Raw genomic sequence first — 121,896 nt, forward strand, 5'->3', positions numbered from 1 at the left:
GATTTCATAGCCTTGAGACAGTTACAGGCTTAGATTTGGGCTTATGCAGACCCCCGCGGCATTAGTCACCTCAGTCGAATGGTCTCCTTGCTCAATTAATTTAACACCACCTTGGCAGGATGGGTGCTGGGCTCTTCCCACACCAGGCGGTTTCATTTGAGGCAGTTATTTCGTTAACGACTAGGACTCTATTCTACCCGTCTAAGGATCAGAGGAGGAGGAGGATAATACAGTTTTACAGGGCCTTTCAGGGTCAATGCTTCTAAATTGGTCCAGAGCTGTGGGGCTTTGGAGGAGAGCCGGGAACATTCTGCCAGGAAGGGCCCACTGAAGGGACTGATTATCTATACAAACAGCCGCGTGGAGGGTGGGTGGGAGGACCCTAGAGGACATCTGGGTATTGATGTAAATGAATCCTCAGGTCACTCTGGTCCAGTGTCTAGCTTGACTGTGAGCAACTTGAGGGCAGCATCTTAGGGCTCCAGGGTTTAGCAGAGTTGTGATTAGCAGGGGCCCAGTATCTTGTTCTTGAAGATAGGTTTTGACATGTGTAGGGAAACCAAAACCCAAAGGGGTTGACTGACCAAGATCATTAATTCATGAAATAGTATTTCTTCCTCATCTAAGGGCCAGGGACTCTGGGTATAATAAAGTCCCTCCCTGCCTTTGGAATCATTTGCAGTCTAGGAAGAAGACAGGATACATGTGCAAAACTAGATACAGCATGTGCTGGTATTTACTAAGGGGTTTAGATGGACCTGGCTTCCAGGAGTCACTAACATGGACACCCATCTTCTATAGCCTCTCGTCTCAGCAAATGCGTCCTCCTTTCTTCCAGTTGCTGAGGCCGCTGGATCTTCCTAGACTCTGTTCCTTCTCCCACATTCCACCTGTCAACAAGTCCTGTTGGTTCTACCATCACATCTAACCAGTCTAACCAGCCTCATCCCTGGGACCCAGCCACTGCTGTCGCGTGGTTAGGATGCCAGCCACCCCGTCTCACACTTCCTCCTGTGCCCTCTGAGACTTTTCTCACATAGCCATCAGAGCAACCAGAAGGCCAGCTGACCATGTCACCCCCTGCTCACACCCTGCCCCGTCTCCTATCTCGCCCCTTCACTCACTCGTCTGGCTCTGGCCACATCAATCTGTTTTGAGCACGTCATGCATTTTATTTCTTCTGCCTGAAAGGATTTTCGCCTACATGTCCTATGACTCCCTCTCCTCACTTCTTCAGATCTTTGTTCAAATATCTCCTTCCTTGTGAGACCTTCCCTAACCACCAGTTTCCGTTCCATCCCCACCTCTCCAGGCCCGTATGGAGCGCTCCTGGTCTCCTTTCCCTGCTTGGCTCGGCTCTGCCGTAGGTACTGCCACCTGACCTCATTTCCTTGTTCAGAGTTGTCCTTCTCCTCCCCCAGAATGGAAGCTCCAAGGAGGCAGTCATTTTACTGTATTCTTACTACTGACACATAATTTTGTGTCGAGTTTAGGACTGAGACTTGAGGTCAGGATTTGGAATTTACTTTGGACCATATTCCAGTATTTCCCACTTTAAAATGTCCCACAACACAAATGTCTCGGGCTCCTTATTGGAAAAGGCCTCTAGGTAAGACTCAGGGTCTCACTCACGCATTTGTATCGGTCAAGATTGTGTTGAGCTCTGTTGTTTGAATTACCAAACTAGGTGTCAGTCTGAGTTTGTAAGTGTAAAATTGCAGTATTAACTATAACTTTTTAGACTGTTATACCTTCCCACCCCTGAGCCCGTGTCCTCAGGGAGATTCGGCTGTGCCCCTCCAGGGGCCACTTACCCATCCTGCACTGAGAATCTGTCTAAAATAATGGGTGTTGCTTTCTTTCTTTTATTTTTGTAACAATGCAGGCAGTGTGGCCTTCTCAGTTCTGGAAGGAGTTGAGAAATATGTTAAATTTTTAAAAAGAACGTTGTTCACTCCAGACAAAAGAATTCTTCCTTGATGAGCAAAAACTTTTGTCTAAGACTAACCTCCATGTCAAAAGTAGATCAAGCCCTGGCCAGTTTGGCTCAGCAGTTACAGCGTTGGCCTGCAGACCAGTGAGTCCTGGTTCCATTCCCGCTAAGGGCACGTACCTCGGTTGCAGTTTGGCCCTGGCCCTGGTTGGAGTTGTGTGGGTGGCGGCCAGTCAGTGTCTCTCTCACATCAATGTTTCTCTCTGTCTCCCCCTCCTTCCCACTCTATCTGAACATAAATGAAAAAATATCCTCGGCTGAGGATTAAAAAAAATTAGATTAATACAAAGAAAAAGAAAGCACAAAGGTTTTGATGGCCAGTGGCTCAGTGGATTGAGCCTCGTCCCATGGACTGAGAGGTCCTGGTTCGACTCCTGGTCAGGGCTCATGCCTGGGTTGCGTGCGGGCTCCCCGTGGGGCGTGCAGGAGGCAGCTGATTGGTGTTTCTCTCTCTCTCTAAAAAATCAATAAAAACTTTTAAAACAAAACAAAGAAAAACAAAGGTTTTGAGAGTATAAACAAAGAGGATCTGAAATGCAAGGCAGAAAACTAAACCACTCTTAACAGGACTTTAGTATAATTAAACAGGTTATACCTCTCCACTGTTAATATAAAATACAGACATAAGCTTAAAATATCTGTCACCAAAATAAGAAGTCAAATGGCAAAATGACAAGCCAAAGAATGAACCTTTGGCCAAAAGAGACTGAACCTCAGGTGAGGAGGTGTATGAGAAATCAAGACTCTCTGAACAATGATCAGTTTATTGTTTTTATTTATTTAAAATATATTTTTATTGATTTTTAGAGAGAGGGGGGAGAGGGGGAAAGACGGAAACATCGATGTTCAAGAGAACCATGGATGGGCTGCCTCCTGCATGCCCCCTACTGGGGATCTAGCCTGCAACCCGGGCATGTGCCCTGATTAGGAATGGAACCGGTAACCACTTGGTGCATGGGTCGATGCTCAATCCACTGAGCCACACCAGCTGAGCTGGTCAATTTATTTTTAAGTGTGTCATGTCTATCCAAGACAAGTTATTCTCCGAAGGGTCAGCACTGGCCATGGATCTACAGCAGAAGAGAAACAGCAGAGACCAGAAGACAGTGGTGCTGAGCCCTGCCTTTTCATTCCTGTGTACACATAAAGGGGCTCCGCTTAGCCTCAGGTGTCTCTCATTTTGGAATCGTGCACTTTGGGAAGGGAAATCCAACTAAAGTGTGGAGCCTTTCTCTTCAAAGAACTAGCTTGTTTGCATCGTGGAATAGAACCCTAATTCATTAATGTTTCTGACAAGTTTGATTCTAATACACGGGCCAGTGTGAGATGGGATTGGTATTTCAATAAAAATGAGATCCTTAGAGATTCAGAATCTTATTCCTTCCTCATTATTATTTTTAAATCCTCACCCGAGGACATTTTTGCATTCATCTTCAGATAGAGCAGGAGAGAAAGAGACACACTGAGTGGTTGCCAACCACAGGACCCCAACTGGGGCTGGGGACAAACTGTAACCGAGGTACGTGCCCTTAGCGGGAATCAAACCCGGGTCTCTCTGGACCATGGGCTGATGCTCTAACTGCTGAGCCAAATCAGCCACGGCTCCTTCCTCTTTATTAACCTTAACCCTCTTCTGGAGCCGTAGGGGCTGTTCTATATTTATTTAGAGACGCTAAGAGGGTTGTTGAGGTACTATTAGGAAAGATTCTTCTCTCACTGGGGACACAAGTTACTGACCAAACAACCAGCTCTTGGTGCTGTCACTTTATATTCTCCAGACACTAAGCAAGGGTGCAGCACGATCGAATTCCAACATCCAGAAGGACGCACTGAGAGTCAAGCTATGGGGTAGACCTTTTTGAGAAAATTAGAATGTGGGACTCTTCAAAAAGTCTAGCATAGGCTGTAAATTCAGCTCTAAACTGTTCACCACATAGGAGTAAATCATATCCCTGAACAGGGGATGGGAGGTGCCTGGCTCCAGGGCGCGATGGGACCCGCAGGGCACACTGCAGGTCTTCTAAACCAATCTGTGGAATGAATAAACAAAACGACCCCAGTCCGTCGGAAATCAGCCTCGTTAAATGCAAGAATACTGAGCCCTTTCCAGACAGCTTCATTCTTTGTAACAGGATTTCCCACTCCTGCCATTCCCTGACTAACAGGCGAGGTACAATAATTCTAAGTAAGAATTCTTACATCACTGAGAAAGTAAGGTCTCACAAAGAATAGACAGCCTTCTTGTAATTTATTTGAGTTATTTCCAAGCAACAGTTACAAAAGTTTTTAATTTTTATAATTCTCTTGATAAGAAAATAAAATTTAAATAAAAATACATTCTCAATAATACAACATGGTTCCACAAATTCACTACATTAAGTTTGATAACTTACATTTTAAAACTGGACACTGTAAAAACCAAAATTTACTAGCAACATATTAATTTCCAAGTTATAAAAATGGAAGCAAATAATGTCAATCAAGGCTGGTAACTTAACTCTAGAATAAGTCCTGTATTTTTCACATATTATAAGGACACCTAAAAGGCTTTGTTGCAGTCTGTCTTTACCCAATGTACCGTTAGAACAAATTAAAGGTGCTTTTACAAAAAAAAAACAACAAACCGTTTTCTACAAACCTGGCAGGAATGAGCCTTTCTGATGAGTGTGAAATTAGGCTTTAGAATCAGAAACAAAAGCCACAGCATTCATCACCTGTTTTGTATAATAAGGAATGCCTAGTCTGCCACTTGGACCATTAACTGTGATATTATAAACATATTTCTTTGGCAAATAAAATAATTTGATAAATTCTATTCCTGGGAGTAAAAAAAGTTTCTATTGCCCAACATCTCATTAAATGAATATTGCAACACAAATCTGAACAAAAAAACCATCACCACCAACAAAACAAGTAACAGATCACCACAATCTCAACGGATGGAAAAGGCGAAGTGAAGAGCCAGAACATGGGGTCATAGGGCCTGTTTTACGAAGGCTCCAGGGAGGGATGGGGCCCTGCATGGCACACTGTGGGTCTTCAAAACAAGCGTTTATGGCAAGAGTTTCTCTATATTGTCCTTTCCTTCTTGGGACTTAGAGGTTTTTAGGGTGAAGTGAGCGGTCATGTATTTTTTTCAAGTGTGGAAAAGGCAGAGAAAGCAGATCAGGTAGTAAAAATCAAAGTACTCATAAGTCATGGCAGAGGAATGAGGCCCTTGGAAGCAAGTACCTTGGTTATCTAGGGTCATTCTGACATGGTGTCTTATTTCAGAAGATTTTAAAAAAAAATTAATTTAATTTCACATTACTTTTTTTTAGGCTTTGCCAAGCTGGTTAATTCTAGTCAACTGGCTGTTTTAAAGTGTCATGTGAAGAAAATAACTAGATGACTAAACGCCTTCCCTTGAATTCAGAGTTATGCACTCACACAGCCTTGGTCCCTTTGGTACTGCCATGACCTTTAAAAATACTCGTAATTGGGGATTTGACATTATAAATATTAGAATTTTTCTTTTGCCTTAAAAATAAAAAATAGCAGAGGACTAAAAAACACGAAGAAGTGCTGACTGGTACCTGGCGATGCTCATGTCCTTTCCAGGTAGAGACTCTAAAAAGGAAATTTCAATCTGAATAAAATTCAATAATAAGAAATTTATTAAATGGTTAAATTCCTTCGTATTTATAAATCAGTGTACTTTCTGGAATCTACAAGCTCATCAATTTAAAGTAATCTTTCAAACTTGTCTTTAAAATGGGCCAAGAAAGCCAGGCCAGTGTGGCTCAGTGGACTGAGCGTTGTCCCATGGACTGAAAGGTCCTGGTTCTGTTCCCCATCAGGAAACATGGTTTCGGGCTCGATCCCCAGTAGGGTGCATGCAGGAGGCAGCCAACTGATGTCTCTCTCTCACATCGATGTTTCTATCTCTCCCTTTCTCCCTCTCAACAACAACAACAACAAAACATATATATATCTTTTGCATTAATCTTCAGATAGAGCGGGAGGGAGAAAGGAAGGGAGAGAGAGAGAAGCATCGACATGAGAGAGACACATCGGCTGCCACCCATAGGATCCAACTGGGGCCAGGGACAAACTGCAGCCAAGGTACGTGCCCTTAGCGGAAACCAAACCCGGGTCTCTCTGGTCCACAGGCTGATGCTCTAACCACTGAGCAAAAACCGGCCAGGGCTGAAAACATATTTTTAAAAAAATAAAATAAAGTGGGCCAGGAACAACTTACCATAATGCAGTCTGTAACTGTTTCTTAATAAAACCAATTGATTTTTACAAGTCATTTAGAGAAATACATTGCTCAGTTATAATCATTTATGGACCAACTTCGATTGTGTGCCAATGGTCTTTAAAAATACCTACCTAGTAACAATATAATTTAAAAACAATTCCTCACCAATAACATAACCAGCAGAGTGTATCTTACAATATAGCTTATGCTCAGGGAAACAAACAAACAATAAAAGCACTACTAGCTAGACTCACATTAATAAGTCACAGTTTTAAACAAAAACATGTAAATACCCCAAGTTTTAAAGTACCACATTTAGAAAATGACTGCATTTAAAAAGACAAAATAAGAGTACCATGGTTTTTAATACTGATGAAGCAAAGTGTGTCCCTCTTAACTTCAAGATGGCAACTTGCTTTGACTGCTTATTTACAGTTATGGTTTTTAGGGTAAAAGTAGATTATTAAGGTAAAACAGGATTCAAACAGTTGCTTGCTCAAATTCCATTTGGCTAGCAGGCAAAGCTATGAAATATAAACATTTTCAGGAAAGCACTATTTCTAGACTTAAACACTGATCATTGAACTGATCATAAAGATTAGATACCACAGAGTATCTGAAGTATAACCTGGGGCTGGGAGCCCAGATTATTAAAGTGCGCTGAGTGACTGTTCTGGAGTTAGCCCTCCACTCGATCCCAGTCACACTAGGAGGAGGGCATCCTGACGGTGCCTGCATCACAACATGGAATGATAGGTGAAGTCAGGTGATTCTCCACCACCGTCTTTCACTTTTAGTTTCTCTTCTTTTTCAGAAGAATTGTCCTTAGAAGTATGTTAATCTGAACTCTCAAATCAAGAAAATGAGTACCTGATATTTAAAACAATGAAAAAAAATTTAGTGGTCTCATTGTATTTCGTTTGCCATCACTCATCCCAAATGTAAACAAGATGCACACAATAGTGTGTGTTCCCTGGTTCCTCCTGAGTTCTGTTTACACCTTTAAATAGGCAAAGGGATCTACCAACTTTCAGGGATGCTCTGGCAGTTTTCTAGTTTCTGTTGCTGCCCTGAATGTAATCTGTAATGACTGACAGAATAAAGAAAAATCTTGTGGGTTTTTTTTTTTTTTCATTTTTGGAGGCAGAGGGTCTAGGTGAACTAAATGGAAAGCTCCGAGTCATGGGCTGGGATTTTCTAGAAAAACAACACAATGTCGGCAGTAACAGAGCAGGCACTAATGGTGGTGGTAAGTCCACAGAACACGGAGTGTTACAAGAAGAGGTGGTTTCCTGCTATGGAGGAGTTCTTTTGTTAACAAAGCTTCTCTAGGAAGATTCTTTCTATTTAAAAAAAAGTTGCAGAAACATGGCTTTCAACACATAGATCTGAAAGAAATCGTGGGTATCAAATTCTCTAGTAACACATCAACACAAGGATCCTCAAACAGTTAATTCCAATGATTAAATATTAAATACAAACTGAACACAGGTGACACTGAAGCCAATGTTCATGCTTAAATACTATGAACAAAAGACATGAACTGAAAACCTCCAACAAAAATAATTTCCAGTTCTTCTGAATCAATTGGTCAAACTCTACGATGTTTTCCCAACAATTGGATTTTCCCTAGAAAAAAAGTAAGAGAAAATAATTTTTCAAAAGTTAAAAAATATAACATTTAAAAAAGTGATAAATATCTCAGAGTATCCATTAAGTATTTATAATTTTCCCTTGGTAATCTCTCACACCAAGTCTTATTTCATTAACAAGTATTTATTGACCACCTATTACATGGCAGGCACTATTTCAGAAGCTACACACACCACAGTGAACAGAATCAACAAAACCCTTTGCCCTCATGGAGCTTACATTCTGGTATAGGAAAAATAAAATGAACAAGTAAAATATTTAGTACAAGAGAGACTGGTATTTCTTAATAGAGAAAAAGAAAAAGCTGGTCAAGCTTTTGAAAGGATGCTCAAGCACTAGCTAGGGCCTCACATGGAAACTTCCTAGGGCTCCACCACTGCATGACTACTGCTGGAAGAGAACTGATTACACTAATGTAGAAAAGACAGGATTAAGGTATTTACAATAATCCTTCCAATGTACTGAGCCTTCTATCCAGGGAGAACATAAACATTTACACCTGTCAAACAGATTTTTATTGTTCATAAACACAAATATAATTAATCCATACAATTAAAAAAAAAAATCCTAAAATGATGATGCCAGGATTCAGTCCCCTCACTAATCAGCTGTGTGACCTTGGGCCAGGCACTTACACCTTGCCTGAGCCTCAGTCCCACTAGCTGTAAATGGGAATAGAACAATGATGGGCTGATGTGAGGATTCATGAGGAGTGTACATTGTGGCAAACACTTATTTGCTGTCTAAGAACTGTCTCCTCCCTATTCACTTCTGTGTCAACGGAAATCAGATTCTAGTGCTAGTTCTGGGCAGCCTGCAGTCTAGGGGGAGCTGGGGTTAAATTTAGACAAGGTTCTTTTCTCTTAGGAGAAAACAGCTCTTTTTGTCTTTGAACACTATTATATAGAAATGTGAGGCTTTGAACTATTGTAGCCTATCTGTGACCACAAGGGGACAGCCTGAAGAAGATATAAATCATCCTGTTGAGTATGGCTGAGTGGCTAGATGAACTCTGATGACAGTGTTGAGGTGGTGAACTAACCAACTGTATAAGTTAGGCCTCAATTTGTGAGATTAAAAGATTTCTTACTGGTTAGGCCTTCAACTGGGATTTCTGTTACTTATTGCTAAAAACAATCTAAGTGATATGATGTAAAGGACTAGGCACAGTAACTGGTGCTAGAATAAGCTCCTTATAAATATTAGCTGTGTTGTCATCCACTGTAGTATCCATCAACATCTGAGGTGGATCCGAAAATCCACCATAAATACCCTGACACTTCGACATTAGATTTTTTAATTTTTTATTTTTTTGGTACTTAGTATGGATAAGGCACTGTGGGAGATACTAAGAAGGAAGAGGATCAGTGAAAACAAAACAAATAACAGGATACTGAGTATTCAATTTAATGAATGACACTGGGATCATAACATTTAAAGTAGAGATGAAGAACAGCATCAACATAAGAGAAAGATACCAGAACTGAAAAGACCGAGGTCACTGGGTGAGTAGCCAGGGAAACTCTCACACAAGAGGAAGGTTCTGAGCTGGATCTTGAAAGATGAAGGTACGCAGGAGACCTGCATTTCAGGTGTGAGCACAAAGCAGTAGAGGCAATTTCAAACTATGTTTAATAGTATGTTTAAAGTGTCTTAAAAATACTTACTTGCTCCCATATTTTGCACTACTTGATCGTTTCTTCCTATACTTTTCATGGGGTTCATCTAGCTTCTCTATGATGCTTTTTATTTGCTGAATTGTTTTAAAGGTTGTTACAGAATCCTCGATTACAAAATTAGAATAATCATCAGGCTCTTTCTGTGGTCCTTGATACACTGCTATAGTTCCACAAGCCTCTATAAGCAGAAAATCTCTGATCAGACAACTATATGCCATAAATGTAATTAGTAGTAGAAATGAGAACTTTTCAAGTGTCTCAAGCGGGGGAGATTTACCCTGGAAATGCACAGATAACCAAAATACATTCATTTTATTAATTATGATCATATTTATGCAAAAGTAGTATTTTTACTTCATGAATATTCATGAAAATGCCCCCCTTTGGGAGTTTGTTAACTTTCATATAAGTTAACTTTCTGGTAAATCTATAAGTATTTTCAATGCTAAGATAATGGCAAAGGAATTCTTCAGGAACTGGTTGGTAATTAAGAAACATGGTTAAATAAAAATATTTCAATTGTATATTACCTTCCATTTTCTGTAGTTTAAGTAAACTGAGAGTAAAAAGGGAATAAATTCTTTCTGTTTCTCTGTCTTCATCAATATCTATTTGGATGTCTGCAGGAACACCTCTATGATAAAAATAAAATTAAAGACATTGGAAAAGTTTTTTTATTAACATGCCAAAGACTTTTGATAGTTTGAGACTAAAAAACAAAACCACAGAATTTTGCAGAAGGAACTTCAGAAAACCAGTCTCATTTAATAATTAAATTGGGCCAACAGAGGTTTGGTTATGATGCAACTCTAATCAAAAGGAGGGAAATTTAAAAGTGAAACAATTTTCATAACCTATGCTTCATCATAATAGTAAAATGTTACTTCCTAAGTCTATAGGGTGACCATAGCAGTTCCATACAATTAAAAACGAGACTGTAAAGCCCTTCTTCCTCAATATATTGGTTCAAGTTTGCACATCTATTTAAACATTGCCCCCCCTCCCTTTTTATCTCTTGTGCCAGCCACTATTTATTTGAGAACATTTTCATCACCCTAGAAAGAAACTCTGTATCCATTAGCACTCTCCATCCCTTGTGCCCTTCTGCTCCTCACAACTGATAATCTACTTTCTGTCTCTGTGAGTTTACCTATTTTGGACACTATACAGATATTATTATACAGTATATGGTCTTTGTGTCTGGTTCTTTCATTTAGCATGTTTTCAAGGTTCATGTGTGTTGTAGCATATATCAACACTTCATTTCATTTCATGTCTGAATAATATTCCATTGTTTAGATAGACCACATTTGAAAGAGAACTTTTTTAATCAGAAAGAAACTTACGCAGTACATGGCTTGCAGCCGAGAGCGTTTTCACTGGTCTCCTGACAGCAGAGCCAGATGCCATTTAGATAAGCAGAGGGATGATAAGAGCTGAGTCTGTTTTGATTGCATCGGCTCACCCTGCAAAGTATGTCTATCCATTCATTAGCTTCCACACAATTATTTGCCTGGACATAGAGTGGTTTCTCCGTATGTATTACTTGGAACATCTTTATAGACAATTAAGATAAAAAGTTAGTGACAGTCTAAAAACCAACACATAGCACAAAACAAAAGAAGGTATGTAGCAAATATATAGTTTGCTTGGATAGATAACTTGCTCAAGCAGCTTGTGAACTGTTACTTTTCAAGCAAGTTAGTCCTAAGGACAATCTGAGTCACATGATACTAAACAGTACATCACTGTATAATTTTTAGAAGGCACATATGCTCAAAGGAATGGACTATCATATAAATAGGAATAAAGGGAGGGGATTTCAGATGAAGGATAAAGCATAAGTAAAGGCAAAGCAGTAGGAAAATATAGGAAAACAAGGAAATCGTCTTGGCTGGCTGGAGTGTAATGGTAGTACTGAGTGGCAGCAGAACGTAAGATTGCACAGATCGGATGAGACTATATTACTAAAGACTTGAATGTCAACCTGGGAAATTTAATGGGGTAATATTGAGAAAAGTGCCTTAAACTTAATAGGCTAGACAGACTATACAAGGCATCAACAATAAAGGACAATTTAAAGATAGTTCTAAACAGCAATTATAAAATATTGATGATTAATGGCAAATAATAAAATGACCAAGCTTTAATTATTTCCATAACTTACATTTTTCTTGTTGAAAGAGCTATCTTCTAGTTTTTCCACAGCAAGAATGTTTTTCACTGGAATTGTGTAAATTGCATCTTTGCCTAAAAATAAAAAGTACAACAAAAATAAAATATTCCCTCAGAATTGTATATAAATATTCTTTGTTTTATAGAACAGACAAATTTTTATTGTTTTCTATAAAGTGACTTCCTCTTTACTTTTTTCAATATAAAATTAAAACATTTTCAAGGAAAAATGTGGAAATAAAATTGATCTTTATATAGAAAATAAAAAGGTAATTTTATATATCTACCATTAATTTTGCTGAGACCATATTCAAAAGGCATTCTTCAGTTGATTAGAACAAATTCTCATAAATCTTTTCTTAACATTCAATATAATTTAGTAAAATGTTATATTTTGTAACATTATATGGGAACTGAAAACAATATATACTTAGAAACAGGCCTACTCAAAACTTGCTGAGACATTTTCATTCATGGAGTTGTTACATGAGCAGTGAATCTGATTATACCTAAGTGGATTTTTCTGCTTTTCCAATCTAATATTTAATTAAGGGGTAACCCTCAAAATAATGATTAATTGAAAAATTGTTCATTACTATCACATGCTGGCTGGTCAGCTGACTCGAGCTATAAATTTACTCTAAGAGATACAGGGAAAAAAAGTAAAAATTTTATTTGGTAGAGTGAATCCTGAACCTAATTTAAGATTTTGGAAAATTAAGTTTGCTAAAGAAGCTCTATAATAATAAGTCATAAAGGATATGCTGCACTTCAATTTACAATTTACCTGAGAACAGACTTGATCACATATAGCCATAGGAATTATGACTTTTTCTGGTCATTTTGTAATGTTGTTCTTAGAAAATCAAAGCTTCTATTTCTTTCCCCAAACTTTGTTTTAATGACACGTGGATTAAAATGCTGGAGGTTAAAACCTTTACATTTTATATTAGTCCATGGATTAATGTATAGGTTTTTGGTCAAAGACAATTATTTGGTTAATAAAGGGTTTCTATCTTGAAAAGAGAGGTTAACATAGAATATTTGCTAAGCACGGTTCCTATTATAAAATCTAAAATGTATGTAATTCAAGCAGATATAATATACATTAAAAAAAACACACACACACACATAAAATCACTCAATTCAACTATCGTATTGAATGTGTATTATATACCAGACACTGTATCCCACTTGGGATATAGCAGTAAACAGAAGGCCCCTAATAAAGTTTACATTTAGGTCTGGAAAGACTGCTAAAAGACAAATAAATATTAGGTAGAGACGAATGCTACACTGAAAATAATCTGAGGTGACATTATAGAAAGTAATTGGGGAAGCTATTCTATCTAAAAATATTTTTTTCCTTTTATTGATTTTAGAGGGAGAGAGGAAGTGAGAGGGAGAGAGAGAGAAACATCGATGAGAGAGAACGTCGATTGGCTGCCTCCTGCATGTCCCCCACTGGGGACTGGGCCCACACCCTGGGCCTGTGCCTTGACTGGGAATCAAACAGGTGACCTCTTGGTGCATGGGTCCACCCTCAACCACTGAGCCACACCCGCTGGGCGAGCTTTTTTATTTAATTTTTTGTTTGTTTGTATTTTTGTGGTACGTGCCCCTAGCGGGAACCCCTGGGACTCTCTGGTCCGCAGGACGACACTCAACCGCTGAGCCAAACTGGCCAGGGCTGGGGAAGCTGTTTTAAATTAGGTGGTTAGGGAAAACTTTTCTGAGGAAATGACATTTAACTTTAACAAATATAAATTGTAACTGCAAGAGATAATAGGAAAAGACAGTAATTTTCTGAGAGCAGACCAGGTCAAATTTGTGGTGGTGGGGGAATGGGGAGGGAGTAAACTGAAGAAAGCCACAGGCGGAGCGACATGTAGGGTAGAAGTTGTCTGCAAAAGTATGGTTAGAAGACAGCTTTGAGTCACAGTCAATGGACACACTCAGACATACATCAGGATAATTAGTCAGTGAGCTGCATCTGGAATAGCTGGGCCAATCAGGTCCTAATCCCCACCCCCTGCACCCCCACCCCAGCTGTGCTAAACCTCAGGCAACAGAGGCATGTCCCAGGCGAAAGCAGCAAGGATGCATACTGGCTGGAGAGCAGCGCCATGTCCCAGGGAGTGCTGGTGCTTGGGGAAGGAGGGCACCCACACCAGAAGACAAGCCCGCACCCCTCCCTCATAATCAATGGCGGTAAGCTACTGAACACTCAAGCAGGTGATCAAACTGCGCAACATAAATATGAGCAAATCACACACACACACATCACCAAACAGATGAGGAAATCATCAAACTCTAAAGGAGAGACACACATAATACAACAAAGAGAGGGTGATCTGAGAAAATCAGTTATAATAAATTGGGGGGCAGAAAAGACATGCTTTTGGGTGTTGATCTACACTATAGGGAGCACCACGGAGATGACAGGAAATTTAAAAATTTTGCAGGAAATTTCTATTTTTAGATTTGTTGAATATAGAAAGCATGCACATACCCTAGAATTGCTATTTTTTGTTCATTTCTGGACCAATTATAATATGGCATACATAGAGAAAGCACATTGCGCCCAGGCACATGTACTGTCATGTCATTCGAGTTAATGTCACAGTAAACAGTGTTAACTGGAATGAATTGCTAAGTAAATTAGTAAAGTGGAAGATCTTACTGAGGACTCTCCAGAAATACATTCAAAAAGACAAAGAAACTGCAAATAAAAAAGTTAAGAGCCGTGGCGGATGAATTTAGAAGTTTCAGTATCTGTCTAATAAGAATTCTAGAAACAGAACAGAAATAGTGTTCAGGAGAAATGAAAATGTTCCAGAGAATAAGGTAGAAATCTTCAGATTGAAATGATCCATTAAGTGCAGAGCAAAAGGAAGAAAAAAGACAATACCTACACAGTTGGCAGTAAAATATGAGAACTTGAAAACTAAAGGAAGGCTTAACAGTTTCTAAGAAGAAGAAAGAAGACTGAGAATCAGAAGAGTGACATCAAAATTCTCACCAGCAACAATGGAAACTAGCCAACCATGGAGTAGTATCTTCTAAGTTCTGAGGAAATACAGTTTTAAATTCAGGCTATCATGTGGGGCTGGGGGAGGATGGGTGGAAGTGGAAGAAGGCATAGAGGGAATAAATGGTGATGGAAATAAATAAAAACAAAATACTCCGCTGCTGTGATAGGAACTGGGGGGGGGGGGGGGGGGAAGAGATGATGGAGGAGAAGAGATTAAGGGTAAAATGAAGACTTTTAAAAAAATATGCAAGGACTCAGACAATTTATCAGCCATAAAGCCTATCTGAAATCATTCCTTGAGAAAGTATTCCTACAAAATAAATAATGAATCCAGGGAAGACAAGTATGTTATATAAGATACAGTGCTGGGCAGGATGGGGTGGGGAGGGGTCCTGGCCTTTTTCTCTCACTCTCGGCATCTGATCCTCTAGAAAATCCTGTGAGTACTATCTTCAAAACAGATCCAGAAATGGGACCCATTTTTACCACCCCCATTGTTACCAGCTGGTCCCAGCCATTATCCTCTCACCCTTGGTTAATGCAATAGCCCCTTAACTGGTCTCCTTGCCCCCTGCATTGTTTTCCTCACAGCACTCCACATGGTCTGAGTGATTAATCCTATTAAAACGATGTCATTCCTCTGCTTCAAACTCTCCAATGCCTTTCCATCACAGAGTAACAGACTTCCAATGGTCCACAAAGCCCTATAATGTCTAACTTCTTCACGATCTTTTGGCCTCAGTTTCTAGCATTACTCCCTTACTCCCCCCCCGCCACCCAGCCACAAGAGCTTTCTTTTCTTTCTTGAAGACTCCACGCATGCTTCTGTTTCAGGGCCTTTGTACTGGCTGCTGTTAGCTGTCTACATTATTACCACCCCGGATAACCACGTGGCACATTCCCTCATCATCTTCAGGTCTTTGCTCAAATGTCACTTTCTTAGTGAAGCAATCCCTGACTAGAATTTTTACTATTGAAACTCTTCTCAGTGAACCCATCCTTCTTTATTACCCTTCCATGCTTTATTTTTGTCCATCTCATTTATAATCATATAATATCCTACATACTTTTTTTAATCCTCACTTGAAGACATGGGATGTGCGTGTGTGCGTGTAAGAGAGAGGAGGGAGGAGGAAAGGGAGAGAGAGAGAGAGAAACATCGATGCGAGAAACATTGATCGTGTGCCCCAGCTGGGGATCTAACCCAGAACCCAGGTATGTGCCCAGTCCGGGAACTGAGATGGCAACCTTTCAGTGCACAGAATGACTCTCAACCAACTGAGCCACTCTGGCCAGGCTACTACATACTTTTTTTTGGTGTATTGTTTATTACTACTAAACTGTAAGAGCCACAAGGGCAAGGGTTTTGGTATGTTTTGTTCGCTACTGTTTTCTCCAGAGTCTAGAATAGTGTCTGATACATAGTAAGCACTCAATAAAATATCTGGTGAATGAATGCATGACTGAATCAATGATGCTCTTTAGTTATCAAAGAAAAAAAATACTACAGAGCCCTGTGTGTGAAAACACAAGCAGGTGAACCCTGGCTAGGTGGCTCAGTTGGTTGGAACATCCTCCCATATGCCAAAAAGTTGCGGGTTCGATTCCTTATCAGGGCACACCTAGGTTGTGGGTTTGATCCCTGGTTGGGGCACGTACAGGAGGCAACCTACCAATGTTTGTCTCTCACACTGATGTTTCTTTCTCTCTCTCTCAAATCAATAAACATCCTTGGGTGAGGATTAAAAAATACAAATGAGCTGGTGAAAATCAAGTCAACCCAAATGTACTGAGATTTCTGTTTAAGACATCATGGAAGTTTCTTTTATATTGTTCACAAGCTATATGAACTAGAACATTTGCTATCACATGGAAGTTGTGTAGGCTGTATGTATGTATCTGTATGTGTCAGGTCTCCCAAATGTAGACAATATCTAAAGAGAACACAGGATGAAATTTCAGAGATGAATTTCAGAGATGAATTATTAGTATGCTTAGTGAACAGTTTGGAAGCCTAGAGCTGTGGTTTTTAAAATAATTCAGATGACAGCACAGCATATCTGGAAGACATGGCCTTCTTTGAAGAACATCACTTATTAAAAACACTTACTGAATGTGCCCTGGCTGGTTTGCTCAGTGGTTAGAGCGTCGGCCCACGGACCAGAGTCCTGGGTTTGGTTCCCGCTAAGGGCACGTACCTCAGTTGCAGTTTGTCCCCGGCCCTGGTTGTGGTTGTGTGGGTGGCAATCATTTGATGTCTCTCTCTCACATCGATGTTTCTCTCTCTTCCTTCCGCTCTCCCTCCTGCTCTATCTTAAGATAAATGCAAAAAAAAAAAAAAAAAAAATGTCCTTGGGTGAGGATAAAAAAAAAAAAAACTACTGAATGCCTTACCGGAGGTAGTAAAAACATGGTCCCTACCACTGAGAATTTTAAAGATTGGAGAAAGAAAGAAAGAAAAGTAAGAATCACACTGTGACAGAAGTTATCACTAAGGCATGGTAAGGGAATAGCTCAACTGAGGTTGCTAGAGGGTTATAAATCACTTCTGTAAAGAGCTAACACTGAATTTGAGGCTGAAAGGACAACAAATTACAAAGGTAAAGAAGGAAAGAAGGGATTTCTAGGTAGAGCATATGCAAAAGCACAAATGTAAAAAAGTACAAGTTAAAGAACTGCAAGAGTCGTCTGGTGAAACGACATGTAGAGAATGCAAAAGAAGAGGATGGATGAGACAAAGAGGCTGGAACATCAATAACCCGCTTGGTTCCAGCACACAGCTAGGAGAACTCCACTTGTAGAAGATGACTGCATTATAATAGAGCAATATAAAACCATAATCATAAGCACACAGGCCCATAAGAAACTGTCAGTGTAATCATGACTGATAACTGTCCTATAATATTCATTTGACACACATTAATTTTATTGTATTGAAGATTTGTTGCTTACTATTGCTTATTACTAACTACCTCAGCAGGCACCAAAATTTTAATAACCTATTTGAGAAACACCCTTAAAATTGAGAAAATTATATTAATTCCTTTTCCAGTAATCTGGAAAAAGACCATATTGTTTGATTCTAAGTGGTAGAAAAATTCAGAATACTAGTATCCAGTAAAAGGATAGAGTGAGACTCAATGATTCAGCTATGCTACAGAAAACTTGGGAGGCACTCTTTCAGACACCAAAGTCACATAGTAAGTGTAACAAGAGACTTAACTAGCAGCCTTGGCTATCCAGAAAGCAGCAAGGAAACAGGAAGTAAACAAAACATTTGCTTAACAACCAAAGAATCCAAAGCCCATGTATTTTATTCATAGAGGAAATTCCTAAAGTCTTTCATCAAAGACTTTTAATCTTATGCAAAATTTTAATAAACACAGAGCCTGTGTCCTCATTCCTAATATATTAGCAGTAAAAAATGGAGGCAGGTGATGGAGGTGGAAGTGAGATGTTACATATGGTTCACTGACAGCACAAATAATTAAGGTGACAGCCTAAATACAAAGAGGATAGAGAAAAACTGTATGAAGCATTCACAGAAACACAAAAAGCACAGCAGTCCAAGGCATTTAGCTGGGGAATAAACAGTTGCACAGACCCATAAGCAGCCCTGAAAACATCACTAAATAAGAGTACTATATAATAATTAATATTATCAATGACAGACCCAAGTTATCTAGAAAATGTTGACTTACGTTCAATGAACTCTTTTTTTTTAGAAGACAGGAAAGCATGTAATACATTTTTGAAAAAAATCCATCAAAATAGTTAAAGCAACAAGCATGGATGCTTAAAACTGTAGGCTTTGGTAAACAATCTGACAACTTCATCTAATAGAGCTTACTCCTTCAATGTCATTCTTAAGGCCTGAAAACAACGTAACTTCTAAAGTGTCTATTTTATATCTAGAGCAGCCTAATTAGTCTACAAAATTTTATCCTCATAAAATCATTGGATGGAACAGAGGCTCTTGAGAATTGTGAATAGACTTTGGGTCTATGAACTCCCTGAAATTACATGCACATTTTTGTGTCTAGTTTGTATGTGCATTTTTCTGGAGGAAAGGGTCCAGAGCTATCACTTGATTCTTAAAGTCTAAAACCAAAAAAGACTTTAGAATATTGGCTTAGATTAGAAAATGCTTTAAATGAAAAAACAGCTCATTTATTCATGGAGAATGACTAACTCACCTTAAATTTTATTTCAATGTACTGTTAATATAAACATAATTAGCACATTGTGACAACTATTTTAAAATGCTGCTATAAATGTGAGAACACATACAGTATGCAACATAAGCTATAACTTCTAAATCCCTCGAAATATGCTTAGCATAAAAAAATGCAGTCTGGCCCTGGCTGGTTTGGCTCAGCGGTTAGAGTGTCAGCCTGCGGTCAGGAGAGATCTGAGTTTGGTTCCTGCTAAGGGCACATGCCTTGGTTGCAGTTTGTCCCTGGCCCTGGTTGGTCGTGTGGGTGGCAGCCACTCAATGTGTCCCTATCACGTCAATGTTTTATTCTCTCTTTCTTCCTCTCTCTGCCCCCCACTCTATCTGGACAAAAAATGGAAAAATGTCCTCAGGTGAGGATAAAAAAAAAAAGTGCAGTCTGGAAGGGCAAATAGGTAGCCTACTGATCTTTAGTCATATTTATATGCCATAACAAATTTCCTAGATGCCTAAAGAATAAAATGCATTTAGGTTTTATGTCTTACTAATATATTTGGACATATATAGTCATTCTGGCTAGGTCATGCAAATGAAGTATGAAACAAAACATTTTTCTTATCACTCTACTCTACAGGAAGTACTCTACATTCTCTTAAAAGTAGCCTATGTCTGGTGTTTCTTTTATCATTTCAGAATTTATAGCAGGAGTTCTCTTATTTTACCTAACAGATTTGATGGATTGACTAAGACTCCTCATTTCTTCAGTAAAACATACTGAATGATGTACATGGGATGTTAAATGCTTGTGGTTGCTAGGCAACTGTCTATTAAGCTGTATCTTTCTGTTCCACTAGTTCGGCTTTTTTGCTTACCAAGTCCACCAGGTTTGTTCCCAAATCTATTTACGCCATTTTTCATGTTGTAATTATAATTTATTGAAATATATATAAAGTGACAACTGTCTCCTACTAACAGGTTTACTATTTATTTGAAAATTAGGCAAATGCTTTGAGAAGCTTCAAAAAAGAAGACCCACACCCACACAAATAAGGTTGATCTATATGAGGATGAGAAAGCTGTAAAACATTAGAGTGACTATCCTGAAAATCTAAAAGGATTCTGTACTTGGATTACTTTTCAAGTATTTAAGTTCTAGCTTCACTTTGGAGAAATCAACCTGAAAACTGATGCATTAGGGGTATATTTGCACAAGAAAGACAAATGGGAAATCCAACCTACAGATCCATCTTTAAAGAAAAGATCTTGGTTCTCTATCAAAAGATTGGTAAACTATAAATATTTAAGATGTATATGAATCTTTTTGTTTTTAAATGATTCTTGCTTTAATTGACTTGTTTGGTTAAAGTAAACATCTTTGGATCATGATCACTTTGAAAAAAAGGGATTCTACTATATGTGATCTATGATCTAGATATAAAGTTCTTCTTGGTAAGATATCAGAAGAAGCTAATGACTTTCTGTGGCTAACACTTTACCCCAAAGGAATAAACTTAAAAGGTGATTTTAAGCATTGTGTCAATTCACTGAGGGACAGACTTTGCTTCTCTGAAGCCCTTAAAATCACACTGTAGAAAGATGGCTTTCTTTACCCAAATAGATAGCCTAGCTGTACTTCCTTAGAAGGCAAATAATTAAAATTTCCATTTTGGAGTTGGCAGGGCCAACATTCTACAATGAACCTGATAACTTTATAGGAATCACTACCTATGGTATGACTGTGAGAATTTTTTGTTGATATTATCCAGCAAACCATCAACATTCTCTTATTTATTAAATATTGATTCTTACCAATTTGGCTCCCAGAGTTAAAGAAACTTTCAAGTTCTAAAAAGTCTTACTGTTGCTTCTTATTGATTATAACAGACAGATTTTTAAAAAACAGAGCATGTGCGAGAAAAAATGTAATTTACAAGATGTCACTTAAATATTTATTTCATTCTTAGTCTGTGCTCATCACTGTGAAAAACTATAAACTATAGTTATGTTAGTGACAAGGTTCACTAGAGTCCCATTAAGCAGCAAAAACAAAAAACCTTCGCTGAGAACCAGGAAAAGACACCACAATAAAGCATAAACACAACTACCTGGCTGTTTGTGGTAGGTGAGCTCTCTGCTTGTTAAGCAGAACCACCGTTTCTTGAAATTCTTTTTTCCAATCCGAGTTCTTCCCTGAGCTCTTTTATACATCTCACTGCCAAAACAACAGTTGTAAACATTTAGTTACAAATATTAAAATAGTTAATATCCAAAACAAAAAACTGTCCTTTCATTTTAAATTATATAAAAGGTGGTATAAGATTATTACACTAAGTATGTAAAAATGTCTTTGCCATCTATAACTTTTGCATTTATTTTGGCCATACTAAGGGAATAGAGCCTTTAATTAATCTACTATTTATAACTGTGCCACCCAGAACTAAAAAGGCCAAATGAGTGATTTTCCTCCTTAACTTCTGATGATAATACTACTTTAAGACTGAGCAGGACTTGCCCAGCCAGCGTGGCTCAGTGGTTGAGCGTCAACCCACGCACCAAGAGGTCGCCAGTTCGATTCCCAGTCATGGCACATGCCCAGGGTGTGGGCCAAATACCCAATAGGGGGCATGCAGGAGGCAGCCAACGATGTTCTCTCTCATTGATGTTTCTATATCTCTCCCTCTCCCTTCCTCTTTCTCTAAAATCAGTAAAGGAAAAAAAAACAAAAAACAGACTGAATAGTACTGTTACTTTTCCAAAACAGTAACTCCAATTAGCCTAATACCCCCAATCTCATTATATTTGCAAAACAACTCTAGAATTACATGGACAAAGAATCATGCCCATCTGACAAAGTTTATAGGACAGTGAGAGTAACTTAACTGATTGATGCTACTTAGGCAGTTGTAGCAATGAACTAAAACCCAGATTTCCTCACTCCCAGACCCATGATCTTTGTACTTCCTTAACGTCTATACTAAAATGTGACTTTAATGTCTAATTTCATTGAATTACCCTTCTTTCAGGGACACAGGCTCACTCGTACCACTGGACTCTTTAGTTTCAGTAGATGAAATTTCATCCAAGAACTAAATGGGGAAATAGACAAATATTATACTTTGTGATAAGATACATCATAAATTCAGCTTATTTTAAATGTCACTGATAATATTATGAAGTTCTTCATTTTTAAGAAATACACATAATTATAATTTATAAAGCAAAACACATATTTAATTGTAGAGGAAGTTCCTAATTTACAAATGACAAGTATTCTAAAAAGTTTATTCTTAAATTACTAAAAAACGCAGAATATATTTCCCTGTAGAAAGAATTCAATCTATAATCCCTTAACTGCAATTCTGAAATCTCTAAAGCTCTGAATACAAATAGTTTTTTTGTTTTATTTCTGATTTACAGTAAACTCATTTGGGGACTGGTGTAAGGCTATTTATAGTCTACGCTTATCTACTTAGTGTGAATATTCACATTCTGTGCTACATAAACATGAATGTGTTTGATTATGGAGTGCAACTTTAGGCTCTACTGTGGGTACTATATAAAATATAGCATATATGTTTCAAAATTCTGAAAACTGAATTCTGAAATACCTCTGGTCTCAATGATTTTAGATATAGGATTGTAAACCTATACTATAGGTAAGGTTCTGCAGGCTAGATTTAACATGCAGCCTGTTTTTGTAAGGCTCATGAGTTAAGAAAATGTTTTCCATTTTTAAAGAGTTGTACAAATAAAAACAAAAATGAAGAACATGTGGCAGAGCCCTTATGTGACTAGCAAAGCCTAAAATACTTACTCTCTAGCCCTTTACAGAGAGAAGAGTCTGCTGACTTCTACTATTTAACTTTTGCTCTGACAGAGTGTATTTCACGGGAATGCCTGAAGTATAACTGAGTTCTCTGGGATAACCTGGAATCTAATCACAATTTACAAACTTCCTATGAAAAACATGAGAATGTGGTGGCTTAAGGAAATTTAAAGTACCTATCTCTAGCTATCGCAAGCTACCCTAGTGAAGAGCATTTAGCTTCGAAAGTATGCTGCCGAGACCTGTCGGGAGCTTCTTGCCACGTGGCTTTCACGGGGAAGGGAAACTAGCAGCTCAAGGAACAATTCTTGTTCTTAGAGAGGAATCCTATTTTGTCCCATAAATGAACTATATGCTTAGTCCTTGCTTTTTCCTTTGTACTTTTTTATGTTGTCTTATTTAGGACTTAAAAAAACAAAAAACAAAACCAAAGTACATTCCAGTAAGAACAACACTGAGGCACCAGTGCCTAATGTAAAGTAGAATTTGTGGGCACAGCCATTTTCTCCTACGACTGACTGTGAATTACCCACCAGAACCCACACTTGGGTTTTTTTAATAGAACATTTACTTCTAGTTTGCTGGAAGGAAATCTTGGCAAGTGAAAGAACAAGGGCAGAGTTGCTCTTGCATTACACGCGTGTGGGTGATATAGAACAGGTATCCAAGGGAACTAGAGAGGTGTCCTATCACATCTTTAGTTCTCACTGTGGACCTCTGCTGATGGAGTGTAAAACTTATTTGAATGTTTCATTTCTTAGTTTTGCCTTATTTATTTGACAAACATTTATTATTTATGATAATTATTACATTTATTATCTATTTGTTATATTTATTAGGAACTATGGGGTAAATACAGTTAGACAAAGTGAAAGAAAACACAATAATTAAGATGATTATAGGCAGGATGAATATAGGTCCCAGTGTGCTCAGGGCTATCCTTGTCTACAACTGTGGTCCCAATATAATCAATAGAACTCCCTTTCACTCTTAAAAGTATCTAGGCTTGGACACTAAATTATATGGTCATTTTGTTTATAGACCTATCCAGGCTCACTTCCTAAACTCTGTGGGACTAGTATAGGATTCAGAGTTATACCTAGTTTCTTCTGGAGCAGAGAACAATACGAAGTGAAAAGTTGGCCTGATAAACTTTTGCACGTTATAGCACTGCACACATCTAGACTTAGCTAGTGAACAATAAAGAAAACTCTTATATTAGGGAAAAATATCCCATGCTATTTTAGGAGTCTAGAACCAAATCTGCGACAAAAGACATGCTACAGTGATAGTCCATGAGACTGTGAGTGGGTGACTCAGGCAGATCAGGAACAAACTAGACTCCTGGTACTCCTATATACTTTCTCCACTGACCTTATCAACTGGACACATTCTGATTATATCAGGAAAAAAAAAATTAAGATACTGCTATGGCCTATGTCATAAAAAATGAAAAAACAACCTTAAAACAAAAGACAGTACATCATAATCTTGCCAACAAATGTCTGCCTACACTGTCCTACAAGTGTTTCAACAATGTCCTATAAACAAAGGAGCAGCTTTTTCTATGCCTATTTTTTGAAAGACTTTCTCCTCAAAAGCCTTCAATGGTTGCTTAAAATTTTTTTTGAGCTTTCACTATTCTGAATGAAAAGATTCCAATGGGCTTTAATTTTTTAAATCATCATTTTCATTTACTGAGTCCCTGTAAGAATCTTAAAAGTACAAAGAAAGTACAAACATACTTCCACAAAATATACTCTTGGCAATCAACTATGAATCATGTTGCAGAAATTGAACAAAATCTTTAAAATTTGGCTTTGTTGCCCTGGCCAGTTTGGCTCAGCGGTTAGAGCGTCAGCCCACAGACCAGAGAGGCCCGGGTTCAGTTCCTGCTTAAGGGCACATACCTTGGTTGCAGTTTGTCCCTAGCCCTGGTTGGGGTCGTGTGGGTGACAGCCTCTCGATGTGTCTCTCTCACATTGATGTTTCTCTCTCTCTCTCTTCCTCCCTCTCTCCCTCCCGCTCTATCTGAAAATAAATGCAAAAATGTCCTTGGTTGAGGATAAAATTTGGCTTTGTTAATTTAAGTTAGAACTATGATAAATAAGATACAGTACTTTCTTCAAGTGCAGTTTAGATATACTTCAAAACAACTTTTCTTAACAAATATTTGGGGTATTACAATAATGCTACATTTTGTTTAGAATAATTCAGAACTAAAGACTTAAGAAATTATAGATCCGCCCTGGCCGGTTTGGTTCAGCGGTTAGAGCGTCGGCCTGCGGTCCTGAGAGACCCAGGATGGGTTCCCGCTAAGGGCGTGTACCTCGGTTGCAGTTTGTCCCCGGCCCTGGTCGGTTGTGCGGGTGGCAGCCACTTGATGTGTCCTTTCACATCGATGTTTCTCTCTCTCTCTCTGTTCCTCTCTCTCCCTCTCACTCTACCTGAACAAAAAATGGAAAAATGTCCTCGGGTGAGGATAAAAAAAAAAAAGAAATTATAGATACTTTCAAAACATTTTTAATTGCTAAGTATAACAATTTTTGTCTATTGTAAGCCTTATGTTAGGATATTATATATTATAGGCTTTTGTACTTTTTTTTTTTTTATCCTCACCCGAGGACATTTTTCCATTTTTTTGTTCAGGTAGAGTGGGAGAGAGAGAGAGGAACAGAGAGAGAGAGAGAAACATCGATGTGAAAGGAACACATCAAGTGGCTGCCACCCGCACAACCGACAAGGGCCGGGGACAAACTGCAACCGAGGTACGCGCCCTTAGCGGGAACCGATCCCGGGTCTCTCAGGACCGCAGGCCGACGCTCTAACCGCTGAACCAAACCGGCCAGGGCAGGCTTTTGTACATTTTAATTTTAGTAACTTCTGAGTTACTACCATAAGCCTATATTGCTTATAAAATGTCCAATAATTCATATATTTTTACTATGGCTATTAAGTGCTTACTATACATCAGGCACATACTAAGTCTTTACCCCTAGACCAGAGGTTCTCAACCAGAGACACTTTTTGTCCTTTCGGGGTCATTTGGCTGTTTAGAGACATTTTTGGTTGTCAAACTAGGATCATGCTACTGGTATCTAATTGGTGGAGGCAAGGGATGTTGGTAAACATCTTGCAATGTAAAAGACAGCCGCTCACAATCTAGAATTACCTGACTAAACTGATAATAGTGCCACTGTTGAGAAGCCCTAACTAGATACTTATAACTTGTGTTATTACAACACTGGCAATAGCTGTTGCTAAAATTCATTTAGATATTTTCACAGCTAAAAAACCCATAGTTTTGAATGGGAGCAGAAAGGGGAAAAAAAGAGACAGCGTTGTTATAGTTCATGAATAGTTTTGCACTATTTTTTAATTTTTTATTTATTTTATTTTTTTATTCTCACCTGAGGACATTTTTCCATTTTTTGTTCAGATAGAGTGGGAGGGAGAGAGAGGAAGAGAGAGAGAGAGAAACATCAACATGAAAGGGACACATCGAGTGGTTACCACCTGCACGACCCAACCAGGTCCGGGGACAAACTGCAACTGAGGTACGTGCCCTTAGTGGGAACCAAACCCGGGTTTCTCTGGACCAACGCTCTAACCGCTGAGCCAAACCGGCAGGGCCATTATTTTTTTAAACTGATAATTAACTCCTAGGAATATTATGAAATGTTATTTCCCAATGCTATATGATAAGACATGTTAATTTTTCCAGAGTAAAACAACCATACCTTTTTAACTGCTAGAATATATCTTTCTTCTTGAAACATTTTGAAAAATTCACACATGAAGGTCTCCTTGAAACTTGACTAAGGAAAAAAAAAAAAAAACCCACAGAATTTATACATATTAAGTAGAGAAGTAAGAATACAGTGGACTATATTTTTAATAAAGCTGAGGATTAAGACCTAAAAGGATTCAATCATATATTTCAAGAGAGTTATAGGGCTTGGAACTGAAGATTTTCTCAATAGCTGTTAGATGATTATGATGCAGACAAATAACAGAGGCACTAGCATCTGTTTACCAGACCCTCTCCCCCTCGTGGATATATTAGTTGAAATGAGTCTGTCTTTAATAGGTGACTAAGATACAACATCTATCTAAAAGAAAGCTACTGCATCTGTACATACTATGTATTTTTGGTTTTGCTTTGTTTTTAATTTGGAAGGGAGTGAGTGAGGGAGAAGGGATCACAGGGCAGAACAGCATTTAGAAGTGTGAATACAAAGCAAGAAATGTAAAGACTCACCTTGCTTTTGGACAAACTCCCCCAGCTTCCCAAAGTCTGAATGGTTTTTGAGATGAGAGTTAATGTTCTAATTGTCGGTGCATCCTAGAGAATGTAAAAAAAGACACAAAACTCCTGTTAAGTTTTCAAAAAACAGAACTTATATAAAAAGTAGAACAGAGTGAATGGCTATATTGCTCTTAAAACAATGACTCAAAAATGTTCATTCAAAGCAATGTAGTTAAAATCTAGCTAAGGATGGGCACAACTCATTGGACTAAGGAATAAAGAGACTAAAGAAGCCACATATAACTGACAATTCCTCCCAAAGTAATTATATTAATGATGTTTTACTTTTTTATAAATATTTTTTTCAGAGAGAGTGAGCAACATTGATGTGAGAGAGATACATTGATTGGTTGCCTCCTGCACACCACCAACTGGGGCTAGGGATCGAACCTACAACCCAGGAACGTGCCCTTGATCAGGACTCAACCCAAGACCCTTTGGTCTGTGGGCCGACATTCTAACTGCTGAGCCAAACCAGCCAGGGCAATGATGTGTCACTTTTGAAAGCCATAATTTAATCGATACTATACATGCTGTTTTGTATAGTATGGCAACTTGAATTACCTAACTAATTATATTCACTTTTGAACCGTCAATGACATCTACTTTTTTCTTATAACTTAAAATGGTAGTTTCCAAATTTTCTGTATTCAACCCATCTCTAAACATATTCAATAATTTAATTTAATTTTTTTTTGTTTGTTTTTGGTATGTGCCCCTAGCGGGAACCGAACCCGGGACTCTCTGGTCCGCAGGCCGACGCTCCAACTGCTGAGCCAAACCGGCCAGGGCATATTCAATAATTTATATGGTTTCTGCAATCAAGTCTTTCCACCATGGAAGCAAAGACCTAAGTTCAACTTAGGAAATGAGAAGTCACCCACTTTATATAAGATCTTAGCAGAGGGTAACTTTTTAGGTCTATTATTCTAAGTGTTTTTCAGGACCTTCTACCAGAAAGATGCAAAAATAAATAATATTTACTAAACAGTGTTCCTTAATGAGTCCTAGCTCTTTCCCTTTTTAAAAAAATTGAGGTATAATTTACCTACAGTGAAATGAACATATTGTAAATATCTATAGGCTGATGAGTTTTCACCAATTCATATATCTGTATAACCAATTTCCCTATCACTATATAGAACATTTTTGTTTTGGGGATTCAAGTAAACAATATCTTCCATTAAAAGACATATACAAGAAAATTTAGATACAGAAATGCTTAGTTTAGTTTTTGGTTTATATTCCTTAATATTTCAATAACCGCACAATGAAAACAAGCAGTGAAATGTAAAGGGGAAGAGATGACCAGGAAATAAGGCAATTTGGAAAAGAAGGACTACGTGAGATATGATCATTAATACTTATGACATAGCTACACACTTTAATTAAGGTTATTCAGAAATATTTTAGCTAGAACATTCAGGATTCCATTATATGTATAATGGTCCCTATAATTCTTTCCCTTGGAAGAACATACAATTCTTAACAATGTGCTAACAAACTAAATTTGAACCGAATTTCACCTGTTTAAATTTGGTTTTAAAATCAGTGTTTTAGGTCATAATTTTCCTGAACGAGCAGAAGAAAACGAAACATATTTATACGGTTTCTACATAGCAGAGGCTTGTTTGCATCAACGTGGCCCTCACTGCTATTTGACAATCAATGTCATTTTGCTGCTGTTAATCCCTGATGGACATATAAGCCTTTCCACATTTTTCCCTTGCTACCATTTGCTGTCATAATTTTTCAGAGATAACCGGTACCTTAGACATCTGGCGCCTAGTACACAGCCCGGCACTGGCATGTAGTAGATGCTATATAACATTTATTAAATTCAACTAAAATGTTGACTCTCTCACCTCAAAACAACATATCCTATCTTTTTTTTATTTATCTTAGGTTGAACCATATGAAATTACCATTATTTGACTATTTTTGATCTACAAAAAAACACACACACAACAATTTCATATGGTTTACCATAATATTTCAAAGGAGGAATTATTCTTTTCCCAAGGTTTACCCCCATTGCCTTTTCTTTTAAAAACACATTTTCTGAATCCTTTAGGATATTGATCTGGTATTAGTAAGCTCCTTCTCTCTCTTAATTTCTCCTCTGTTGACCTTCTCTCCTCTATTTAAACCGTATGTAGGTTTTCCCATTTTGGAAAAGACTCATCATTTGATGGGCTCCCTCTCTGAGCTATCATCTTTCACTCCCAAACATTTACTGAACATCTACTTATCCTAGAAACCATGGCATGTACTCAGGATACAGGAACTTGAAAAAGATCTAGCCCTTGCTCTTCTGGGACTGACAGTCCACACGCAGAGACTAGAAACAAATGATTATAAAACAGTATGAGAAATGCCATGACCCAGAGTCCCAGGCTGTTACAAGAGAAGCACCTAACCCAGACTGAAGGGTCAGAGAAGTATGCCTTAGCTGAATCTTAAAAGGAGATATCAATGAGAGAATGGAGACATGGTGAGCAGGATGGTTCAATTCTTTTTTTTTTTTTCCTACCTCGAAATTTCTGGAAAAAGTGGCCTATTGTGTCAATATTAACATATCTGATGCTTTAAAATCAGTGTGTGTGTTTTTTTTTTGTGGTATGTGCCCCTAGCGGGAACTGAACCTGGGACTCTCTGGTCCGCAGGCCGATGCTCAACTGCTGAGCCAAACTGGCTAGGGCAAAATCAGTGTTTTTAAAACAATATTCATTCATGCGTGTACGTACACACATGTACATGCCCAAGTGCCCGAGTTCTAGAAGCAGTGCAAGCTCACTTTTGATATGTTTCCTAGTAAAACTATACTCACCTATTTATTCTTTAATCTTCTGCTATCTGACTTTCTTCTTCTCTTTTACTCTACTAAAACAGGCTTCTCAAAATTCAAGGAACTTCAAAATGTAAAATCCAACAAACTTTCACTGATTTTCCTCCCCAACCACTCTGTAAATTTCAATACTGGTCTTGACAATGTCATCACCCCCAGGTTCCTGGGATCATCACTTGTTCTCAATTTGTACAGTATGAATTGTCTATACTTCTTACTTGGTACTAATCAGGTGCTAGTTTTAGATTTATATATGTAGTTTAGATTATGTATCATATGTGTTTGCCCTATTTCCCCAATTAGAATGGAAGATTCTTAAAAAGAAGGGATAAGATTACACTTAAAAGTAAATAACAGTTATATGATAGTATGAAACAAACCTTCTGACATATGAAAAGTGACCTAAAATAACAAGCTTAGAAGGACTTGACTGCAACATCTGTTACAGAAATATGCAAATCCAAGTCTGAATACAAGGCAGGATCACAAGCTCAGAGGTAGGAGTTCTATTTATGTCCAGAACGCTGCTACCAAGCTTTTGCTTCCCCCGAGTTCAGTACAGCTTCAGTGCCATAGCCACAGAAAGAACAGTGTGTGAACAAAAGGACACTGGCCCACTCCCTGCTGCAGCTACTCACATACCATTTGTTCTTTGACAAGAAAGGGTATGTTGCTGCCACAGCAGCATGGTCCTATTCAGTTCTCAAAGTTAAATGAGTGGCCAATGTCAAGAGGAAGAGTGGCCTTCTGAGCCCAGTTTAACTCTCAAACCGATGGGTCCTCTATATACTGCATTAGTCAGTGAGTTTCCTAAGGGCAGGGAGGTCTTTCTACATCACTGTCTCCCCTGTGCTGAGCATAGTGTTTGATAAATTACAGGTGCTCCAACATCTGCCTAAGAGGGGTAAACTCACAGACTACGAAGGCTGACTAAGTCAGAATTCGGTTTAATTCAGTTCAAACTGAGTGAGATCAAATTATAATTTACTAGTTGTTTGATCATGGAAAGGTTACTGAATTGTGATTTTCTTATCTGCAAATGGAGATGATAATAGAATTTACCTCAGGGTTACTGGGAGGACTAAGTAAGTTAAAACATATAAAGTACTTAGAATAGCTTGGCCAGTGTGGCTCAGTGGATTGAGCATTGTCCCGTAGACTGAGAGGTCCTGTTAGATTTCTGGGTAAGGGCACATGCTGGGTTTCAGGTTTGATCCCCAGGAGGGGGTGTGCAGGAGGCAGCCAATCGATGTTTCTCTCACACTGATGTTTCTATCTCTCTCTCTCTCTCTCTCTCTCTCTCCCTTCCTCTCTCTGTAAAAAATCAATAAAAAGATAATTTTAAAAAATTTTTTAAAAAGTACTTAGAACAAAGCCTAGTATAAAGTAAGCACTAAATAAATGTTGGCTATTATTATTATTTGTTATACAAATCAGCAACAAAAGCAATTAGGTAAGATAAAATATTTGGGACATTAAAGGTTAAAGAATCAGCAGAAACATACTATATGATAATGAAACACAAACAGGAAAAATAAGTTTTAAAGTGTTAAGAAATGTAAATCTATGTGGTGCAGACTCTTGTTTAAGTAATTAAATAGAACTTCACAACAAAAAGATTATATGCTTTAGAAAAGTTTTTAAAAATTTCAGTTATAATAACATCTCAGGTAATAAAAAGCAAAAATATGGAGATACCAAACAAATTATGTTCCAATAAAAGTTTCTATACCCTTCAGAAATGAGCCTATTCAAATTTTTGTAAGATTTAAAAATATCTACAAGGTTAAACTAAACCTATAACTAATTTAAAAAGAACTCCTGTGTTATGGAAATTTACAAACATATACAACAGATGAAAAATATAATGAATCCTCTTTGTACCCACCACCAAGCTTAACAATTATCAATATTTTATTACTCTATGTAATATCTTTGAACAGCAACAAAAAATAAAAATTTCAGCCTTCTCTAAAAGAGTAAAATGGCCAAGAAAAATTCCAGCGAATTTAAGTGTAAGAAAACATAGCCAAGTGAAGTTGGCTTTTTACCTTTTCTCCATTTAAATAAAAATAAATAAAAATGAAATAAAGCTTTGAGAACAACACTTACTGGATGATGAGGTCGCAAATGAAAAGTATGAGGTGATACTACGGCTACAGCAAAGAAACGAAGAAATACAAAGCTGCTCACTGCAGAATACTGAACATGGGGGTCATCTGCAGGAAAAAAATGGTGAAATGTCATGCACAAAAAACACTGAATTAAAAAACAAAGATGACGAAGTAAAAAAATATTGGAAAAACAATCAATATAATTTGTCTAGTAAGGACTGAGTTGATGAAATGATAGTGATGATTACGACTAAATTAAAGGAAAAAACTCTATGACTAAAAAAATCTGAAAGAACAAATAGAGGAAATGAAAGGCAAAGCTGCTAGGTTTTTAGAAATATTTTAATTTGGAAAAATACTTTTTTCCTCAATCTGCAAAAAGAGACTCCTGAAATTACAAAAATAAAAGTAGCATCTAGCACTACCTAGTGGTAATACTGAATCCCTGAAGACTTGGATAGAAGATTATTTTCAGTTTTAGGATACTGTTTTAATTTTCCCATCCAAAATCTTGATAATATCAAAGACTATGCCATAAAAACAATTAGGATGAAATCTTTATTTTAAAAAAACTATCCATATTCCATATAAAAATGCAAATGAAATGGAGACAACTTGTGGCTTTGATCATTCACCTATAGCTTTCATTTCAGACTGGAGTGAACACTTAACCCATCAGATGGCAGAGAAGCAGGTGGTGAGGACAAGAATGTCTAGATTTGGTTTGAGTTTTAACTCTTTTTTTCATCCTCACCCGAGGACATTTTTCCATTTTTTGTTCAGATAGAGTGGGAGGGAGGGAGAGAGAGAGAAACATCGACGTGAAAGGGACACATCGAGTGGCTGCCACCCGCACGACCCAACCAGGGCCGGGGACAAACCACAACCAACGTACGTGCCCTTAGCGGAAACCGAACCCAGGTCTCTCTGGACCGCAGGCTGATGCTCTAACTGCTGAGCCAAACTGGTCAGGGATTGAGTTTTCACTCTTATAAGTCACTCAACAGGCAGTCACTGACAAGTCATTTAATTTGTAGTTCTCCAGTAATACTTGTTTCCCACTCATTGCCTCCTCCCCCCTTCCCAGCCCATCTTCTTCTCAGAGTGATTAAGCACAAATGAGAAACTATAAAAATATTTTATGATAACAAAACTATCACTACTATAGTCTACTGAGGATATGAAGACATATTAATATTTAAGTCAATTAAAACTCAGTCAAGGAGATACTTTTACATTTATAAAAAAATAAAAAATGTGTTTTAGATTACTTATATAAACAATAATTAAATAGACAAAGCATATTTTAGGCCAAGATCACTGGGCAGTACTGTGATTAGTGCATGCTTTGGAATGGGCTAGGCCCAGGTTTGAGACCCTGCTTGCCCACTGGCCATGTCACAGCTCTTGTGCAAGCTTCTTAAACTTCTCTAAACCTGTTTCGTTATCTACCTAAGGGGAGCAGTATGTAGGAGATAATGCAGGTGACTATGTCTGTTCTGTCACTAAGGATTCAATGTAATTACCATGATCTAACTCACTAAAATATAATTTCAGTCAGCATTTCATCTTTTCATATGTTAATGTTTCTGCTCCCCTTTGTTACAAAGACTAGATTTAGTATACTTATTTGAGGTTAATTGTTTATGTCTTTACTACACCTAAAAAGACATCTAGGTGTGAATTTATCTACATGCTAGTTGGAAAACTTGGCCCCACCACTTCAGCATTGGGTAAATTTAGTGGAAGGTCAGATAACTGCACACCATGTGTACACATTCACACACTTAAAAGAATATGATGTGCCCTGGCAGGTGTGGCTCAGTTGGTTGGAGTGTCATCCCATACACTGAAAGGTCGCAGTTTTGATTCCCGGTCAGGGCACATACCTATGTTGTGGGTTCGATCCCCAGTTGGGGTATGTGCCGGAGGCAACCAATTGATGTTTCATTCTCACATTGAAGTTTATCTCTCTGTCTCCCTCTCCCTTCCTCTCTTTCTCAAATCAATAATAATAAAGAACATAGTAAAATAAAATCTCATCAGATAGTTACAGAAATAAACTTAAGGTTTCACACAGTTGGGTAAGACTGATAATTTAAGTAGCTGCCTTATCTCCTCCCCCTTTTCCCTACTACAGACAAATCTGGAAAGACAGCTATAGCAAGTTTATTTACTTATCAGAGATGCATATAATTAGAATAATTCCAAGTATTGACAATCAGAGATAGCAACTCTTAATTTTATAAAATGTTTCTAAGCAAAGCCTTGATACTGCTGCTGTGAAAAATTAAAATATGCCCACTATAGACATATGTACCACAAAATTCTATGTATCTTACAACAAAGACATTTTTAATGTCTAAAACCATTTCTGTAAAAACCTATCATAACCAAAACCTGTCATTCTTCAACTGTAAATCCAGTCAGTTGTATGGAACTAAAACCTTTCACTATCTGAATGTTTTCAAGTAGAAAAGGAAGTTGGTACAAATAATAAAGGTGTTTTTGTTTATTATATTTAACAGTCTCATAAACACCTGGTATAATAAATGTTTATTTATATAATGTTATAGTTCTAAATTCTGCCTTTCTTAAATACTGATTTTGATTTGCTCTTTGTATAAAGTGGTTCCTATATTAAAATAAAATGTTTTGAGATTATAATTAAATCATGTTTCATTAAAAAAACTAAATAAGACTATACCTATAAACCATAAACATTTCACATAAACCAAATACATAGTAAATCTACAAAGAAAATCAAATATTGAAAAAGAAATGGCATGTTTTAATAATAACACAAGGCACTTACTAGGAAATCTTTGAGTAGCCATTTGCCTTAGAGAGTAAAAGATATCACACATTACAGTGGGGCAGCTCATACTTGATTTTACAATTGTACTGAATAACTTGTCTACATAGTAGCGCAGATTTTCCTGCAGGATTTAAAAAAGTAAACATTAAGATTTTGACTTTTACACATCTTCAATAGACTTCATGGGAAAAAATGCAATGAAAATGAACTCCATTAGGCAGTCACTATCTAGTATTCTAGAACTCTGCTTCCCTTCTCTAAACTCCTTTAGTTAAAGAACAGTTTACATCCTGACCTCATTTAATATATTCTATTTGGACTAGCTAGACATAAAAGGTGAATGTATGGAATAAACTGCACAAGAAGCAACAGAGAGTAAAACAATCCCAAGGGAAATTAAGAAAATAACTCAGATATGCAGGCACATAGACATTGTGGCACTGTTATCTACTGCAATAAAAACTTGTGACTCTACTTAGTCTGATCAGTTTGAACATAAAGGCCCAACCAGATTGGGGTTGCAACTAGATGTAGCCTTATTCCACTACTGATACTAGAGCCAAAAAGAGACAGTCAAGAACAAAAATAAAGTGAAACCTGATGAGGAGATAACAACAATCTAAAATCTAGACACAGGAAATGCTGCTAATGGTATGAGCATTATGTAAAGAATGAAAGGCACTGCTTCCCTCCATCTAGCATTACAATAACATAAATGGGAGATAGGTATACCTTTAAGGCCAATTTTAAAGAAGTTATAAAGATAACAAGAATTTACCTTATTATTTTCTACATTATCTCCCTCTTTCAATTTAATAGGATCAATTTCACAGGATTTTGAGGATTCGCATATCTGGAAAATAGATTCATTTTTCATTTAATGCTCTATTTAAAATATTTGGCAAAATGTAAATATTACTTTTCTAATGATACAAATTAATTATAAAGAGTAAAACTGGAACAAAGTTTAAAACCCCATCCAGAGATAATATATACACTATCCCCAAAGAACTATACATAAAAAAATTTCTTATATATTTGAAACTCTAGCTAAAACAGAAATCCAATAACAAAACAATTATATAGACTCTACCACAATATGTCATTTGAGTAAAAATCCATTGCTGAAACAGTAAATAATTTATTTTACTTCTAAAGTATTCAGCCTTATTCTTTCAGTAGTACATGAATGGATATATCATTCCCATCAATAGATCACTAAATGAAACAGATGAGATAATAAAGCCACACAAACTATTATAATCGGAGTATGTATATTCATTCCATACCTCATCTAGAATAGGTTTTAATGTTACTTTCAGGTAGTGCCCTCCCACTATTTTCATCATCTCGTCTAGACATCGGGTAGCCAAGGAATTTCCTCTAAAAATTGTGTTTGCATCTCTGTAATATAAGTAGAAATAAGGTGAAAACAAGTGTAGTAAACAACGACTTGGTCTTATGTACAATTTTAGTAATTTTTACCATCCATTTAAAAGCTTGCTGCCACCAGTATTTTCAAACTTATAAAAACTACTTACTGAAAATATAAGAAAATAAGTTTTTAAAAAAAGTAAACCATATTTATGAACTACAAATGTGGTGTGTGTGTGTATATAAAACAACTGTGTAAGACTATGAGGAAAAAGGGGAGCCACCAGATTGTTTTTTATAATGTCACACCTGTGCACATAACGGTGATACATAACAAACAAGGAAAAAGGAACTTCTGACCTGGAATTTTATTTGTAATATGTGAATCATTATAATAAGCAGCAAAGACTAATAAAAGAAAATGTTGACACCAAGTAACAAACAAACCTGTCATTAGTTGTTAATTTTACTGTTGATGGATACTGTTTGCTAACTTAAAGAACTGCCTTTTATTACATGCTAAGCAGTTCTTTTTTTTAATTTTTTTTTTTCTTTATTGATTTTAGAGAGAGAGGAAAGGAGAAGGAGCAAGAGACAGAAACATCGATGAGAGAGAACATCGACTGGCCGCCACCTGCATGCCCCCTACTGGGGATTGGGCCCATAACCTGGGCATGTGCCCTGACCAGGAATCGAATTGGCTACCTCTTGGTGCATGACTCAACCAGTGAGTCACACCGGCTGGGCCTAAGCAGTTCTTTTTTAGACTATGATACAGTAAAGCTGGTCAATACAAAAGAACTAAGATTACAGAAACAGTTTGACAAACTAAGGTTTCAATTCAACAATACATAATTAACACTTAATATAACTCTTACTGTGTATCCTTCAAGTCTAATTCAGCCACTGCAGTGGCAAAAGGAACAAGTTTATCGTGGTGCAGCAGCAGTCGTACAAGGGGCAAAACAGCATCATTTTTATCTCGACATATTTCACCCAAAATGTAAGCAGCTGAGGCAGATATTGGCTGGAATATAGAAAGGTAGAAAACAAGCACCAAATCAAGGAAATGTAACTAAATGTTCGATCAGTAGCCTGTGAAAGTAATTCAAATATTTTTATTAACTATAAGAGATGAAATTTAGAGCACATATTAGAATCACAGTACTGTAGATCAGATGAATTAAATATACATATGTGTATTCAGGGGTGGGTAAAAGTGTAGGTTTTAGAGTAATTAATACAGTAGGTTTACAATAAATTAGTAAAACAGAATACACTGTTTTGTGTACTAACTGTAAACCTATTTTTGCCCACCTCATACATATTTTTTTTATTGTTTTAATAAAACTTGACACTCTGAAATCTTTTCTTCATCATTTAAATAACTATTTTAGCTTTCTCATATTAAGTCATACGCAAGATTTTTAAAATACCTGAACATCTGGTGATTTTAGCAGCAAAGTTTTCAAAGGGCCATAGTACTCTGAAGGAAGCACATAGTCTTCTGTATAACATATATTTAATCGAAGAGACCCCAGGTCATCAGTTTTAGATGACTTGTTTCCATTATCTCTTGGTTGTAGCAAGTACCTAAAGTAAAAATACAGTCAATTCCATATAAGGGTAATGACATCCAAACTGGTAAGGTTAGCTAAGCTATAAAAAACTAAACCAGAGTCAGCTCAATATTTAAGGTTAGGACAATTCAAAGAAGCAGGCTATTTAATTTTCAGAGGCTTAACATTGGTTGTATCTTGAACTAGAAAGCTATAAATAGATTTTTTATCTGGAAAATAAAAAGTATGAAGAGTACAAAAATTAAGATCTCCAAGGGGTTGAATAAAAGTTTGATAAGCTTGGAGGGGGATAGGAAAAAAATAAAAAGTAACACATTCCAATATTATAAAAAATATATTTTTTACCAACTAAATTTAAGAAAGATACATTTAGTTGAAATAGATAAGACATACTATACAATAAGGCATAAATGATCTTGTAAATTCTATGTGCAAAAATATAAACTTGGTTTTTTTTAAATAGCTAGTGATTGAAGGTTTATAATATTTTGATATTATTAGAGTAACTGTGTAACTACTGGAAATGTATTTGTAAAAATCAGATTTACATGATTTTTTCAGTTAAAAGGCAAAAAATAAATAAATAAAAACAAATAAAAATAAAAATAGAGACAGCTTTATGTATCATGGGAAGAGAAATGTTTAGAAATCAAGAGACATTTGTAGGACCAAAACCGGAAGTCTAATAGATACTTTTTAAGGCTTATCATGGAAATTTAAAAATACATCAATAGTAGAGAGTATACTGAACCCCCATGTTCCCATCACCTAGCTTTACTAATTATCTGAAAGGTATTGTTTCAGCTATACCTCCACTCACTCCTCTCATCCCACTAATGCATTATTTTAAAGCAATTTCCAGGTGTTTATCTGTAAATATTTCATTATGCATAACTATATAATTATAACTACATATAGGGTTGGGCAAAAGTAGGTTTATTGTTATGAGTGATCAATACATTTTATTACAGAAATGTTCATTCACAAAAATAGGGAGAAGAGTAATATTAAAAATAAACACTCTCACCATCATCCCCATGTACTTATTACTCAGCTTCAACAATTATCACCATTCCCATAGCATTTCAACTATTCCTCATTTCAACTAATACATTTTTTAAACATGTTAATACCATTTTAAAATTTTGTTTGATTTATACATTTTTACCTGTTGGTAAGCTATGTGGAAAGCCAAATTATTAGAAGGTGCTGTGGTGAGTAGAGATAGGACACAGAGTAAGGGAGTCTTAAGAATCTCTCAGCTAAATCACTGTTTTGTAAAGGAAACAGTAATGCCTCTAAAGTAGAATCAATCCCCTTTCTCCTTTGACTGTGCTCAAATGGGCAGTACGCACCCATGTTTGCCTCTTTGGGATCTTCTTTATTCTAATATTCTTCCATTTTAACTAGTATTTTCCTTATATGGTAAAATAAAATTTCTTGTATTACTATTACAACCTGGTTCTGCTCCCTGAGACAGAACTTACCCATCTTAAACAGCATCCTCAATACTCTGGTCAGATTTCAGACTGGTTTGGTTTGTGCTATAGAAATTTTACTCAGAGGGCAACTTTAATTCCTTTATTTCCAAGTTATTGGAGGAAAAATGGTCTTATTCCTCTGTTATTCTTTTTTTTTTTTTTTTTTTAATGTTTTTAATGATACTTTTTAGAGAAAGAGAAAGAAACATCCATGTGAGAGAGAAACATTGATTGGCTGCCTCCTGTACACCCCCTTCTGGGGACCGAGCCCACAACCTGGGCATGTGCCCTGACCAGGAATTGAACCGGGACCTCTCGGTCCCTGGGACAACGCTCAATCCACTGAACTACACTGGCCGGGTATTCTTTTTTTGTTGTTGTTAATCCTCATCCAAGAATATTTTTCCATTGATTTTCAGGGAGAGTGGAAGGGAAGGAGGGAGAGAGACAGAGAGAAACATCGATGTGAGAGAGACACATTGATTGGTTGCTCCTGCATGACCCGACCAGGGTCAGAGATCGAACCTGCAACCCAGGTACATGCCCTGGACCGGGAATCAAACCCAAGACCCTTTGGTCCTTAGGCCAATGCTCTAACCATTGAGCCAAACTGGCCAGGGCTCCTCTGTTATTCTTCTAAAACTACAAAATACCAGCAAACAGGTCTACAGTCCCAACATGGCATGTTCTGTGCAGAAGGATTAGGGTAGTGCTTTGTAGCTTATTAATCTTTATGCATACACTGTTTTAGGATGCTCAGGAACTGCAGAAGGGCTCACTCCTGCCACACTTTTAGAGCCTGTCTCTTTGGGTTTCTTTGGCAGAGTAAAAAGTCCCTATGGACAAAATATCTCATCTGTGATGACTTGAAAAAAATACAAAATTTCAAAATATGTCACTGTCCTATCTATTCCTTGAAAAAAATAATTTTTTCAATGAGTAGAAACCACTTCAATTTTTTGAAAATAATGTTTTATGCCCTAGCTGGTTTGGCTTAGCGGTTAGAGAGTCGGCCCACAGACCAATGAGTCTTGGGTTTGATTCCAGTCAAGGGCACGTACCTCAGTTGCAGTTCATCCCGGCCCTGGTCGGGTCATGTGGGAGACAACCAATCGAGTGTCTCTCTCATATTGATGTTTCTCTCTTTCCCTCTTTCGTTTTTCTCCCTTCCTCCCTCCCTCCCTCCCACTCTATCTGATGATAAATAGAAAAATATCCTCGGGTGAGGATTAAAATAATAATAATAATAATAATAATAATAATAATAATGTTTTATAAGCAAAAGGCACTCTAATCTTTGCTGACAGCTTAAAACAGAATATTTTTGAATTTTAAACATATCCAAAAATATGCATGCCTAAGTACAAATTTATTATAGTACATTGGTTAAGAGCACAAAGTTTGGAGTCAGAGTTTGGTTCAAATCCAAGCTGTGTGACCTTGAGCAAACTGCTCAATCTTTCAGTACTTATTTCCTTATCTGTTTTTAAATAATACATTAATAATAGTGTTTAACTGATTTAATCCTTACAATAACTCTAAAGAGGTTACATAAATAAAGCACTTAGAACAGTGGTTCTCAACCTTCCTAATGCCACGACCCTTTAACACAGTTCCTCATGACCTCCAACTATAAAATTATTTTTGTTGCTACTTCATAACTGTAATTTTGCTACTGTTATGTCTTAGGCAACCCCTGTGAAAGGGTCGTTTGACCCCTAACAGGGTCACGACCCACAGGTTGAGAACCTATGACTTAGAATAATGCCTGGTACACAGCAAACATTATGTAAATGTTATTTATATACATATATCTGTTACCACTTAAATATATAAATAACTATAAGTAAATGTAGCTATTTATATTATCTATATAAATGTGATTTATTATTTTAAAACATTGTTACAAAAGACTCAATTTAAATCACCTAAAAAGGATACCTTGTAAATTATGGAATCTTGTATAAATTAGAGCTAAAGGAAAAAACCTCAAAATTTACTAAATAGAGGGTATCTAGCATGCCTAAGTTCTAGGGGGTACAAAAAAATCTTACATTTTTTCCCCCAGTTTTTGAATAAGAAACAGAAAATAAAGATAAATTATTAACTAAAAGTGTTAGTTGCTCTACACATATTTTTTTCATTCACAATTAGATAGGCATAAAAGTAATCCTATGCTCTCAGGAATCAGCAGTTTTGAGAGTCCCTTAACAGAATTAAGTATTAGCATTTGAAAATTTTAACCATAAGGTCTGTATAATTGAAATTGAAGTAGGCAGACAAAAATCTGGGTTCGTAATGCTATGTAAGCTGGGAAATAACTGTTCAAAGGCAGTTCTATGAATATTATTTTTGGTTCCATAAAGATAACCATTATCGATGGATTTATCCAAAAGAGGAGATTAAAGGTAAGGTGCTAAAACTGGCAAAGTAGGAAACTAACTAATCTCAAATAAAATATTAATCTACTTTTAAATATGTATAGGTATATTATGTTGGAAGAAAACCCATTTGTTTCATCTACTATTTGAATCTTACTTTCAAAATTAAAAATTATAACATGAAAAGATATTTGTATCTATTGTCTCTTCTTATTGTACATTTTTACAGTTTTAACCATTTGGGTGCAAACTGTTGTACCAATCTGTATAATTACACAATGGTTTTATATACATTAAGTTCTCTGACACTAAGGTAACTGGTGAAATGTGATTGGACTAGATTATTTATAACATTCCAAACCATGGAATACTGATACAAGAAAAAAGATGCAGAAATTCTACATGTATTGATGTAGAATAATGATGATGACTACAGCAATAACTATAATGATGAGAACATGAATTATACCCATGGTCACAGCATTTACGGCTCAGTTTATTCTAACTCATTTCATCCTCTAATAACTAATTGTATTACCCCCATTTCATAGCCAAAGAAAGCAAGGCAAACAGGTGGAGTAATTTGTCCAATGTCACACAGGTAGTTAATGGTAGAGATGCATTTGGACCAAGACATTTGGTTCCTGAGTCTATATTCTTTTTTTTGTTGTTATTAATCATCATCTGAGGATATTTTTTCCATTGATTTTTCTTAGAGAGAGGGGGAAGGAAGGAGGGAGAGGGAGAAAGAGACAGAGACAGAGAGAAACATTGATGTGAGAGAGACACATTGATTGGTTGCCTCTCACATGCACCCCAACTGGGGTCGGGGAACAAACTCACAACCCAGATATATGCCCTTGACCAAGAATCGAACCTGCAACCCTCTGATGTGTGGGCTGATGCTCTAACCACTGAGCAATGCCAGTCAGGGCCAGAATTTATATTCTTAATTTTGCTCAAAGAGATAACAAATATTTATTGAGGTTCTATTAAATTGATAAGTGAAAAAAGCAAGGTACAGAGTAGGATACAGGATGTGTCCCTTTGTGTAAAGAAGGGGAAAGAAGAATATGTATTTGCCTGTATATACATAAAATATTTTCAAAACTCAAAACAGTGGCTGCCTCAGGAAAACAAAACTGATTAGCTGGGGGACATAGGCAGGTGACATATTTTACCTTTTGAACTGTGAATCATATAAGTATATTCAAAAAGTCAAATAAAATTCTAGTATCTACATAGGTTCAAGTTAACATTAGCTAATATTAACACTAACAAGCAAATCCTAACATTTCATAAAAGTTTCAGAATAAAGAATACACATCATTATTATGAAACTGAAGAGCCAAGAAAGGAATGGGAAAATGACTGAATTATGTTTGAGAATAAAATAAAATTAGAACCATCAAAAATTAGTTTTCAGAAAAGGACTACAACAGACAAATGCTAAGTAGAAATTATGTGAAAAAGAAAACTGAGGCTTTTAAACATTATTTGTCATTATTCAGTATCTTTCTTAATATCAAGATTATAAAGAAGATGCCTGAAATCTTATACGGTAAAGAAAGCTTTTCTTGCGTTCATGCAGTTGCCATTAATCCCACAAGGGGATGCTATAGCTCTGCAATTGACAATGGAAGCTAAGAGTTTAATAATTTTGACTTAAAAGGAAATGGAATTTTTTATTTTTGATATTTCCTTACATCTATGGGAATATAAATAAATGAACAGATGTTCCTATTTCATGCTAGATAAATTTCAGCATATACTTTTGGCAAGTTATTTCAAAATATTTAAAAATACTATTAGCAAAAAAATCTATAGGAATAAAATGAATTTGTTAGTGTTCTTCCATCTTGCCAAGGTAGTTGGAAAAAGTTTTGCCAAATCTGGAGGGCCAGTTTGGAGATAGTCTTACTTAAAATACAGGCTAAGTGGCACATTTCAAGTTCACTTTGAGGGGCCGCAGGAGGCACAACGTACTTTTTATTTTGTAATGAGTAGTCTGGCATATAATTGTAAAGACCCAACATACTGAACTCAAAAATTTTCATTTAAAAATGTACAGTACTTTATGGAAGGTGAAAGAAGATATGTGTGTGGGGTGGGGGGAGGTGACAATGTTCATCAGTTTTTCAGTGACTAAGTTTCATTCCCCCGCCTCTGTGGATGAATTTTAGAAATTATAACACATCATAAAGACCAATAAATCTTAGACCTACATTAGCAAGAGGTAAAAATAAAATAAAAATTTAGAGTCTAAAAACCAGTTTTCAAGGGATAAGTGCTTGAGGACAACAGAGTCCAAAGTGAAGAATGTCTGATGGCTAGTCAGGAGAGGCAGACTCTCTCTCTTTTTCTTTTATTGATTTTTTTTGGAGAGAGAGAAGGGAGAGGGAGAGATAGAAACATCAATGAGAGAGAACATCTACTGGCCGCCCCCTCATGCTCCCCACTGGGGATCAGGCATGTGTCCTGACTGGGAATTGAACCAGCGACCTCTTGGTGCATGGGTCGACGCTTAACCACTGAGCCACACTGGCCGAACTCTCTTCTTTTTTTTTTTTTTTTTTTTAAAAAAAAATGTTTTTACTGCTTTTTTGAGAGAGAGAGGAAGGGAGAGAGAGAGATAGAAACATCAACGTGAAAGAGATACATCGATCGGCTGCCTCCTTGCACACTTCCTGCTGGGAATGGAGCCCGAAACTGGGGCATGTGCCCTGACTGGGAATTGAACTGGGATCTCTCAGTCCAAGGGACGACACTCAATCCGCTGAGCTACACTGGAAGACTAGGCAGGTGTTCTAAAGACAAATGAAACTGGTGCCCAGGGTAAGAAACATCTAAAGGCTTAATTTCAAACTCCTCTTCCAGGCAACTGAAACAGTTCTAAAAAGTTGGCCTTAAAAGTTTAGTAAATGAGAAAAGCATGTTCTTTTACACTTATTTGTAACCCAAGTCTAGCATGAGGGCTGCAGGGCAACCTACTGGAAGGGACAGAATATACAGCTTGTAAGTGCTGTAGACAGAACAAACAATAGCTGCACATCAATTCTGCTAAGGAAACTAACGTCAATTTAATGTCTGAACATTCAGTTTAATTTAACAGCCATTTAATGTCACTATTAGAGTCATAAAAGGTAAAATAATGTTCTGACCATTCTCAGGCCATCAGAGCTCCTGACTGGTTCGATCCCGTAAACAGCTGATTCGCTACAATAAACTCTTTGCCTTTAAGCATCCAGTTTTCATGACCATTAATGAAGTTTCTCAACTACAGATGTTGATTTGTTACCAAGCATCTTCTTACATATGCAACTCTTACATAATGTTTTAAATATTTTCCATTTTCCCCTTAGAGATAGGATTTAGTTTTTGAACAGAAAAATATCCCCCGAGAATTCAGTACTTTTGTCTCAGTATCAGAGGTCAAGTCAAAAAACTATCGATATGCTTATATTTCTGCAACAATAAATTAACGACAAGAGCAATTAATATTAATGACTTTTGGCTTATTTCATTAGAAATTTAAAATATGACTATAGTAAGCATTTATTTGCATGTACAGTATATTAAAGAGAGTTCACTAGAATGGTTGTCTTCTTACCAGGCTTGATGAGAGATATCATTTCTTAACACATTCACAGGAACCTTAATCTCACCTAGGAAAATATCTTGGACCAGGTTTCCATTGTTCCACAAATCAATCCTGAAAATTTACAACTGGCTTTATTTTTTTTGAAACAATGTTTAAGAGAACACACACCACCAAATAGCTTCAAATTACTTTGATTTGTATTATAGCATTAATTTTACATGCTTAAAAGAGATGTTAGCATTGTCACATACCTCACTATCTAAACTAGAAAGCAAAATATTGCAGTAGCTTTAATTTATAAGCACAGAAAGTAACCATTTTAAATAGTAAAAGAAAGCACTTAAGTTTCTTAGATTCAAATCTAGGCTTTATTTTCACTTGTAACAATAAAAACTACAGAGTTACTTTGTTGAATTGGAAAAAATAAACTAACACAAGACTCTAGTTTCTTTCTCAATTAGAATCAGTTAATGTGTAAAGATAGATAATCTGGAAAAATACATTACCTGATCATTCCAAACATGTGATTAACATACCCTTCAAATGAACACACTGTTAACACCACACCTATACATGCATTTACAAAAACTTTCCTCTCCAAAACAGCATAGATATTTAAGATCTAGAAAATAGCAAAAACTTCAAACACATGCACCTGTTAAATTATCTTATAAGACTTCTTACCTCACTGAAATTTCTGTTAGACAGCAGATATGTTAAGAGGAATAAAAAAATTATTTCTAAATAGGCTAATATATACTTTTTTATATATTTTTTGCATCCATTATGCTATGATTCAGAAATTTAAGGAGCAATTAAATTTTGGAAAAATTAAAAAATATAATAAAATAGGTGAAAATTACTTCATCCTTGTTTATAAAATAAACACACCTTTACTATTTCTGTCAAGAATCAGATTTTGAAGAGATAATTTGTATTAGATGCATGTTCCTTTAAGATTCATCAACCAACTTGCTAAAGAGAACTCTATTAAGCTTGGTTTACCTTTTCCTGTTAAATTTAGGATTTTCCTTTGGCACAGAAGAAAGCAATTCAGTAAAACCCCGATACACATACCTAATCTCTAGCTTTTCAATGTCCTCTTCTTCTACCTGGAACTGGGACTTTCTGGTGTAACTACTGGATCTGGTTACCTGTAAACAAAATATTCTAGTAAAAATTTTTTTAAGTATCTTTTTCCTACGTGAACTTAAAAAAACTATCATCCCTAAAATGCTCAGTTTTGTTTATTATAAACAGAGGAAAATGCCTAGGTAATATTTTTACCCCAAGCTAAATATAAAAATAACCATGGAAGAAGCAGGGAGGTTAAGAATAAGGTGGTGTAAAAATATCAAAAGCAAGGCAGTGTGGCTCAGTTGGCTGGAGCATCATCCCATACAGCAAAAGGTTGTGGGCTCAGTTCCCAGTCAGGGTACATACCTAGGTTGCGGGCCTGATCCTTCCCCTCTTCTCTCTTTCTCTCTCTCTCTCTCTCTCTCTCCTGATCCTCTCTCTCTCTCTCTCCTGATCCTCTCTCTCTCTCTATCTCTCCCTCCCTCCCTCCCTCCCCATCCCTCTCTCCCTCCCCATCCCTCTCTCCCATCAATAAACGCATAAGGATTAAAAAAAGAAAAAATATATATATATCAAAGGAACCTTGCTCCCATATCCTTCCTTATCAACTCAGTATAAAGCAACATCAAGTTCTCTGGCTCATGTGTAATTTGTTGGTGATTCAATGAGTAAAAGTGTTCTATTTCAGTGAAGCTGCACTGTCCCATATTTCTCAATACCAATGCCACCCTTACACTTCCTTCTTCCATTTTTACTGAAAATATCAAGGCCACTGGCAGGAACTTCCTCAACTACAGTCCACCTGAACATGTCCATTCCCATAAAGTCCTTTCTACTTGATGAGTTTTCCCATCCGCTTCTGAACAAGATGATATGATCCTCCTCTTTCCTTGAAACTGCTCCACCCACATGTAGTTGCAGTAAGTATTCGATCTTTTTTAATTACAGCTTTCTTTACCAGCTTGTTCACCTCACTCAAGTCTAAGAAAAATTCTCCCCTTAAATTATGGTCCTTCTGTCTCCTTCCTTTCACAGACAAACATCTGAAAGCTGTAAGCCATCCTCCCAGCCTCCACTTCCTCACTGCCCACACACTACAGTCACTCTTCATAATCTGGCTTCCTCACAGGTCACCCGCCTAACATCCTGCTCTTAATCACCAAGTCTAATGATGAATTCTTAGTTCTCACCTTCATTGACCCCATTATCTGAACGGGTAATCATACAATTATACTCCTTTCCTAGAAACATTCTTTTCTTTGAGTTTGCCCAGGCACTATCCTGGCAACATTCTGCTCTCTTTGCTTCTTCCTCTGGTACCTCTTCTTCCACAGAACCTGTAAGTATGGGTTTTCTCTAAGGGTTTATTTTGTTCTCAGAGCTGCAAGTGCTGCATAGTTTACAAAGTGCTTTCACATCCATTATCTCCTTTGTTCATCAGATCACTGCTCTGAAGCAGGCAGCTAGATTTATTATCCTCATCTCAAAAATGAGGAAGCTAAAGTACAGAAATGAAGAGACATGCTCAGAGTTGAACACCTAATGAGTGCAGAACTGACGGTCTTCACATTTCTCCTTTACTGTGTACCTCTACCCTCTTGGCTTTCTTGACTCTGTAGGCAAATCTTGAGTCTTTATTTGCAGCCATCACCCATCTTAAGTTCCAGTCACAAACTGCTTATTGGAGGATTTTACATGTCAGACCTCGAGCTCATTATGCCCCCAAATGTGTTTTCCTTCTTTTGTCTTTTCTTCTATAACCAATTCACTATCTTGCCCTTTGCTATTTCTGTCTTATTTGTTCCTTCTCTTCTATTTCCATATTACTCTCTTGGATCAGATCCCCCCTCCCTTTTTTTGAACAGCTAAACTATACCAGTCTCTTGATCTCTGTTCTCTCTCTCTCTCTCTCAGCCATTTGGCTCACAGATCATGGTTAATTCTTCCCAAAACACTAGATTACCCATAGCTTCCAGACTAAAAAACATTCAATGGCTAATATTTAAGCACCTCTGGCAGGCACTCAAGCCTTTCATTGGGTGGTCTTACTCTATCTTTTTAAATTTTTTTAAATTTTTTTATCCTCACCCGAGGACATTTTTTTTTTTTATATTTTGTTCAGATAGAGTGGGAGGGAGAGAGAGAGAGAGAAACATCGATGTGAAAGGGACACATCGAGTGGTTGCCACCCACACAACCCAACCAGGGCCAGGGACAAACTGCAACCGAGGTACATGCCCTTAGCGGGAACCAAACCCGGGTCTCTCGGGACCGCAGGCCGATGCTCTAACCGCTGAGCCAAACCGGCCAGGGCTATCTTTTTAAGCTTAGTTGCCATTTTTCCCTTACACAAACCTTTCAGTCAAATTATTACTTGCTATTCTTTGGACACAACTTTCTGCTCTCCTATCTCAAAATGCTCCTTCTCTGTAATACTCTCTTCTGACTTCACTAAATCAGCTGGTGCAGAGCTCATCTGGCCTCCCTAATATTTACTGCATTTTACTGTTGCATATACACGTGTGTGTGTGTTGTGTCTCATTCCACTGGAGGATAGACATTGAACCTTATCTTTATAATCAGCTCAACAAAGGGCCCTTTGAATGAATGTGTCAAGGCCTAATAGGTATGCTTGGATATAGCAAGCAGGTCAGGTCTTGACTTTCAAAGGGCCATCTGCTTGCTCCAAGTTGCCCCTTCTTTGTTTTCTCTAGGCTAGACATAACAACCATTAATACATGCAGAACAACTAAACTAAGTCCTTAGCCAGGGAATGGAAAAGCCTCACAGTGGTACATTTTCTTTTTCTTTTTTCCTTCTCCCTTGTCTCCACCCCCATAATTCTTCCTACTTCAATTTTGTCCTTTTCTTCAACCTGTGTTCCTTTATTAGAGGGCAGTAATCAGGCATGGCTAGAAGTGATCTCACTCTCTCCATTTGGAACTACCAGGAAAACACACACACAAAAGGAAAAGCACAAAAATACAACTTTTTCAAATCTACCCTACATGTTAATCTCAACTGCAACATGTTCTACAGCTAGAATACAATCTTTTGGAATAGAGAGTTTGACTTATTTTTATTTTCTGTAGCTGTCCAGTAATACGAAAAAGGATTTCTCTAACAAATTTTAAAAATGCCCCACACTAAAGAACTCCAAAGCAATGTGTTTGGGCAACTTCAAGGCCGGTGAAGATCTCTATGAAAATAAGCATGTGTCCATAGAGTGTACTTTATAGTCCCAGAGCTTTATCACATTTGGGTCTTATAAAAACTCCATCAGTTAGGTAGGGCTGCTCCTATTTTCTTTTACAAAACTATCCTTTCACAAGGCAAGAAACTTGAGTCTCACAATTAGTAATCTGTTCACAGTCAACTGGGACTAGAACTCATATCTACCAATGCTGTCATACTGACTTCATTATTCAAACAGTACTCTGCAGGACAGTCCTGTGGCCACTGTCTGTCAGGCGTGGGGGCTGGATGAGGTGGGGACTGTGTAAGGAGAAGGGTGTGATATTGAGGATGATTTGGAAGCGGGTGTGCTCCTAGACCTCCCCAACCCAAAATCAATCAGAGCTCTGCTTCATTTGTTTTATGTACTGAGCCTCCACTGCACTGTACCATCTGAGCCTCCACTGCACTGTACCATCTGAGCCTCCACTGCACTGTACCATCTGAGCCTCCACTGCACTGTACCATCTGAGCCTCCACTGCACTGTACCATGGCTCTACTGCTTTCAGGAGAGAAATGCCTAGTTGCATTAGTTGATGAAATGATTACTATGGCCGTAATTTGAAAAAAGAAGTAAATCAGCATTCAGTATTAAATACTCAATGTTAATATTTATATAAAACAAAAAGTTACCTCAAAATAAAAGATTTCATTAAACTGCGGATTGCTTGTTTTCTTCTTTACTTTAGTCTTCTTTTGGTCATTCCTGTTCCAATGTGGTAGAGTTTTACCTTGTAGAACTTAACAGTACACAATTATAAAACATGCTATTTCCAAGCAGGGAGCTTGACCTCTGTTTCACTGTTAAGATGACTCAGGGAAGACTGTAGTTTTAAATATTACTTGGGGGGCAAGGGGAATAAAGTATCTAAAACTCAAATCAAAGAATATACAAGTTTTGTGTACTTGATATATAGCAAGACTGCATTATTCTCTCTATAGCTATATTAGATTGAATGCCAAGCTTATGTTGGGGGTTTTAATGAAACATTCTAATATATAAGCAACCCAGAGTACATGGCAGAAGGAAGACAATGACATTCAGAGTACCTTTATCTATGCTGAAAAATACCTGAGAAACATGAAAAGCATTCTTAACTCAGTTTACTTTGTGGGCTTCAGCTGCAATGTGATTTTATTAAAAAACCTTTTAATTCTGAAATAATGATAGATTCAGAAGAGGTTACAAAATGTGCACAGGGAAGTCCCATGCAGCCTTTCCCTAGCCTCCTCCAAAGTTAACATCATATGCAATTATATTAGAGTACCAAAACCCAAAGTGACTTTTTTAAAAATATTTATATGCCAAGTGGTTTCTATCTGTATGTTAATAAACAATTATACTTAAGAATTTGCCTGTCAGGTATAGATTATAAATAAAGACAAAAAAACAAAAACAGCTCCACTAGATTAAATATTTTTAACATGCAAAATTAAATTCCTCTGATAGCATGAATGTTATAGGATTAGATTACCTATCTCCTTTTAAATGTAAAACAATCTATAATAATAATAGCATGCTATTGTTTGAGCACCCAATAAGTACCAGGCATGGTGCTACTTTATACACACACACACACACACACACACACACACACACAAATACATTTATTTTTCAAAGTGACTCACTGGTGAATTTCTAAAAAATAAGAATACCTAAAGAGCTTGAGGCTGGGGAGGAGGGCTGTGTGTGTGTGTGTGTGTGTGTGAATGCTGCTTGTGTACAGAGATTATTGTGCTCTTTGTTTCCTTACTCTAAACCTTCCAGTTTTAGAAAAAATTCAGACTAGTCAGGCTCTGAAAAAAACCATAACGAAGTTATAAAATACAAAATAGTACAAAGTGTTATAGGTGTTTGCCTAAATTATGCCGAGTAATTTAAATCCATGACATGGTAAACTTGACCATGTTCTGGTACATCAGCAGAGTGTGTACAGCTTGGAATTCTCTCTGTAGAGCACAGATGCCATGGGTAGAAAAGGTATTTTTAGTCCTGAGCTGCTTTCCAGATAACAATATGGAAACTACCTTATTCTGAGCTAGCATTTATCAAAATAGGATATTACATGCATAAAATCTAAGACATTTGCCAGTAGGAAGGTTGATGATGAATAAAGAAGGTCAAGTTTATGTTTTAAACTACATTTTAACTACTATAAAACTGATGCTGTTCCACAACCTAAGAGTCTGGCAGATTTAAAATGATACCCATTTTCTTTCTATAAAAACTGGATTTGTTTGTTTACAAGTGTATAATAAAACTCACTGAAGATTTTTCTTCCAAAGCATTACTTTGTGTCATAAATAGCTGTTTAACATTTGCTCTTAGAACCTTAATGTTGTAATTCTTACATCAAATTTTAAAACTTAAAAATCTCATAATTCAAGAAACATTACCTAGAAGGGCCCACTAGAGAAACTGTTGCATAAGGGTCACAGCTTTGTCCATTTATGAGAGGCAATCCATGGCATGCCTTGATGCTAAGGAAGAATAAAAGAAAATGAATATATAATATTCAGGTTAAACAATATAAAACATTATCTTTAAATACAAATTAACATATGCAAAGGGTTAAAATTGTTTCCACATGCCTGCAGATGTATGCCTATATACCACCTACCTCAAATATATGTATGTATGTGTTTATGCTCTATTTCCAAAACAGGATTATATTAGAAGGCCACAATCAGTACTGAGACTACCAAATAATATTTAGCACACATAACCCCACTAAATATTTAACAAGGTACATTTTGTGGTTTTGACAATACATTAAAAACTGCTGTGGCTTCTAAAAAGGAAAAGAACGCCGTGTGAACCTTAAAGGAGAAACTACGAAACTAAGCCAGATCTACGGTAGCACATCCTCTGCTAAAGCATGAATGAGAAACAAGGAAACAACTGTGGTTTCCACTTAAAATCTGATTCATATATAGAGGGCACGCCCCACACAATTCTGTAGGCTTTTATTCTGATTCTTAGTAACAGCTCCTGCATCATTCTGCTGAAAATGTTTTAGACCATAAAAACCTAGGCATCTAATCCACTCCACGGGTAACAGTAGGTATTTAGAGATCACAGAATCTGACACATTGACCTGCTTTTCAAATTCTCACTAAATATTATTATTGAGTTCATGAATTTCGCTTAACATCTAAAGGTCTGCATTTCCTAATGCCTATGAGAAACTCATCAGTACTGCTGAAAAGTATTCTTCATTGGAAGTTGTGGGCTATTGAGCAACATCCTTATTTCTCTCCGTAACCCACAGATCATGTATGTGGTGAAGTACGAATGGTGTGCTGCCGAGTAAAGACAGAAATGATAGTATGACTCATTTCTATTAAACTGGGTATCAAAAACCAAATTATAAAAATTTCTGAAACTAACAAAAGAAAATGCAGGCCAAGATCATTATTCTGGTGACTAATGTTAGGCTTAGGTACAGTAAAATTTTCCCACTGTACATACTGTGTGAAACTTCTCAGGCTAAACTAAACTAAATCTCGGAACAATACTTAATTTTTATATAGCATTTGCAGTTTACTATATATTTTCACAGAATGCACCCAATTCTCACAATTGCCTTTGAGAAGAATATCAAAGAGTACTATCATGCCATTTGAAAGAAGAAGGCTCAAAAAGGTTATGTGACAGAGCAACAAAATAAGGCTAACAAAGTAATACAAAATTTGTAAGAAGTGGGCCAAAACTCAACTTCTACTTTCTTAACTGGTTCTAAGGTCTAGCGTCCTTCTAAATTCCCACAGCACCTGAATATATTGTATTACTCTCCTTGTAATACAACATTTCTGTCATGTAAACACTAATTATGAAAAATCTTAATTACAGAAATTTACTATCATTTTATGAAGTATTAAAAAATTGAGAAAAATCAGTTCAGTATACAAAGACTTCTGTAATAATACACAAAAACCAAAACAATGATATTTATAAGCCAAAAATATGAGTCTATAAAAACCATCAGAAATACTCAATTTTTAAATGTTTAAAATATGAGTTTTGTGGAAAACAAATAATATTATAAATACATATTATTTTATTTGTTACAGACATTATGAAATATTATGTTTCTTTTTTTTTTTTTTTTTTATCCTCTCCCGAGGATATTTTTTCCATTTTTTGTACAGATAGAGTGGGAGGGAGAGAGAGGAAGGGAGAGAGAGAGAGAAACATCGACGTGAAGGGACACATCGAGTGGCTGCTACCCGCACGACCAACCAGGGCCGGGGACAAACTGCAACCGAAGTACGTGCCCTTAGCGGGAACCGAACCCGGGTCTCTCCGACTGCAGGCCGACGCTCTAACCGCTGAGCCAAACTGGCCAGGGCGAAATATTATGTTTCTAATACATGGGATACAACCATTCTTCTAATTGGTAATCAAGTAATTTCATATCATAAACCATAGATGAGCATTAAATGTTGAAAATAACCACAGTATACTACATTATCTTACATCTTGTTTATATATCACATATAGAGCATTTGATATTAATACATTTATTTTTAGAAATTACAAAGAAAAATAAATTTAGTCCAAACTAGTTTATAAGACAGAGTGATCTGAATCTTTTCCTTGGATTTTTTTTAACTAAAAGACAAATGTTGTCCTGGCCAGTTTTGCTCAGTGGTTAGAGTGTTGCCCACAAACCCAAGGGTCTCAGGTTTGATTTCAGTCAAGGTCACATACCTGGGTTACGGATTTGATCCCTGGCCCCGGTTGGGGTCGTTTGGGAGGCAACTAATTGATGTGTCTCTCTCTCATCAATGTTTCTCTCTCTCTCTCCCTCCCTCCCTTCCAGTCTAAGAAAAATTAATGGACAAACATCCTTGGGTGAAGATTAACAAAGAAAAAAAGACAAATGTTAACTTCTACAATATAGCCAAGATGGAATAATAGGAAATGGATTCACCCTCCTACCAGAAAAAAAATTTGTAAAAGAAAGGACACAATCAGCAGCATAGGCTAGTCATCTCTGAGCGGGGAATCAACAAGGTAAGCCTTCCAAGTGTCTCAGCTTATAGCTATATAGTTTCCCTGGGAAGAAAAAGGAGAATTGTCATTTGGGGAAGGCCAAGATGACTGGAGTTCTCAGGGGAGAGTACTGGAGGAAAGAAAGCCACACACAGAGAAAGAAACCTCCAGAGAGTTACAAGAACCCACCCCGAATCTCCAGCTGAGTGCTGATAGGCACGCACATATAAGAAAACTGCCTGGGGCTTGGGAAAGAACCACTGGAAAAGAGCAAAGGGAACAATTCCTGACGCTCTCAAATGGCTAGCAAGAGGTCTAACCAGCCACGGAAAACCTGGTAATTCATGGGTGCTGCCTCAATAGTGGGAAAATACAAACCCTAGACTAAAGCAGCTCCTGTTTTAGCTATCAAAGCTTAAAAGAAAACCACAAAAGAATCACAATGTTTCCAGGTAACTTAACTGAGTTCTTAAGTATATTCATGGGAATACATACAAAAATATCCAGCAACTTCACAATGTCTAGCTCTAGTAGAAAAGAAGCAGAAACACAAAAAATCAAGAAAATATGACCCACAATGAAAAAGAAAAACAAATTAATAGTAACAGGACCAGAAATGAAACGGATGACAGAATTAGTAGCTAAGGACATTAAAAACCAGTTATTATAACTACATTTCATATGTCTGGTAAAGACATAGAAGACATTAAAATTTAAAGTCTAGAGATGAAAAACACAAATCTGACAAGAAAAACACACTGAGTAGGAGTAACAGAAGATTTGATACAGCAGAAGATTAGTAGACACACAGATAGAGCAATAAACACATATTAAATAGATGTGCAAATGGTCTAAACATGCCAATTATAAAGCAGATATTTACAGATTGAACAAAAAAAGAAAATTATATGCTACCTATAAGAAACTCACTTTAAATATAAAGATAAAATTAGGTTAAAAGTAAAAGAATGGAAAAATATATACTATGCTAACACTTAATCAAAAGAAAGCTCATTATGTATATGGGTAATAGCAACCCAAATGTCCATCAGTAGGTCTCTGATTGAATAAACTATGGTAAATCTGTATATTGCAATTCTATGTCGCTGTAAAAAAGTATAAGGTAACTCTCTATTCTCTAATTACTCTGATACGGAGTGATTTTTCAGGATACATTATTAAGTAAAAAAAAGGATGTTACAGCCCTGGCCGGTTTGGCTCAGCGGTTAGAGCGTCGACCTGCGGTCCTGAGAGCCCCGGTTCAGTTCCCGCTAAGGGCGCGTGCCTCGGTTGCAGTTTGTTCCCGGCCCTGGTCGGTTGTGCAGGTGGCAGCCACTCGATGTGTTCCTTTCACATCGATGTTTCTCTCTCTCTCTCTCTGTTCCTCTCTCTCCCTCCCACTCTATCTGAACAAAAAAATGGGAAAATGTCCTCGGATGAGGATAAAAAAAAAAGGATGTTACAGAACACTACACTTTGTGTAAGAATCAAGTGGGAAACACAAATTTATTTTTATTTTTATATGTATGTATGTATATTTGCTTATATTTTCAAAAAAATGAAAAGAAAAACCAAAACTTTTAAATATAGGAGTAAGAAGGCTACAGGGTTGGAAATGGATGTGATAATTCTCCAAATATACCTTATGTAAGTTCTGACTTTGGAAACATAAAAACTTTTACACTTCAAAAGTAAAATTAAACTTAAGAAGCAATCCTTAAAAGTAAAAACCTGAGAAACCACTAAAAAAGAAAGAGGCCTGGCTGGTGTGGCTCAGAGGTTGAGCATTGACCTATACACCAAGAGGTGGCTCGTTCTAGTCCCAGTCAGGGCACAGGCCTCGGCTGCAGGCTCAATCCCTGGGAGGGGGTGTGCAGGAGGCAGCCAATCAATGCTAATGCCTCTCTCTCTCACTAATGTTTCTATCTCTCTTTCCTCCCCTCACTTCCTCTCTATATAAAAAAAATCAATAAAAAACATTTTTTTAAAACAGAAAGAGAATTAATTTCAAGGTACCAGAACACAGTATTTGACTCTACATCTTTAATGATATATATTCTTAGAACAGAAAGATCTCTTACACTTCATTCAGTAACCTGTCAGTGGTAATACTGGTAGTATTACTTTAAATCTATTTTCTGTATCTTACAAGATAAGATGTAGACGATAAGATAAATAATTATGTTAATGTTGTTAGGGATTAAGATTTTCAATTAAGAGGAAAGAAATACAAAAATAAAATTAAAGTTATATTTATAATTATATAATATTACATTTGAATTAGATGCATAAAAAAGGAAGAACAGCCAAAGTGGCTATATTCTAGACAAAGTAGATTTCACAACAAAGAATATTACCAGAGTTAGAGAGGGTCATTTTATAATAATAAAGAGTTCAAATTATCAAGAGGACATAACAATCCTAAAAGTTAAGCTCCTAACATCAGAGATGCAAAACAAATGAAGTAAAAACTGATAGAACTGCTGGGAAAAACAGATCTGACATAATTAACATTTATAAAAACTAGTGTTGCCCTGGCCGGTTTAAGTCAGAGGTTAGAGTGACAGCCAGCAGACCAGAGAGTCTCAGGCTTGATTCTGGCCAATGGCATGTATCTTGGTTGTGATTCAGTCCCCAGCCTCTCTCACATGGTTGTCTCTCCCCCCGCCCCCCTTCTACTCTATAGGAAGATAAATGGAAAAATATCCTTGGGTGAGGATTTAAAAACAACAACAATAAAAACCTAGTGTTTTGGGGCAAAAAACAAATCTTGCTAACTTTAGAAGTATTCACATCATACAAAATATGTTAATTTAATATGGAATTAAATTAGAATTCAAAAACAAAAAGATATCTGAAAAATCCTCAAATATTTGGAAATGACTTAACTCACCTCTAAATAATCCACAGGTTGAAAATTAAATCGAAAAAAAAATATTCAGTATTTTAAATTGCATGCAAATGAAAATTCATATTAAAATTTGTGAGATGCAGTGCTCGCTTCGGCAGCACTAAAATTGGATACAGAGATTAGCACGGCCCCTGCGCAAGGAGGACACGCAAATTCGTGAAGCGTTCCATATTTTAAAAAAAAAAAAATTTGTGAGATGTAGCTAAAATAGTACTTAGAAGAAAATGAATAGCCCTAAATACCTACATTAGGAAAGTAGAAAGATTTCCAATGACTGACCACAGTCTCCATCATAAGAAAATTAAAAAAGAGCAAATTAAACCCAAAGTAAACAAAAATAATAAAGAGTAGAAATCAATAAAATAGAAAGCAAACAAAAAATATACAAAAATCAGTGAAATAAAAAGCCATTTCTTCAAAAGAAGGTCATTAAAATGAATAAACCTCTACCTAGACTGACTAGGAAAAAAAGTGAAGACACAAATTATCAACATTAGAAATGAGCAACATGATATCACTATGAAGTCTACAGATATTACAAGGAAAAAAAAAATAACTATATGATAAAGAACTGGACGACTTAGATCAAATTCCTTGAAAGATAAAAACTACCAAAGATTACTTAAAAAAAAATCTGACAGCTATGTATCTATTAAAGAAATTGAATTACTGGTTAAAAACTTTTCCACCAACACACGAACAAAACAAAAACACTTCAGGTTCAGATGGCTTCACTAGTGGATTCTTACACTAATCATGTAAAAAAATAAATTATATAAATATATATTTATTAGGAATAGAGGGGAACCTTCTCTATCTCATAAAGGACCGCTAACATCATATTTAATGATAGAAGATGAGTGCTTTCCTGCTAAGGTAAGGTGTAAGACAAGGATACTGCTCTCACACTTGTATTCAACATTATACTGGAGGTCCTAGCCAGTGCAATAAGGCAAGAAACAGAAACAAAAGGTATCCAGACTGAAAAGGAAGTAGTAAAACTGTTCACGGATGACATGATTGTCTATGTACAAAATCCTATGGAATCTATAAAAAAGCTAGTAGAACAAACGAGTGAAGGTAAAAAGGTTGCAGGATACAAAAAAAATTTATTTCGATATACTAGCAACAAACAACCATATATTTATCCTCTCCCTGGCCCCCTTCCCCCTCACACCACTCTCCCCCTATCTCTTTGCCTGTGTCTCTAATATAAAAATCACTGCCTGGCCCTGGCAAGTTTGGCTCAGTGGTTAGAGTGTCAGCCTGCAGACCAAAGAGTCGCAGGTTTGATTCTAGTCAAGGGTACTTACGTCAGTTGTGGGTTTAGTCCCCAGCCCTGGTTGGTGTCATGTGGGAGGCAACCAATCAATGTGTCTCTCACATCGATATTCCTTCTCTTTCTCCCCACCCCCCATCTGAAGATAAATGGAGAAATATCCTCCAGTGAGGATTTAAAAAAAAAAATCAGTGTCGACCTCATGTCACCCTGTACCTATCTAATTTTCCTGTTTTTCTCTCCAAATTTCTTGACCTACCATTCACTCTGCACCCTACTGAAACCTAGTTTTTTCGACATTTGTCATCCTATGGAAACTCTCCTCATTAAGGTCCTCTGAGTGTCAAATATTACCCATATTTTTCAGGGCTCTTCTTATTGGACTTCTTGGCTGCAAGGAACACTTGTGATTATTCTCTCCTTGAAACCTTCTTCTCTCGTGGCTTCCTTGGCCCCCACTCTCCTCATTTTTCACATATCATCTGTCTGTCATCTTCATGTTTCCTCACATACTACTCAACCTCTTCTGCTGGATCTGTTCTCAGTCAACTGCTCTCTTTACACTATATAATCTCCCTCTCCACCTATTTCTTCTTCCCTTCCCTCCCCTCCCCTGACCTCCCCTCCCCTCCCCTCCCCTCCCATCCCATCCATCCTTTTGCCACATCTACCATTAACTTTACATTTATATTTGAGATCTCTCCAGAGTTTTACATTTTTATATCCAAATGTCTGATGAAAATCCAGCTAAAACTCAACTCACTGCATTCTTACTAAAGCAACCCCTCTTCCAGCATTTTCCCTTTGTTGTAAACACCACCATCTACCTAGTAACACAATCCAGAAATCTAGAAACCATACATAAATTCCCTTTCTTCCTCACTTTCTATATCTAATCAATTAGTAAGTTTTGGTAATCCTACTCTTTAAACATTTCTTCCTCTGTCCTCTTTTCTCATATCTGTAACTATTGTTCTGGATTACCCTAACACCTTTCAAATTCACCTCTTAGTTTTGATACTTAACTGTAGTCACAAATCTGATCTTTCCAAAATGCAAGTTTGTCCATATTGCTCTATTGTCTAAAGTCTTCCAATAGTTCCATAAGCTCATATAAGTTTCATAAGGTACATAAGAGCCTCAAGATCTAGCTCTAGCCCATTTCACCAATCTCTGACCTATCTTTGACTCAAGCTTCATGTACTAAATAACATTAAACTGCTTTTAATTATACACATACATAAACACAAATGCTCACCATGCTGTATCTTGCCTCCATACTTTTACCTATATTGTTCTTCCCTTCTGGGGGGAAAAAAAAATCGCACTTTTTCTAGGCTAGCTACTTTCTATTTATCCTTTAAGACAAATGTCACCTTCTTTCTTCATTTAGTTGTTTCAAAGATTTATTTAGTGCCTATTGTCAGGCAGTGAGATGATGAGGTAAGACAAACATGGTCCCTGACTTCATGGAGCTTAAAGTATACTTGAAGAAACAGATGATAAGCAATAAAGAAAGAACTAGTAATGACAAATAGCAGTAAATGTTATGAAGGAAAAAGAACAGAATGCCCTATTTTAGAATAAGTGGTATTTAAGCTGAAATTTGAAGGATCAGAAGGAATCAGCTAGAAAAAGAATAGTCACAAGGACATTCCAGGCAAAAAGAACAGCAGATGTAGAGCTCTAAGCTGGAAGGGTATGCCACACATCTGAGCAACTGAGAGCAGGCCATCAAGCCTACGCATAAGACAAAGCACACCACAAGATGAAGTCAAAGAGGCAAGCAGGGTCAGAGCATGCTGGATCTTGCTGGCTAAGATAAGGGACTTGCACTTTATTCTAAATTCAGTGGGAAATCACTAAGTGTTTGAGCAGGGGAATGACATGATCTAATTTATGTTTTAAAAGACTACTCTGGGTTGCTATAAAGAGAATGGATTGCAGAGTGGAAGACCAGCTAAGAGATTATTGAAATAGTCAAGGTAAGAAATGGTTGGTAGTTTGAAATAAGGGCATGTCAGTAGATATTATTAAAAATCAGAAAATTCACAAAATATTTTATAGAATCAATAAGAAATGGATCCAATGTGTGGGGAGAGTGAAGAGAAAAGATTTTAAATGTCTCCCAGAATTCTGGCTTGAGCAATTAAGTGGATGGTGGTTCCATCTGCTAAAGCTGTGGGAAGAAGCTGGATAGATATGAGAATCAATACTTCAGTTTTAAATGTGTTAAACTGCAATGTTGTGAGACAGCAAAGTGAACTTGCCAAAAAGGCAGGTTGATATATGAGTTTGGAGTTTAGAAAAGAGACCTGGGCTGAATGCACAAGGTATAAACAAAATTTTAAAACTTTTCATTTGAAATAATTTCTGACTTTCAAAAAGTTGTAAAAATACTATATAGAGTTCTTATATACCAGAGTTCTTATATACCCATCGCCCAATGTTAACACTTTGTGTAACCAAAGTAGTTTACAGAAACAGAAAACTAACACTGATAAAATATTAATAACAATATTAACTACTTTATAGACAAATTTTAAAAATATATTTCTTCCTCTGTCCCCTTTTCTCATATCTATAACTACTGTTCTGGTGCAGAATCCATTATCTCTCACTTGGATTGCCCTAACACATTTCAAATTCACCTCTTAGTTTCTATACTTAACTGTTGTCACAAATCTGATCTTTCCAAAATTCAAGTTTGCCCATATTACTCTATTGTCTAAAGCCTTCCAATAGTTTCATAAGCTCATGTAAGTTTCCTAAGTTCATAGAGCCTCAAGATCTAGCTCTAGCCCATTTCACCCAAAGATATTTTCCCACTGAGTTTTAGATAGAGTGGAAGGGAGGGAGGGAAAGAGGGAGAGAGAGAAACATCAGTGTGAGAGACACATCAATTGACTGCCTCCCAAATGACATTCTAATTGCTGAGTCTAACCAGCCAGGGCTCTATAGACACATTTCACCAGTGTCTTTTCTCTGGTCCAGAATGCAATACAGGATCTCACAATGCATTTAGTTGTCACATCTTCTCAGTCTTCTCCATCCTAAAACAGTTCCTCAGTTTTCCTTCTTTGCCCCGTGATCTTGCCAGTTCTTCTGTAGAACATTCCTTAATTTGAATTTATGGGTCTGATGCTTGCTCATGATTAGACTGAGATTATGCATTTTCGTGTCTTTCATATTTCATCGTACAAGGAGGTGCTGGGTATCTCATTATAGGTGATATTAACTTTGGTCAGTCAGTTAAGGTGGTTTCTATCAGACATCTTGTATGGCTATTCTTTAGACTGCAAATATGCTGCTTGTTATCATACTTATGCTCCTTTTTTTAGTAACTATCAGTGATTTGTCCCTGCACTGATTATCATGGTAATGTTTGCCAATGGTGAGTTCTATCTCTATCATTTGCCCTACATTCATTAATTAAAATTCAATTTAAAGGAAAAGCAGTCCTTTCTCCCCCATGTATTTATTTGTTTATAGTAGCATCAACTCATATTTATTTATTTCTACAGTTTTTACTCCAGCATTATAGTTTTTCATTTTGATGTTCAAATCATCTCAAATTTGGTTATCTGGAGCTCCTTCAAGTTGGCTTCAATGTCTTTTCCACATGCCCTCATTATTTCTTAAGCATGTCCTTACTTTCTGAGTCTACAGATGCTCTGGGCTCATATTATTTTCTCTGCCCGAGCCTTGAAATCAGCCACTGCTAAAAAGAAGTCCAAGTTTGTTTGTTTTTTATTGCTGCAGCTCTGTCTGATAATGTAGCCATTAGCCACTTGTGGTTATTTAAATTAAAATTAATTAAAATGAGACAAAATTAAAAATTCAGTTTTATTTTAGCACTAGCCATATTACAAGTTTTCAATAACCACACACATAGCTAGTGGCTACTGTATTGGATAGTTAAGATACAAAACATTTTCATCACCATAGAAAGATCTACCAGACAGTACTGATTACAGAATGATATTTAGAAACCAAAATATGGGTGCTAAGCATGCTTATTGCTTCTGGGGTGGCACTGTTTCTAGGCTAGTGAACAGAGCTAGTGTGTATACTCACTCATATTTATTAGACAATTTTACTTTGAGAAGTCTGTCTTCAAAGGAGAACAGAGAAATAGGGATGAGGGGGGTAAAGGATGAGGTCTTTTTTTTTGTATTTCACTTTTATTTATTTATTATTATTTTTTAACTCATCTTTATTGTTGAATGTACTACAGATGTTTCTCCCTTTTTTCCCCATTGACCCCCCCTCCTTTTTTTTTTTTTTTTTTTTATCCTCACCCGAGGACATTTTTCCATTTTTTGTTCAGGTAGAGTGGGGGAGAGAGAGAGAGAGAGAGAGAGAGAAACATCGATGTGAAAGGGACACATCGAGTGGCTGCCACCCGCACAACCGACCAGGGCCGGGGACAAACTGCAACTGAGGTACATGCCCTTAGCGGGAACCGAACCCGGGTCTCTCAGGACCGCAGGCTGACGCTCTAACCGCTGAGCCAAACCGGCCAGGGCGACCCACCCTCCTCCTGCCTTCCCCACATTATTGTCAGTGTCCAAGGATGAGGCCTTGAGAGGCATGTCTTCTAGGATGGGAGATCCTAGAACACGTTTACATGTTGATAAGAACAATCTAAAAGAGAGGGTCAAGTGCATGAAACAAGAAAGGGCTATCTGAGGGTCAAAGTGTTTCAGTAAGGGAAATGGAATCTAGAGCTCAGATGGAAAAATTCACCACCAGTAAAAGAAGAGGCACCTCCCCTACTATCACATAAGGACAAAAAAATGGATGCCAAACCAGGTTTGTAGATTTATATTCAGCAAGATGTGTCCAATTTACAGTCTGTAGTGATGGAAAATCTCAGTAGTGCATTAGAGAAACACAGTATAACTCCAGGGCAGTTATAAGTACCCATGTAAGGTTTGTGGTCATGAATTTAAAGCAAAATTAATCTCACTGTGTGATTTTTCTCCAGCAATATTCAGGTGCAGACTGAACACAGAGGAAGAGTCTAATTTATATTAAGATTTTTCCAGATAAATAACAGTGATGACCCTGGCCGGTTTGGCTCTGTGGTTAGAGTGTCAGCCCATGGACCAATGAGTCACAGGTTCGATTCCAGTCAAAGGCATGTACCGAGGTTGCGATGTGTCCCCGGCCCTGGTTGGGGTCATGCAGGAGGCAGCCACTCCATGTGTCCCTTTAATGTCAATGTTTCTCTCTGTCTCTCTTCCTCTCTCTCCCTCCCACTCTATCTGAACAACAACAAAAAAAAGGTAAAATGTCCTCAGGTGAGGATTAAAAAAAAAGAGTGATGAAGAGCAGAGCAGAGGATTTAGAGAAGCTGCAAGAAAATGATTATAGTGACAGATCATCTCTCTCTCACACACACACACACACACGCACAGATGCAAAGGGAAGTGAAAATAGAAGCGGATAAGATGTGGTAAAGATCAGTGGACAATGGTCTTACTGACGTATAAGAAATGCTCCAATGGGGAGCTTCTAAGTCTGGAGGATAATAGCTACTTCTATGATATGAAAAAGAAAAAGAATCCAGAAAGAACAAAAATATAGGTAAATACAATTTTCTAACTTTTCTAAATTTTGTAAAATGGCTGAAGCAAAAATTACAACACTGTTTGATGTGGTTCTCAAGGTAGAAGAAACATCTATGGCAATTATATTACAAATGGTGATGTTAAAGGGATTTAAAAGAAGGTAAAATGTAATAACACCTAAAACAACCACTAAAAAAACTATACACAGAAATAATACTATAAATTGAAAAATACTATAGATAAATCAAAATGAAATTCTAAAAAATATTCCAGTAACCCACAGGAAAAAGAAAACACAGAGGGAACAGAAAACAAAAAAAATAAGATGACAGATTTAAGCCTAATATATCAATAATTACACTAAAAGTAAATGGTATAAACTTACTAAATAAAAAAACAGAATTTAAAAGAGTAGATTTAAAAAGTAAGCCAGCTACATTTTATCCACTAGAAACTCACACAACAATTGGATGGATCTGATTGAAAAAAGCCAATCTCAAAAGGTCACATACTAGAAGATTCCATTTACGTAACATACTTGACAAAATTATAGCTATGAAGACAAATTACAGGTTTCCAAAGGTTAGGGATGGTGGTGGAGAAAGAAGTGGGTGGGTGTGACTATAAAGAAATCACATGAAGGAGATCTTTATGGTAACAGAATAGTTCTGTATCTTGATTGTGGTGATGGTTACACAAATCTAGACATGTGGTTAAATGACATATAATACACTGCACATTGTACAATGCCCATTTCCTGGTTTCTAAACTGTATTATAATTACATAAGATGTAACCATTGAGGGAAACTGAGTGCAGAGTACACAGGACCTCTTTGTATTTTTTTGTTTTGTTAATCCTCACCTGAGGATATATTTTTCCACTGATTTTTACAGAGAGTGAAAGGGAAGAAAAGAGAGAGGGGGAGAAAGAGACAGAAACATCTATTTGAGAGACACATCGATTGATTGCTCCCCACATGCACCTGACTAGGGCCAGGGATCAAACCTGCAACCCAGGTACATGCTCTTGACCTGGAATTGAACCCGTAACCCTTCAGAAAAAATTAAATGAGTAAATTATATACAGTATTTAATGTACATATAAAAATACATAAATATAAAAATATATATTTATATAGATTTTCCTAAATTCTCTCAAACAAGCAGCATCTGGCCACACTGAGCCCCATACCTCTTGCTAAGTGGCCCTCGGCCTGGCACTAGAAGCAGCCAGCCTTGGTTCACATCTGGGTTTTGCCTAGGCATCTCCAAGCCCAGCACAAGAAGCAGCCATCAGCAGATCGCTTTGTAGCATATGCTTGGTGGCCCCAGGTAGAACACAGGTAGTGGCTAACCTTGCCCCAGAGCCAGCACACCCAATGGACAGCTTTAGACCACATCGAAGCACTACCACCCAACCACCTCCACAAGTGATACACTCAATGAGTGGACTCAGTGGGTACTAGAGCCCTGCTGAAGTAAGTCTTGCTCTGTGTGGTGGGCCCCTGCACAGCTGATCCTCCAAGGTAGTCAGAGGTTGGTGATTAGTGGGCACAGCCAGTCCTTGCAGCTGATCAGCCTGAGTGAAACCCTACATTGACATGCCAACAGCAATCAAAACTCAATTACAACAGAAGAGTATAAAGTCCACATGAGGGGTGCACCTTAAAGGCCCAGCTGGGTGACCAGGGAGGCTGTGCCACTGGACCCTACAGAACACCTACTACAACAGGCCACCCTCAGAAGCCAAGGAGACATAGCAACTCTACCTAATACATAGAAACAAACACAGGGAGGCAGCCAAAATGAGCAGACAAAGAAACATGTCTCAAATGAAAGAACAGAACAAAACTCCAGGGATAGAACCAAACAAAACAGAGATAAGCAATCTAGCAGATGCAGAGTTCAAAACAATGCTTATAAGAACATGCAATGAACTTAGTAAGAATTTCAAGGAACTTTGTGAGGACCTCAAGAACATAATAAAGAACCAGTCAGAAATGAAGGCTGCACTAAATGAAATAAAGTATAATTTACAGGGAATCAATAGTAGAGTAGGTAAAGCCAAGAAGCAAACCATCAGTTTGGAATATAAGGAAGCAAAAAACACCCAATCAGAACAGCAAAAAGAAAGAAGAATCCAAAAGAACAAGGACAGTATAAGAAGCCTGTGGGACAACTTCAAGCACATCAACATTCGCATCATGGGAGTGCCAGAAGGAGAAGTGAGAGAGCAAGAAATTGAAAACCTATTTAAAAAAATAATGACAAAAAACTTCCCTCACTTGGTGAAGGAAACAGACATACAAGTCCAGGAAGCACAGAGAGTCCCAAACAAGATGAACCCAAAGAGAGCCATACCAAGACACAGCATCATCAAAATGCAAAAGGTTAAAGACAAAGAGAGAATCCTAAAAGCAGCAAGAGAAAAGCAGTTCATTACCTACAAAGGAGCTCCCATAAGGCTGTCGGCTAATTTCTTAAAAGAAACTTTGCAGGTCAGAAGGAAGTGGCAAGAAATATTTAAAGTGATGAAAAGCAAGGACCTACAACCAAGATTACTCTAACGTGCAAAGCTATCATTTAGAATCGATGAACATAAAAAGAGTTTCCCAGACAAGAAAAAGCTAAAGGAGTTCATCGCCACCAAACTAGTATTATAGGAAATGCTGATGGGTCTTCTTGAAGAAGAAGATAAAAAAATATGAACAATAAAATGGCAATAAATACCTATCTATCAACAATCGAATCTACAAACAAAATGAGCAAGCAGAACAGGAACAGACTCATAGGTACAGAGAATGTTTTGTTGACTGCCAGATGGGAGAAAAGGTAGGTGAAAAAGATGAAGGGATTAAGAAGTACAAATTGGTTGTTAGACTGAGGAACCTCAAAGGGAAGTGGGGAGGTGGGGTGGGAAGAGAGAAACCAAAAAACTTATATGCATATATGCATAACTAACAGATACTGACAATAGTGTGGGGAATGCAGGAGGGGGATGGGAATGGGGAGGAGGGGATCAAGGGGGGAAAAAAGGAGGGACATCTGTAATATATTCAATAATTAAGATAAGTTTAAAAAAGGAGAAAAAAATATACAGAGAGAGAGAGGATGCTTCAAAGGGGCTGAAGTGTTCATAATTAACAGGATAAATTACAGTCTGGAGTAGCAATAGGAGAGTAACATTTATTCTACTCCCTGGCTCTAAGGTACGTGGCTTATGGCTTAAAAAAAAACAAAAAAAAACAGCCTCTGATTGAGAAAGCAGTAGAGGAAACAGTATCTCAGGGGATAGCTGATATCAGTTAAGACAAAGAGAGAGAAAACATGCAGAAGTCAGGGATGTTGGGTAGTTTGTTAATAACACAGGAAGGATTTGGGTGGGAGGGAAAAGGTAGGGGACTGGGCTAGAACAGATTTTCAGAACAGGTTAGATAGAGTCTGTGTGATTAAAAAAAAATGACTTGAAGGCAAAAGAGGAAAAAAGGAATTCAAAGTAGGTGAGAATCAATACTGGTAATCTCAAGGTAGGCATTTCGTTTTAGCACCAAGGTCTCTAATGCTCTACTCTGTGGTATCAGAGTTCCTAGAGGCCCTCCACTAGGTAGCCTTTCCACCTCCCTCCTGCCAGGTAGTTAGTTAGACACACTTATCTGTGACCCTGTAAAACCCTATTACCTATATTTATCATTTGCCCATATTCAATTATATTGATTAAATTAATTAATGACTTATAACCTGAGTAGACTAGATATAAGAAAATAAATTTGAAAATCAACTTAATAAAAAAAAAAATGGCATAGCATTTTCATTTCTGAAAAAGTTTCTGAAGCATTTAAAATAGGAAGTTGGTTTAAGAATCAAATATTACAAAATGGAGAATTTCTAGTTGATTTTGGTAAAAGAAATAGACTTACTGTACAACGAGCTGCTGGCACACAGTTCCATTCTCAGTTATCAGTTCATTCAGTTTTAGTTCAAGGTGAACTTTACCCTATAATGACAAAAAATATTATAAACAGTTGTCTATTTTGTTGACAAAATATTAAAGGTATATATTTTGTCAAATGATACTCATAATTAATTATGCAATAACTAAATATTAGTGGTCCATAGCACATGGCTTTGCCCACATTAAGTACCCATGAAATGACTACAACAGTGTAAATCAAAATCTGAAAGAAGCAGTCAAATGTTTATATCAAACATGGTATTCAAATCTAAGAACTTTATGCCTAGTTCAATAAATATTTATGTATCTCAAATATCATGGATTACAAAGAAAGATGAAACTTAAGTTTTAGGAATTTTAAAATAAAAGTTAATAAAATGCAGAATGCTTTTCCTAGAAAAGACAAACCATCAATAAGGGCAGAGGCAGTATCATTTAAAGACAGAGAGGAGAAATCGATTTTAAAACAATGAAACTAATAATGCAATTTGTCAACACTTATTTTTCTTAAAAAATGGATTTATGAAATATCTACTATATTTTAGGAGGCACTGTGGGAGTTGGTAGGAATCCATAGATGTATAATATATAGTTACTACTTATAAGAAACTCACAATCTATTTGGGGAGACAATAAACAAAGATAGCAATATATGGCTAAGAGCACTGATGAAAAATGGGATACTGAAAGCAAAGAAGTACTTTCTTAAATAGCCATCAATAAAGGATGAAAAATTCAGTAGTATACATTTAAAACAAACTATCAACTTCTTATGAAACGAAGGCTTAGAACAATATTATCTAGAGCTTGATATTTCTACTCTGCCACTGGTGATGAGCAATTCTAAACTGACTAAGAGCAATTCTGCATTGGATTAAGAATCCAGTGCTGGCCCTGGCTGGTTTGGCTCAGCGGTTAGAGCGTCAGCCTGCAGTCTGGAGAGACCCGGGTTCCGTTCCCGCTAAGGGCACGTACCTCGGTTGCAGTTTGTCCCTGGCCCTGGTTGGGTCCTGTGGGTGGGACCACTCGATGTGTCCCTTTCACGTCGATGTTTCTCTCTCTCTCTCTCTCTCTCTCTCTCTCTCTCTCTCTCTCTCCCTCCCTCCCTCCCTCCCTCCTACTCTATCTGAACAAAATATCGAAAAATGTCCTTGGGTGAATATAAAAGAAAAAAAAGAATCCAGTACTGGATTACTTCCATTCAACTGACAAGATAAATTCCCATGGTGCCAAGTGGAGATTTCAGGGGTGTAATGTCTAGTGGCTGATGATATAAGTAATTTCATTAGAGGTAAGAAAATTCATTATCCCCTTACTGTTCCTTTTTGAAACAACCCCCTTCAGATTGTCTTTCACAGAAATCTAAACTGAATCAGCTTCACTATTTTATGGGAATTTGTTATACAAGAGTGAATCTGAGGTCCACTAACTGCAAAGCTTGGGGTTAGATAGATAGTAAGTGATGAGCAATATTGATGGATCTCAACACAAAAATCTGTATGAGAAAGCTAAGCTCTAAAGAAAGGAACCAGTGGTAGTAAAATAAGCAATTAGATGAATTTAGAATTAAATCAAGCAAATCTTCCACTAAAAACTGAAGCACAAATATTTATAAAATCATATGTAATTTATAAAATATGTCTTTCGTTAGTCCCGCATTTAATATTCACAACCCCTGCTATTCAAGAGCGACCTTAAAGGGGTCCATGATCTGTAGTAATCTGTAATATTACTCAAATAGAATTCTGAATCATGTTTGCTGTCACACCAGCATGTGTGTGTCACTTAGAGAGCCTAGCCAACTGTACCAACATTTGCATCTCAAAGCAGTTTTACCATTTTTAACATGTATGCATTTTATGGTAGAAATCGTATGCTAACAAGGCATTCCCAGCTGTCTCTCAGGAATGTCTAGAATCTCTATTTCTAAGACAATAAAAACTGTTAAAATGGAGTGGAGAAAAAGTATAATAATTTCATTCACAACTAAAAATCATAGCACTGTGCCCTGGCTGGTTTTGCTTAGTGGTTAGAGCATCAGTCTGCAGCCCAAAGAATCCCGGGTTTGATTCTGGCCAAGGGCACGTACCTCAGTTGAGGTTCACCCCTGGCCCTGGTTGAGGTGATGTGGGTGGCAACCAATCGATGTGTCTCTCTCACATCGATGTTTCTCTCTCTCGCTCTCTCTCTTCCTCCCTCCCTCCCTCCTTCCTGTTCTGTCTGAAGAAAAATGGAAAAATATCCTCGGGTGAAGTTTAAAAAAAAAAAATCATAGCACTGTATCAAGTCAAGCCTAGAAATACAAAGATATTTAATGGGATTCTACCAGGAATCATTATCATTGAGTCAGAGCCTACCTAACATGTTTATTACTCCCACTGGCTGTTAAATACAATATTCCTTTGGTGTTAGCCAACAATAACAAAATTGTGTATTAATTTGGTCAAGAAAAGAGTGGGTACAGAACAAGAGACACAAGACACATACTATTAGTATGGAACACTAAAATTAAAAAGCATTATGAGTTAAATTAAGGAAATGACAATTTCTAAATTGCAAAACACTACCTCATTGTATACTTTATGGAAATGTGTACATGATACTTAGTAAAAGAAACAAGTTACAAAATAGGGTGTACAATATATCAATTTATAAAAATAAAATATACCGTACATATGTCACTATATAAAATTACTACAACTCCATCTATTAAAACATTGATAGATGTTTCCTTTCATTGGTAGGATTTCAGATTTTTTCTTTTTGCTCACCTAGATTTTTTAAGTTTCTACTATCAATGTGTATTGCATTTTAGTAAAGAACAATGAAAGAGTTTTAAGAATTGCTTGAAGCTACCTTTCAGTATCAAACCTAAATCTGTGAACATTTTAGAATATTTGGTATTCCGTAACACATTCACAGAAAAGCTCAGGTTTTACTTATATCTATCGTCATTCTGTATATTTGGATTGTAGCAAGACAAGTTTGTTTGTTTTTTGAGAGGGCAGTTATGAGTTCAGGAAAACATTTCCTAGTCTCCCTTGAAGTCAGGGATGCAGTAGTGGCTAAAGGTAGCCATATGATACAGTCTGGCCAATAGATGTAAAACAGAAGCTGCTGCTGGGGCATCTGAAGAAGCTTGTTGAATGGGATTTCCTAATTTCATTAGTGGCCGAAGATGCTAAGCTTAATCAAAGCTTTCCACAGTCTCATGGTACTGGGCAGATAAAAATTGGAGTGGAGCTCTGGCTGGTTTGGCTCAGAGGTTGGAGCGTCGGCCTGTGGTCCAGGGAGACCCGGGTTCGGTTCCCGCTGGGGGCGCGTACCTCGGTTGAGGTTTGTCCCCGGCCTTGGGTCGTGCGGGTGGCAGCCACTTGGTGTGTCCCTTTCACATCGATGTTTCTCTCTCTCTCTCTTCCTCCCACTCTGTCTGAACAAAAAAATGGGAAAGTGTCCTCGGGTGAGGATAAAAAAAAATTGGAGTGGAAGTTGCACCAAGGTAGTAAACACCCAGGCTTTCTGTTGAACCTCTGAAGGGCTATGTCTGAGGAGTAAGAATGAACAACATAGACCAGCCCTTACAAAGACTGAAACCTAGCCTAGAATCAGATGAATCCCTATCTGGATTAATGTAAACTGCCTCTAACCTACCCACATGCCAAAAGCAAAAGTAAATCTCTGGAGAAAGAAGAAAAATATCCAGAACTTCAAATTATCCCTAAAATATTTCATATTTCAATGTTTAGCAGTCCATAAAAAATATTAAGTATTCTAGAAGACAAGACAAACACCAAAACACAAATAAAAAACTGACAAAAAGCAGATTTATAGGAGATGCAGATGTCAGAGTTAACTGACAAGTTAAAATAGCTGCTCAAAAAATTTTTTTAATGAACCAATATCACCCCAATAAATTCAATTTAAAAAAAAGACAGAAAAAATTTTAAGATAGAAAACAAAATGAAAAATCTAGCAATAAGTGGAAACTATAAAATGTACCAAATAAAAAATTTAGAATTAAACAACAAAATAACCAAAATGAGGATGTATTTAACAGCAATTTATCCCCAGCTCAGAAAAGAATTGGTAAAATGGGAGATAGATTAGTCAGTAGAAAATATGCACAAATGAAGCAGGGTTGGGGGTGGTTGGGGGAGGGAGGGGGGTGGAGGGTAAGAGACACAGCAAATGGTCTATTATTCATGTAATTGTAGTCCCAGAAGAGAGGAAAAAGAATAGGGAAAGAAAAAACGGATGAAGGGATAATTGCCTGAAATTTTCCAAAACCGAAGAATGTCTTCAAGGCAAAGATTCAAGAGGCTCCAGAAACACACAAGTAGAATAAATATAAAGAAAACCACACATAGGCAGAGCATAGTAAAAACTGATGAAAGCATAAGAAAAAGAGAAAATCCTAAAAGCAGTTAAAAAAGAGCCACTGCCTACAAATAAGAACCTATAAGACTGACAAGGAATTATGTTTGATCAGAAACATGCAATGTGATTTGGTCCACAACTACTTTCTTATTCAATATCCAAGGAACATTCAGTGACAAAATAGTTAAATAGTATATCTTTTATATATGTCGGAAAACACTGAAATGATCAGATATCTGGCACTATATTCTCTACTTTTAATTAAAAATAAACCAAATTTTTGGAAGGTATTATTGGTTATATATTCCACAGCACTGATTATGTTAGGCTGATATATACAACTGTATCACATTAATTTGTATTAGCTTATTTAGAAACTTGCATACAGTTTGGGAAATTCAGATGAATATAGGTATTTGAGCAAAGGTATAATGCATGCTCTTAAAACTTCTTAAGTCTAAACACTTTTTTAGTTTTTATCACAAAACACTAAATTTTAACAATATTCTACATAAAAGAACTCAGTATATTTCAACTGGTGAATTTTTTTTTATATATATATGAGGGGAAAACATTTCAACTTCTAGGTTTCTGATAGATGTTTTCATGTATGGTAATTAAACCAGTAAGCCATTTTAGACACAAAAAAAATAAAGGCTTGACTATTACCTCTTATTTATGTATGGATAGATTTGTTTTTCTCCTTAAAGAAGTATTTACAATGATCTAGAAGGCTCATTCCTTTGTTATTTCATATTTACAAGTTAAAATTTTATTTTATTTATTTTTTAATCCTCACCCAAGGATATACTTTTTTTTTTTTTTTTATCCTCACGCGAGGACATTTTTCCATTTTTTGTACAGATAGAGTGGGAGGGAGAGAGAGAAAGGGAGAGAGAGAGAGAAACATCGATGTGAAGGGACACATCGAGTGGCTGCCACCCGCACGACCAACCAGGGCCGGGGACAAACTGCAACCGAAGTACGTGCCCTTAGCGGGAACCGAACCCGGGTCTCTGCGGACCGCAGGCCGATGCTCTAACCGCTGAGCCAAACTGGCCAGGGCCCCAAGGATATACTTTTATTGATTTTAGAGAGAAGAAGGGAGGGAGGCAGGTAATGATAGAGGGAGAGAGGGAAGGAGGGAGAGAGAGAGAGGAAGAGAAATATCGATGTGAGAGAGAAACATTGATTGACTGTCTCCTCTCCGGCATGTGCCCTGACCAGGGATCGAACCTACAACCTAATAATGCCCTGACAGGGAATTGAACCTGCAAGCTTTTGGTGCATAGGATGACACTCAAACCCAATGACCCATTTGGCCAAGGCTAAATTTTTTTTAAATCAACCTGCAACATTCAATATGTTTTAACAGGCATGTAAAAAATATTTGATATTATTAGCTATAACCAATGCATTTCTTTTTAAATGCTTGTTTAAAGAGGGATGGCAGAAATCATATTGCAAAAGAGAAACTACAAAAATAATCAATAACTCATGGCATGATCCAGAAATTCAAGATGAGCTTGTTGGTAAAGACTTATGAACTAAGTAATTACATCAAAAGGATATGATTGACAGTATATCTGGATTTACTGCTTGTGCCAGTTGTGTGAGACAAGCATCCTTAATTAATGAGAGCACCAACTTCTCGATATGAGAGATCTGGTTTAATCAGTCTATGTAAAGGCATGCTCTTTATAATAGCACCAAAGAAGTAAATAAAGAAAAAAAAAGTTTGTTATTAGTTCCAGGAACAAATAGTTAACAGCATGGCTGCAGATCACCAACGCCAACAGAGGATTTATAAGAGGAGGCACCAACTCAATCCATATTAACTTCACTTATTCGGCAAGCATATGGAGAAACAATACCAAGTAGAATGATGATCAGAAACTAGAGAAGAGAATGCTTCATAAAGGACAGTCTGGCCCTGGCCAGTTTGGCTCAGCGGTTGGAGCGTCATCCTGTGGTCCAGAGAGATCCGGGTTCGATTCCCACTAAAGGCACGTGACTCGGTTGCAGTTTGTCCCCAGCCCTGGCTGCGTCGTGCAGGAGGCAGCCACTCAATGTGTCCCTTTCACATCGATGTTTCTCTCTCTCCATCCCACTCTATCTAAACAAAAAATAGAAAAATATCCTCGGGTGAGGATAAAAAAAAAAGGACAGACTGGTCAGCAATATAAAAAAGCTGCTGAAAAGTCATGTAAGAGAAGGACTAAGTAACATTAATGAGAGCTGTTTGCGCTCTCTCTCTGACCCACAGTGGGGTCTGAAGGCAGATTAGAGGGGGTTCAGAACAGTTCAATATAGAAAAACTGCAAAAGTTTACCAAAATGCACTCATGAAATAATATCTCAAATGTTTGAAAACTAAAAATAATTAACATTATCAAAAGCAATAATAAAGCATCTGGGAAACAAGTCCAGATAAGAGGTTAGAGTTCTTAGCAAATTTTCAATTATTTTGATATAAAACCAATCTTACTACTTTTGGGATCTTTTCATTTCAGGGCTAAATTATGTTTTCTCGTGTTACTGAAACTGAAGGGAATCCTATATACTGAAGTTCTCATTTCACAGATGAAGATCCTCAGACAACTATAGGTTAGCAACTATTTTGGGTACAAATGCCTATTAGTGGTAGAGCTAGGAAATCAAACATATTAATCTCTGAAGCAGAGATACCAATCACTTCCCCTACCCAAATCCCCTTCTTAGAGAACATGCCTACCCAAAGCCCCAAAATAGACTTCTCTGCAGTGCCTTTACCTCCAATCAAATCAAGTCAGACTGCAGTGGACATCTGACCCAAGTTTGGCCAGATTCTCTCTCTCAATTGTGGCAAAGAAATGAGTCAGATCTTACAGAATGAGGGGATTACATGGTCATGTAGACTCAAAGGATGATGTGGCCTTCTACTTTTAGCTATTAACAAGAAATAAGAGTGTATTTACAAAGAGAAGCAGAGGGAGAGACATGTAGTCTCATCAGACATACAAAAAGAATACAGCCCTAGACACGTGGCTCACTTAGTTAGAGCATTGTCCCGATATGCCAAGGTTGCAGGTTCAATCCCCGCTCAGGGCACACACAAGAATCAACCAATGAATGCATAAATAAGGGAAACAACAAATTCACGTTTCTTTCTCTCTCCCCCTTCCTCTCTCTCTAAAATCAATCAATAAATAAAAATTTAAAAAGAATACAATGGAATCTCATCATATAGTGTTTTTCCTTTCCTTTTCATTTTGCAAAGTGAGTAGTTAATAAAAAACAAACCAGCCCTGGCCGGTTTGGCTCAGCGGTTAGAGCATCGGCCTGCGGTCCCGAGAGACCCGGGTTCGGTTCCCGCTAAGGGCATGTACCTCGGTTGCAGTTTGTCCCCGGTCCTGGTCGGTCATGCGGGTGGCAGCCACTCGATGTGTCCCTTTCACATCGATGTTTCTCTCTCGCTCTCTCTCTCTCCCTCCCGCTCTACCTGAACAACAACAACAACAAAAAATGTCCTCGGGTGAGGATAAAAAAAAACAAACCAACTATCCAATATTTTAGTGTACTTTATGAGAAATTAAAGTCTTTCAAAAATGACTCTGACTGAACTCTAGTCTATTGTTGTAAGAACCTGACCTCCATTTAAGATGCAGCTCCACTGTAAATGCCTGACAACTTTCTAGCTCTTACAGTCCAACCTGAAGTTCCTGTAGTTATACTCCAAGAAGTTCCCTAGGAACTTTCTAATGCCCCTTCCTTTTTCTTTGAGCTTTTCTGAGTAGGCTTCTGTTCCTTATACTCAGATATTCTCTAAAAGATCCTCCTAATAATCTCTGTTGAAGCTTTTTTATGGCCAGTAGTACAGAACAGTAAAAGCCAGTAAAGCACTATGATTAGGAGTTTTAGTATCACATAAGATCTCTATTGTAATCATGGCTCCATCACTTACTAGTTCTATGACTTTGGAGACATCATTTAACCTTTATGAATCTATTTCCTTATCTGTAAAATGGAGGTCAAACTAGTCATATCTCATAATGTTACTCTGAAGATTAAATGAGATAATGTATAGTAAGTACTTAGTACTATGTGTGGTATAGACGGATATAATTACTAGTAGTAATTATTAAATGGAATTCCTGCTGAACTCAATCTGTCTTAAAGCTTTTCCTATGGCTCTATCAATAGTTCTCATTTCTATGAAATTTTTATAAAATTTTGTAAGAGTTACGCAAGGAACAAATTTATTAAAAAGTAGGATTTGGCCCTGGCCAGTTTGGCTCAGCGGTTAGAGCGTCGGCCTGCGGTCCAGAGAGACCCGGGTTCGGTTCCCGCTAAGGGCACGTACTTCGGTTGCAGTTTGTCCCCGGCCCTGGTTGGTCGTGCGGGTGGCAGCCACTCGATGTGTCCCTTCACGTCGATGTTTCTCTCTCTCTCTCTCTCTCTCCCTTCCTCTCTCTCCCTTCCTCTCTCTCCCTCCCACTCTATCTGTACAAAAAATGGAAAAATATCCTCGGGTGAGGATAAAAAAAAAAAAAAAAAAGTAGGATTTGTATGAATCATAGACTGCTTTTCTGTGTTTTCTAGACTCACATAGTTAATTTAGTATTTCTAGATCAGTTTTGGGGCCAAACAACAATATTCACAATGGTACCACATTAGCCTGAAAAGTGTTATATACTCTTCCCACCCCTTAAAGCAGTGGTTCTCAACCTTCCTAATGCCGCGACCCTTTAATACAGTTCCTCATGTTGTGGTGATCCCCAACCATAAAATTATTTTCGTTTCTACTTCGTAACTGTAATTTTGCTACTTAGGCAACCCCTGTGAAAGGGTCGTTCGACCCCCAAAGGAGTCATGACCCACAGGTTGAGAACTGCTGCCCTAAAGTATTCTTCCTTCCAAATTTTATTTTAAATAGTGAGTAAATCTTAAGTTTCACTTAAGAAAAAAGAGCTGTAAGATTATTAATCATGTTCATGAAAATAACTCATAGCAAATAAAAAATGTTGATGTGCCTGGCCGGTTTCTCAGTGGTTAGAGCATCAGCCTGGGGACTGAAGGATCTCGGGTTTGATTCTAGTCAAGGGTACATACCTAGGTTTCGGGTTTGATCCCTGGTCCTGGTCGGGGTCATGCAAGAGGCAACCAATCGATGTCTCTCTCTCACATCTATGTTTCTCTCGCTCTCTTTCTCCCTCCCTCCCTTCCACTCTCTCTAAAAAGCAATGGAAAAATATCTTCTAGTGAGGACTAATAAAAACAACAACAAAAGTTGATATTATATCTAATAGTTAAATGATGTTTCCAGAATTTCATGCTTCAGACATGAGTTTCATAAATACTATCAAATACAAGCATGTAACCTAGTACTAATTTCTCATACCATCTTCAAGAATTATATAAAGAGTACTGCATAGACATTTCTACTTTCTGAGTACCAGGGTCCTTAAATCCTTTAGCAAATTTACATTGGTCATAAGAATAGATTTAATAAACTGCATCTTAAAATAACTCTCAAATTTCATTTTAGGCCTAATTCTTAAAGCCTAGTCTTACCTTGCTTTTTGTTAAAACTATTTAAAAATAAACCTGGTACTTTAATTTAAAACTTTCATATCTGCCTTTTCATATAGGTGTATTAGGGAAATGGCCACCTGATCAACTGGTGGTAAACAGACATTTTGCATTTGGAGAGAATTTAACAACTTTCAAAATACTCTTAAAGGTATTTCACTTCTCACATCAAAGGTATTTCACTTACTTCTTACATCTTACTTTAATTTCTATGTCATAAAAATAAAATTCAAGATCAATGAAGTAACTACATATGAAAATAGGACCTAAATTTCCTGACTTCTGGTTTAAAACCCTTCCACTTCACATTGCCTCTCACCTGGATCATTTACCATACTGTATAATAGAGATCTGATAACAGTTATTGTCAAATGAAAAGAAATGAACATTAAAATGGGGTACAGTGGATAAATCAGGAAAAGTTTTCATTAAATTGTGTACTTAAGAAGGGGTTTTGGTATACCACTATTTAATTTTTGGAAAATTTAATCAAAGAGAATGCTTGAGAGGTTGTGAGGCAATAGAGACACAGACGCTTCATTTGCTAATGTCTGTGGGTATGTGCACAGCATTTTTTCTTGTCTTAAACTTCTGATTGAGTAGAAAATTATAGCTTCTTTTAGAGAGGAAGAATTCTGTTTGCAAGTATGCCTTTGGGAAATTAGTTCACAATCTTTACCATATTTTATAAATAAATAGTTATTGTAAAAAGGATTCTTGCCCTGGCCGGTGTGGCTCAGTGGTTAAAGAGGTGGCCTACGTACCAAAGGGTCTTGGGTTAGATTCCCGGTCAAGGGCATGTACCTGGGCTGCAGGTTCAATCCCTGGCTCTGGTCAGGGCACATGTGGGAGGCAACCAATCGATATGTCTCTCTCAAATCAATGTTTCTCTCTCTCTCTCTCCCCTCCTTCCCTTCCACTCTCTTGGAAAATCAATGAAAAAAATATCATTGGGTGATGATTTAAAACAAAAAAGGATTCCTTTTAGCTAGACATAACAATTTCTAAGAGAAACTCAGATTTTTTTCAGAAACAAACAGAAAGTTAAGATACATGGCTAGCCCTGGCCAGTGGGGCTCAATTGATTGCAGCACTGCCCATTCACCAAAAGGTCAAAATTTCGATTCCCAGACAAGGCACATACCCAGGTTGTGGGTTTGATCCCCAGTCAGGGTGCATACAGGAGGCAACTGATCCATGTTTATCTCTCACATTGATATTTCTCTCACTCCCTTTCCCTTCCTCTCTCTCTAAAATCAAAAGAAACATCCTTGGATGAGAATTAAAAAAAAGAAGACACATGGCTAAACATCCATCTTTACTCACACATGGACTCTGTAAGACCTTTTATTTTGGAAAGAGGAAAGAAGAGCTTTAAAAAGAATAATGATCCCCTTTCAAAAACAGGTGAACAACAGGAAGGGTGGGTGTGAGAATAAAGGTACTGTATGGTGAATTCAAGCATAGTTTGAATGAACAGCATTTTCCTAAGTCTAGTTTACTAAAGAGTAAAGTAAAGCATCCTGGTCAGAATGGATGAAATCACAGACATCTAGGGGTTCTCCTCAAAGTCAGAATTAATAAAATATATTTTTCCTTTAAAATATTTTCCCCAGCTGAAAAAACTTTAATATTTGTTACTGTGACTAAAACAAAAGAACTAAAGAAGGGGAAAAATGTCCCCCTAATATAACCTTCACAAACTCATATAGGCACACGCACGTGTATTATTCTTGAATTTATGTGGCAAGTCATTTCCTTCTACCTATATATTACCCAAAGGTCTATAATATTTGGTGCCAGGATTTAAAATAAGGTATAATATAAGCTCTATGTATATGATCTAGTACAATTTGTTTTTCATTCATTTTCTGTGTGTGACAATCTCTTACATCACTTAAGTCTTAATATTTACCTGAACCTCTGAATTGGAGTCAACAGGCTGTAGTGAAAACCAAGTTTCTTTACCACTGTGGTTACACAAGTCTTCCTTTTTGATGGCTACTTTTCCTATAGAAAATAAGTAAAACAATATGAGAAAACATTTTGCATAATTGTTATATATAATACGTTGCAGAAAACATTTAAAAATAATACCTATTGATATTAAAAATACATTTTTATAAAGTATTTTTCTATATTCTAAAGAATGAAAAGTACTCATTTTTCCTTGTCACTTGGCAGGCTCTTCTCTGGGTCATTTTGGATTAGGGGATTAGACAAAAACTCAGTTGTATTTATATTCAACTGCATTTTGGGGTACTTATTCAGATTCATGCTTTCACTAGGAGTATAATCAGTATAAAAAGCAATGTAAAATGATAGTGTAAACTCATCCTTCCAATTCTTTAATGCAATGAATAATCATATGTTTTATATCTGCATTTAATAAGAGTTTATAAGTCCCAATTAAGAGAAAAACAAAAACATCAGACATCACTAACAATATTAAAAATTCACTTGAAAATTATGGGAGCTTAAAGCAATAATTTTGTTGTTTTTGTTAATCCTCAACAGAGGATTTTTTTTCATTTTTTTTTTAGATAGAGTGGAAGGGAGAAAGCGAGAGAGAGAGGGAGAGAGAGAGAAACATTGATGTGTGAGAGAGACATTGATTGGTTGCCTCCCACACAACCCTATTGAACCTGTAACCCAGGAACGTGTCCTTGACTGGGAATCAAACCTGAGATCCTTTGGTCTGAGGACCGATGCTCTAACTGCTGAGCCAAAATGGCCAGGGCCAAAGCAAAAATTTTATTAAAAATTTGCTTTTATCAAAATATTATAAACAATGTTTATGCTGCTTCAGTGCATATTTAAAAAATTAAGGCAACTCCTGAAAGAATTTCTACCTCTCAGAAAAAGATACAGTACAATGAATAAGGTAGCAAGGAGAGGAAGAAACAGAAATGTTTTTATTATAGTGAAGTATTTGACATGTTGGTACAAAACATTTCCTTCCTCGCCCTGGCCGGTTTGGCTCAGCGGTTGGAGCGTCGGCCTGCGGTACAGAGAGACCCAGGTTCGGTTCCCGCTAAGGGCACGTACCTCGGTTGCAGTTTGTCCCTGGCCCTGGTTGGTCGTGCGGGTGGCAGCCACTTGATGTGCCCCTTCACATCGATGTTTCTCTCTCTCTCTCTTCCTCTCTCTCCCTCCTGTTCTATCTGAACAAAAAATGGAAAAATGTCCTCGGGTGAGGATAAAAAAAAAAGCATTTCCTTCCTCAATTCAAGTTTTAAGTAGACATAGTTTTGTATATGACCAATAATTTATTCGAATATTCTACACAAAACTTCCACAAAGTACACACACTAAAAGTAAGAAACAGTTCTTTCTTTTATTTTAGTAAATAAAAATGTTCGTTTTAAGTGCCCTAATTATACTTCAAGGGTATCTTTCACTTATGACCTATCTTGGTCTTTTAGTTCAACACTACCAGTAAGTATGTCAGTTTTTGTGCACCAAGTGAAAAGGAAAAGCATGACAGGAAAATAAAAAGAAAGCTATTTTTAAAATTTATTCTGGAATTAGATTGTGATAATGGTTGCACAACTCTGTGAATATACTAAAAAAAATCACTGTATTGTACACTTTAAAAGGGTGAGTTTTATGGTATGTGCATTATACCATAATGAAGCTATTATTAAAAATTTCTAACCATATTAAAATTTTTGACTAGCTTATCTTCCTAGTCATGACTGGAACTCAAACTACAAAGACTATATCTATATCTATATACATGTATAATTTTAAGAAAAATATTGAAATATATCACTATATATATTTTCATTAGTATGCCAACTGTATTAATATACAACCCCAAAAAGAACTATTGCAAATTCATTAGCTATACTTACTAATACTTGTAAAATTTTAAAATTAATGAATTAGCCCTCACAACAAGCATACATTTTTCCAACTGTCTTTTAAGTATATTAGATAAAATCTAGTGTGAAAGACAAAATCTTTGTGTAAATATATAGCATTTATAATTCACTCAAAATCTTGTAGGAAATGACACTAGCAAAATAACATATTTCAGCCATAAGTGGGGTTAAATTTAAGATACAAGATAATAGAAAAAAATAAATTCTCCTAGTACTGAATATACAGATTATAAGGCAAGTACATAATTCAAGCACTAACTGGAACACCCAAATAGTCTTTTTTTTTTTAATCCTCACCCAAGGATATTTTTCCATTGATTTTCAGATAGAGTGGAAACGAGGGAGGGAGAGAGAGAGAAGAGAAAAATATGATGCAAGAGAGATACATCAATTGGTTGCCACCTGCACAACCCCAACCAGGGCGGGGGTTGAATCTGCAACCCTGGTACATGCCCTTGACTGGGAATCAAACCCGGGACTCTTTGGGCCGCGGGCTGACGCTCTAACTGCTGAACCAAACAGGCCAGGGCCCAAATATTCTTTATGCTAAAGAGTTTAGGTTAACAGCCAAATCCTACAAATCTCTTGATATGTTTTACCTATAGATTGTATCAAATTCCTGGTAAATCAATATAATACCAAGAATGGCTCAGGATATATTATTATGACAAAGTATTCAATATTGTTTCATCACAAATGACTAAGATTATCACAATTCTATCAAGTGGTTCCACTTACCACTGATTTCACACCAGAAATAAACATTAAGACAATGTATAACAGCTAACACATATGTATGTAAATATATACACTCACAGACATAGATCTATACCTCCTGTAGGTAAAGTTCTTATATTTTGAGAACCAGTCAAAATCTTAGTATCTATGAATCTTTTGTGTCCTCTGCCCAGAAAAAATGCACAGATATTATCTGGCATATAATTTTAAGAGAGTTTACCCACTATCCAGAAACTTGCTGTTACATTTCTGGTTAAGATCCCTATTCTTGCCCTGGCCGGTGTGGCTCAGTTGGCTGAGTGTCATCCCATGCTCTGAAACGTCTCAGGTTTGATCCCCAGTCAGGGCGCATACCCAGGTTGCAGGTTTGATTCCTGGTCGGGGTGCGTGTGGGAGGCAACTGATTAATGTTTCTCACATTGATGTTTCTCTCTCCCTCTCCATTCCTCTCTCTCTAACATCAATAAAAACATGTTTTTAAAAAAAATCCTTATTCTACAATTTCTAGGATTTTTAGTTTCATAGATAATTCATGAATATGTATGTAGATGTACTATGTGTGTACATTTAATATACACAAACATCACCAAAGCAAGCCCCAAACTTAAAAATAGGGCTTTAAAAAAAAGTTTATTTAGAAATTTACTGTTTTGATTCATTTACTCATTCAACAAATAATTACAGTGGCATTGTGTTTTAAATGGTGATTTGATTTCCGGACTCTCCTAACCAAAGTCTACTTAACCAATAATGCATCTAAAAACTACAGTAGGAATCTACCTGTTCTATTTATGACACACAACTCCAGATCACTGGTGCCTTCCCAAAAGAGAATCTGCTCTTAATTCACAAGTGAGAAAAAAAAATCCCAGAAGCAAGTGCCCTTTTCCTATTTCGTATCTTGTGTATCCATGGTACTCATTTTCATGAAATAGTTCAGTGGTTCTTATCTTCTGAGAGGGAAACCCTTCTCTGACTAGCTGCATAAATAAGCCATTCAAATACTGAGAAAAAACTGATATTTTATTGCCAGCTCTTATTCTTATCAAATTCCTTTTTAAGATGTCAGTTTCTGAAACACAAAGATTTAGTTGCATGAGACTAGCCAGCCCAAAGCAGTAGCAAAAAATACATGATTCCAAGAAGTCAGAGAAACTGTTATATAGGAATGAGAGAGAAAAATTAAAAAAAATATTTGAAGCCATTAAGTATTAAGATACCTGAAACATGTTCAACACTTCATTAGGCAATATAACATGAAAAAGTCGTCAGTCCTAGGAAATCAAACAGGGTAGAGACAGAGAAGAGAAAGGGGGAGATAGGGAAAGAGAGAATGAATTAATTGAATGAATGAGAGAAAAGGTGGGAGGATAAAGGGCGAGGGAATGTGGAAGAGGGAAAGAAGAGGGACAGATATGGGAAGGACAAGTTTCTGAAATACAAATGAGGCCAAAAAGCCTCATCATGCTTACTTGTTGATTTGAGCTACCCTGAGTCAAGCTGGTTAGATGGCAAGTATTGACTGTAAAAGGTAGGCAGCCCGACACAGCAGAAAGCACAATGCACTGAAGGAAAAGCCAGCATTTACTGAACATTCACCAGATAGTAGACATTCCCACATATTTTCTGTTGAATCTTCATAACAATCTTGTGTGTAGAGAGTATAATCAGCATCTCACAGATGAAGAAAGCATAATATTTAAAAACCTGCCCGCTAATAAGTGCTAAGTCAGATTTCAAAACCAAGGTACCCCATCCATGTTCCTTCCAACACAGACATTAATTTATTAGCATAGTGTCAATTTTGTTATTTGTTAGCTATGTGATCTTGGGCTATTTGTTTAAATACCACCTCTCTTTTACTACCTCTGTATTAGAAACAATTTTCAGTTCTAATGATCTTAAAAAACTTGTTCTGTGCCTCTAGTGGTCCCAAAGATTGTTTTAGTTTACTGTTCACTGTTTTAAACAAAGCTAACTCATTACTTCTCTAGCCAGGACATCACCAACCTCAAAAACAAAAACAAAATCACCCAGGAACAAACTTCCCAACAAATTATTTATAGGTAATATTTCATTTCCTCACTGTCCTGACAAACTCATAGACAGAAAGAGCTTACACCAAACCCAAACACACACACACACACACACACACACACACCCAGATGCCACATTAGTTCCTTAATATAAGACAAGGAGAGGAAACAAAAAGAAATGAAGGAACTGTGGGCAAAGAAACCATCTCTGTTGGTCTCTAAGTAAAAAAAAGTTTTCTTAGCTGTCCAGCACCACTTCTATGCAGCATTTTCTTGACATCTATAAACACTGTTATATTTGGGGCCCATTTTTAGACACAGCAAATTCTTAGAAATTTCATCCAATACAGCCCTGGCCGGTTTGGCTCAGCAGTTAGAGCGGCTCAGCAGTTAGAGCGTCAGCCTGCGGTCCAGAGAGACCCGGGTTCGGTTCCTGCTAAGGGCACGTACCTCGGTTGCAGTTTGTCCCCGGCCCTGGTCGGTCGTGCGGGTGGCAGCCACTCGACGTGTTCCTTTCACATTGATGTTTCTCTCTCTCTTTCTCTCTGTTCCTCTTTCTCCCTCCCACTCTACCTGGACAAAAAATGGAAAAATGTCCTCGGGTGAGGATTAAAAAAAAAAAAAGAAAAAAAAATTTCATCCAATACAGATCACCAACTGGCAAAATCTCAACAGTCCCGTTCCTAGTTGGACATTAAGATAAATGGCTGAAAGAGGAGGTAAAAGTATTGACAAGTGTGACTGCCTATACAAGATGAAATAGGACCAAAAGACTGAACAAATTCTGGCAGATAGTCAACAACAGAAATTCAGTCAATGGCAATATTTCGATGCCTAAATATATGAGGTTTAGGTAGATACACTTTGGTCTCTATGACAGACTGATATGTTAATGGTCTCCTTGATGAATGCCATTGTGTAGTCCCCTCCAGCACAGACTCTGGGTTTGGCCATGTTACTTGCTTTTGCCAAAGGGACATCAGCAAATACGATACAAATAGAGGCTTAACCTGTTAACCGAGCAGGACGTATAAATACGTCAAACGCTGCATACAGTGAAAAGGGAATTTCCCGGTTATTCCCCGGTTAACAGGTTAAGAAGCACGTGTGCAGAAGGGCGTACCCTCTTGGAACCCTGACACCATGTGGAGAGGAAGGCCTAAATAATAGCCAGCACTAGCCATTAGACATATGAGTTAGACAGTTCAGTCCAATTTCCCAGATAACAGCACATTAGGGACCCCAGGTGAGACCAGCAGAAGAACCACCCTGTTCAGCTCCACCCAAATTGACAAACCATAGGATCATAAACAAACATACAGCTGCTGTATTAAGCCACTAAGCACTGAAGTGGTTTGTTATGTAGCAATAGGTAACCGATACAGTACCTATGTAAACAGACACCAAAGTGTAGTCTTAGGCAAATTTTAAACAGATTTGACTTAAGAACTAAATGCCAGCAGAAATTACAATTCAAAGAGCTGGAAAAGAACTATCTTAAACTCAGCCTTATTTTATTTTTATAATTTTTTTTCTTTATTACTTTTTAGAAAGAGAGGAAGGGAGAGGGAGAAATAGAAACATTGATGAGAGAGAACATCGACTGGCCGCCTTCTGCATGTCCCCCCACTGGGGATTGGGCCCACAAACTGGACATATGCCCTGACCGGGAATCGAACCAGTGACCTATTGGTGCATGCGTCAACGCTCAACCACTGAGCCACACCGGCTGGGCAAACTCAGCCTAAATTTATAGATGAATTAGGCCTAAGAAGGTAAAGTGGCTTGTTTAAGATCATACAGCAAGTTAGTGATAGTCATGACTGGAATTCACATCTCTGATATCCTAGTAAAATTCTCTTATCAAACATCATTCTAACCCCAGGGAAAAGAAAAAAAAGTTGTCAGAGTCTACTAAGATAACCACAGTTTACTTCTTTGAGCCTAGATTCCTCTAAAAACAAAACTAACTTTAAAATTCACATTAGAATGTAAAATATGTTTTAATTTTAATGTTATTAGGATCTTCATTGGAAATGGAAATATATTCTTCCATAAAGTTTTTCTTTTGTCTTTTTCTCAATTTTTAAGAGAAAATACTATACCTTAAGACAATATATCACACTTTTAAAGTCTCAGTTTTATAATTGCCTTTCTTTTTGTAAAACAGTTCATAAAGCTCGGCCGGTATGGCTCAATGATTGAGCATCAACCCATATACCATGAGGTCGCCGGTTCGATTCCCAGTCAGGGCACATCCCCAGCTTGTGGGCCCAATCCCTAATGGGGGGCATGCAGGAGGTGACCAATTGATGTTCTTTCTCATTGATGTTTCTATCTCTTTCTCCTCCCTCTCCTTTCCTCTCTCTCTAAAAATCAATAAAATTTTTTTAAATGGTTCCTAAATATCAAGTTTTTAATTAATCCCTAATTGATCTTTTGCACTAACTGTTGCTGGCACATAACATGCCTAATATGAAAATGTATGACCTATATTGATAACAGTTATTACTTCTGGAAAAGGGATTGGAAGGAGAGTCAGTAGTCAAAATTAATTAAGATTATCTGTAATACTATAATTAAAATTATTTTTACAAAAAGAAAAATATCCATGTTACTTATACATTTAAAAACACACAAGCTCTTCATTTATATTCGAATAGTACACATTCTCAGATCTCTAGCTCAAATTTCATTTCCAAAAAATGCTATGACACTGTTTAATTTACAATTAGGAATCTCGGAGTTACAAAATAATTAAAGGAACTCCATTTCTAGTAGCTCAAAATCTTTAAAAAAAAAAAGAACAAAAAAATCCACCCAACTTTATGAGCTAATGACAAAAAATATGTTGAACTACAAAAATGTAAAGATTTATAAATGAAAATAGCAAGACAATTTTCCAACTTTAAATTAAAGTGTACATATGGCCCTGGCTGGTGGCTCAATTGGTTGGAGCATTGCCCCGTACACCAAAAGGTTGTGTGTTCGATTTCCAGTCAGGGAACATAACTAGATTGCATGTATGGGAGGCAAATCATCAATGTTTCTCCCTTCCCTGTCTCTAAAATCAGTAAACATATTGTCAGGTGAGGATGAAAAAAAAAAAAGTGTACATATGTATTGTGTTTAATAACAGTTCCTATGTGTAAAAGAAAGAAATTCCCACTAAATATATACATTTTATCTATTAACAAGAATAAACTTATTTTTAAAAAGTTCTCACACCAAATTACAGTTTTCTGATACCAATCCACAAAGAAGTGATTTTTACTTAAAACTATTTTATTTAAATAAAATTAATTTTCACTTTGAAATCACACGAAAGACACACACAAAGGCAACTTTTGGAAATCATAAGCCTCAACTAAAGGCCTTTTCAAGAAACACTATATAACTATAATGTCACCTGTAAACAGACAGTGAAAATTACAAAATACTTTCTTAAAAAGACACAAAGAGCCCTGGCCGGTTTGGCTCAGTGGTTAGAACATTGGCTTGGGGTCCAGAGAGACCCGGGTTCGGTTCCCGTTAAGGGCACGTACTTCGGTTGCAGTTTGTCCCTGGCCCTGGTTGGGTCGTGCGGGTGGCAACCACTTGATGTGTCCCTTTCACATCGATGTTTCTCTCTCTCTCTCTCTCTTCCTCTCTCTCCCTCCCACTCTATCTGAACAAAAAATGGAAAAATGTCCTTGGATGAGGATAAAAAAAAAAGACACAAAGATACACACTGTCTCAAGAGTGTCTAATAATTACCAATATCCTCTATCCAATCCTCACCCTATTCTCTCTCTCTAGATGCTGACATTAAAAGATCTCCTTGCTTTTACTGATATTAATTTCTTTTATCTCTCTTTCTACCTTCCTGATACACCTTATCAATCTTCACTGAAGCCTCATTTTCCCTGCAACATACTCCTTATCTTTTCCTGGGGAAATTTCATTCATTCCAGCCAAGGCTTCAAGTATCACCTTAACACTCAGTGACTCTTAAATCCATGTCTCCAGCTCTTTTCTCTAAGCTTCATATCTGCATTTTGAACCATCAACCAAAGATGTTCCACCAAGATGTTTCCCAGTAAATACAAATTTAATTTGTTTAAAACCAAAGTCACCCTCTCCCCTTCCCAACCCCCACTCAAAACTGAATGCCCCTGCTGTGTTCTTTATATCAGTTAATGACAGCCATACTAGCAAGACATTTTCAACTCTTTCCCTCCTCACATCCTTTGTCCCCTTAATCCCTAAATCCTATCTGAACCTTCTCCTGTGAAGTACATTCCCTCATTTGCATTTCCACTCACATCACCCTATTCATCTCATTTGGTAATAGCTTTCTGGTTGGTCTCTCTGACTCTAATCTCTCTCTATTCTACACTATAAACTATATAGAGTACATATTTAAAGTATATGTACATATATTTTAAAATATATGTGTGTGTATAGTTATATATAATTACAAATACTTTAAATATGTAATCAATAGATATTGTTTACAGTTTGAAAGTTACTGTTGTAGAAAGTTGTTAAACTATAAGAGTATATGTTTATATATAGTTATATGTAATTTTTAAAAGGTTCCTCATTCTTAAAAGGTTCAACACTACTGTCTATAAAATAAGGTTCAAATTCCTCAGCACAGCTTTTAGGGTCCATCACAACTTGACCCCAATTTATATTCCCAACTTCACCTTCTACCATCCTCAAGTAACTTATATACTCCAGCAGATACACCACAAACATGATTCAACTTTTCTCCTATGCTTCTGCCAATCCCTATTTCCTTGAAACGTCTTCCTACCTAAGCAGTCTGTTAATTCTCCACCAAACAAAATGAACTGTTCTCCCCTCTATGCTCCCAAATACTTTGTTCATACCTCCAGCACAGAACCTGTTATAATATATTAGTATTAGAGTACAAGTCTGCCTCTCTGACAGCCTCGAAAAAAACTGAGTCTTATTTATCTTAACATTCCCATCCATTGTATGCCACACAGAATTGTTTATAAATGTTTAATTGAATTGAGGATGGAACCTCTGAGGTGATTTATAATTAAGGGTTTGCTAGATAGAGGAGAGTATGTATAGAGGTAAAAAAGTCGTCAGAAGAAAGACAACTAAGAAAACACAATGTCATTAAACTATCTTTTCCTTGACAATCAAGAAGTTCATAAAAAAAAAAAAAGTAAGACATAAATTCCTCAAATTCACTGATAATCAGAAAAATACAAGTTAAAAATTAAATATTATTTTTCTCCTATCAAATTGGAGTATTTTTTCAATAGTAATATCCATTGATGTTTCTCTCTACCCCCTACCCTCCCTCCCTTCTACTCCCTCTAAAAAGCAATAGAAAAAAATATCCTTGGGTGAGGATTAACCAAAAAAAAAAAAAAAAGAGAGAGAGAGAAAGGAAAACTGTAGATGATGAAATTCAGGATACTAAAAGGGGAAAGGATATACATGTAAATTATAGACCTCTACCTGTTATTAAAATACAAAGATACTGATTCAAAAATCATGAATGGGACAAATATGTGGCCAGTTAGCTTTGTTGTTGTAGTTCACCCAGCCTCAGACAATTATTTAAGAAACAGTTACTGGTCACCAATGCAAAGAGACAGAAAACATATGACCATATTAAAGTTGATTAATTAGTTCCATTAAAAAAAACTTCAAAAACCGATGTTCTTTGGGGGTCTCAGATACTGGGATCTTTGTATAAAACATTCTTTGACCCACTCAACATAATACATACCAAACATTTAGTAAATGTAAGATACTCTGTGAGTGATAGCCTCTGCTTCATAAATATCATATTCAACTAGAGAATCTAGATATTAAACAACAAACTGATGAACAAATGTAATGATACTATCTATGGAAAGGGACCTATCAGGTACTAAGGAAAGATGACACCATGACAAGGAGGGATCAAATTAAAAATGAAATCCACAAATGAACATGAAGACCAAAGAAAAGGATTAGAAATGTTGAGCATATATTATTCTATTGTTTTCAAAACTTTATACTTAGAGAAAGAATGAACACAAAAACCAATGTTGTAATTAAAGATAATTATGAATAGTACATACCTATACGAAGGTCTCTTTGTAAAACATTCTTATCATAAACATAGAAAGACAAATACTGGAAAGTTCTTGGAATTTCAAAGTAAAATTCTTCACTGAAAAACGGGCTAGAGAGAAAAGGGGAAAGCTCATTATTATAAATTTAACTGTGTCCTCAAATAATATTTTCAATAAAATAAATTAAATTATACAGTAAGACACCAAAAGAAAAGCTTCAAAAGCTCCAAAATAATTCTCTATGCTAAATTACAACCAAATCTGCCCTGGCTGATTTGGCTCAGCAGTTAGAGCATCAGCCTGCAGACCAAAGAATCATGGGTTCAATTCCAGTCAAGGGCACATACCTCAGTTGCAGGTTCAGTCCCTAGCCCCGGTCGGGGTCTGTGGGAGGCAACCAACTGATGTCTTTCACATGGATGTTTCTCTCCCTCCCTCCCTCCCTCCCTCCCTCCCTCCCTCCCTCCCTCCCTCCACTCTATCTGACAATAAATGGAAAAATATCCTCAGGTGAGGATTTAAAAAAAGAAAGTTTAAATTATGCCAGCCGGTGTGGCTCAGTGGATTTGAGGCTTGTCCCATGGACTGAGAGGTCCCAGTTCGATTCCTGGTCAGGGCACATGCCCGGATTGCAGGTGACAGGAGGCAGCCAATCAATGTTTCTCTCTCACATCAATGTTTTTCTCTCCCTCTCTAAAGAATCAATAAAAAGAACAAAAATAAATTACAACCAAATCCTATACAAACCAAGCTGAACTCTGAAAGGACCTCAATTACAAGGTTGAGTTCTGAGCAAACAGCCTTTCAGAAGTCATGTGAACAGAAGACCCAGTAATTGCCTGGGGTCATGCTCACCTAAAGTGGACATAAATGAGAGCGGAGGACAGTGTCATCATCACCTCAGAAATATATAAAGCTACTTTTATAACAATAATACATAACACCTAAAATGGGGAATGTTATATAAAATGCTACTTTAAAACAGGTTATTCTAAAATCAACTTTACTGAGGTATGACATATACAAAATTCAAATTAAAGATTAATGATTTTTGATAAGTTGATAAACTGTATAGCCTCCATCTCAATTAAGATATGGTAACATTTCTATATCCCCAAAAAGTTCCCCTATGCTTTTCTGCAGTTAACCCACCATACCTGCCACAGGCAACCAGTGATCTGATTTCTATCACTATAGATAGATCTGGTGTAGACTTTCATACAAATGGGATCAAATAGTATGTACTAGTGTCCAGCTTCTTTCATTCCGCTAACATCTATGAGATTTTCTGTGTATATCAGTTCACTTTTTTAAATTGCTGCATAATATTTCTTTTATGAATATTCCACAATCCATTCTCTTAGTGATGTCATTTGAGTTGTTTCTAGTTTGGGCTACTAAAAACGAAGCTGCTATGAACATTTTTATACGAGGCTTTTCCTGGACATATGCTTTCAATTCTTTTGGATAGGTAACTAAGAATGGAATAGCTGGGTTAAAGAGTAGGTGAAATTTTAATTTATAAGAAACTGTCAAACTGTTTTCCAACATGATTTCCAATCATTTTACATTACTACCATCAATGTATGAGAGCTCCAGTTGCTCCATATCTTAGTCAACTTTTGCTATTCAAAGTCTTTTTAAAAGTAGCTATTCTAGTGAATGTTGACATGATAAATTTAAACACCTGTGTAATCTCTATCCCAATCAAGATACAGAACATTTCTATCTCCCCAGAAAGTTCCTCCTCCATACTGTCACAGGAACCAGTGAGCTGATTTTCATCTTGACACAATATGTTCAAGAATCTATAGTGACAGAAATGGTTTAAAAATGGCATTTTCCTGATAACTAATGATGTTGAATATCTTTTCATGTGCTTGTTGACCATTTGTCTATCTTTTGGGAAATATCTATTTGGGTTTTCTCCACATATTTTAAATGGGTGTCTTTCTTCTTCTTTTAAAAAAATAATAAATTCTGGATACAAGTGCTTTGTCGGAGTATTTTCTCCCAGCTGTGGCTTGCAATTTCATTTTCTTGACAGTGTCTATAGAAGAGCGGAGGCTGAGTTTTTGATGAAATCCGGTTTATCAATTTTTCTCTTTTATGATTAGTACTTTTCGCTTCCTAAGTAAAAGACCTTTGCCTACCCCCAAGTTCCTAAGAGTTTCTCCTATGAAACAGCTTATTTTCATAAGTGCATTTTAGGAATGCTATTTTGATATCTAAATTCTTCTATGAAGACAGGAATCTCTGTAATGCTAGTGAACATCTTGCCAACAGTGCCTCTTTCCTGAGAAAGTTTAAAAAGCAAAAAGATACTTTGAAAATGTCACTATAAAATGCAATCTCTTTGGGATGTCACAACTTAAAGAGAAGGTGAAATGTAAAGTAACATGTTCTTTGAGAGGTCATTTCCCGACTTTGTCCAGAAACCAGTTGACTCAGCTTTTCAGTATTTATAATGCCTGGTCAACTTTTGTCAATATTTTTTTCACATCAAATGCAACCAGACTAAATTCTTGAAAGTTGGTCTGTCAAAATAACTAGAGTCATCTAGTCTCAACACAGAAATCGATATAAAAACAGCTATTAGGCAAAGACATAACATGTTTAGATATTTTTCTCCTTTCTATCATTTTATAAATAATTATAAAATGGAGGATTTCTTTTATATATCATATATCCACACTTGGATATTATTTTTAAAACACATTCTAAAGCAAATAAGAATAACATGAGAATAACTCACCAAGTAATCTATATCACTGTATCATCCCAATCTCAACAATACCCACATCTTTATTTTATAAATAAATTAATCAATCAATCCATTTGAACAAAATTTTTCAACAAGGTTGTTAAGAAGCAATGACTAGACTTATATAATCTTTAAAACAATACTCTATTGTTTATTATCACTGATTATGATCATGCATATGACTCCTAAGGAAATTCCTGGTATGGAGAAGAGGAGCACTAGGTATAAGCAGTTTTATACCACCTACTTCTTAAAAGGATTTGAGTGAGGGAGAGATTTAGGAGCTATAGATTCCATATATAACTTCCACTTACCTGTTATGAAAACTCTATCTCCAGACTACCTATAAAAACTATAATATCTAGAACCCATAAAAGATCCAAGTGGTTTCTACCCATTTTTTACTTAACAGCTTATCACAATATCCACAAGGGTAGAAAACACTGAAATGAATACACGGTGAGCAAGGGTTTATATTACAGATTCTTTCACAACTATTCCACGAGGAAAAATGCTAGGGGGCACCTGGAATTAAGAAGCACCTAGTCTAACTAGTTCACAGTCTGTACTGAATGACCTAAGGTAACCATTGCTAGCTTTAAAATATTTTCTAATGCCCTGGCTGGTTTGGCTCAGCGGTTAGAGCATCGGCCTGCGGTCCTGAGAGACCCGGGTTCGGTTCCCGCTAAGGGTGCGTACCTCGGCTGCAGTTTGTCCCCGGCCCTGGTCAGTTGTGTGGGTGGCAGCCACTCGATGTGTTCCTTTCACATCGATGTTTCTCTCTCTCTCTCCCTCCCACTCTACCTGAACAAAAAATGGAAAAATGTCCTCGGGTGAGGATAAAAAAATAATAATAATAAAAAAATAAAAATATTTTCTAAGTTGGTATGCATCTAGAAAAATAATTTAAGATGGATAAAAATAATTGTTCTCATTTCATTTTCCTCAACACAAATATCTGGAAAGGCAAGGGTTAAAAAAAATAAGCTAATTTTAGTTACTCATTTACAAGGCTACATATTAGAAACTACCACAAGTATTCAATTTATGGACAATTACTAGTTTTGTTTATCACTAGTAATTTTGCATATACAATCAGTGTACATTAAATAACAAACTGAGATTTAAATAGTTTTAGTTTTGCTTCTAACTTCCTTTATTATATGCACAAATTATTCAGCCTTTTGGTGACTCAGTTTCAATATTCATAACATATAAATAACAACAATTCTAATACAACAGGAACAGGTGATTTACTACTAAAGATGTGAAGTGTATTACTTCAAATCTTTTTTTTTTTCCATTTATCTTCAGATACAAAAGAGAGGGAGAAAGAGAGAGAGAGAAACACTGATGTGAGAGAGACACACGAACTGGTTGCCTCCTGCACAATCCTGACCAGGGCCAGGGACCAAACTGCAACCAAGGTACATGCCTTTGACCAGAATTGAACTCGCAACTCTCTGGTCCATGGGCCAACGCTCTGACTGCTGAGCCCAACCAGCCAGGGCTTCTTCAAATCTGTTTTGATTTGCTTAAGTATTTTCAGCTTTATACAATGTCTTTCCTATGAAGAATTTAATAAACCTTCAAAATTATAAATATTGACAATAAATACATAAAGGGGAAAACTTCAGAGAAAAAAAGGCAAGTTTAAAGGAAAAAGATATCAAAAAAAGAACATGAATAATATATACATGACATACAATTTACATAACACTCAATATTTCTTCCACCACATGTTCATTCCAACAACCCCCAGTGCCCTTGTTTTGAACAATTAAGAGGAAGATATTATTTTTGAGGTAATGAAAAGCCACATTAAAGCAAGCATTGTGTCTATCTTGTTCTTCTGGATATATTAATAAATAGCACCCAGCAAGTTCTTGGGATATAGCAAGCTCTCCTTTTATTAGACATTAATTGACTAAAAATAATAGCTTTCTAAGAGTCAGAATAGTTCCAAGACCAAACAGGCTGCTTAGGAGCAGTGAACTCCTTGGTCAGTGGCACATTATCAAGCAAATGCCAGCTGACCCAGCTGTCAAAGATAACTGTCAGAATAAAACAAGCATAAGGCAGTTAGTTTGGCTCAATGACCATTAAGGCTCCAGCTTCAAACTCTGAGATTCTGTAATTCTAAAATCAAATTCAGAATGCAAAAGAAAAATAAGTTTCATATAAACAAAGACATTTTTATGAAGTCTGGAAAGTATATAAAATTTATGAATAAGCCCTGGCTGGTTTGGCTCAGCAGTAAAGCATCAGCCCGTGAACCAAAGAGTCGCAGGTTCAATTCCTGTCAAGGGTATGTACCTCGGTTGTAGTTCAGATCCCGTCCCTGGTCGGGGTTGTGCAGGAGGCAACCAATCGATGTGTCTCCCTCATGCCAATGTTTCTCTCTCTCTCTCTCTCCCTCTCCCCAACTCTATCTGAAGATAAAAATGGAAAAAATTACCCTCAGGTAAGGATTTTAAAAAAATTTTATTAATACATATACATCATATGAATGATAATTTACCAATTTTATACAAACCTTAAAGATTTTTCAACAACTTGGGTACGGTAAACTTCTTCCTGATCCAAATTTATGGTGCAGAAACAATCTCTCATTTTGTTGGGTACAAGATATGGCAACAAATTTTTTGCTTCACCTGTTGGCACAAAAATTGAAATTGTTATTAAATATCACCAGCTGCTTCATGCTAAGGACTAATATAGGATTGATTCATTTAAAAGAACATATATGATGTAGCACAAGAAAAAAATTAGTGATTAGAGAAAGATGACGATCAACTTGTTCTACAGGAGTCTGGTGATACCGAGGAGCTGTGAGTAAAGGCGCATGTGAGGTCATATTACATCATTGTATACCTGATCCTAGAAAGGGGCAATCCCACAACTTGTGCTACAGCACCAACTCAAGGACCTCACCCTACAATTAATCTTTCTTTCCTATATCACCATTAATTTTCCTTTCTAGTAGACCATTTCCATTAGCAACATAAAAAAGCTTTGACATTTCCTAATTTTTAAAAAGCACACACACACAAAATCTCCTTTGACTCCACCTCCTCCCTTGTGATATCATTCCATCTTTAGACTCCCTTCACAGCAAAGTTTCTTTAAAGTCATGATCTCTAGTCATTCTCTAATTTATCATCTTTCACTCATCCTTCAGCTCTCTCCAAATAGCTTCTAACTCCGTGATGACACTTAAAGTGCTTTCCATACTGCCAAGCCCAATGGTCATTTCTCTGTTCTCATCATATCTGATCTGGCAGCACCATTTAAAACAAGTGAATACTAACATCCATCCTTAAAATGTCCTCTTTTCTTGGCTTTCACAACTCTGGCTTTCCTCCTGTATAACTGGCCTTCTCTCCTGACTTCTCTCTTCTCACCTCTAAATGTTACAATGCTTCGGGGCTCTATTGTGGACTACCCTCTCTTCTTTCCCTATGCAATCTCCTTCGGTATATGGTGTTAATGTTGATGCTTACCAAAACTGCATTTCCAGGTTTGATATCTCCTCAACACTAGATATGAATATCCAAGTGTCTCCTTGGGTGCCAGTAGACATCTCAAATTTAACAGGTCTCAGACAAGCCATCTGATTTCTTCCCCCCAAAACAGGCTCTTCCCCCAGTCTACCACCATCTTCCTTTTTCTCACCATCCTTCCTAAACATCCAGTCCATCAATAAATCCAGCAGACCTCCAAAATAAATCCCAAATCCAACCACTCCTCAATCACCTTCACTGGTAGCACCCTACAACCTAATCCCCTTCAAGCAGTGTGCTCTTTTAGATATATCATTCAGGTCAGTCACTCCCCTGCTCCCACACCATTGCATTTCCACTTTCGTGGTCTATACAGCCCATTGAACTGTCCTCTCCTCTCTCACCTCTTATCCTCCCACTCCCCCGAGTATTGACCTTCTTTCCATTCATCAACCATGCCAAGTTTGTTCAAACTCAGGGCCTCTGCTTGGAGTGCTCTAACCCAGAGCTGGCTCTTATCATTCAGGTCTTGGCTCAAATGTCACTTCCTCAGAGAAACCTTCTCTGACTATTGTTACCACATTTTATTTCTCTGTTTCTTTTCATGATAGCATTTATAACTATCTGAAACTCTGTTAATATTACTTAAGTGTTTATTTTCTGGTTCCCTCATTCTTGAGGCACGAAACTTGTAGACTGATCCCCAAGGTCTAAAATAGTGATTGCCATACAGTAGGGAAGACACTTGAGAATATTTGTTGAATTAATATTAAAGTAGCCAGTATGTCTAATTTTGAAGTTCTTGTGAGATGCTCATGGGCCACAAGGAATATAAAAATGTGGGTGCTGAAATCAGATACCAGTGTACTACATTAGGAAAGCAAGGTAGTTGGCATAAGGAAAAGAGCTTTGCCCTAACAATCATAAAACCAATGTTTCTGTCTTACCTCTACAACTAAGTGACAAAACGACTTCAGACAAATCACTGAAGCATAGCTTTCCTGGTGAAAGTTTGGAATAGGTAAATTTATGTCTCTTATTGCTTATCAACTTTAAAATTAAAGGTAATTTAAACCAATATATTTTAAAGAAGTTTATGAGAAAGTTAAGAAGCATCTATGAAAAACTCAATAAACAAATTTATTTTTTTTAATTAAAATGAGAAAATCAATGGACAAGCACCAGTAAGATACTCATTGTCATTAAACTTGTCATTGGGAAACTAGAAAAAGATCACTTTACCACTTAAACAGAATATGAAAAAAATACTATGTTCCTCTCATGTAAGAATCAAGAAATCTAGCCCTGGCCGGTTTTGCTCAGTGGTTAGAGTGTCGGCCCGCGGACCAGAGTCACAGATTTGATTCTAGCCCTGGTCAGGGTCATGCAGGAGGCAATCGGTAGATGTGTCCCTCTCACGTTGATGTTTCTCTCTCTCTCCCTCTCCCTCCTACTCTATCTGAAAAAATAAATAAATAAATAAATAAAATCAAGAAATCTAATCGTTTAAATGACCCCAGAATTGCCTCAGATGGGTTGGGCTTTTCAAATAAACTTGTTTCTTAACAGGAAAAATAGTATATATTTGATTTTGTATCCATTCATTCTCGTCTTCAAAAGACTAGATATCCCTCCTCTCATCCAAAGCTCATCTGTAGTTCATCCATCTATCTGTGCTCTCTCTACCCCATTCTCTCTCTCACTCTGGCAATTCTGTTTTCAACCTTCTTCTCCTTTAAGTCTCTCATTCTTCTTTGATGTCTCTCCTCTGTATAATTTTTTGTTTTGTTTTTTAACCAAATATCCAACTAGGTCACTCTATAGGGCCTGGAATGCAAACAAATTTGGAATTAAATCATAATAAACATGTTCCACACCTAATGAGTAAATTTGGAACACTAAATCCTGCCCTTGAATATGTTCCTGTTTCATTCACATGAATAAGGTTGAAAAAAAACTACACTATTAAATGTACACATTTCTACCACCTACCTTTTTAAGAGAGAGATGAGGGGGATTATGTCATCTGCAGCATTCAATAAACTTGATATTATCAAATATTTACTTAGAATAAATAAAAACTTAAGTTCTATGTAATACATAAAATGCACTCACATCACTTCCTATAAAAGCAGTTACCATAATCTGTACTCTTTGAGTATCTGTCACTAATATTTAAATAAACTACATTGAAAGGGAATTCATCTAATCTGTGCCAACAATCAAGACTTTAAACTGCAACTCCAAAATATAGTAGTAATTAATTGGCATTCTATAAAAAACATAAATCAAAATAATTAACTGCCACTTTGTAAAAAAACAATCAAAAGTAAAGTAACTAATGGTTAGAGAATAAAAATAATGTTGAACCCATTATAGCTCTAAAGAGAAAGAAATTATCTTAACAGCACGTACTTTACATCAAACTACACAAAAAGATAAAAGTGAGGAAATCAGGAAGACTGTACTTGTCTTGTGTGTGATACTTGCTTTGGGCCTTACTAGTTCTAGTAAGTTATGGTATATAAATAAGCAAGCACATTGGACCAAAAAACATCAAAACAAAACTACTGCTCCTTAAAAGGTAAGCTTCTTGAAAACTTATTTCTAATCTCTGCTCCAGTCCTTTCCCTCCTACTCACAGCTGGAACCTGCAATGTGGCTTCTGACCCCATTTCTTTACTAGAACCTTCAAGAACACTAATAATATTAAGTGCTACCAAATCAAATGATTGCTTTTCAGTTCCCACCTTATTTAACCATGCTGCGTTATTTGATAACACTGATTTAGCTTCAGTTTAAGGAATCTACCACTTCTAACCAACTTTCTTTTACTCCCTTGATCAGGGTTTTCATCTACCACCTACATCTTAAATGTGAGGAAACGTTTGGCATCTATATACCACTAAATATAGGTGGAACACCAATTTTGGTTATTATTTTTTTTAATGTAGCACTATAAAACAATAAATATACACCGAAAAACAAATCCTTATAAGTTTTTCAGCATGGTATTATTTGCAAACTTTCTCAATTTATCCTTGGCCCATTTGATGGTGGCTACCCTTAAGGAGAATCAGGGTCTGTATTGGTGGTACATATGGTGAATCAGTATTCTTCATCCATTTCAATGTCATTTGGTGTATGACTTTCTGTCCTGCAGACACTAGAAAGCTAAAAATTTCCCAGCCTCTCTTGCCATTAGGGTTGTGGATGTGACTTAAATTCCACCAATCAGATGCATTCACTAGAAATTTGGGGGCAGAAAAGAAGGGAGGTTGCATTTAGGCTGCTTCTACTAATAAGCACTGCTAAGGAGATGTTCAAGTTTTCTGCAGCAGCATTTTCAGAGGCCCTTGTGTCCAGTCACAGGTTTCCTAGGTATCAAGAAGGGCACAAGACATCCATTCTGTCATATAGACTGAGCAGGTGTGGCTTGGCTCTAGAGGCAGCTGCAGGGACAACAGCTTACTGATAAAGATGGCTTGCTTATGGCTATTTCCTAATAGCGGCAGATTCCTGATCATGGCAGGGGTGGTGAGGTTTAAGACAAGCAGCTAAAAGTTACAGCTTCCCAATTCTGCAGGCACTTTTCTAATCCTAAAAGAGACAGTAACTCTCTTGGTGGTCTTGCTGCAATGTGGCTTTTGAATATCATTCCTGAAAGTTGAACAGTGTTTCCACAGTCTTTCCAACAATTCTATAAGCACTACTAAATCTCTTTTTGCTTAAACTAGCTAGAGTTGATTCTGTAAACCTAATCCTAGACTGGTTTCTTTCTTACCCTTTATTTCTAACAAATCAGAAAATCCCATCCTGCATTACTAGTCATCAGAGTTTGGCAAATCTTTCAGCGAGATATGAATCTCTGGATCAAACATGGACTCAGAAATGACGAAGCAATATCTCACTATAAGCTTTTATTGTTTCATTAGAGAGAGAGTTGAATAGCACACCACACTCAAAAGGTAAATGCTTCACCCTGGTCAGTTTGGCTCAGCGGTAGAGCATCGGCCCATAGACCAGGGTCTTGGGTTCAATTCTGGCCAAGGGGCACGTACCTCGGTTGTGGTTCATCCCTGGCCCTGGTCAGAGTCATGTAGAAGGCAACCAGTCGATGTGTCCCTCTCACGTCGATGTTTCTTTCTCTCCCTTTCTCTTTCTTCCTCTTTCTCCCTCCTACTCTATCTGAAGATAAATAAAATAATATCCTTGGGTAAGGATTAAAAAAAAAAAAGGTAAATGCTTCAACTTGGGAAACGGAGACAAAGGGATCTTAATTCTCTATACTGTTTTATCTGCCTCTAGCAAACATTTCTTCATTTCCTACTGTAGCATTTGGATGTGGTTTTTATTTTAATTTTTTTAGTTTGCATTTTTTTCTTTTTTTATGTTTTTATTGATTTTTAGAGAGAAAGGAAGGGAGAGGAAGAAATAGATGGAAACATCAATGAGAGAGAAACACTAATCAGCTGTCTCCTGCACGCTGCCTACTGGGATCAAGCCTGCAGCTGGGGCATGTGCCCTGACTAGGAATCAAACCAGCGACCTCTGGGTGCACGGGCCCACACTCAACCACTGAGCCCACCAGCCAGGCTTGGATGTGGTTTTTAAAATAGGCTCAATAATAAAGTATCTTGTTTCCATGAATTTGGGAGTATCAAATTTTCAACATTCAAACCATGTGCACCATTTTGGGTACCTCCATCTTTTTTTGTTATATTCTTTTATAACTTTAAATTTTTTATTTATTCATTGACATTAGAGAGGAGGGGGGAGGGAGAGAGGGGGGAAGAGAGAGAGAGAGAGATTGAGATTTGTTGTTCCACTTGTGTATGCATTCATTGGTTGATTAAAGTATTCCAGACATTCAGATATGACACTTGAGCAAGACAAATGAAATAATGGAAGTGGTTTTTACTTGCATTTCAATGAAAGAATAAATGTTTTTAGCTCATCCCTCATTTAAAAAATTCTGTGCATGCCAGTGTACTGCAATATACAAAGGCAGATATTTGTCCTACAAAAGCAGATATATTGGCCCTATAACAAATAGTATAGACCTGATTATATTTTCAAATGTCACTATTTCCTTCAACAATGAATCACGATCAGGAGGCATATTATTGACAAAACAACTGTTCCTCTATGAAAAAAGGAAGCTGGCCTTCAAGGGCAACACCTTTTATTTTGTAACACCCTTTCTTGTTGAACTAATAAATGGTACTCCTTAAGAACTTTTCTAGTAAGCATTATGACTTACAATATAATTGTTAACTAAGTTTAAATAATATTTTCATGGATTTTTAGCAATGAATAAACTAATCTCCACAGGGCATTTCTTCTCCCTCACAGATGTACTGCAAGTATGCCAAGAACACCTTCACACTACACATCAGTGGTTTTTGTCCAACCATAAAATGAAATAGCCTTTTGCCCACTCATGTGATAGTAATTGTTTCTCTGCATCATACATAGCTTGCAACAATATATAGACTACATACAATGCTGTTTAGCTTGGATCCCCATCTGTCACACTATTGCCAGTTACCTTTTTTTTTTTTCTTTATTGATTTTACAGAGAGGGGAAATGAGAGGGAGAGATGGAAACACTGATGAGAACATCAATTGGCCGCCTCCTGCATGCCCCCCACTGGGGATTTGGCCCACAACCTGGGTATGTGTCCCTTCCAGGAATTGAACCGCCGTTCTCTTGGTGTATGGGTCGATGCTCAACCACTAAGCCACACTGGCCAGGCTACCTTTTTAATATGTAAACATACGTATCACCCCTTGCTCAGAAATATTCAATGGTGCTACACTACTCACTTCACAGAATAAAATCTGAAATTCCTTAGTCTGGCATAAGAACCCTTCATAAACCCAGCTGGGGGGGAAAAAAAAAAGAAGAAGAAGAACCCTTCATGATCTGGCACCATCTACAACATGTTTGGCCTCATATACTTACTTAACCTTTACCCCCAGTTATGCTCTAGCAGTACTCTACTTTTATTCCTTGAACACACTATCTTCTCTCACACCTCTATACATCTGCAATGCTATTTTCATTGTACAGAATGCTCTTACCTGTTTTTTTTCCTCAAATAAAGATTGTTTAAAGGCATCTTTGCTGAGTCTTCCCCTCAATTCCTAGGTAGTCAAGTCACTTTTTGCTTATTTCCTCATATGTACTTCTACTATGCTGATCATATTGTATTGCACTTGTTGCATTTCATTCAACAAATATTTATTAAGTGTCTACAACATGCCAGGTACTTTTCTAAATGCTGGCGTTATAAAAATAGGTCTCTGCCCACACAGAACTGTTAATTGTTGTACAATCTAGACAGGGAAAACAAACAACACAAACTCTTAAACAAGTAAATAATATTTATTGACATGGAAGAAACAAAGTAGGGTAAGAAAGAGAGTGCTGGCCCAGAGGACAGAGAAGGGGAAGATAGCACTGTTATTTTGCACAGGGTATCAGGGAAGGCCTTCTTAAAATATTTGAACATATACCTGAAAGAAGTCAATGAGGAACTGAGTCATGTAGATATCTGGGGAAAGGGATAAACAGGCAGAAAGAACAAAGTATGCAAAGGCCCTGAGACAGGATAACTTGGCACACTGAAGGAATAGCAAGGAGGCCAGTATGACTGTAAAACAGTAAGCCAAGTAGAAAGAGGGAGGAAATGGTAAGAGATGAGGTATAGGTGGGGAAGGAAGTAGGTTAAATAGGTCTTGTAGGCCAATGAAAAGCCTTAGTTTTTTTGAGTGAGATGGGAAGCTATTGAAAGATTCTGAGTAGAAGAATGACATCATCTAACTTTTGTTTTAGAAGACTCATTGCAGAAGGGAAAAGATGGAAGCAGAAGACTAGATAGGAGGCTATTGTAATAATCATGATTAGAAATAAGTTGGGGGGGAAGCAGACCTGGCATGGAAAGAGGTGGTCAATTGGGCATCCATACTGAAGGTACAGCCAACAGGATTTTTGACATTTGGGATGTGGGTGTGAGATAAAGAGGGGTCAAGAATGACTTCCTAGAGTTTCAGCCTGAGCAGCTAGATGAACAGAGATGCCATTTCCAGAGGGAGGAGCCTCTTGCTGGGGAAGAGGGATCAAGAGTTTGCACTGGGCAAATTAAGTCTGAGATGCCTATTAGCTTGCTATCCAAGTGCAGATGTTAAGAGGGCAAAAAAGGCCCTGGCTGGGTAGTTCACTTGGTTAGAGCACCAATCCCTTTGTGCAAGATTTCGGGTTCAATCCCCAGTCAGGGCACACATAAGAATCAACCAATGAATACATAAATAAGTGGAACAACAAATGATGTTTCTCTCTCTCTCTCCTGCTCCCCCCACCCCCTAAAACCAATCAATTTAAAAAAAAAAAAAGCAGGGCAAAGAAAGTCCTGGACGGAGATAAAATTTAAAAATCATCAGGAAGTATATAATATTTATAAAACCATAAGACTATATAAGATCACAAGGAGAGTAAATATGGATAGGAATGTAGAAATTTGAAGATGGAGTCCCCAAACCTCTCCATCATTTTGAGTTAGTAGAGATAAAAAAGAGCCAGCAAAGAAGACTGCTTTATGTCTCTTCACTGAAATATAAACTTCTTAAGGGAAAGGACCAATTTTTAGAACTATGTTTAACTTTCATAATAGATAATGAATAATGGAATAGCTACTGAATAAGTATGAGAGTTTGTGTGTTTATAACTTTAACATGGGCAATAAAGAGTTCTATCACATCACGAATCACAAAATTGTATATAAGCTTCTTTCTTCCAGTTGATATAAGCTTATCTATGTCAACTGCTCCAAAGGTTAAAAAAAAGTCTCCTGTATACAGTTATCCAAAGCACAAACTATAAGAACCTTTATAATGGTAACAGAGTTATTATACTGAAAGTAAACAAATCCTGAAATTCACATATTCAAATATATATTGAGTGCCTAATAAGGTGCCAGGGATACAATAGTGAGAAAAACAGACAAAATTGTATCTTTATTGAGCTAACATAGGTGGACAAGCAACAAATAAGATAAACAAAAATAAGTATATGTTACTAATAAGCGTTAAGCAGGAATGGACACATTATGAAAGGCAGAAGAAAAGGGAACCAAGGAAGGCTCCAATGAAAAGGTAACTTCTGCATAAATACCTAAAAAAAGAGGGGAGACAAGTAAATAGTTTCTAGAAATAGTAGCTTGTAGTCATTGTCAAAAAGTAAACAATTTGCCCTGGCCGGTTTGGCTCAGCAGTTAGAGCGTTGGCCTGAGGTCCAGAGAGACCTGGGTTCAGTTCCCGCTACGGACACGTACCTCGGTTGCAGTTTGTCCCCAGCCCTGGTTGGGTCATGTGGGTGGCAGCCACTTGATGTGTCCCTTTCACGTCGATGTTTCTCTCTCTCTCTCTCTCTCTCTCTCCTTCCCTCCCTCCCACTCTATCTTAACAAAGTACCGAAAAATGTCCTCCCATGAGGATAAAAAAAAAAAAAAAAAAAAAAGTAAACAATTTAAACTAAGAAGATAAACACCACTGAGAATCAAAACCGATAACTTAGATTAACAGAAAGATGGCCAACTCTCTGTGTACAAGATCAATGATTCCATGTAAAGGTTGCCAGATAGTAAACACAGATCCTACCATATTAATTTTACCTAGGACTAGAATTTCAAGCATCAGATACTGGTACAGATTCTGGTATATATGTTTCTGGACATGTATGTGAGTATATTCATACATGCTTATGTGTATGTTTGGAGGGAGTTATGTGTGTGCATTTATATCTATAGGTTTGTATGTATGCTTCTGTGTGTCATAGAGAAAGACATTACTGGGATAAGTAAGAAAGGAAGATAAAGCCCTGGCTGGTTTGCTAAGTGGTTAGAGCGTTGGTCCACAGACCAATGAGTCGCGGGTTTGATTCCGGTCAAGGGCATGTACCTCGGTTGCAATTCATCCAGCTGGGGTCATGCAGGAAGCAACCACTGGATGTGTCCCTCTCACACTGATGTTTCTCTTTCTTTCTCTCTCTCTCTCATCCTCTCTCTCCCTCCCACTCTATCTGAACAAAAATGCAAAAATATCCTTGAATGAGGATTAAAACAAAAGAAAGGAAGATAAATATTTATCAAGTAGTTGGATACTCCAAGACTAATGCTAAACATTTTCACAAATATCTGATTTGTACAACAATTTTGTGAGGTAAGTATTACCATTCATTTTTATAAATTAAAAAAAAAAATTCAGTTACATTATCTGGTAAGGTGATTTGACAAACTATCAAACTCCAAAGCTTACTCTTTCCATTATACTTTTTTTTTCTTTAAATATTTTACTGATTTTTTTAGAGGGAGAGGGGAATGGAGAAAGAGACAGAAACATTCATGAGAGAGAAACATTGATCGGCTGCCTCCTGCATGCCCCACTGGGGATGGAGCCCGCAACCCAGGCATGTGCCCTGACAGGGAATCAAACCAGGACTTCTCGGTACTTGGGACGGCGCTCAATCCACTGAGCCAAACTGGCTGGGCTCCATTATAATCTTTTTTTAATTTTATTTATTTTTTTTATTTTTAGAGGAAGTGAGAGGGAGAGAGAGATAGAAACATCGATGAGAGAGAACACTGACTCCGCCTCCTGTACATCCCCCACTGGGGACCGGGCCCGCAACCTGGGCATGTGTCCTGACAGGGAATCGAACTGGCGACCTCTTGGTGCATGGGTCGACACTCAACCACTGAGCTACATCGGCCGTACCATTATACGCTTAATGTCTTTCTGAATACAGCAGTGCTGAGAGGAATAGACATCAATTCCTTTCTGAAATTATCCTAAGAGATCCTGTAGGCCCAAGTCTATTCAAAGGATAACTTAAGTACAGGGATAAGAGCCAACACAGATCTCAGTAGGATTAAATTAAACCCCAAAAGAAATTGCAAAGGGCCAGAGTCCTGGACAAGATAACCCTTAAGACAAAGATTATTTGACGTGGGAGGAAAGCTAAATCATAATAATAGCTACCATTTACTGAATAAGTTAATACATACTATACATAGCAAACTTTTTTTTAGGAGCTTCATACATGTTACTACACTTAATATTCACAGTAACTTCTTCCAAATGATTTCTTTTCAAGTATAGAAACTGAGGGTGGAAGGATAATATCCCAGGAGTAAGTGGGAACAGCAGGAGCACCTTCCAGGAGGCAGTGAGTAGTACAAACTGGCTAAAGCATAAAGGGAGCTGGAAGGGGAATAAGAAGAAATAAGATTGTAAAGGAAGGGGGGAATCAACAGAACCTGAAATGCCAAACTAAAGAGCTTTAACTGTATTCAGTAAGCATCATAGGTCAATAAAAGTTTGTGTGGTCAGAACTATGCTTCCAGAAAATTACTCTGACAGTTAAACAGCCTAAACTAAAGTAATGAAAGAGCAATGGGAGGAAAAGAAAAACGGAAGAGATACTACAGAGAGAGACTAATTTGGTTTAAGTGATTCATGAGATGATGTTCTAATAACAGGAATATCAGCCTAAATAAAGGATTGGAACTTTAGATGGGGAGAAGATATAAAAATATGCAAACTTTATCATTTAAATTCATACCAAAAAATAAAAGAAGAAAAATAATAAGTAGATATACACTTAAAATATAATACAGTTTTGGTGTTGACAAGTTTAGAGTAAAATTAAAATGCTGTGCTGCCCCGCCTGTGTCGTTCAGTTGCTTGAGCACAGTCCCATGAGGAGGTCAATGGTTCAATTCCAGGTCAGGGCACATGCCCGGGTTGTGGGGTCGATCCCCAGTAGGGGGCGTGCAGGAGACAGCTGATGATGTTTCTCTCTCCCTCTCCCTTCCTTTCTCTGAAATCAATAAAAAAAATAAAATGCTGTTATGCCATCTAATTATACATAAACAAGACAATCCTATATAATGTTAACATATCATAAGGTCTTTCCAATTTTCTTATAAAGTTTAATTAAAATTTCTGCAATAAAAGGGGCACATAATTCTAAAAACATATACAGTATTGGTAAAGTATAGCAAGTTACATGAATTCATTTTGGAGACAGAGATCTAAGTTTCAACATAAGCTTTGTACTTGATTTTGTCTTTAATCTCAACCTCCTGTATAAAAAGAGGTAACTATAATGCTTCAGGGTTGTTGTGAGCCTTAACTAAGGTAAAGCACTTACCACAATGCCTAGAACAGAGTGAGCACTCAGTAAATAGTAGTATCCTTTCTTGGTTAGAGATTCCTACAAATTAGCATCTGCACACAATTCCCTTTACCCAAGCCATTAAGTCCTGACCAAAGATAATCTGTTATTTAACAATGGGATACACCAGAAGAGCTCATTTATTTTTAAAAAATTAGATTCTTATTTCAGAAGTAATACATTTCTGTTATAAGAAATATATGAAAAAACACCTGGCCTTTCCATAGCTCAGATTCCATATCTCTAAAATGAGGGGTATGAACTATTTTAGAAGACATAAATTGGGGGTTAGGTAGCCAGAGATTTGTTTGTCCTGCGTAGTATTAAAAAAAAATGCAGCCAAAATCTAGAAACTGGGAGAGTTAATAATAAATATATACATTATTTCTGGTTTCTCTTTAATAATCACAGACCTGGCAACAAGATCCTGAGTAGAAATTGCAGACAGGCACCCTTTACTAAATCATAACAACCCCCATTCCATCATGGAAATAAGGTACCATGCGATCATCAAGGTGCCAAAAAGCAGGGTAATACCACTGAGTAAACACCGAATGGGCAAAGGACTGGAGGAATCCAGCTTAGTTCAGGTGATTAGCCTAGACTCAGTAAGCAAAGAACTGTTCTAGGGCTATAAAACCTGAACAGTAAGTACAATTCTTAACAAGACATAAAGTCAAGTTTCACAGCAACTCCTCAGTGGGAAAATCTACAGAACATAATTAGGGGCCAGTTGTTTCTTACAAGTCATCCGCACAATAATTACACAGTTATCTATATTGGTATCGTATTAATCACCTTTGACTGAAGCTTAGTACGGAATAAGAAGTTAGGAAACCACTGTACATGAAAAGGCAAGTTTCACAAGGTAGTGCCAGGAAGCGTCCATGGGTTATAGAGATACGTCACCAAGATGCAGGCAGGATCTTCCTGTGGTTTGCCTTACCCACTTCTGGTTTCAGTTTTGAACGTGTGCTGATCCCTGAGCTTCCTACAGCCCCCTTCTCAAGTAGCAAACCAAACTCTGAAACACATGGTAAGAATCTCTCCAGGAGAGGCTAATGGTTCCTACAGCTTAGGAAACTTAGCAAGGCTCCTAAGCTGACCAAGAGAGCCTCTTACTTAGGGCAAGCTAACAAAAGGCCGAAAGCCAGGTAGGAGCAGAACTAAGGGCTCCATGGGTAGGCCCTATATAGAATATGGCTGCTATTTCTAGTAACAGCATTCAGGGAGTCAAAATGAGACTCATTATGACCTAGTGCTTTACCAAAAAAAAAGTGACACCTAGATATAAAAAAGGTGCACCCACACACATGCATGTATTGGTGTATGCGTATGTCTGTGTGTGTTCTAACAAGACAAACCCACATGAAAACAGGCAGAAAGAAGAGTAACATTTTTTTGTGCATGTGAATCCCCATAACAGTACTCAACATGTAACATTCCAACATTCTAATTTTATTGACCATCCATTACGTTAGACCATAACCAATTTAGGGATAATTATAAACTTCTTGATGACAGAAATGTACTATCAGTTCTTTCCAATACACCATCTGACAGGCAACTTGGTAAAGAAAAGGATATGGACTTTGGTAACTTACAGACCTGAAAACCTGGCTCTGCCACTATAAACTCTGAACAACAACCTTTCTGTCTGCTGCTTCTTCACTAAAAGAGGAAGAATAACACTCTTCTTCATGAAATTGGATTAAATGAGATAATTTGCCAAGTAGCCTAACATAGTACCTAGAAAAGAGTAAATACTCAATAACTGTTAGTTCATTTCCTCATCCAAAGAAAATGTTATATAAAACTGTCCAAATTCAAAACTAAGAGGTTCTGTACCATTCACACAAATGTTATAATATTTTAAAGGATCAAAATTATTCTTTTTACTACATCCTTCTGAAACAAAACATTGACTTCTTAGTCAACTTTTTAAACACAAATGGTGAAAATAGACAAAGAATAGGAAATAAGAAGTTATCCCAAAACTTTAAAGAAAAGTTGACTCTGTTTCTATGTGCACTGAAAATGTTACCAAGTGTTAACACTTGGTTACCCTTAGTTTTGTAGATAGGATATTCTTCAATAGTAGAGCAAGAAGCTCTCACAGCTTAATATTGTAGCAAATTCATTTATACAAATGGTCATTTTTTATAACACAATTACCTGCTAATACACAATTACCTGCTGTAGAAAATTAAACTATTCTAAGTAAGGCTAATTTCCCCTGTCCACTTCTGAAGTAACCAATGTTGTACATTTTTTCAAACCTCTTTCTGTGCATTTTTCCATATACATGCAGAAAAAAACACATGACACTATAAATATCACTGTTAACAACTTGCTTTTTTTTTAAATCCTCACCCAAGGACATTTTTTGATATCTTGTTCAGATAGAGTGGGAGGGAGGGAGAGAGAGAGAAACATCAATGTGAAAGGGACACATCAAGTGGCTGCCACCCGCATGACCCAACCAGGGCCTGGGACAAACTGCAACCGAGGTAAATGCCCATAGCGGGAACCAAACCCGGGTCTCTCTGTACCACAGGCCAACACTCTAACCGCTGAGCCAAACCGGCCAGGGCACAACTTGCTTTTTTTTTTTTTTCCTCAACAACACATCTTAATTTCCTTTAATTCTACAGATATACTTCATTATTTTTAGCTGCTATAGAAGATAATTATGAACATATTATTCAGCCACTGTACTACTGATGGACACTTAGGTTGTCTCTAATTGCTTTGTTTTACCAACAAGGCAACATTAAACGTTTTGTATATGCCTCTTCTGCAAATGTACAAGTGTCTCTGTAAGTGAACATAGAAATGCATGGGGTATATACATTTAAATTCTGAACAGATACTGTCACAATGCTCTCCAACACCGCTTTTCCAATTTAAATTCACAGCAACAGTGAGGAAAGTACCTTTTCCCTAAATCCTCACCAGAAACTGAAATTAACAAGTTTTTTTTGTTTTCACAAACTAGGGACTTTTTAAAATTTGTATTTCCCTGATTAATTTTTGTTAAATCTTACCTTTGTTTCCTAATCATTTGTAGCCCCTTTTCTGTGAAATGCCTATTTATATCCTTTATTTCTGTAATAGCCTTTTCCTTTTTAAAGTTTGTATGAACTTTTTATATATTTGGACACTAACAAATAGAGATGCAGTGGGTCAGAGTAATAGGATAGACTGTAGAGCCAGTCTGCCCAGTTTGAATGACAGCTTCAACACTCACTAGCCGCCTGATCTTGGTTAAGTTACTTAGCTATTCTGTGCCTCAGTTTCCTCACCTGCAAAATGTGGACAATAACTGTACTTATAATCACCAAGAGGATTAAATTAGTTAATATGTTTTTTTGTGTTTTTTTTTATCCTCACCCGAGGACATTTTTCCATTTTTTGTACAGATAGAGTGGGAGGGAGAGAGAGGAAGAGAGAGAGAGAGAGACATCGATGTGAAAGGAACACATCGAGTGGCTGCCACCCGCACGACCAACCAGGGCCGGGGACAAACTGCAACCGAGGTACGTGCCCTTAGCGGGAACCGAACCCGGGTCTCTCCGGACCGCAGGCCAACGCTCTAACCGCTGAGCCAAACTGGCCAGGGCTAGTTAATATGTTTAAATGTTTTAAAACAGTGGCTGGCACAGAATAAGTGTTATATAAGTGTTTTTGTCTAGGATTTGCTGCAAATAACTCCTCCCAAACTATTGTCTTTTAACTCCTGTTTGTACGTCTTCACTTACCTTTCCTGAAATAGTTCTTTCTCCATCTCTATTCTAATATTAAAAATTATATAAGCATATGAAATCAACAACTGATTGCCCTCACTGGATCTCCCAATCAAGTTCTTCTCAACAATAAATGCAGGCATCAGCCAAAGCTCTAAGTTTTTAAAAATCTTTTCACACACCCACACACAAAAGATAAACTTCCTTACTGCATAAAGCATTCCCACAAACCAGTAAAAAGAATAAGTCTATAGAAAAAGGACAAAAGAAATAAACAGATAAGTTCACACAAAAATAGAAATAAAAAATGGTTCTTAAAAATAAATGATCCTTCACCTCACTTAAAAGTGCAAATTAAAACTACAAATTAGACGTTTCTTTTCATCTTACAGACCAGTAAAGATAAAGTTGTTTTAAAATACACACTATGTGGGTATAAAGAAACAGGCATTCATACATTGCTGGTAGGATCATAAATTGCTATAGTTTCTATGAAAAGCGGTTTGGCATTATCTTTCAAAAAAATTTACATACCCTTCATCAATTGAATTCACAAAATCTAGAAATTTATCCTACTGATAGGTACATAATATTATATTGTTAAAATGACATATTAAAATGACATACCTGCCCTGGCCGGTTTGGCTCAGCGGTTAGAGCGCAGGCCTGGGGACCAGAGTCCTGGGTTCAGTCCCTGCTAAGGGCACGTACTCGGTTGCAGTTTGTCCCTGGCCCCAGTTGGGGTTGTGTGGGTGGCAACCAGTCGATGTGTCTCTCTCACATCAATGTTTCTCTCTCTCTCTTCCTCCCTCTCTCCCTCCCGTTCTATCTAAAGATAAATGCAAAAATGTCCTCAGGTAAGGAGAAAAAAATAAAAATGACAAACCTAGCCCTGGCTAGTTTGGCTCAGTGATTAGAGCATCTGCCTGCGGACCAAAGGGTCATGGGTTCGATTCCAGTCAAGGGCACGTATACCTCGGTTGCAGTGTGGTCCCGGCCCTGGTTGGGGTCGTGCAGGAGGCAACCAATTAATGTGTCTCTCGCCTCAATGTTTCTCTCTCTCTCTCTCTCTTTCTCTCTAAAACCAATAAAGAAAAAAAATTTTTTTAAATGTAGCAGCTCCCTATATAGATTTAGGAAAAATCTTCAAAGTACTATTGTTAAGTATAAAAAAGCAAGATGGAAACAATGCGTATATTTTGCTATCAGCTGTATGCTGATGAGAGATATATTAATACTCACACATTTACGCTTACAAATACTGAGTCTCTGTAAGGACACACACAGAAACGGTAATGCTTGCTTCTGGAGAAGGAATGGCCAGGGGACAACAGAAGTGAGAAAACTTACTTTTCAGTGTAAGTTTTTTTTGTCGTTTGAATTTTTAACAGGTTAAATAAACTTTTTGAAATAAACAAATTAAAACCTCTTTGTGATCACACCAAACTTCCTATTGGTCCCCTTTAAATGGTCATGCACAGCAGGTTGCTACCACTCAGGCAGTTTGGGGCTACTCTGTTCAACTGGAAAAAGAAGAGGTTTGCCATCCTAGCCACCTGTTATCACCCTCTGTGCAACGTTTTAAACCTACAGCTGTCCAGGTAGCACCCCAGAAATTCTGATTCAGTAGGTCCGAAGTAGAGTCTGGCATCAGAATTTAAGTTCACAGGTGATGTTGACGGGAAGTCAGGACTGAAAAATAGGGAAACATCCAGGCTCAATCTCCACTTAAGTCACAATCATTCTTATCACTAATCCTAACAATTTCACAAAGTTCTTAAAAAAGAACAGATGAGAGTGTGTTGACAGCACAATAAAAATCTATTACTACTGGATATATCACTAGATGGACAGTGTAATCTTCATATATTAAATGTAGTACATTTGCAACATTAGCACTAATGAATTCATCCTATGTGGCATTTTAGAAATAACTTTTATAGTACTAGTGGACTAGTGTCCAAAAGGCCATTCATGAACCGTGTGACACATGGACCCTCTGACTGTCAGCTTCTTCCTTTGTAAAACGAGGGGACGGAACAAGACATGTTCTCTAGCCCTGGCCGGTTAGAGCTCTGCCCGAGCACCGAGGGTCACAGGTTTGCTTTCCAGTCACGGCACGTACCTGGGCTGTAGGTTCAATCCCCAGCCCAGTGTCACACACTGATGTTTCTCCCCTCACCTGCCTTTCCCTCCCTCCCTCCCTTCCACTCTCTAAAAATCAATGGAAAAAATATCCTCAGGAGAGGATTAACAAACAAACAAAAAAGATATGTTCTCTACCTTCCAGCCCTAAACTTCTATAATTCTGTAAGGATACAGCCGTCTAAAAAGCAACTATTGCTTAGTATACACTTTAGGATAAACTAGTAAGAAACTTTTTCATCCTATTTACAGTCTAGGCCCAATTCACAGTCCAATGGGCTAGTGCCCTATCACTCAGATATGGATTATGTACTGCTGAATAAATTAATGAATGCTCACAGAAAAAAAAATGTTTAGGATTCAAACAATCTGATCTAATAAATCTTAGATAAATTTTTTTTAAATAGTACATATGCCCTGGCTATTTTGGCTCAGTGGTGGGAGCGTTGGCCTAAGGACCAAAGAGTTGAGAGTTTGATTCCAGTCACAGGCACGTACCCTAGTTGCAGTTCAGTCCCCAGCCCTGGTCAGGGTCATGCGGGAGGCAGCCAGTCGATGTGTCCTTACATCGTCGATGTTTCTCTCCCCCACTTCCCCTCCCACTCTATCTGAAGATAAAAGGAAAAAATGTCCTCGGGTGAGGATTTAAAAAAAAAAAATTAAAAATAGTACATCTTATGCAAAAAAGGCATACTTAATACATTTAAGCATTAAAGTAAAAGCACTGTCTTAAAGCGAATGATTCAAGTTTAAAAGCAATAATCAAAGACTTCGTGCTAAAAGGGATGTTAAAGACCGTATCCAAACCTCTCATTTTACACGAAAACAGGGGCTCAGTAAAGTTAAAGAATTTTTCCAAAGTCATTCTGTCATTAATGATATTCTTAGAACCACACTCTTTTTTTTTTTCTTTTTTTTTAATCCTCACCCGAAGACATTTTTCCATTTTTTATTCAGATAGAGCAGGAGGGAGAGAGAGGAAGTGAGAGAGGGAGAAACATGGATGTGAAAGGGACACATCGAGTGGCTGCCACCCGCACAACCCAACCAGGGCCGGGGACAAACTGCAACCAAAGTACGTGCCCTTAGCGGGAACCGAACCCGGGTCTCTCTGGACCACAGGCCGACGCTCTAACCGTTGAGCCAAACTGGCCAGGGCAGAACCACACTCTTAATAAAAATTTGTCAGTTATTATTCACTGATGTGTAGGTATAACCTTATAAGATATATTATTTTAGCTAGGGATTTTTACTGCCTAAAATGAAAGCTATATGACAGAATTTTCTTCTTTTTTAAATAAGTTTTTATTGATTTTATAGAGAGAAAGGAAAGGAGAGACAGAAACATCGATGTGAGAGAGAAACATTGACATGATGCCTCCTGCACACCCCCTACTGGGGATCGAGCCTACAACCAGGCATGTGCCCTGACCCAGAATCGAACCAGGACCTCTCAGTTCATTGGATGACACTCAATCCACTGGGCCACACTGGCTGGGCTAGAATCTTCTTAATATGCATAAAAAGTTTCTTAATTTACATTAATCAACAGCTATACAACAAAACGGTTAGCTCTCAAAAGAGCATAGAACTTCATTAATAGATAAAACATGTAATTAGATATTATTGTCAAATAATTTCATAAAGCACATTAACAAGGAAATAGGATTAGCATCTATGATTAAAGGATAAAACAACAGTTTTATTTCAGCTACATTAGTTCCTCAGTCTCTTAGAGTCTATTCAAAGAATTCTAAAAAAAACAACAAAAACCTCTATGAACTCATTGAGGTTTACCTCCTGTCCTCTTCAGAGCAAATGATTAGCAGACTGCTCTGTGAACTTTTACAAAGAATCTTTTTCTCTCATTCTATCCCTCTGAAAGATGGATTCTTCCTCCATTCTAAATAACTCATCTCATTTCAAATTTCTGACAATAATGAATTCTTAGCATGAACAAACCCCTTTTAAATCTTTTCCTTTATTAATTTATTAAATAACTTATCTCATTTCAAATATCTGATAATAATGAAGTCTTAGTATGAATAAACTTGTTTTAATCTCTCCCTCTCAATTCTATTGTGTGGTCAATAAAATGTTTTTATTTATACTTTATTACCAAAAAAATTCAAACTGCCATGACAAATAAAAACAGTTAATGTGTAAGGTATGATTATGAGATTTTTCTTTACCAGGCTCAGGACTAATCAGTAACAATATTTGTGGAATACAGTCAGGTAACAATATTCAAATCCCCTAATAATAAGCGATCGAAGCATTTAGAAAAATTTAATCCTTTTCCTAATGAAGCAACTTTGGCAACAGTTCAAACCTAAGCTCTGATTTTGAAAGGGATGAACTTCCTGCCACAGATCCATGTAGTTTTCTCTTAATAATACCATTTCTTCTATTTTGTTTAGATGTAAAATTTACAAAACACTTTCATATCTCATGTCTCAAATCCTCCTCAGGAAAACACAGTAAGAGGTAGGGCATCTTCCTAAAGGCCTACTCTGTTCTAGGCACCATGTTGACACTGGGATAATTTCTTTTTTTAATGAATAAGAATGAATTCACAGTCTAACAAGGGATATAATTTTTATGAAGTATGCTAGATAATAAGGAAATGGACAAGGAATTGTGATTCCCTAGTCTTAATACCTTCTCTCAGGGATGGGAGTGTAGCAGTACCCCAAAGAAGAGACATGACATAGAAATAACAGGAGCAGGCTTTTGAAGGAGGAACAGGAGCTCTCTGACATAAATATGGGGTGGAAAAAGGAGAAAGACACTCCCTGGCAGAGGGAACAACATGTACATGATTGAGCATTATTCCCATTTTAAAGATGAGGAAGATAAGCTCAAAGGTAAATGAGCTGCCTAAAGTCGTCACATGAATAATAATTAACAATGTTGAAACAGAATACACGTCTTCTGATTTTAATCAGCTTTGCACACCAGGAAATGCCAGTACATGTTGGATAAGAACATCAAATAAAGATTAGTTTTTATCTCCTACTTTACTCCTTAAGAGATGGTCCATGTCTGTCCCAGATTCTGGGGAAAAGAAATAATTGGAGAACAGGATTGATTTGAGGATCAAATCAATCCTGTGAGACAGATGTTTCTACTATCCCTATTTCACACATGAGAACACAGAGGCACACAGAGGTTAACAAAACTCGGAAATTAAGTGAAGATTCAAACTTAGGTGTCTAACCTGACCAACCATCTATACTCAAGCATATACTACAGATCCTACTTTGCCAAATGGCCTAGGTCATTTTTCATCTGAAGATATCAGGGAAGCCAAATTAACTTCTGGGACACATCATGTTCCCAGATTTTGTACTATACCATACATCTCAATGTTCATACAAATCCTCAGATTTGGCTCCCTTATAAAACTGGTCTCCCTTGAGCAGGTAAACCCATGCAATGAGGTGACATGGGCTCTTTCAGCGATGTTTTACAATCCAATTTAATTAGATAAGAGCAAACTCAACAAAAAGGACATCATAAAATAACAACCCGAAGCCTGAAAGTATAAAGGAGAAAGCCCCAATTCCCTTCTTTTGCTTGTGTGTGGATTTTGTGTTTGTTGTTTGTTTTGGGGGGGGGGGGGGTGAAATATTGCTTCAGCTACACCAGCATACCTGCCACTCACTGCACAGGAATTCAGACCAAAGGATGGAGTCTGAAGTAATCCTTAATTTCTTTCATCAAGGGTTCACATGACAACTGTAAAACATCCAACAACCAAACCTGCCTCTTGAACATTAACCAAGCAGACCATTTGGAACAGCCATGGTTTCCTGGGGCACTAAAAGGACCTCAGGTAATCTGAGATCAGCATGTAACACAAAATATTGTCAGAAACACTGGATTTGTTAATGTCAGTTGGTTATTTGAAACTGACCACCACAGAATGGTTTTTCAGTCTGTCAACTTGGTATTTCATCTTGCCAAGTATATGAGATAATTAATAAATACTGGAATGAAACCCCTAAAAAAGGTTGTGCACTATTACCTCTAGAACTTTAAAAATATATAAATCAACCCTTCCTCACTTTTTTGCTGATATGATTTGGAGTTGAAGGGCACTACCCCAGGCTCCCTTTCAGCCCTATGGATCTCTAATTCTCCAGATCAGACAATCAGCGGTTTGGAATCTGCCAACACATCTCCAGGCTACTGAGCACAACCAGGCTTCCCTCCAAGGTCCCCCCGCGCAGTGAAAAGGAAAGCTGACATGGTTACCTCCACCCCTACGCTGCTTAAGATCTTCAGTGTCACAACCACCCTCGTCCCATTTCTGTGACTTTAGCACCTGCTAGTGACTCTTCCAGTCCCTCAACCCCCACCATGCAAAACCCATATGTCAGTTTCAGGGAAACAGAAAATAGCATCTCTTCACAGTGTTCTGAAGGTCAACCAACTCTGGATTACACCAGCTAAAGGACAAAGGGACGGAGAGAAGCTTCGTATTTAAGTATCCTAATACATTTTTTTTCCCTATGAAACACACACTCGACGAGCTATAATCTGAGCAATTAAAAAAGCAAGAAACTGCCCTGGTCAGTTTGGTTCAGGGGTCAGAGTGGGCCCGTGGACCAATGAGTCGCAGGTTCGATTCCAGTCAAGAGCACGTACCTCGTTGCAGTTCCTCACTGGCCCTGGTCGGGGTTGTGCAGGAGGCAGCCAGTCAATGTGTCTCTCTCACATCGATGTTTCTGTTTCTATTTCTTTCTCTGTCTCTCTGTCTCTCTCCCTCCCTACCTCCCACTCTATCTGAAGATAAATGGAAAAACATCCTTGGGTGAGGATTGAAAAAAAAAAGCAAGAAACTGACTGAGATAACAGATGTAATACATCAACTATAGTTAAAGTGGTAATATCATTCCCAGCAACTGGATGATCAATCTCCACATATGGGTAGTGGAATTGCTCTAAGCCATAAAAACAAAGTTGCAATTTTTTATTTGTTGGCCCAAGTTTCACTTACAGTGATCTCTCTTACTGTGATATCTTTACCATGGAGCAGGTGAAAGTACAGGGCAGCAAAATCATTCTGGAAACAGCCCAATCCCAACCCTCAATTCCACGACTTGTGTATATGTAGTTCCATAGTATAACCTGCAGCTATGCAAATCAGTCACACTCCAGTGGAGAGTGCCTAGCATCAAGTGACACTAAAATGAGTGGTTAAAAAAAAAGTTGGAAAATTAGGTCAAGAGAGAAATTCTGGCCCATGTATAGTTCTCCCAAATATTAATTTAGATATATGCAAATATTAAGTATAAGAAAATCTGAATTCTTAAAAGATTTTGTATCCTAAAAGGTATTTCGATTTTGGGAAGTTGGACACAGATAAGATCTACTTTCCTGATATCATTTTCCAGGTGTTAAGAACTGTATTCTCTTAAGAGCCTGAGGATCACTTCTGAGAATAAAAAGGTGAGAAAATTAATATATCTGCTTCTGAGTTTAATAAAATCACAAATACCTGAAAGGGAAAGAAACCTGAAAAGAGGAAAACGGGAGAATCCTAACTCAATTAATATCACTATTCAGAAAGAAGAAAATTTTATATCCTGTGTAAGAAAGACATTGTTAGCCATTTTAATGCAATTCAATTTTCTTCATACAAAGTAAAAAGTACTCCTAACTAAGGGTCATTTACATGAAGCTCATTCCCAGGCTTAGGATAGTGAATCAAGAAAATAAGAGTAATATTTACAAAAGCAAAAATAAGTTTTATTGATATATCTTACAAATAGGGGGAATAAATGTTTTCACTTCATAAATTACTGTGGGGAAAAACTGGCCATTTGACGCCAAAGGGTCGTTTTATTTCCAAAATAAATGCCCAGATGACTGGCCTCAAATGGTCTGCCTATGGTAATGCTCCTCGGAGCAAAAAAATTGTATTAAGTCAACTAGCGTGGCTCGTTCACAAAAGTAACAATTAAAGGCACGAGAAGGAAATGAATTAAGTGGGTTAAGTGCTGGCTGGATGACTGTGTTTTGAGACCTGCTCACAGGAAGCCACTACATCCTGCCTGAATTCACTGTCAGTCACGCTGTCTCTCGATTCAAGTCCCGCCGCAGCGAGTTCGGGCGGGTACAGGTGTCCGGCCCGAGTCCTTCCCGAACACTCGGCGCGGCGGCCCCTCGAGCCCCGCGGCGGCCTGTTTCCTCCAGATCAGGGCGCCTTTTTCAACCTCGCCCAGGCGCGTGAGCCCAGGAAACAGACAGCCCCCTCCCCTCCGGCCAGCCCCGCTTCCCCGCCCTCCTCCTCCGGCCGCGCCTCCCGGTAATTACCGCTCGGCTCCCACCTCCGGGCTGCTCCCGGGCGCCCGCAGCCGCCCGCAGGCCTGCGTCGAGGGCAGCCGGAAGCGCCTCGCGCCCCCGGCCCGCGCCCCCGGCCGCGCCCCAAGCCCGGGCGTCCCCGCGTCCAGGCCGACCCCTCAGGCCGGCGCTGCCCGGGCGGCCCCCTCCGGGGCGAATTCCCGGCTCTCCACTCCCTCGGGACAGGGGCAGCCCAGCCCACGCCGCCCCGTCCGGGCGACGCCTCCCCCAACACACCCCCCTTCCAGCCTCACTCGTGCTCGCCCTCCCCGCGCGTCCCGCCCGCCCCGGCCCGGCTGCGGCCCCCGCCCAGGTCCCCTCTCAGTCCAGCGACCCCCGCGGGCGCCACCACCCCCGCGCGCCCGCCGCCCCTCTGCCCCGCGGCCGCCGCCGCCGCTGGGTGGGTCCCGTCAGCCCGGCCCCCGCTTACAGATCTTGCCCCGCAGACTCTGCAGCACGCGGACCTCGCGACTGTCCTCATCCCCAGCCTCGGGCTCTGCCGTCGTAGTCGCCGCCGACGCCTCGGAAGAAGCCGCCGCAGCATCAGGCGCCGCCGCCGCCGCCATGGTGCTGCCCGGCCCGTGCCGCAGCCCCGCCGCCTGCGTAGCCGGGCGAGGCGGAGCCCAGCGGCCTAGGCGAGGGCGAGCCGCACGCCTGGCCCCGCCCCCAGCCTCGGCCTGGCTCGCCCCGCCCCGCCGCGGCCCCGCCCCCGCCCCACCCGGGTCCGCACGGTCGCGCGCCACTGTCCCAAACCCGGGCCGCCACCCCGCGGGAACTGAACGACTGGCTTTCCTCCTCTTTGCCCCATGGAAGACCTGCGCTAGCCAAGTGGGGCTCCAAGTCGTGGCTCTGAGCAGCCTCGAAAGCCGCTTAGAGAAAACGCCGGCCCTTCCGAAATCCCCGAATCCTCCTGGGAATTAGGCACCCTGCACCAGCGGGCTTTCTTCCATAGCTCCTAACGCTCAAGGAAACTGCCCGTGGGAGAGAATGGAATTTGACAGTTCGGTGGACCTCAAGACTCCCGTATTCAAAAGGAGCCAAGAGGTGCATTAGAGATTCCCTCAATAATACCCGCATGTCTCCTACCCTCAAGCCACACACTACGCACAAATCCTTATGTTAAAGTAAGAACACTGCT

The 121,896-nt window shown here is 37.5% G+C and overlaps 1 protein-coding gene and 1 pseudogene across 3 annotated transcripts; one reads left to right on the plus strand and one right to left on the minus strand.

Moving 5' to 3' along the window:
• Nucleotides 1–7,354: 7,354 nt before the first annotated feature.
• On the minus strand, nt 7,355–121,291 carry RASA2 (RAS p21 protein activator 2). 3 transcript variants are annotated; one of them, XM_036266204.1, is made up of 24 exons: nt 121,189–121,291; nt 96,311–96,428; nt 91,017–91,120; nt 80,176–80,270; nt 68,279–68,355; nt 51,993–52,076; nt 50,229–50,301; nt 46,361–46,437; nt 45,293–45,394; nt 37,677–37,833; nt 37,119–37,267; nt 36,156–36,270; nt 35,645–35,719; nt 34,864–34,987; nt 32,047–32,153; nt 27,039–27,122; nt 26,518–26,595; nt 21,964–22,037; nt 21,057–21,163; nt 11,736–11,818; nt 10,915–11,123; nt 10,099–10,202; nt 9,557–9,746; nt 7,355–7,865 (listed from the first exon to the last, which is right to left on the minus strand). In XM_036266204.1, the coding sequence occupies exons 2-24, from the start codon at nt 96,385–96,387 to the stop codon at nt 7,835–7,837; spliced, it is 2,376 nt and encodes a 791-aa protein (XP_036122097.1). In that variant the 5' UTR covers nt 96,388–96,428; nt 121,189–121,291; the 3' UTR covers nt 7,355–7,834. The 3 variants fall into 3 exon arrangements, with proteins under 3 accessions (XP_036122097.1, XP_036122096.1, XP_036122095.1); XM_036266203.1 differs by having other exon boundaries at nt 21,054–21,163; XM_036266202.1 differs by lacking the exon at nt 121,189–121,291 and adding an exon at nt 113,854–114,397 and having other exon boundaries at nt 21,054–21,163.
• Nucleotides 57,588–57,681, plus strand: LOC118633633 (annotated as a pseudogene).
• Nucleotides 121,292–121,896: the final 605 nt, after the last annotated feature.

This window comes from Molossus molossus, unplaced genomic scaffold (genome assembly GCF_014108415.1).
Source record: "Molossus molossus isolate mMolMol1 unplaced genomic scaffold, mMolMol1.p scaffold_m16_p_18, whole genome shotgun sequence".
In the NCBI taxonomy this organism is placed as follows: Eukaryota; Metazoa; Chordata; class Mammalia; order Chiroptera; family Molossidae; genus Molossus; species Molossus molossus.

What these genes read in the sequence shown, in the direction of transcription:
- RASA2 (XM_036266203.1), bottom strand. Translation starts at nt 96,387, where the DNA reads ATGAGAGATTGTTTCTGCACCATAAATTTGGATCAGGAAGAAGTTTAC. An exon ending in GGCTACTCAAAGATTTCCTA is followed by an intron (nt 32,154 to 34,863) that starts GTAAGTGCCTTG and finishes TTTTTCCTGCAG; the next exon opens with ATGACCCCCATGTTCAGTAT. An exon ending in AGTGCAAAATATGGGAGCAA is followed by an intron (nt 7,866 to 9,556) that starts GTAAGTATTTTT and finishes CTTTTTTTCTAG; the next exon opens with GGAAAATCCAATTGTTGGGA.